This window comes from Capra hircus, chromosome 10 (assembly GCF_001704415.2).
Source record: "Capra hircus breed San Clemente chromosome 10, ASM170441v1, whole genome shotgun sequence".
Lineage (NCBI taxonomy): Eukaryota > Metazoa > Chordata > Mammalia > Artiodactyla > Bovidae > Capra > Capra hircus.
Window position 1 is genome coordinate 29,952,777 of NC_030817.1, and position 112,861 is coordinate 30,065,637.

General features: G+C 38.0%; 2 protein-coding genes across 2 annotated transcripts; one reads left to right on the plus strand and one right to left on the minus strand.

Moving 5' to 3' along the window:
- SLC38A6 (solute carrier family 38 member 6) lies at nt 34,178–102,396 on the minus strand. The gene is made up of 16 exons (XM_005685945.3): nt 102,135–102,396; nt 100,695–100,825; nt 98,816–98,889; nt 81,587–81,639; nt 78,431–78,470; nt 65,687–65,765; nt 55,849–55,931; nt 55,326–55,384; nt 46,574–46,639; nt 46,281–46,334; nt 44,078–44,157; nt 43,509–43,609; nt 37,444–37,568; nt 36,158–36,302; nt 35,955–36,049; nt 34,178–35,768 (listed from the first exon to the last, which is right to left on the minus strand). Exons 1-16 carry the CDS (start codon nt 102,237–102,239, stop codon nt 35,631–35,633), a joined length of 1,428 nt encoding a protein of 475 aa, XP_005686002.2. The 5' UTR covers nt 102,240–102,396; the 3' UTR covers nt 34,178–35,630.
- On the plus strand, nt 102,218–110,746 carry TRMT5 (tRNA methyltransferase 5). Its single transcript, XM_005685944.3, has 5 exons — nt 102,218–102,485; nt 103,649–104,301; nt 106,813–106,937; nt 108,858–109,512; nt 109,877–110,746. Exons 1-5 carry the CDS (start codon nt 102,238–102,240, stop codon nt 109,927–109,929), a joined length of 1,734 nt encoding a protein of 577 aa, XP_005686001.2. The 5' UTR covers nt 102,218–102,237; the 3' UTR covers nt 109,930–110,746.

The window sequence follows — 112,861 nt, forward strand, 5'->3', positions numbered from 1 at the left end:
AACCTCTCTATCCATGGGGAATAAGCAAGAAATAGCCCTGGACCAGGGAGAAATATCAATAACCTCAGATATGCAGATGACACCACCCTTATGGCAGAAAGTGAAGAGGAACTAAAAAGCCTCTTGATGAAAGTGAAAGAGGAGACTGAAAAAGTTGGCTTAAAGCTCAACATTCAGAAAATGAAGATCATGGCATCTGGTCCCATCACTTCATGGCAAATAGATGGGGAAACAGTGGAAACAGTGTCAGACTTTATTTTTGGGGATTCCAAAATAACTGCAGATGGTGACTGCAGCCATGAAATTAAAAGACGCTTAGTCCCTGGAAGGAAAGTTATGACCAACCTAGATATCATATTCAAAAGCAGAGACATTACTTTGCCAACAAAGGTCTGTCTAGTCAAGGCTATGGTTTTTCCAGTGGTCATGTATGGATGTGAGAGTCTGACTGTGAAGAAAGCTGAGTGCCAAAGAATTGATGCTTTTGAACTGTGGTGTTGGAGAAGGCTCTTGAGAGTCCGTTGGACTGCAAGGAGATTCAACCAGTCCATTCTGAAGGAGATCAGCCCTGGGATTTCTTTGGAAGAAATTATGCTGAAGCTGAAACCAGTACTTTGGCCACCTCATGTGAAGAGTTGACTCATTGGAAAAGACTCTGATGCTGGGAGGGACTGGGGGCAGGAGGAGAAGGGGACGACCGAGGATGAGATGGCTGGATGGCATCACTGACTCGATGGACGTGAGTTTGAGTGAACTCCGGGAGTTGGTGATGGACAGGGAGGCCGGGTGTGCTGTGGTTCATGGGGTCGCAAAGAGTCGGACACGACTGAGCAACTGAACTGAACTGAACTGAGGATCCTGTAAGAGGTCTCATATCAGAGGGAGATAGGCAGGACATTCTCTTTGGCACAAGACAGAAGACAGAGTTCAGCTGTTAGAGAGAGAGATGAGGGACAGAATTTCTGAGAAGCCCTACATCTGAAACCCAAATGCACAGGACCTGCTCAAGCCTGGGATGGAACAAGCAGGAAGCACATTTTGTGTTTCCCAGAGACAAGTAACAAGCAATAGCAGCATACTCCACAGCCTAGAAGCAAGACCCTTTCTCAGACACAGATATAAAGTAAAGATTGCAATCTACAAGTAAAGAAATAACACTGAGAAAAACCCTCTGACATCCCAATCTTAACCATAAGGTAATACTAAAGGAATTTGAGTGCTCACTTCGGTAGCACATGTACTAAAATTAGAACGATACAGAGAAGATTAGCATGGCCCCTGTGCAAGGATGACACGCAAATTCGTGAAGCATTCCATATTTTTCCATGTAACTCAGTGAACCTCTCTGGGTGTCCCTCAATGTGGAGAAACTTTTCATCTTTAACCTAGATGTTTTATCATCGGTGCTGTATAGATGGAGAAGTCTTGAGGCTACTGTAAAACTAAAACTGAAAACCAGAAGCAGGAGGCTTAAGTCCAAATCCTGAGAACATCAGAGAACTCCTGAATTCAGGGAACATTAATCGATAGGAGCTCATCAAACGCCTCCATACCTACACTGAAACCAAGCACCACCCAAGGGCCAAAAAGTTCCAGAGCAAGACATACCACACAAATTCTCCAGCAACACAGGAACAAACCCCTGAGCTTCAATATACAGGCAGCTCAAAGGTACTCCAAAACCACTGACATCTCATAACTCATCACTGGTCACTTCATAGCACCCCAGAGAGAAGAAATCCAGCTCCACCCACCAGAACTCCAACACAAGCCTCCTTAACCAAGAAACCTTGACAAGCCACTGATACAACCCTACCCACAGTGAGGAAACTCCATAATAAAGAGAACTCCACAAATTCCCAGAATATAGAAAGGCCACCCCAAACACAGCAATATAACCAAAATGAAGAGACAGAGGAATACCCGGCAGGTAAAAGAACAGGAGAAATGCCCACCAAACCAAACAAAAGAGGAAGAGATAGGGAATCTACCTGAGAAAGAATTCCAAATATTGATAGTGAAAATGATCCAAAATCTTGAAATCAAAATGGAATCACGGATAAATAGCCTGGAGACAAGGATTGAGAAGATGCAAGAAAGGTTTAACAAGGATCTAGAAGAAATAAAAAAGAGTGAATATATAATGAATAAGCAATAAATGAGATCAAAAACACTCTGGAGGCAACAAATAGTAGAATAACGGAGGCAGAAGATAGGATTAGTGAAATAGAAGATAGAATGGTAGATAAATGAATCAGAGAGGAAAAAAGAAAAATGAATTAAAAGAAATGAGGACAATCTCAGAGACCTCCAGGACAATATGAAATGCTCCAGCATTCAAATTACAGGAGTCCCAGAAGAAGAAGACAAAAAGAAAGACCATGAGAAAATACTTGAGGAGATAATAGTTGAAAACTTCCCTAAAATGGGGAAGGAAATATCACCCAAGTCCAAAAAACCAGAGAGTTCCAAACAGGATAAACCCAAGGCGAAACACCCCAAGACACATATTAATCAAATTAACAAAGATCAAACACAAAGAACAAATATTAAAAGCAGCAAGGGAAAAACAACAAATAACACACAAGGGGATTCCCATAAGGATAACAGCTGATCTTTCAATAGAAACTCTTCAGGCCAGGAGGGAATGCCAGGACATACTTAAAGTGATGAAAGAAAATAACCTACAGCCCAGATTACTGTATCCAGCAAGGATCTCATTCAAATATGAAGGAGAAATCAAAAGCTTTACAGACAAGCAAAAGCTGAGAGAATTCAGCACCACCAAACCAGCTCTCCAACAAATGCTAAAGGATATTCTCTAGACAGGAAACACAAAAAGGGTGTATAAACCTGAACCCAAAACAATAAAGTAAATGGCAACGGGATCATACTTATAATAATTACCTTAAACGTAAATGGGGTGAATGCCCCAACCAAAAGGCAAAGACTGGCTGAATGGATACAAAAACAAGATCCCTATATATGTTGTCTACAAGAGACTCACCTCAAAACAAGGGACACATACAGACTGAAAGTGAAGGGCTGGAAAAAGATATTCCACGCAAATGGAGACCAAAAGAAAGCAGGAGTAGCAATACTCATATCCAATAAAATAGACTTTAAAACAAAGGCTGTGAAAAGAGACAAAGAAGGCCACTACATAATGATCAAAGGAACAATCGAAGAAGATATAACAATTATAAATATATATGCACCCAACATTGGAGCACTGCAATATGTAAGACAAATGCTAACAAGTATGAAAGGGGAAATTAACAATAACACAATAATAGTGGGAGACTTTAATACACCACTCACACCTATGGACAGATCAACTAAACAGAAAATTAACAAAGAAATGCAAACTTTAAATGATACAATCGACCAGTTAGACCTAATTGATATCTAGAGAACATTTCACCCCAAAACAATGAATTTCACCTTTTTCTCAAGTACTCACGGAACCTTCTCCAGGATAGATCACATCCTGGGCCATAATCTAACCTTGATAAATTCAAAAAAAATGAAATCATTCCAAGCATTTTTTCTGACCATAATGCATTAAGATTAGATCTCAATTACAGGAGAAAAACTATTAAAAATTCCAACATATGGAGGCTGAACAACATGCTGCTGAATAACCAACAAATCACAGCAGAAATCAAAATATGCATAGAAACTAATGAAAATGAAAACACAACAACCCAAAACCTGTGGGACACTATAAAAGCAGTGCTAAGAGGAAAGTTGATAGCAATACAGGCATACCTCAAGAAACAAGAAAAAAATCAAATAGATAACCTAACTCTACATCTAAAGCAACTAGAAAAGGAAGAAATGGAGAACCCCAGAGTTAGTAGAAGGAAAGAAATCTTAAAAATTAGGGCAGAAATAAATGCAAAAGAAACAAAAGAGACCATAGCAAAAATCAACAGAGCCAAAAGCTGGTTCTTTGAAAGGATAAATAAAATTGACAAACCATTAGCCAGACTCATCAAGAAACAAAGGGAGAAAAATCAAATCAATAAAATTAGAAATGAAAATGGAGAGATCACAACAGACATCACAGAAATACAAAGGATCATAAGAGACTACTACCAGCAATTATATGCCAATAAAATGGACAACATGGAAGAAATGGACAAAGTCTTAGAAAAGTACAACTTTCCAAAACTGAAGTAGGAAGAAATAGAAAATCTAAACAGACCCATCACAAGCACGGAAATTGAAACTGTAATCAGAAATCTTCCAGCAAACAAAAGCCCAGGTCCAGACGGCTTCACAGCTAATTCTACCAAAAATTTCGAGAAAAGCTAACACCTATCCTACTCAAACTCTTCCAGAAAATTGCAGAGGAAGGTAAACTTCCAAACTCATTCTATGAGGCCACCATCACCCTAATACCAAAACCTGACAAAGATGCCACAAAAAAAGAAAACTACAGGCCAATATCACTGATGAACATAGATGCAAAAATCCTTAACAAAATTCTAGCAATCAGAATCCAACAACACATTCAAAAGATCATACACCATGACCAAGTGGGCTTTATCCCAGGGATGCAAGGATTCTTCAGTATCCGCAAATCAATCAATGTAATTCACCACATTAACAAATTGAAACATAAAGGCCATATGATTATCTCAATAGATGCAGAGAAGGCCTTTGACAAAATTCAACATCCATTTATGATAAAAACTCTCCAGAAAGCAGGAATAGAAGGAACATACCTCAACATAATAAAAGCTATCTATGACAAACCCACAGCAAACATTATTCTCAATGGTGGAAAATTGAAAGCATTTCCCCTAAAGTCAGGAACAAGACAAGGGTGCCCACTTTTACCGCTACTGTTCAACATAGTTCTGGAAGTGTTGGCCACAGCAATCAGAGCAGAAAAAGAAATAAAAGGAATCCAAATTGGAAAAGAAGAAGTAAAACTCTCACTGTTTGCCAATGCCATGATCCTCTACATAGAAAACCCTAAAGACTCCACCAGAAAATTGCTAGAACTAATCAATGAATATAGTAAAGTTGCAGGATATATAATCAACACACAGAAATCCCTTGCATTCCTATACACTAATAATGAGAAAGTAGAAAAAGAAATTAAGGAAACAATTCCATTCACCATTGCAACGAAAAGAATAAAACACTTAGGAATATATCTACCTAAAGAAACTAAAGACCTATATATAGAAAACTATAAAACACTGATGAAAGAAATCAAAGAGGACACTAATAGATGGAGAAATATACCATGTTCGTGGATTGGAAGAATCAATATAGTGAAAATGAGTATACTACCCAAAGCAATCTACAGATTCAATGCAATCCCTATCAAGCTACCAGCGGTATTTTTCACAGAACTAGAACAAATAATTTCAAGATTTGTATGGAAATACAAAAAACCTCGAATAGCCAAAGCAATCTTGAGAAAGAAGAATGGAACTGGAGGAATCAACTTGCCTGACTTCAGGCTCTACTACAAAGCCACAGTCATCAGGACAGTATGGTACTGGCACAAAGACAGAAACATAGATCAATGGAACAAAATAGAAAGCCCAGAGATAAATCCACACACATATGGACACCTTATCTTTGACAAAGGAGGCAAGAATATACAATGGAGAAAAGACAATCTCTTTAACAAGTGGTGCTGGGAAAACTGGTCAACCGCTTGTAAAAGAATGAAACTAGATCACTTTCTAACACCACACACAAAAATAAACTCAAAATGGATTAAAGATCTAAATGTAAGACCAGAAACTATAAAACTCCTAGAGGAGAACATAGGCAAAACACTCTCTGACATAAATCACAGCAGGATCCTCTATGATCCACCTCCCAGAATTCTGGAAATAAAAGCAAAAATAAACAAATGGGATCTAATTAAAATTAAAAGCTTCTGCACAACAAAGGAAACTACAAGTAAGGTGAAAAGACAGCCTTTGGAATGGGAGAAAATAATAGCAAATGAAGCAACTGACAAATAACTAATCTCAAAAATATACAAGCAACTTATGCAGCTCAATTCCAGGAAAATAAATGACCCAATCAAAAAATGGGCCAAAGAACTAAATAGACATTTCTCCAAAGAAGACATACGGATGGCTAACAAACACAGGAAAAGATGCTCAACATCACTCATTATCAGAGAAATGCAAATCAAGACCACAATGAGGTACCACTTCACACCAGTCAGAATGGCTGCGATCCAAGTCTGCAAGCAATAAATGCCTGAGAGGGTGTGGAGAAAAGGGAACACTCTTACACTCTTGGTGGGAATGCAAACTAGTACAGCCACTATGGAGAACAGTGTGGAGATTCCTTAAAAAATTGCAAATAGAACTGCCTTATGACCCAGCAATCCCACTGCTGGGCACACATACCAAGGAAACCAGAATTGAAAGAGACACATGTACCCCAATGTTCATTGCAGCACTGTTTATAATAGCCAGGGCATGGAAACAACCTAGATGACCATCAGCAGATGAATGGATAAGAAAGCTGTGGTACATATACACAATGGAGTTTTACTCAGCCATTAAAAAGAATACATTTGAATCAGTTCTAATGAGATGGATGAAATTGGAGCCGATTATACAGAGTGAAGTAAGCCAGAAAGAAAAACACCAATACAGTATACTAACACGTACATATGGAATTTAGAAAGATGGTAATGATAACCCTGTATGCAAGACAGCAAAAGAGACACAGATGTATAGAACGGACTTTTCGACTCTGAGGGAGAAGGAGAGGGTGGGATGATGTGGGAGAATGGCATTGAAACATGTATATTATCATGTAAGAAACGAATCGCCAGTCTATGTTTGATACAGGATACAGGATGCTTGGGGCTGGTGCACGGGGATGATCCAGAGAGATGATATGGGGTGGGAGGGGGGTTCAGGATTGGGAACTCATGTACACCCATGGCAGATTCATGTCAATGTATGGCAAAACCAATATAGTGTTGTAAAGTAAAATTAAGTAAAAATAAAAATAATAGTAATATAAAAAATTTTTAAAAAGGAATTTGAATCTGGTAGTGCACTGAATGTCCCTATAGCAACAACAAAACCTAAACCCAGCTCAAACCCCATTATAATTCACTCAATTTAGCAGAAGAAAATGAATGCCCATTTCCAGCACAAATACTATTTACCTCAGCCTTCTTTGTTGTATGTCAGACACACAACATCTGACATGCAATGAGAAGTTAGGAGAAAAACAAAAAAGCAAAGAAAAAACAATCCACTGTTAAGAGATAAGCTAATCAAAAGAACCAGACTCAGAGATGACACAGATGGTAGAATTATCTAAATAGGGAATTTAAAATATAATGATTAGAGTATTAATATCCTATTGGGAAAGGCAGACAACATGAACAGATCATGAATTTTATCAGAAAAATGAAAACCATAAGAAAAGATTAAGTGGAAGTGTTAGAAATTATAGTAGCAAAGATGAGGAATGCCTTTGATGAGCTCATAATAGATTCAACAGAGCTCAGGGGAAAAAAATCAGTAAACTTGAAGATATGTCAATAGAAATAACCAAACTGAAACATCAGTTCAGTTCAGTTCAGTTGCTCAGTCGTGTCCAACTCTTTGCGACCCCATGAATCGCAGCACGCCAGGCCTCCCTGTCCATCACCAACTCCCGGAGTTCACTCAGATTCACATCCATCAAGTCAGTGATGCCATCCAGCCATCTCATCCTCTGTCATCCCCTTCTCCTCTTGCCTCCAATCCCTCCCAGCATCAAAGTCTTTTCCAATAGAGAAACAAACAATAACAAAAACAAAAACAGAGAGTCTAAACATTTAATTGGAATGCTAGAAAGAGAAAAGAGAATAAGACAGAAGAAATATTTGAAGAGATAGTGGCCAAATTTTTCCAAAAAACAATAAAATACATCATGCCACAGACTCAAGAGTCTCAGAGAAACACAGACAAGATAGAGAATAAATAGTAAAAGAGCAAGCATGTTAAGATACTTTCAAACTGCTGAAGTTGAATTATACTTACAAACATCTGAAAAATTCAACAAGAAAGAAACAACCTTAAAAAAAAGACCCATTTGATTCCAGTGGAAAATTATATCAAACACTTAAAACAAAGTTGCCAATTATACACTATATATTCTAGAAAATAGCAGAGAAGGTAACATACTTTGATTTTATGAGGCCAGGATTACCCTAATATCAAAATCAGACAAAGGTAGTTTAAAAATCTATCATTTTTACATATGTAGATATCCCCTAAATATTAGCAATATACAAAAAGAATGTGTATAAATAACAAGTAAATGATAAATAGATAATTAGAAATACTTATGTTGATGCTGAAAAATTGACAGAAAAAAAAAATACATCATTAACAAATGGTATTTATCCTGGGAAAATAAATTTGATTCAATTTTTAAAATCAATCAATGTCTTCTACCATACTAATAGCCTAAAGAAGGAAAACCATATGATCATATCAATTGATGCAGAAAAAGCATTTATCAAATGTCAACATCCACAAATGATTAAAACTCTCAGTGGAATAAGAGCAGGAAATTCCTCAAATTGATAAAGGACATCTACAAAATACCTACAGCTAACATCACGACTAATGGTAAAAGATGAATGCTTTTCTCCTGATATTCTCTTACAAGTCCTATTCAACATCTTACTGGAAGTCCTGGCCAGTGCAGTAAAGAATAAAGAGAAATAAAGAGCATGGAGTCTGGAAATGAAATGAAGCAAAAGCTGAAAACTTTGTGGGCCTGGATTGAGGCCCAACACTGTTAGAGTGCTCAGCATCTAACTCTAAGACTTGCACCTAACTCTACATTGGTCATGGAACGTGTTAGGTCAACATTAGGTCACCCAGCAACCTTAAGAAAATTTCCATAAACAAGGTACACTGTAAAACACTGTAAAACACCACAAAATCTCTGACCCAGTGGCACATCCCTCTTAGGTATTAATTTGGCTCCAAGAGACCCAAGGCTTAGCTAAAAAAATGGGATTCTCAAGTTTCAAAGAATTAAGCACACCACCTTCCAGCACAACTTATTTCCTAAAAGTCTAAGAACTAGTCCTGGAAGCTATAAACATCTACAAAAATGGCAAATCTGGCTAAGACAACCCGGAATCACAGTGACTGTTATGGTATGGTGAATATTCCAATCAGGTAAAATCGATCATTTAAGATGTATAGATAGGAAGTAAGTGGTCCCAAACCAAACAAATAGAATGGAATCTGTTTTAACTGGAAATATGCAGAAGCCTCTGAGACTTCGAGATTACAAAATAGCTTCATTGAAAGATTCATTGCAAAGGTTGATGAAAAATTAGACACAAGAGGTAACTAAAATGAAAGACTATAAGACTAACATGACTCCTCCCATTGCCCTCTATGCTCCTTTACCTGAGGACTTGGTCTATGAATCCTCTATTGAACTGTCTTTCCACTCCGAAGGGACTACAAGACCATAAGCTCAAGTCTACCAAGTTAGTTACCTTACAGCTGCAATAGCTGCAAATAAACAAACCAGAAACCTTAGAACCTCCAGAAACCTTAAATAAATAACACCTGAACCTTCCCCATTGCACCCAACATCAAAACACTGGCCCAGAAATCAATGTCTCATTTGCAGTCAACCAAGGCACTGGAAAAAAATTATCCTTGAAGTTTTTGTCAAATTCTTCCATCCAACTTGAATACTGTCATATCTACCCTGGAAGGAGAACCCTCACATGACCACCATCCCCTCCTCCCCAGGGTTGATGGCACTGTGAGGGATTGTCCAATTAACTGCTATCAGTTTATTCCCTTAAGCAGCCAATAAGTGTTCTAGAAATTGTATGAAATTCCTAGAAATCTGATATGTCCTGGTGTAATGCTGTTATTTGGATGAGGAAATGGCAAGCCACTCTAGGTATTCTTGCCTGGAGAACCTAATGGAGGAAGAGCCTGGTGGGATACAGTCCATAGGGTCGCAGAGTCAGACACAACTGAGGCGACTTAGCACAGCCCAATGCTGCTATTACCTTAATATGTTGTATGTCTAGAAATAATCAAATTTCCTTGTCAATTCCATTATAATGCACTCTGATTGAAACTTTAACCATGAGAATCTATTTACAATTTTGTTACTTATAGACAAGTTATTGTTTTACTCTGATGCTTTTGCAAAAGTGAGATTCAAGAAAAGGACCCTACCAGGTACTCTTGACCTCTGACTCCACTGCCAGATTACAAGGTGTTAAACCTTGGGTGCATATTTCACAACTGAAGGATCCATCTGACATCTGGTTATGTGCAAATACTGACAGTGCAGTTGTCAGCTCCCCTAGAAGTATCAATTCATGCACAGCATGCGATTTTGGTCATAGTCAATCAAACTGATTCAAGAGAAGATGCTGACATCAAGGTAGACTGCTTCCTCCTAAGACATCAGATCTACAATGCATCTTTCTAATCTTTCTTCCCTTTCTGTCTTTTTCCTAGTTCTTATTCCATGAATGTCTTTATGATTCTTTTGTCTACCTTTTCCCTTGCTCTGGCCTGGAAAGGTAATGCATATCTGAGAACATGTCAAAGGAGGGAGTAATCCAACCTTGGAACAATGGTTGGAGTTGTCGTAATGTTGGTGATCCTGCTGTTCTGCCTATCACAGATTTCTCCCTCATTTTCAATGCCTGTTTTTTTCTGGAATAAACTCAGCCCTGTCTCTGTCACACCAGGCTCTGTACAAAGAAAGGGACACAAGGCAAGTGTAAGTGTTACCAGAATAAAATTTCCCATGCAGTCGACAGACCTTTCAATTTTACTGATTTCCATGGCTGTCACCTTTCCAGTCTTGAGCCACAGATTCAAATGGGAATAACCAGGAGAAATTCATGACTCAGGGGTCTCTTCTGGCAGATCACTATACCCCTGGCTAGAAGTAATTCCAAATGAAGTTGTGATCAGAAACCTCTCCTTAACGCTCAAAGATATTTCAGAATCTGCTGCTAAAGCAATAGCTGCCCAATAAAAATCTCTAGACTCTCTGGCCAAAGTTGTTCTTGATAACAGGACAGCCCTTGATTATCTTTTAGTTGAGCAAGGAGATGTCTGTGCTATGGCCAAAACCACTTGCGGCATGAGAATTGACACAACTAGGGAAGCTGAAACTCAACTGCATAGGATCAACCGGACAAGCCATTGGCTTAAGAAAGTGACTCTTTCAACAGGGTCTTTCTTTGACTTATTTGATTCTGATTGGTCTGGGTCTTGGGGACCCTAGCACTGAAGTGCCCTCCAGACACTGAGAATTCCTCTGCTTGTAATAATCACGGTAGTCTCCCTGGTGCGCTCTAGTCTCTCTCAAAAGCTTTAAATACATGTTCACAGCTGCTAACCACCAACCAAATGATCTCCTTATGTACAGAACATCAGAAAAGGAACAAAGAGAATGGCCAACTAAAAAACTGTGAACATGACTTCATGACCCATAAATACCACACAGAGATTCATCAAAACTGTAGGAAATCCAGAGTGGTTGCTGGGAGGAGCACTCATGCCATAAAATTTTCAATGTCTCTCTCAGACAGAAAGTCTAATCGATAGGTGAGAATTGTTAAAAACCAGACAACAGTGACTCCAAATGGAGTCACACTAAGCCCCAAGTCACCAAACCGAGACTCAATTAGGTTTCAGGCTCTCCCAGAAATGGACTCTTAAACCAATCAATTGTGAATCACATGCTCAGCCCCAGTCAGATTCTCTACCTGACCCACCATCCTCTAAAGCAACCTCTGTGATCAATGCCTGATGATCTGAGGTGAAGCTGATATAATAATAATGGAGATAAAGCACATAATAAATGTAATGTGCTTGAATCATCCTGAAGCCATCTCCCCTGCCCCTGTCTGTGGAAAAACTGTCTTCCACGAAACCACTCCCTGGTGCCAAAAAGATTGGGGATGGTCGCTCTAAAGGAAAGTGTCCTTGCAATAACCAGCCTGCTTTCTTGCCTGATACAACTTCCTTGTTCCTGCTTCCTCCTGCCTGTAGCTCCTCAGAGTCCCTTTTTACCTGCTAGACTGGTTGTTGCCCAGTTTATGAATCACTGAATAAAGCCAATAGGACCTTTAAAATTTACTCAGTTGAATTCTGGTTTCTTAACATGTATAACATAAGGACCTCACAACAGGATATTGCCAAGCCTGATCCAACATGTATACTCTTATTATACATTTTATAACACTTTTACATTTCATACACACATAATACACTGCTACTATTTTTTTGTTACTCTCGATCATCATTTATCTTTTAGATCAAAAATTTTAAGTGTATTTTACCTGCGTTTACTCAAATTCCAGTGCGCCTCCATCTTGCCTTGCATTCCTCCTGAAGAAATTCAACATTTCTTGTAGAGAGCATCTGCCAGCAATAAAGTCTGAGTCTTCCTTTTCTGAATTCTTACCCCTTCGTTAGGGTGGAGGGTTTTTGATTTTGCTCCCCCCAGTTTTGCCAGCGCTCCAAGGGAAATCGTGTTTTGCCCTTTCTCCAGCAGATAAGGGTTTTTTGCTATGGAAAGGAGATGGGGGAGGGTCCAGCAGGGCTTCGCAACCCCCCTGCAGAGGATGTTTCCTGTCCTCCAGATTCTATTGAGGGGGTTCTCAGGACTTTGTCCAGTCTTTTCGGTGAGAGCTCCCTGGAAAAAAGCCTGTGAGAAGACGCAAACCCCCTCTATCCCTCGGGGCTCTGTGCTCCCTCTCCAGCCCACGCTCACTCTCCACCAGTTCTTTACCGACTCCAGGTGAATTCTATTGGCATCTGCACCCCGGGTCAGCCCGGGCTCGTGTCCCACGCTTCCCCACAGGCCCGCACTGATCCTTGATTTCAGGAGAGGTGATCCCCCTGTGACCTCAGTTTTTGTGATGGATTCCAAAAAAGTAGTGAACTTGCAGTTTGGAATTTTTAAAATAACAGTGGGGGGTGACACTCCTTCTAGATCGCTACTTGGTGAGCTTTTTCATTCTCTTTTCACTTGGCTAAGATGGTCCTGCCACTCTGCAGGTAGCAGCCTTCCAGGGGTCAGCTCTATCTCCTGGAGACCAGGGATCCAGGCGAGACCTGCCCCGTGCTGAGGGGGAACAGTGGAGAGTCCAGCTTGCAGAGAAGGCAAGGGGGATGCCAGAGGCTACCTGGGGTCCTTGACTTTCCAGGCCCCGCCTCATTCTCCAGAGCCTGTCCTCCCCTCACTGAGACCATCTGGGAGGCGGGCACCTGCCCCCACTCTCACGGCATCCCCCCATGTGATATCAGGATCTCCCTCTTCAGAGCTTTGGGGGGCAGTGAAGATTGTTTCAGCTTGTGCAGGTGAGAACATGTTTGAGGGGCTTCCCTGGAGGTTCAGTGGTAAAGAATCCGCCTGTAATGGAGGAGACACAGGTTTGATCTGTGGGTTGGGAAGATCCCCTGAAGAAGGAAATGACAACCCACCCTGGTATTCTTGTCTGAAAAATCCCATGAACAGAAGAGCCTGGTGGGCTGCAGTCCACGGGGTTTCAAAGAGTTGGACATGACTTAGTGACTGCATAACAGCAATAACATGGTCAAGATCCTCATTTACTGGAAAAAGCAAAGAGGACTCTGAAGGCACTCTGCTCCTGGTCCACACTGTGTACCTGTTTCATTGTCTGAGCTGTTCTGGCCTCTGGCTGGTTCATTTGACTTCATTTCCAACAAGAAGCAGGGACACGGTGAAGAGATGCATGCATTGTGCCTGTTGTCCATATGGGGCCTGTATCCATGCAAAACTAAAGTTGATTTCTTTCTTTTTAATGAAGAGCTAATAGGAAACTGCTGAACATACAGCAGAGCTTCCCACTAGACTACACTCAGGGCTGCCTTTCATAGCAGAATTCATCATTCTCTTGCCTTCAAAGATGGCAATGCTTTGTGCACATTCATCAGTGAAACTGCTTACAGACATACTATGGAAGAGCACTGCGGTTCTTTGTAGGGTTCTTTCACATTTTCACCCAACGCTCACCTCAAAATACCCCTCGAGTGGTAGCTTTTGTCATCTGTTCTTTACAGATAGTAAAATTGAAGCTCTTAGGGAATGACTAACCTGAAGTCATTTAGCCCCAAAGCAGAGGAAATGTCTTGGAGTAGCACTAGTGTATCCCCAGGTGGTGGGAAGTGGGGGACTTTCAAGTGGTAGCTGCCTTCAATGGTATACTTTCTTGCCTTTGCCACTAAATCCTGTTGGTCTAAGCTTGCGTGTCACTCAGTCCCAGCAAGAAACAGATGACACACTCAAAAGGAAACTTTAGTAAAGGGGACTCGGACAATGTAATAAGCAAAGCTCAAGGAAATCACCAAGGGATAGTGAAGCACCCCCAGGGCTGCATACAGTGCATTAGTCTGCTCAGGCCACTATAACAAAACAACACAGACTGGGTGTCTTTAACAGAAATTTATTTGCTCATGGTTCTGGAGGCTAGAAGTCCAAGATCAAGGTGTTACAGGTTTGGTTTCTTCTGAGGCCTCTCTCCTTGGCTCGCAGGCTGTCTTCTCACTGTGACCTTGCATGGTAGTTCCTGTGTACATGTCCCTCCCTGGTGTCTCTTTGTGTGTCCACATTTTCTCATAAAGATAGCAGTCAGATTGTATCAGGGCCCAGTCCAATGGTCCCATTTTAACTTAATCACCCTCTAAAGGCCCTATCTCCAAAAACAGTTACACTCTGAGGTCCTGGGGGTTAGGGCTTCAACATGTGAATCTGATGGGACAAAATTCCGCCTGTGAGAGCTAGTAACAATGGAGGAGGCAGCTATTAGTGCCCAGTGACTGAAGGGGCAAGAGGAGGGGAGGTTGACAGAACCCAGACGTTGGCACAGTTGGCTGTGTGGAGAGGCCCCCTGATGGGAGTTGTGTGTTTGGTAGGGAGGTGCAGCCAACAGTCGCCTGGCAGGGATGGAGTGGCAGGGAAGAGAAATACCCTGATGCCACTGTCCTCCCCTTTCTGAGCTCCCACAGTTCTTTCTCTCACTGAATCCCACGGGAAGCCAGAGGCAAGGGAACCTACTCACAGCCCCAGAGCGTCAGCCTCTGAGGCTGAGAATAGGGTGGGAAAGGGACAGGGGCAAGACAAGACACTGAGGATGACTCTCAAACTGCCCACTACATCCTGCTCTGAAGCCATGGTGATTTATGACAGGAGTGCCTGAGTTTCTAGTTAACCTGGGTTATGACAACTGTGTCTGTAGGTCATTCGGAGGACACATTTCCTAAGAAAACCGTCTTCAGAGACATCTTCCCTGGGGTCAAGGTTAGGAGGTCAGGAGAGTCATTCGCATTGCTCAAGTGTCAGCAGAGAAGGGTCAGGTGTGACTGGGCTTCCACCCCCAACTCTGAGCTCTTTCCAGTCAGAGTCCAGGTGTGTTCCTGGGCACATACTATCATGCTTCTAAGCCTTTGTGCACGCTGCCCCCTCTGCCTGGAGTGCCCTTCACACTCCTTCACTCCTTTTCACTGTTCAGTCTCTCAGTCGTGTCCAGCTCCTTGGGACCCCACAGACTGCAGCACGCCAGGCTTGCTTGTCCTTCACTATCTTCGAGTTTGCCCAAACTCATGTCCACTGAGTCGATGATGCCATCCAACCATCTCATCCTCTGTTGCCCCCTTTTCCTCCTGCCCTCCCTCAATCTTTCCCAGCACTAGGGTCTTTTCTAATGAGTCCTTTTCACTGACTGACCCTTAGTTACCCTTCAAGAGCAAGACTAAAGGACATTCTCTGAACTTCCAATAAGGTAAGGAGACTCTTACTGGAAATGTAATAGGTAGACCAGTTTTCTGTTAGAGGACAATAGCAAGCGATAGCGGTGATTATCCAAAGATCTCAACACTTTAATATGTTTTAGGTAGGAAACTATCTCATGTGAGGGTGAAGGAAGGCTGGTATCCATCCACCCTATCTGAGTATATCCCCGGGGAGCCAGGAGGAAAGGGGATTTGGAAAAGCAGAAGTGACCGTTTTTGCCCTGCAGTTACTTCCAGGCGGACAACAGACAACACATACACACGTGAGGCCTTCGACCATTCTACTGTGTACTCCTCTGTGGTGTTTCCCTGAGGCAGAGACTGTGTCTCCCATGTTACTGCACTAAGTATTATACGCAGGGTAGCATTGCTACACCATATGTGACCTACTCCCGTGGTGCAAAAGCTGGACTTCAGCATCAGTCTTCCATCTGGGCTCTTATCAGCTCTGACACAGGACATGTTATTTAATCTCTCTGAAGCTACTTTATCATCTGAACAATGGAAATAATACTGTCTTCTGCATAGGATTGATGTGAGGGTGAAATCAGCTAGTAGCACAAATTAAGGACTAATTGTTGTCTTATTTTATTTTAAAAAAGTACTCAGGCCTTCAGGAGAGAGATCACTATGGGCCAGGGGAGCCAGGAAAGGTTTCACAGGACAGGAGAGACTTGAAGCCTGGGAATGTGGGCCTAGAATTTCTACGGATGATGAACAAAAGGATAGGTAATGTAACAACCCCAAATAGGGAATTCCCTGGTGGACCAGTGGCTACGACTCCATACTCCCAATGCAGGGGGCCTGGGTTCATTCAGGGAAATAAATCCCACATATCACAACGAAGAGTTGGCATGCTGCAACTTAAAAAAAGATCCTGCATGCAACAACCAAGACCCGGTGCAGCTAAATAAATAAGTAAATATTTTTTAAATTATTTTAAAAAATATATGGCCAAAGGAGAGGAATTCCTGTTACCTCTGGGCTTGATTTCTACTCCTCAATCTAGCCTCCTGCCTCAGGCAAACACCCCCTCCCCAGCCCCTGCTTGCAGGTCTGGCTCAGTCTCCTCCCGCTCAAAACCTCCATGATTTGCTACATGCCATGTGGCCCTCTAATTCCATCCCAAGGCTCCAGAGGTGCAGACCTGCAAACCAGCATGATTAGCCACCACTGCTAGCTCCCCATTCAGCATATAAATCTAGTGCCTGGGATTACCTCATGCCAGAAAACCGAAATCCAAGTCAGATGGTTAAGGCATTAATAGCAGTGAGTGTTGTAAAGACTCAACAATGTGAACCTTCCCAAAATGAACCATCCTGACCTCCCTCGCGCTGACAATGCGTGTGTGACATCATGTGTAAATGAGCCTTAAATTTGAACCAGGTGCCGAGAGCTGTCTGGCGTCTCCTGGCTGCTGTATTAACCACTAACATGCACTGGGGGATTCCGAGGCTGTAAAATGGAGCGAAACGGATGGCAGCGACCAGCGCCGGGCGCAGCAGCTGTGGCAGTGAACAGTCAAATCCCGCCCACCCTGTTGGGCCCGGGCCCCCCGGGGCCTGTAAGGCTGATTTCCGGAGGGCTGGGAAGCCCAGGGAATCTGGCTGGCTTCACTCAGTGACAAGAGCTCCTCCATGCAAATCAAACCACTTGGACTTACTTCCCAGACTTGATGCTGAGCTCTGTCGTGTAACTCTCAAGCTCAGTCTGAAGTGGTGGTTGGTCACAGTCAAAGCCAACGCATGCAGGGTCAAGTGATCTGAGACATATTTTTGCCAAGGAAGAGAGCCAGCTTCAAATCCTTAAGTGCTATGGTTTTGACCAGGCTGGCATCTGGAGATAAAAATATACCTTTGTCCCTCTGACAGCACAGATTCCCTCAGCTGGGTCTCTCCCCACAAGAGATCAAATGACAAACAGGCCCTAGAGACACTAAAGAAAACATGGAGAGATGGAATGAGGTGTGTACGTTGTGGTCGGGGGGAGGGTCCCTTAGCATTGTTACTCATAGAGACAATAGATGAAGGATAGAAGGAAACAGCAGCCCACTGCAGTATTCTTGCCTGGAGAATTCCATGGACAGAGGAGCCAGGCCGGTACCGTCCATGGAGTCACAAAGAGTCAGACACGACTTAGCGACTTTCACATACACACAAGAGTTAGGAAGAAATTAAGCCTGAATAAAAATGAATTTTCCTTTTTTCCTTTTAAATGCTTACTGTTCATGGTGCCCAATCCCATGTTATTAACAGCATGGCACATTAATAGCCTGTATTCTGATCATCACTAGCAGGCCCATAGAAATTGGAGCTAAGACAGGAAGGAGGCAGTGATTCTCTCTTGGTAGGAAGTGTTCTAGAAGCTCTACACATGCTGGTGAAAAGGAGTTGGAGCCAGAGAGAGGTGGAAAACCCAGAGTTCATGGAGTCCATAGGACTTTAGCTCCAAAGAAATCTTCCGTTGTTCAGGACAAGCTCTTAAACCACCAGTACTCACCAAGGATACCGCACTGTCCTGTGAAGTTTGGGGCTCTGGGGTAGGCGTGGGAAGGAGGTCCTAGATGAAAGATGTAAAGGGGCATGTAGATGGAAGTACCTTTCCTAATGGCTATGACACTGTGCTTGGACATAAATATACAATAATGTGTATATTTTATAATTTAAAGAAATTAAATGTGGCATGATGATGTTGGGGATGGATTTTCTGAATGAGACAAAGAGGGTCACATAAAGTCATACTCTCAGAAGTCCTTGCAGAGGAGGTTAGGTTTTAAGGAAGAGGATGAGCTTGGGGGAAGAAAAAGAATATATAATTTGTGCAAAAATGTGGAGGCAGGAACTCATGGGGAGTCCCTTGAGATGCCAGAGGTCTTAATAGGATCTGAGGGCATGAGGAATTTGCCAAACTCCAGGACAATTTTTCAGGCTCCCTGGAGCCAAGACTTTGGAACAAATGAAGTGCAGGCTTTTACATGACTAGCACTTAAAAGGTGAAAGTACCTCTTCTCATAACGTTTTTGGAAGATGATGATGTTGAGAGTCAATGCAGAGACACAATTAATGTTTTTCTATTACCATTTTGGATCACGTCTTGCTCTCTGATGGAAAATCCCAAATCAGCCTAACTTTTTGCATTCTCTACAACCAGGCTCCTACTCTTCAGCTTTATTTCTCAAACTGCCATTACCTTTGCTCCTGGCAAAATTCTTACCTATCATTCTCAAAATATTTTTACCTTCTCATTTTCTTCTATGTTTGTTTGCATTTTCTAGTGGGAATGCCTCCATCCCACTCTCCATTCTACTTTGGTTATACTATAATTTTACTCAGCTGTTATTTCCTCCACACAATTTCCCCCACTCACCCAGGAGGCAGTGAGCCCCCATCTCTATGAAGTTGTCCAGCAGAGCTTTTCCTGTTCATATTCCTCACCAAGCTATGTCACTCTTTTAACAAGCACTGCTGATGCTCTAGTGTGCCCATACCAGGTACTATGGCCAATTCCTGTCCTTCAGGACATTACAGTCCTAGCTAGGGGATTATAACCTGCAGAAGCGCTTTATCAACTAAAGAACAAATATTATATATCAGTATATACAATGCCATATAGCTATGTGATAGGCAAAATCATTCACTCACAAATTAGGTTGGAAATGGAGTTCAAGGGATTTCTCTCACCAGAATAAAGTTCTAAATGGCTAGAGTATGGCTCTATGATCTCCTCAAAGCAAGTATCGTTTTTTGTTTTACTATACAGAAATGACAACACTGTGAAATGTTGGAGTAACTGAACCTAGCAGTGATTAGACATCTTTTGGAGGAATTGATTGAAAAGAATAAAATCTGGGAAAACCATTTGTACATTGACATTGAAATGCATGAATGCAACTTATTTAGTCTGATTAATTATTCTGGGGATGAATGAAAGCAAATAATTTATCTGAATGCAAATGAGTAGCAGATATTTAGACAGAGACACGGCGAGTCCCCAAGTATTTTGCTTCCCTGTGAAATGTAAATATTATCATGGTATAATCATTACTGATTGACTTTCAATATGAAATATAAACCTATGAAGTCTTATAGCATAAATACTGTTTTTTCCCCTAAATCCTGAAAACTTGGCAAAATTTTGTAAATTTTTAAGTTGGGAATCAATTAGATATTTTTCCCTTCCAAAGTTTAGGATCAGCAATTTTGGAAGAGAAAGCCAATTAAGTCATCAATCTATTTTCATAACCAAGATCTTATATATATATATATACACACACACACACATATATATATCCTTTCGAATATAAGATAATTGAAGTCAGTAAGCATTAGAGGTACCGAAATCTTTACTGAATTTTTTAATATAGACTTTGGTTATCTAGACCAATAGTTTTCAAATATTGAAAGTGAGTAAGTTTTCATGGTCCTTGAGGAAAAAAAAAAGGAATATAATAGCAAGCATTTAACAAATCTAGATCTATTGAATTTAAAGGACTATTTTATTATAACATGACCTTACTTTTTTATATTAAAGGATGGTGATGAATGGTGGCAAGTTTTTTTTAATGACCTTGGCCAATTTGCAAAATAATGTTGGCAATCTTATGAATGTCCCCAAATTTATTTTGAAGTTCTAAGAAGAAAGAAGAAATTCCATTTTCTTCTTCTTCAGTTCAAAAGAAATTCAGTTTTGAAAACAATGAATTAGAGTGTTGATGGTCTGAGCTATATCTGTATTTTTAAAAACTGTTATTTATAGAGAGTCATAGAACACAGAAGTGGATTTCTGTTTTTCAAAGGAGCCAAGATTTCTCTAAGTTTGATTGACAAATATTGGAACACATAACTTTTCTTTGCCTAGAATTTCCTCTGAAATATTTCACAACAATGCTTTGGCAACAGACCATGACTCAGAGGACACATAATGGGCCCAAATGCTGTCTGGTTGGCGTGCAAAACAGACTTAGGCTTATATGCAACATTTAAAATGAATAAAGCAGACTTCAACACAGTCAATATTGACTATACATCTATGAGCAAAACCTTTTTATGGGAAAAACCCCAACAGTTGCTTATACTTAGCACGACATTTATGCCCACAGGTTTTACAGTCAAACTTATTTATATTCTGGATGTGTGACTTTGGACAAGTCATTTAACTTCATAACCTTTCTAAACTTTAATGTTTAATCTATTAAATGGCAGGGGTGGGGGGTGGGATTTAACTACACCTGTCTCCGATCACATGAGATTTGGCATGGTGCCTGGTCCATATGTATAAGGGCTTGCTCATCATTATCATTTTATTTTATGAGACTGACAACCTTCATTTAACACACAAATCTCTCTCAGATTTGAATGGAGAACTAAGAGAACTAGAGAATGCTATAAGAGAACTAGGGAATGCTACAAAACGGTCTTCCCTCTTTCCCCATAGGAGTGCCCTTCCCAAGGGGCTCCACCACTTCCTACTATCACCATCCAATTAGAAGTCAAGTTAAGGGGTTGGATTTTTCAAATGAAAAACACCTCAGGTTTATATAAGGCAGCCTCTGGGAGCCCAGCCTCTGAAGCACCAGGCTTGGTTCTAGAGAATCTGGGAAGATGACTCCAAGGGAAAGTGTTAGGAAGTGCAGCGCTGACACCCGTGAGATCCACTTCTTTGAAGGTCTGGTCTGCTGGCTTTTAGAAAGAGGCACTTCCTTACAAATATGATGGATGATTAATCAAGAATGAACCCATAAGTCAATGAAATGATACTTTAGTGCCACTGAGATGTCAACTAAAGGTGCCTGCTCTTTGAGAGTCAGGCTAAGTTGGTTCAACCACCTCTTCCTATGAGGACAGTCTCAGCCCCTCCGACTCCCCAAGGACTCTGGGAGGAAGCAGTGGTGACTTGTTTGTGCTCTGCTTATCTCTGGCTCTGAAGTGCCCCTTTTCAAAGGTTTCTGGACCACCTCGCTGGCACATGTGCCACACTGTTCTGCCCTGTGTGGCTCCAGAGAAGGGTTCACACACACACGCTCCTGCTCACACAAGGCATTTTTGTGTATCACTGACTTTTATTGGTTTCAGAAGATGGAGGCCAGCAAATTAAAACTGAATGTTAGACATTTATGCTCTTAAAATTCTTAGCTGCTTTTCCTCAGACTCTAGACCCCCACCATGGCTCAGCACCCACTGCAGATTTCCTTCTGCTCCACCTCAACCTCTTTCTCCACGCTCTTTTCATGCAAATTGTATTAGCTATCCCACTTTCACTTCCTCTTCTCCAGTCAACTCATTCTCATAGGGGCTCACTTTTTTTTAATTAACTGAAATTCACATAATACAAAATTAACCATTTTAAAGTACAATATTCACAGACCTTTAGTACTCTCACATTGTGAAAATGTATAAGGTCTCTTACTTGTCATTCTCAAATGACTTATCAAGATATTTTCCTAAACAAAGACACTACAGATATTTCCCTTACTAAGAGAAATTCTGGTGCCACCTGATCACCCCCTACTTCCCTTAAACTTTGTTCTTCCGTGGATATAAGTCTTTTGATATTTAAGAAGAACATACCAGATGCCATCAAACACTTCTTATCCTTTTGGAGAAAGGGACATAACTTGTAAAAAAAAGAAAAATATGAAACATTTTTCACAACAGTGTGTAGATCTGTTTATAAAAGGTGATTTATAGTACATAAAATAAATTTTCAGCTTTATTTAATACTCAATGGATATCAGCAGCTTACCTGTAAACCACTCAATATATATATATGTACAAAAAATGAACAAACATTAAATTTTCATGGTGAGTACATGGACATGTTCCAACTTATACATATGTTTGAAATGTTTCATAATAAAAAGTTGAATTGGGTAAAACTCGATAGAGTAGAGCTTTTTTTTTTTAAGATACTTTATAGTATGTGGAATAAAAATTTGTTATCTACTAAATTCGTAATCTGCCTGCAATGTGGGAGACCTGGGTTCAATCTCTGGGTTGGTAAGATCCACTGGAGAAGAGAATGGCTATGCACTCCAGTATTCTGGCCTGGAGAATTCCATGGACTATACTGTCACTTTGACTTGGTGTCAGCTACAGTCCTTATGCTGAATATTCAAATTAACGAAACCTGTTAACAGATCTAAAGACTGGTTGATCTTTCTGAGAAGATTATAGAGAATCCTGGAAAAGCAACAGAAATGGACAGCAATCCTCCTGAAAATATCAGAGGTCACCCTTTTCCTGGGAATGGTACACATAAGAAATTGCTACATTGTTGGTGGGGATATCAATCAGTAAAACTTTTAAAGGAGGACAATTTAGTAATATCTATCAAAATTAGAAATGCATACACATACCCTTTGACTAAGAATTCAGTTAAATGTTTAGAAGTTTATCCTACAGACATATACATATATGTGCTAAATTATGAAAGAGAAAGGAAGGAATACCAGATCACCTGACCTGCCTCTTGAGAAACCTGTATGCAGGTCAGGAAGCAACAGTTGGAACTGGACATGGAACAACAGACTGGTTCCAAATAGGAAAAGGAGTACATCAAGGCTGTATATTGTCACCCTGCTTATTTAACTTCTATGCAGAGTACATCATGAGAAACACTGGGCTGGAAGAAGCACAAGCTGGAATCAAGATTGCTGGGAGAAATATCGATAACCTCAGATATGCAGATGACACCACCCTTATGGCAAAAGTGAAGAGGAACTAAAAAGCCTCTTGATGAAAGTGAAGAGGAGAGTGAAAAAGTTGGCTTAAAGCTCAACATTCAGAAAACTAAGATCATTGCATCTGGTCCCTTCACTTCATGGCAAATAGATGGGGAAACAGTGGAAACAGTGTCAGACTTTAATTTTGGGGCTCCAAAATCACTGCAGATGGTGACTGCAGCCGTGAAATTAAGATGCTTACTCCTTGGAAGGAAAGTTATGACCACCCTAGATAGCATATTGAAAAGCAGAGACATTACTTTGCCAAGAAAGGTCTATCTAGTGAAGGCTATGGTTTTTCCAGTGGTCATGTATGGATGTGAGAGTTGGACTGTGAAGAAAGCTGAGCGCCGAAGAATTGATCCTTTTGAACTGTGGTGTTGGAGAAGACTCTTGAGAGTCCGTTGGACTGCAAGGAGATCCAACCAGTCCATTCTGAAGGAGATCAACCCTGGGATTTCTTTGGAAGGAATGATGCTAAAGCTGAAACTCCAGTACTTTGGCCACCTCATGTTAAGAGTTGACTCACTGGAAAAGACCCTGACGCTGGTAGGGATTAGGGGCAGGAGGAAAAGGGGACGACAGAGATGAGATGGCTGGACGGCATCACCGACTCAATGGACATGAGTTTGAGTAAACTCCGGGAGTTGGTGATGGACAGGGAGGCCTGGCGTGCTGCGACTCATGGGGTCACAAAGAGTCTTACACGACTGAGTGACTGAATTGAACTGAGAGCCTGCACACTGTCATTTTTTAAAACTCCCCAAGTGATCCTAAAAAGGAAATAACTTGGGTGGAAAATCACTGCCACAAACCAAGCACATAGCGATGAGGCTCAGATGCAGGTTCTGGCAGGAGAGTATGCATAGGATAAAAGCAAATCTAGGAGACATTTCAAAGGAAGAACTGATATGATGACAAACTAGAGGTAAAGAGTAAAAAGATATATAGTTAGTAAGATTCATTTATGTATTCATTCAACACATTTATTAAGCTACTCCCAATTGCTAGGTACCCTTCAAGGGTCTAAGGGATTGGTGATAAAGAAGACAGATGATTCCCAGTTCTTCAGAAACTCGCAGTCCAATGGACACAGGCAACAAAAAAATATGCAGGTCTAATAGGGTAAAGTTATAAATCATGACTGTATGCTAGGAGTCACTTGTTTACATTAGATGGTCAGAGAAGACCTCTCTGAGAAGGTGATGTTTGAGCTGAGGCTTGATGATGAGGAGCCAAGCTTGCAAAGGTCTTTGAAGAGAATGGTCTAACAAGGGAAAAGAGTAAGCCCACAGCAACAACCTTGGTGTGTTCAAGAGACAGACAAGCCTGCGTGCTAGAGACAAGCAAAAGACAGATATTAGGTGAGGTCAGAGAAATGAGTAGGTGCCAAAGAAACTGAGCCTTGTAGGCTGTGGCATTGTGAGCTTGGAAACCATGGGAGAAAATCAAGTAGGGTGGTGAAGTGATCTGACTTACATATTTAAACGATAACTCTGCCTGTACTGTGAACATGGACTGCAGGTGGCAGGGATGGAAACAAGAAAACCAGCTGAGAGGCTAGATTAAAAGAGTGGGGCCACTGACAGCCATGGGAAAACCGTGGAGGGGGATAGATTTGGACACACTGAGTCTGAGGTCACTGTGTGGCACACAAGAGCAAATGGCCAAGAACAACTAGAAACACGAAGAATAGGTGAGAATTTAGGTTGTGCCTACTAACTTGGGAGATTCTTCCAGGGGACCTGAAGAAAAGCTAGCTAAATGAATAGGAATTCAATAACTGCACCCAGAGATGAGATTAACGATGACTTGAAAGAAAGGTTTCTAGTGGTGGGCTGGGGTTCGGTAGTTAGTCTTGGGTCATCGAACATTTTCATCTGTGAACATTTTCATCCTCTTTCATGGGATGAAGAAAGGGCAAGATAAGGAAGAATGTCAAAAAGCAGGAAACAACCCTAATGCTCTAGAATCAAGATTCATGATCACACACTTTGTAAGTCTAAAGTGTAATGATATCGTGAAAAAACTGATGTAAAAACAGAGTATTACAAAACTACAAAAATTATTTTTTTCTGGGACAGAATACATCAGTAGTGAAAACAAACTGCATGGGTCAGGATTATTTCTAGAACACTATTTTCTGATCAGGCTGCTAACTATTGGTTGAAAGCAGAGAATGGAGAAGAGATACATGGTTTTGGAAACTATGTAATTTGAGGAAACATCAAGTAATGAAATTGGAGTTATATTCAATTCAGGGCTTAACAGAGAACGTTTCCATTGTTCAATTCAGTCTCTTAGTCATGTCCAACTCTTCGATCCCATGGACTGCAGCATACCAGGCTTCCCTGTCCATCACCAACTTCTGGAGCTTACTCAAACTCATGTCCATCGTGTTGGTGATGCCATCCAACCACCTCATCCTCTGTTATCCTGTTTTCCTCCTGCCTTCAATCTCTCCCAGCATCAGGATCTTTTCTAATGAGTCCATTCCTCACATCAGGTGGCCAAAGTATTAGAGTTTCAGCTTTAGCATCCCTCCTTCCAATGAAAGGTCAGGACTGATTTCCTTTAACATGGACTGACTGGTTGGATCTCCTTGCAGTCCAAGGGACTCTGAAGAGTCTACTCCAACCACAGTTCAAAAGCACCAATTCTTCAATGATCAGCTTTCTTTATAGTCCAACTCTCATATCCATACATGACTACTGGAAAAATCATAGCTTTGACTCAGTTCAGTTCACTTCAGTCACTCAGTTGTGTCTGACTCTTTGCAATCCCATGAACTGCAGCATGCCAGGCCTCCCTGTCCATCACCCACTCCCAGAGTCCACCCAAACCCATTTCCATTGAGTCAGTGATGCCATCCAACTGTCTCATCCTCTGTCGTCCCCTTCTCCTCCTGCCCTCAATCTTTCCCAGCATCAGGATCTTTTCAAATGAGTTAGCTCTTCGCATCAGGTGGCCAAAGGATTGGACTTTCAGCTTTAGCATCAGTCCTTCCAAAAAAACCCAGGACTGATCTTTAGGATGCACTGGTTGGAGCTCCTTCAGTCCAAAGGACTCTCAAGAGTCTTCTCCAACACCACAGTTCAAAAGCATCAATTCTTCAGCACTCAGCATTCTTTATAGTCCAACTCTCACATCAATACATGACCACTGGAAAAACCATAGCCTTGACTAGACGGCCCTTTGTTGGCAAAGTAATGTCTCTGCTTTTGAATATGCTGTCTAGATAGGTCATAACTTTCATTCCAAGGAGTAACAGTCTTTTAATTTCATGGCTGCAATCAACATCTGCAGTGATTTTGGAGCTCAGAAAAATAAAGTCTGACACTGTTTCCACTATTTCCCCATCTATTTGCCATGAAGTGACGGCACTGGATGCCATGATCTTAGTTTTCTGAATGTTGAGCTTTTTAAGCCAACTTTTTCACTATCCTGTTTCACTTTCATCAAGAGGCTTTTTAGTTCCTCTTCACTTTCTGCCATAAGGGTGGTGTCATCTGCAAATATGAGGTTATTGATATTTCTCCCGGCAATCTTGATTCCAGCTTGTGTTTCTTCCAGCCCAGCGTTTTTCATGGTGTACTCTGCATAGAAGTTAAATAAGCAGGATGACAATATACATGTCAATATACATGACAATATACATGATGTACTCCTTTTCCTATTTGGAACCAGTCTGTTGGTCCATGTCCAGTTCTAACTGTTGCTTCCTGACGTGCATATGGGTTTCTCAAGAGGCAGGTCAGGTGTTCTGGTATTCCCATCTCTTTTTCCACAGAATTTTCCAGTTTACTGTGATCCACACAGTCAAAGGCTTTGCCATAGTCAATAAAGCAGAAATAGATGTTTTTCTGGAACTCTCTTGCTTTTTCAATGATCCAGCAGATGTTGGCAATTTGATCTCTTGTTCCTCTGCCTTTCTAAATCCAGCCTGAACATCTGGAAGTTCACGGTTCACGTAATGCTGAAGCCTGGCTTGGAGAATTTGAGCTACTTTACCAGTGTGTGAGATGAGTACAATTGTGCGGTAGTTTGAGCATTCTTCAGCATTACCTTTCTTTGGGATTGGAATGAAAACTGACCTTTTCCAGTTCTATGGCCACTGTTGAGTTTTCCAATTTGCTGACATACTGAGTGCAGCACTTTCACAGCATCATCTTTCAGGATTTGAAATAGCTCTACTGGAATTCCATCACCTCCACTAGCTTTGTTCTTAGTGATGCTTCCTAAGGCCCACTTGACTTTACATTGCAGGATGTCCGGCTCTAGGTAAGTGATCACACCATCGTGATTATGTGGGTCGTGAAGATCTCTTTTGTACAGACTTCTGTGTATTCTTGCCACCTCTTAATATCTTCTGCTTCTGTTAGGTGCATACCATTTCTGTCCTTTTATCGAGCCCATCTTTGCATGAAATGGTCCCTTGATATCTCTAATTTTATTGAAGAGCTCTCTAGTCTTTCCCATTCTATTGTTTTCCTCTATTTCTTTGCATTGATTGCTGAAGAAGGCTTTCTTATCTCTCCTTGCTATTCTTTGGAACTCTGCATTCAATCCTTTGCTTTTTGCTTCTCTTCTTTTCACAGCTATTTGTAAGGCCTCCTCAGACAGCCATTTTGCTTTTTTGCATTTCTTTTTCTTGGGGATGGTCTTGATCCCTGTCTCCTGTACAATGTCACGAACCTCATTCCATAGTTCATCAGGCACTCTGTCTGTCAGATCTAGTCCCTAAAATTTATTTCTCACTTCTACTGTATAGTCATAAGGGATTTGATTCAGGCCATTCCTGAATGGTCTGGTAGTTTTCTCTTCTTTCTTCAATTTATGTCTGAATTTGGCAATAAGGGGTTCATGAACTGAGCCACAGTCAGCTTCTTGTCTTGTTTTTGCTAACTGTATAGAGCTTCTCCATCTTTTTCTGTAAAGAATATAATCAATTTGATTTCGGTGTTGACCGTCTGGTCATGTCCATGTGTAGAGTCTTTTCTTGTGTTGTTGGAAGAGGGTGTTTGTTATGACCAATGCATTCTCTTGGCAGAACTCTATTAGCCTTTGCCCTGCTTCCTTCTGTACTCCAAGGCCTAATTTGCCCGTTACCCCAGGTGTTTCCTGACTTCCTACTTTGCATTCCAGTCCCCTATAATGAAAAGGACATCTTTTGGAGGTGTTAGTTCTAAAAGGTCTTGTAGGTCTTCATTGAACTGTTTACCTTCAGCCTCTTCAGCAATACTGGTAGGGGCTTAGGCTTGGATTACCGTGATATTGAATGGTTTGCCTTGGAAATGAATAGAGTTCATTCTGTCGTTTTTAAGATTGCATCCGAGTACCGCATTTCAGACTCTTTCATTGACTATGATGGCTACTCCATTTTTTCTAAGGGATTTCCCGTCCACAGTAGTAAATATAATGGTCATCTGAGTTAAATTCACCCATTCCAGTCCATCTTAGTTTGCTGATTCCTAGACTGTCAATGTTCACTCTTGCCATCTCCTGTTTGACCACTTTCAATTTGTCTTCATTCATGGACCTGACATTCCAGGTTCCTATGCAATATTGCTCTTTACAGCATCGGACTTTGTTTTCTGTCACCAGTCACATCCACAAGTGGGTATTGTTTTGCTTTGGCTGCATCCCTTCATTGTTTCTGGAGTTATTTCTTCACTGATCACCAGTATATTGGGCACCTACCAACCTGGGGAGTTCATCCTTCAGGGTCCTATAATTTTGCCTTTTCATACTGTTCATGGGGTTCTCAAGGCAAAAATACTGAAGTGGTTTACCATTCCCTTCTCCAGTGGACCACATTCTGTCAGACCTCTCCACCATGACCTGTCCGTCTTGGGTGGCCCCACATGGCATGGCTTAGTTTCACTGAGTTAGACAAGGCTGTGGTCCATGTGATCAGACGGGCTAGTTGTCTGTGATTGTGGTTTCCATGTCTGCCCTCTGATGCCCTCTCTCAGTGCCTACCATCTTACTTGGGTTTCTCTTACCTTGGATGTGAGGTATCTGTTCACGGCTGCTTCAGCAAAGCACAACCACTGCTCCTCACTTTGCACGTGGAGTAGCCCTTCTAAGCCGCTGCCCCTGACCTTGGACGTGGGTCTAGCTTTGACTAGACATAGCTTTGTTGGCAAAATAATCTGTCTGCTTTTTAATATGCTGTCTACCTTGGCCATAACTTTTCTTCAAATGGAGAAAGCGTCTTTTAATTTCATGGCTACAGTCACCATCTGCAGTGATTTCGAAGCCCCCCAAATTAAAGTCTGTCACTGTTTCCACTGTTTCCCCATCTATTTGCCATGAAGTGATGGGACCAGACGCCATGATCTTAGTTTTCTGAATGTTGAGGTTTAAGCCAACTTTTTCACTCTCCTCTTTCACTTTCATCAAGAGGCTCTTTAGTTCTTTACTTTCTACCATAAGTGTGGTATCACTGGCATATCTGAGGTTATTGATATTTCTCCCAGCAATCTTGATTTCAGCTTGTGCTAGCTCAATCAGTAAAGTATCTGCCTGCAATGCAGGAGAACTGGGTTTAACTCCTGGGTTGGGAAGATCCCCTGGAGAAGGAAATGGCAACCCAATCCAGTATTCTTGCCTGGAGAATCCCTTGGACAGAGGAGCCTGGCAGACTACTGTCTATGGGGTCGCAAGAGTTGGACATGACTGAGTGACTAAGCACACACACAACAAAGACACAAGGTATATTTCCCCTGATTAAGAGAAAACTCAGTGTTCAAACATAGAAGGTCTTCAAAGAATTAAAGTAACTTTTCCTAAATTAGACAAAAAGAGGTAAAGCTGGGATTTGGACACAAGTAAGTTTGACTCCAAAATCCTTAATATATATGTATATAAGTGAAAGTGAAAGTGAAGCCGTGTCTGACTCTTTGCAACCCGTGGACTGTAGCCCACCAAGCTCCTCCGTCCATGAGATTCTACTGGAGTGGGTTGCTATTTCCTTCTCCATATATGTATATATGTGTGTATATATATATCTGTGTATAAAAAAATTAGTCACCCAGTAATGTCTGATTCTTTGCAGTCCATGGACTATAGCCCACCAGGCTCCTCTGTCCATGGAATTCTTCAGGCAAGAATACTGGAGTGGATAGCCATTTCCTTCTCCAGGGGATCTTCCTCACCCAGGGATTGAACCCAGGTCTCCTGCATTGCAGGCAGATTTTTTACCATCATCAGACATGAGCCACCGGGGACGCCCATATCTGTGTATACAGAGATACATAAATGAAATATTTAGAAATATAATTTCTCCTTTGGGTTATGCAGTTTCACTTACCAAGTCCACCTGAAAATGTTCAGTCAGAAAAATCTGAGTTGTATCTAAGCTTTTTTTTTCAGGAAAAAATGTGCTTTATTTACCTTCACACCTTTAGGTCCAGTGAGACTGCTAGTACACAATATGTGCTCTGTAACTGTTTGCTTGGTGGAATTAGCCAGCTCCCTTACTGGTGGTGTGCATCAGTGCACTAATCAACATAATATAAAACACATATACATTCAAACAAATGGGAAACATTTCTCTGCAAGTTTTTTCTTTATAACATTTCATATTATAATGCCTTTTAATTCATCTGCTTTTCTTTTTTCCCCTGGCAACTCCATTTCCCTCTCCACCATTTACTTTGTCCCATAGGTGAAAAAAAACCTCTCACTCCCACCTGTCCACCTGGCCATCAGCCCAGATGAGTCTTCCTGCTCCTCATAATTGCTCATCCTGATTGACCGGCTGGCAAGCCAGGACACTGGATCACGATGACAGCAAAACCATACATTAGGTTGTTTAGGAAGGGTGAGAAGCAAAGAATCCTGATGGGCACTGGGGAAACCACCTCCACAACATTTTTACTCATCTTTTGTCAAAATTTTGCTTTCCCATTTTGCCTGCTTCATTATAAAAAGACTATATTTAGCAGGATTATGGTAGAAAGATGAATAAATTATATGTTTAAATTAGAAAAGCTAATTTCTTATTCTATAAAAGGTTCTGAGAAGTTCTTAGATCAAAAATTATGACACCTAAAATATAGGCAGAGTTGCAGGAAACAAAGTATGTTTCCAATAGGGTTAATTCTAACACAGCCAGAGTACTGTCAACATGCCAAGAAGGAAAACAGGTTAAAATGGATGGTTTGAGTCCCTTTGTTTCTAGCATCTACTCTCCATCTCCATAGACTATACTGGCAGTGTCAGCAATGAAGTTAGCCCAAATGGAAACACTCTCCACACCCAGCTCCCCTCAAATTGTCTAGGAACCTGATCCTGCAAATACACAGGGCAGAAAACACAGAAGAGAAAAATCTGATCTTCCACACTCATTAACATCTCATACAATGCTCACCATTTCATTTGTGCTCACATAATCTTATTCCTAAAACAAATAATTTCAGGGTCAAATGGCTATAGCTCTTCCGCCAAGGGATCAAATCTGTACCTCCTCCATTGGCAAGCAGATTCTTTACCACTGAGCCACCTGGGAAGCCCCGTATACCAGGGTACCAAGCTTAAATTCAAAGGGTGCCATGATAGGAAGAAACACGAGGGTACAGAAGCAAACAAAGCCAGAGAGGTAGGGCCGACCTGGTAACTAGCCACCCATCAAATGCCAGTTAGGAATTCCCAGAGATAACAAAACCTATGCTACTTTACTTTCAAGACTTCAGTTCTAAACCTAAATTGTGCTGTATTTCAGATTCTCTTTCTAGATGGAAAAGAAAAAAACCACAAAGATTTCCAGACTTGGGTGTTTAAAGGGCCTTTACACAGTAAATCAACCTACTGCTGTCTTGTTTTCTCCACAGCCAGACTGAAATAATACAGCACCAGCAGAGGTGTGAACTACCCCCATTCATCTTAATGGAGTGTTAACTTCAAAGGCTTGTTTTAACCATTTAAATGCTAAGCTCATGAGTAAACATTCTCTGAAAAAAAAGTACAATTTAAACATTCACCTTCAACATATGAAAGTAATTTATATTCTCAGCACTTCGTCTTTTAATTTGGCAAACAAGTCTCCAAGTGTTAGAAAAATATAGATTTTGTGCTTTACTTAGTTTTATTTTAAATAGTTATTACCTAATAAATTATGAACATTAAGCCCAAAATGAGAAGGCCTATATTTCCCAGGAAAAATGCTGAGGAGTACTTGAGTAAGGTTTTATGTGAAATCCTGATGAAGGGGGCACTGCTTTTTACCAATCATCTTACTAGGTTCCTCCAAACTCCTAGGGAAAAGTTACAACTCCAAACAGGCAACTAGATAAGGCAGAACATTAGAGTAAAATAAAAATAAACACCTCTACAAATAATTTCTCTTGATATTAACTAAGTTTTGGGCAGTGTTAAATAGGTTACTTGTCCCTTTGCCAAACCTCCCATGATCCCATCTTGTGAGCAGGTGACAAATGTATTAACTGATGCCCACCTGTCATCACACTTAACATCTGCCCCTGGGGACATCCTTGCATCTGCTGCAGATTTAGGGTTATTTTGGTATTACTGGAGTTAGATTTATTTTAGCAGCTGAACACCTATTTGTATTTGGATCTATAATTTCCCATAGAAATGTGGGAAAGCACTAAAAGGAATGCACATGGGGCCAGTTCTCTTGTGAGTGATGGCTAGAAAGATTATAAACATAATAGTTGTGCAAGATGGAAGAGGAAGAAATTCCATGTCCTTGTCCAAAAGCAAATTCATTTTACAGGTCAAGGTGAAGGGATGGAAAAAAAGGGGATAAATATCCAATCTATTAAGAGAGCCTGTTTTGGTCTGCACCTAATTTTTAATCCTCTCAACACAACCCTGTATAATTGGTATTAACTCCATTTAATACCGATGTGAAAGTAGAGGTTTAGAGAGGTTAAGTAGTTCATCTAAACTCACTGAGATTTTCATCTATGTCTTTCTAACCCCCAAACTTGGAGTTTTTCCATTACACTGTGCTGATCGCAAGTTGCCAAAGAGATATCTAACTCAAAAGAGCAGCTCAGTTATCAGTTTTTCAGCCCATTTCCTAACCGGGAAACAAGGGGACACCTGCAAAAGTGTGTGTTTTCATACATGCAAATTGGCAGTTTGCATGTAATTCTCTACTTTACATGTGCTCTGGGGCAGGATTACATTTTACTGATACACCCTGGCTTTCGAAGGCTGCTAACAAGGCGCCTTTACACAGAACACGCCCCGGAGCGGTGGGGGAGGGGAGAACCTAACTGCTGGTTTCCAACCAGGAATAAGCCACAGCAATGGGAAGGTGGGAATGATCTATAACTTCCAAACAAAATATGATATAAATCATCAATATTTGTCTCTGTTTGTCAAGTAGAAAGTCACATGTTTTAGTGACAAATGAGAAGGCTCAGAGAACTTTCAAATCCACAGCCAGTCATCACAGCTCTATCTCATACTGTATACCAGAGGAAAATCATTAAGTTTCTCAGTCAGGATTTGGAGTCAGGGCAAAATATGACGTGAAATAATCCCACAGTTTTGTTATGAGTGACTGATGTTGACATTAACGCATGAACTAAGATTTAATTTAGTATATAAACAATGTACTGATTTGTTTAAAAAAAAACAAAGAAACAAAAGATTATCTCAGTATATTTAATAACATTAAAAAACTTCTCAGTGAAAGATGCTGCTAAGAGAGTGAAAAGACAACCCACAGACTGGGAGAAAATCTTTGCAAAAGACATATCTGATAAAGGATTGGTATCTAAAATATATAAAGAATGCTCAAGACTCAACAGTGAAAAACAACCCAATTTTAAAAATCAGAACGTCACCAAAGAAAATATACAGATGGTAAATAAGCATGTTCAACATCATATGTCATTAGGGAAATGCAAATTAAAACAAAAATGAGATATTACTACAACTGCACACCCATTATTAGAATGGTGAAAATCCAAAATACTGACAACACCTGATGCTGGCGAGGATGTGCAACAACAGGAACTCTGACACATTGCTGGCAGGACTGCAAACTGTTACAGCCCACTTTGGAAGGCTGTTAGGCAGTTTCTTACAAGACTAAGTGCAGCAACTGCTAAGAAGCAAAGTCTCTGGTATTGGTATGAACATCAACAAGCTAAAAATCTGTCCACACAAAAATTTGCCTACAAATGTTTATAACAGCTGTATTCACAATGCCAAAATTTGAAAGCAAACAAGAGGCCATTCAACAGGTGAAAGGAAAAACAAACTGTGGTGCTCGTGTGCTAAGTTGCTTCAGTCGTGCCCGACTCTTTGCGACCCTATGGACTGTAGCCCACCAGGCTCCTCTGTCCATAGGATTCTTCGGGCAAGAACACTGGAGTGGGTTGCCATGCCCTCCTTCAGGGGATCTTCCTGACCCAGGGATGGAACCTGCAGTCTCTTAGTCTCCTGCATTGGCAGGCGGGTTCTTTACCACTAGTGCCACTTGGGAAGCCTCAAACTGTGGTACATCCATACAATGGAATATCATCAGTGATTCTAAAAAGAAGAGCTATCAAGTTATGGAGAGACATAGAGGAAGCTTAAACACATATTGCTAAGTGAAAGAAGCCAGTCTGCAAGGTTAGATACTGCATGATTCCACCAAACAATGTTTTAGGAAAGGCTCATGGTTTTTATGGAGACAGTAAAAAGATTCGTGGTTGCCAATGCTTGCATCAAAAGTGAGCCCTCATGTAAACCATGAACTACAGTTAATAATAATATATCAATATTGGCTCATCAAGTATAACAAATGTACCTCACTAATGCAAGATGTTAGTAATATGGGAAACTATGGGTGTGCTAGAATGAGGGAATATATGAGAACTCTCTGTACTTTCTGCTGTTATCTCTGTAAACATTAAAACCACCCTATTAATTCAAAAAAATAAACTCACAAAGATGCTCAACATATTTAAGAGCATTTTGAGTTTGTTTCTTATTTTGATTAAAACTGCTACATCTACTTTCTCCTACCCACTGTTGTTTTGTTCTGCTTTTCTGTTATGTTTGCAAAAATGTTAACCCATATAAAGAGGATTCATCCAAGGTGCCTTCCATAATCATTCCTTTTTGCATAAGGAGGTAAAATATTCTTCATAGGAAGTGGGAAAATAATTTCTTTCATTAATCCAATTAAAAATAATGAGTGCTAAACTAAAATTACCAACCAAAATACCAAAGATGAGCAAAACAAATGCCTGTAGAAATAAGCAAAAAGATAAAGAAAAATTAGAAGTATTTTTTAAAACCTTCACCCTCTCCAATAATGTATATAGTTCAAAATATATTAACTTTTTTTGATTTAGGTAAAAGACTTAATTAAAAAATGACAAATTATTTCTTAAAATAAGATTCATAGAAGAAACAAACAAAACCCAACCTACCCCCAACTTTTTCCATGAGAGAAAATCCTCTCTGCTCATTTTAAGATAAAACAGTCCTGGGAACACAAAAATCAAACACGTTGATGTACTGGAACCTTGAAGTGGGGAGAAAAACAGAAAAGAATAATGCCAGATTCAGATGTGAGACTGGATGACTATTTTACCTATTTTAGAAAATGGAATTTTTGAAATAGAAAACTTACCAACTATACCAAATACATTCCTAATGTCAGGAACATATATTGCAAGTAAAACAATGATAATATTGAGAGCTAGAGTGATCAAAGAATGGCGAATCCATGAGAATGGAAAATTGGAAAAAAACATCATCATTAAAGCTTTCCTTGCCTGTAAAACAGAAAAAGAAACAGATTTAAGCAAAGAGGAAGCATCAAACCCACACTGCTTGCTTAGGGAAACCCATGTATGGCATGGTTACTATGATATTCCAAACCATTTAGATGCCAAAAGTATAGCCTAAATGGTTACTGTAAAATATTTACTGCACATAAACTAAGAAATGTACCTATCTGCGTGAGCTCCATAAAAGTTGTCTTGGTTTAATTCTTGAAAAAATAATCACATGCAATTTCTTTAGGTTGCATAATTTTCAAAATTACTAACCATAACACTGTGTGAAGAAATCTCAGGGTATCATTTTCACGAAATTCAGCAGGTAAAAGAACAAATGGTTCAAAACAGAAACAGAAGTCATGCCATGGTAAAGAAATTCCATTTACTGTTTTATGTTATATTATTGTTTCACAGCATGTAAATAAGAAAACTAGTCCATGATGTTTCCCACTGCCAAGGCAGGCAACAGGTGGTCACAGCCCAGAAACTTCTATCCAGCCCCCACTGCACTCCTGGCACTGCAGTTCACACAGGAAGGAGGCAAAAATCGGGAAGGCTCATGTTTTCAGGAACTCACTGTTTAGGGATTCAAGATATTCATGTAGAAGCATTTGTACTCAAAGTTTATGTTTCTATTTTCCCAGAAATTCTTAAGATTCTTATGTATCACAACTAATGCAGAATGAAGATCCATTCTGCCCCTTAACTATAATTCTAGAGCAAATAAAATTTGTGACTAAGATTAAACTAAATAAATTTCCAATAAACCAGAAGGAGCTTACTTTTGCTGACTTGACTTTTTCTTCTTCATACACATTCTTTTGAATACAGAATTAAAGGGGAAAAAAAAACCCAAAAACTTTAGAACAACTATAGTCTCTAAATTGGAAACAATGCTGTGGGAAAGCGTAAATCTAAACTAAATCTGAAAAAGCACAAATTAGTTTAGTGGTTCACTGTTATTTTTGTGCTTTCATGGGGCCATATGCAAGTATGAGGTCTTTGATCAATTCCTTGACAAATGAATAAGATATACAAGGCTAGATGTGATTCAAACATTCTAGTCTGTAAAGAATTAGCGTTGCCATATTAGGGAGCTGCAACACCGAGGAACAAAACCTTGAAGAGTACTTACAGGGAAGTGGATTAGAGGGACTGTCAAAAGCACAGAAAATAGTATGCATAACTTCACAGTCATGATGACAACATCATGCGGCAAGTATTTACTGTAAGCTTGCAGTAATTCTGACGCCACATTGTCTGCAAATTTAAAAAAATAAGGATCACATTATAAACTACTGAGATGTTAATAATGGCAACGTTATTTTCCTTTGCACAAATACATCTTAACAGATTTTGGATTCCCAATACCAAATCCATCTCTGGCCTTCTTCCTATCCTACGAAACACAGACCCATTAGTCAAACATCTTCTTGGAACTTGCTGTCTTTTAATGAAACTAAAAATTAGCCCAGGCAGATACTCTAAAATTATGACAATGAATATATATATATATATATTTTTTTAATCTCAAACAAAAAATCTCTTTAGAACTTTTCCATAATCGGAAAGTTTTAAGAAACATCTGTGTTATTTTGTAAAATGCTTTCATGTGTACTGCTGAATTTTGTCCCTATGATAACAATATAAGATAGTAGCTAATGGCAACCCACTCTAGTATTCTTGCTTGGAGAATACCATGGACAGAGGAGCCTGGCGAGCTACAGTCCATGGGGTCGCAAGAGTCACACATGACTTGGTGACTAAACCACCAGGTTAAAAATATTAACTGACTTGCCCAAGATCATACAAGACAAAGGGGCAGGACTGTACATCCAAATTTTTTGATGTCAAAGCCTTTCCTTAATATCATGATGTTTTCTAGGACCTTACAGTCTCATGCATGTTACCTGCTTCATCAACATTTCATCTATAGATTTGCAATGCTAGGGCAATGACCCCCTCAGCAAGCTGGTGTGGTAGTCAGCGGCAGAATCGGAGCGAGCAGACCATGCTTTGCTCCCCGGTGTTGCTTTTACCCTTATGTCGTCCTCACCCCAGGCCAGGCGAGGGCTGTGAAGAGTGAGTACTCAAGAGAACTTCGTATCACTGCCGTGTAGGGAAAGATGAGGTTCTACTTAAAATACAGTGGTGGGTTTTGTTTTTTAATTTGAGACTGAATGCTCTGGGAAAGTCACTTTGGAGAAAGTTAAACACAAATCAAACACAACTCTGTTTTCAAAGACCTTAAAATTTAAAGGGTGATAAGATGAAAGACACATACATATAATAGAAGGTGTATAAACATAGATACACACTTAAGTGGCAGAAGGTCTAAACAAAGAGCTATGCTGATTTTGAACAGGGAAAGATAACTATGGCTTTGGGATGAACATGAAAGAAATTCAGGAAAACCTGAAGAGAGTCATCCTGAGATAGTGAGCAGCAAGATAGTAGAAGAGGGACTTGAATTCTGGGGTTGAACAGACCAGGATTCAAAATTTACTACTTAGTAGCAACTTAACTTCTTTGAGTCTCTTGGTTTTTACATCTGTAAAATGGGGACAATAATATGTTGACCTATAGGGTTACTGAGAGCATGACATTAATTAACCTGTGTGTGCTCACACTCAAAGATATTGAGGGAGAAATTCTCTCTGGAAGCAAAAGCCAGCACAAGCAGAAGCCACCAAGTAACAAAGGGAATTTGCATCTGAGAAAACGAGCAGCCCAGGAGCACTAGAGAGGCTGAAAGACTGCACTGCACTATAGAGCCAACAGCGACGGGTGATAAGGCCAGAAATGCATGAATGACCAAGCAACAGAGCTATTTGTACGGTCAGGACTCAATCTGGTAGGCCACAGAGATGCAATGGCTTCTGAAGAACAGCATGTTATGATTTAAACTAAGTAGGAAGACAGACTGGAAGAAAAAGAGATCCAAAACAGGACTAACAGAAGGCTACTCTCACAATCACTGAGAAGTAATGAGAATCTGAACTAGATTAGTAACAATGGAAATGAAATAGAAACCAATTGTGGAAAGTATCAAAGACATACTTGACATAATGCGGGACTAACGGGCCAGGCAAGAAATTAAGGAGAGCCAGGAAAGCTGAATTCTAGTCCCAACTATGAGAGATACTTGTGAGTCTTTGGAGAAACATGGCAAACTATTTTATTTTTACTTTCTGAATCATAAAAATGAGTTATTAACACTTATTGCTTAACAACTTTGTAGACTTTTAAAATGGTCTGGTTATTACACAACATTTGGGTTTTGGCCTGCTCACCAGAGGAACACTTTGTTCCTCACCTTATAATGCTTCAACATCTGTAATCAGAACCAATATCATTAATCTAGGTACATACTTATTGGTCCCTTTAACCTGACAAAATTTAGATATTAACTGAGTCTTAAAAACACTGAATAAAAGGACTCCAAGCAGCTCCAGAAGCCTGAGGAACTAGATTTATTACAAATTCAAAATACCTGTCACATATCTACTTTCCCAAGATAAAAGGCTTTTTCCTGAGCCAGCAGTTCTGTGTTCTTAGCTGAGCCTTAACATGTGTAAGGGATAGAGGACAGCACACTTCTCCGGATTCAGACAAATCTCTACAAATCTCAGGAAGGACCTAACAGTGATTTCTGCAAGATATATATTCTACTGAAGCCAGGTGGCTGTCCTGTTTAATATACACTGTCAAACAGGGGATGATTTTATAAAGATTACTGCAGAATAACTGAAAGATCACTGGACTAATTCAGGAGACATGCCACTATTGTTGGACAGGTCACTCCATCCAGGCCTTATTTTTTGACAAGCCCTTCTGATAAGGCCTCAGGTTCAACCAGCAATTTCTTTCTGAAAGACTGAAAGCTACTGCTATTTCAACAGAAAAATACTGTAAAAGATTTTCAGTGCAAAAAAGAAAACACTGTGAACAGCAAACCAATTCCTAAATCTTCTTCTGTCTTTGAAGAAGGAACTACTTTTATATCATTCTTTCTTTCCTTCTATCTATCACCTACCTACCAACCTACCGTGTGATTTTTCTTAGATGCACAGTTCTCCATTACATAAAATGTGGATATTCTGAAGAATTTGAGTCAGTGGAGAAGGGTTAAGTCAGAGACAACTTTTACTCGATAACCAAGAAAATCCCTGTGTAGGAAACATTTCATGTACATGATGAAAATATTTAGTCTCTGTGTTCAAGCAAAGACAGATACATATATAGGTAGGTAGGTAGGTAGATAGAGATATACCTGGAACTTAAGTAAGCCAGGTTTTTCCAAAAGTTCACTCTGAGAATGATGGGAAAATGGATTCTATGGCATAATTCCTGAGAAGGTAGCACAGAAATACAGGCATTGATTCTGGAGAGAGTCAGAACTGGATTCAAATCCCAACTCATTCTTCATTAAATACAGGTACTAGCCAAGGTGCCCAACCTATCTGAACCTGTATCTTGCAGAGTTGTAAGGTATGAGTTAGGCAAAGTATGTAAAACACCTTGCTTACATAATAAATGTTACTTCAACAGATGTATTAAAATCCATCCTTCCTCCACTTCCCTTTTAATATAAACTTTCATAAAATTTAACACAGCTCCTAACATCTCATGGTAATTTTTACATAACTACTTTTCGGCTATCCTAGAAATCGGTAGGCATTTGAGGTCTCCTCCAGATAGTTCTGTTTATCCATAGGGAATAAAAGGAGGCACATTTTTTTGGACTTTTCTCAGTTTTGAAGATCCCTAACTAGAACATTCAGAAATCTAAGATCATAGCATCTGGTCCCATCACTTCATGGCAAATAGATGGGGAAAGAGTGGAAACAGTGGCTGACTTTATTTTTGGGGGCTCCAAAATCACTGCAGATGCTGAGTGCAGCCATGAAATTAAAAGACGCTTACTTCTTGGAAGGAATGTTATGACCAACCTAGACAGCATATTCAAAAGCAGAGACATTACTTTGCCGACAAAATCCCATCTAGTCAAGGCAATGGTTTTCCAGTTGTCATGTATGGATGTGAAAGTTGGACTATACAGAAAGCTGAGCACTGAAGAATTGATGCTTTTGAACTGCGGTGTTGGAGAAGACTCTTGAGAGTCCCTTGGACTGCAAGGAGATCCAACCAGTCCATCCTAAAGGAGATCAGTCCTGAGTGTTCATTGGAAGGACTGATGTTGAAGCTGAAACTCCAATCCTTTGGCCACCTGATGTGAAGAGCTAACTCATTTGAAAAGATCCTGATGCTGGGAAAGATTGAGGGCAGTAGGAGAAGGGGAGGACAGAGGATGAGATGGTTGGATGGCATCACTGACTCAATGGACATGGGTTTGGGTAGACTCCAGCAGTTGATGATGGACAGGGAGGCCTGGTGTGCTGTGGTTCATGGGGTTGCATAATGTCGGACATGACTGAGTGACTGAACTGAACTGAACAGTATTTGTGCCAGGTGACAATTTCAATTTATAAAAACATACAGCTATTCTACAAAGTTTTTGCTGAATTCCCAACAAAGACCCTGCTGGAGTATCTCATTGCTGCAGACAGGTCTTACGGTGCTCAACTCTGTACAAAAACAAACCTAACAACCAAAAATAGTTCATGTATTTCAAAAATGCTGTTTCCCTAATAATGATCAAAAAACATTAAACAATCTCTCTTAGTTTTCCTTGTAGTGTATCCATGATCATGTTGGAAGTAGGAAGTACGCTCTTCCTGATGGTGTGCAGAGCTCTACCTCTCTTAGCTGACACAATTCTAAAATGCAAGAGCAGATTTCGATTCATCAGTTGCTTTTGTTACTGTTGAAATGATGTAGAGTTAGCCAGAAAAGGACTATAGAGAGCAATTATAACTTTTTCACACACTGAAAACTCTAAGATAATACACTAATAATAATATACAGAAGTTAGTATATTTAAATTAGACTTTATTAATGAGAGTAAGGAGAGAAGTATAGTGCTAAAAAAAGAGCACCTGAAGTTATGAAATAATTGCAGTAAGGCTGTGTGCCAGACACGGTAACAGGCATTTTACATACAACTTGTGGCCTCTTCAATACAACTCTATACAATTATCTCTGTGTTACAGATGAGATGAAGGTAGTGTAAGGTGAAGTACCCTGTTCAAGGTCACATAGCTAGTTAGAGCAGAGTGGTTTTTTGGACCATATTTGTTGGGTTTCAAAATCCAGACCCTTTCTACTGGGCTTAGGAAAGGTGGCTATGCAAGTAAATGTCCAAAAACTTGTTAGAGCTGAAAAATATCTAAGAGGCAGGCAAAACCATTACATCTCATTGTGAATGTCTAAAACCTGAAACACATATACACAAGGCCACTCACCATGAAATCAGTGTCAAAACAGAATAATAATAGCCATCTATCTGGAGTTTTGTTATAAGAACATTCATAAACTGAAAAGTGCATTCAAGAATTTGATAAATTGAGTGTAATTTATTATGTGTTTGTTTACAAATTAAACAAGTGTGTTTGCAAATTAAACAAGAGAGCTTACAAGTTTTTCTCTTGTTCTAGACTTTTAAGTTTTTCTTGAGGTTCTTATCAGAAGAGAGAAAAACACACTAAGCATGTAACTTTTCAAAAATAAAAGAAAATTTCACTTTTATGAATTTAAAAGTATCTTTTAAGAATTTAGGGAGAAAGGTCATGGTGAATACACACCGCAGAACTGTGTGGATTAAGTCTGAAGGCAGAGGTCTCTGACCCAAGTGTACAACTACATTCCAGTATGAAACTCTTTCCTTCCTTGACTTGTTCTTTTGCCATTAAGATGACTGATTCTCTCAATCTCCCAAACTGCTGAACTAGAGTCTAATATATTGAAATCTCAACTTAAAAAAAATAAAATCATTATTGTCCTTTTTTTTTTTTCCTTCATAGAAAGACTTCAGTGTTTCTCAGCCCAATATTTTATTTTTAGGTGTATATTTTAAGAAAATTTTCATGTAAAGTTATCAATCTTGAACTTGATCCACTCTTTTAAAAGAAAGAAAATTAGTTCTTTAAGACCTGTAGAACTACCACACTCGTGCACTGAATTCTGGCAGCCTGAACAAATTAACTTGCTAATGAAAGGCAGAAACAAAGTCCATATTCAGGTGTGAGATCAACTACAGAACAGCTTATATTGTCATCTATAAAGAAATAAGGTACTTACCGTAAAAAGTGAGGTACCCAAAGAGGGCAGATATAAAATAAATGAGAAAACTTAAAGCAATTGCTGTATTGGTTACATTCTGCATCCTTTTCTTAGAAGGGCTAAAAGGCGAAAATGGCAAAATTAGAATCAGAGAGAGACACAGGTTCGATCCCTAGGTTGGGAAGACCCCCTGGAGGAAGGCATGGCAACCCACTTGAGTATTCTTGCCTAGAGAATCCCATGGACAGAGGAACCTGGCAGGCTATAGTCAGTCCATAGGGTCACAGAGTCGGACACGACTGAAGCAACTTAGCACCATCTGAATTAATCTAAATAAATAGATATAAGGATTCCTTAATTACTCAAGCCCTGATTCATTAATAACTACACAACAGAATTCCTGATTTTAAATTACTGTGCAAAGGATTATGCTTCCAAGAAATATTCTCAACTTAGACAGAACTAACACCTAGAATCAAGTGATAAGAGGGAAGGGATTCATGGAGGTGAATATCATTCAGTCTGAAAGTCCTAGAAGTCAAAAGAAATAATGAATACATTTAATATATTCCAGGATTCTATAGTACCTTTGAAGTTCACAGTATATGGGCAGTATTGAGGTGTGACATAGAAATGAAAAAGCCATGGTTGGTATGGCATAAGCACTCTGAAAAAAAATTTTTAAGATTAAATTACTAAATTGTACTCTGTTGAAACTCCTATTTCATTTGAAAATAAACTCAGTTTAAAAAAAATAAATTTAGCTAAATTTATTTCATTTTTCATGAATCATCTGTTTATAAAACACGTTGTTGTTGTTAGTGTTAAATGAGACACACAGTTATGGTCACCAGCAAGTATTTTACTTGATAGGTGGATTGTCTGTACCAGCTGAAATATTTCTTGGCTGCTTCTATCCATGTTGCTTTTACTACAATCACTACTGTTTCTATATTATTTTGGTAAGATAAAAATAATTTAGGTAAGATAAATAACATTTAGGTAAAATCAAATATAATAACATTTTAGAAATGATCTCATTATAATTCTCAGTCTTTCCTAATGTAAGTATTAGGAAATCTTAAATATATCTTACTACCCTAAGCAGCATCAATACTTAATGCTTTTGAACCAGCTTTCACCAAGTCAACCTAAGTACCCACTTATTCTAAGAGAATACTGAATGTATTAATACATTTTAGCATTTTTGCAGAAGGAAATGGCAACCCACTCCAGTTTTCTTGCCTGGAGAATCCCAGGGACAGGGAGCCTGGTGGTCTGCTGTCTATGGGGTTGCACAGAGTTGGACACAACTGAAGTGACTTAGCAGCAGCATCTTTAGGGTCTCTTTCAATGGGATTGAACATGATTTAGTCTAGACCAACAAATTCTTGGTGATCCACTGGAATGTATGATCACAAGTTGTTGCTGTTTTTAAATTTAGAATAATTAAGAACCAGAGAAAGTTACAAAACAAACAAAAGTTACCATCTAAGTGAAAATACTGTTCTTTACAAGTGCATGGTAATGATTTACTTTCTCTTTTCTACTCCAAAAAATTTCTCCTTAACTAATGTAAGGCTCTTTAGCACAAGAAGTTCCAAATGACTGAAGACCTATCTTCAGACATAAGACCTCCCCCTAAAATATCTGAAGAGAGCTGGGAGGAAGAAAAGCTGGAATATTTCCCAAGGCTAAATTAGGGGAATGAGTGTTCAATTCACAAACTTTCTTTCATATATTTCTCAGTTTCCTGACTTATTAATTACCCTACCTAAATCTTTAAGGCACATGGAAGCCATTACTATGCAAAAGATGTGGTAATCTCCCTTGTGGGGCCAGACAGACATTTCTCATTTTAAAACTGGGGAGTAAGGGAGTCCCCTGATGGTCTAGTGGTTAGGACTCTGGGCTTTTACTGCCGTGGCCTGGGTTCAATCCATGGTCAGGGAACTGAGATCCCGCAAGCCATGAAGCACAGCCCCCCAAAAAAACAAAAACAAAAAACCTGGGGAATAAAAAGGAGAATTTTGCATGGAGGAGTTATCACACTAAAATGCTATACTAATACAGTTGTACATGAGTGGAAGGTATTCTAGCATCTGGGACCTCCACTTTAGAAAATCAAAAACTGTACATGAAGAAGCCTACAGCAACAAGGAAGACATGGAGCTCCTCTAGAACGGTTAAAGTAGAAATCATCCTGATCTGTTTCCTGTCTCCTCTGCTGATGCTCAGGGGCTCTTGCAGGCATTTCCAGTATCTTAGGGCTCTCATAGAAGGCAGGGGGACTTGGTCTTTCAGCTTCTGCTATAGGCATCACAAATTTTAACTTTGGAATGTCAGCCAGAAGACATATTGTCAGTGCTCAATTGCTGGTCCAATCATGAGGCTGTTTAGCCACAGACCAAGGTTCTACTCACAGGGGAGGAGTTTTTGATATAATTGGCTATTTAGCTTTACAAGTCCAGAGGGCAACAGGAAGTCTGTATCCACAGAGGACCTTATTGGCCAGACCAGACATTCGGTAAATCTGTTCTTTTAGGCAGTGGCCCATTTAAAACAGGCTCCATTTAAAGGCATGCCAAAAAAAAAAAAAAGGTGGCTGTTTCATAATGGGCCACCCTGTGTTAAATAATATTATTCTTCTGGTAAGCAACCCTATACTTAGCACTTTCATGAAAATTAATTAGGTACAGGTACAAAGACCTAAGAGACTCTGTTACACAAATCTCTTAAAACTTGAAATGTGAAAAATCAACCGAAAGTATCTGTTAATAACTTACACACCTCTTTGGAGAAATGAAAGAGCTTTGGTTTACAATCATCTGTAGCATTTGAAATCTGTTTAAGAGGATTGAGGGGAAAGAGAGAAACCAACAGTTATTAAAAGTTAGAACACTTCGGGGGAAAAAAAGAGAGAGAGATGAATTTATTATTATTGGGCTTTCAAATAAAAATATTTCAAAACAAAGTTCTAAAATGCAATATAACCATACTTTTTAAATTAATTTGGAAAAAACCATTATTAGTCAAAAAATTTTAGCTTAAAATAAAACAAAAAGCAAGAAACAAACTATTACCTGGAAATACTGTTCTACATAATTTAATGTCAGAGGACAAGGGATGGACCATTTTTTAATTATTACCTGTAAAAATAAGTAGAATCAGATTATTTCTTACAAATCTCATGACAAGAAATTGATTTCAAATAGGTCAGCATTTTTTAAAATTAATCTTAATACTATAACAAATAATATGCAAACAGAAGATATTTTATTTATGGGATTTTCCCTGGTTAGAATGGGGTCATCATTTGACATGTGCCCTATAGTGGGGGAGGGGGAGGGTGCTGTGTATCTATTTAGTGGAGATCACCCCCACTGAACACTGAGAATACTCTCATGTCAACTTTCAAAACTCCAGTAGTATCAAGGCATTAAAAGAAAATGCAACTCAGAATGGGAACATGATGTTCCCCTATACGGCTATTTGTGGACCTGGCATCAGTAGCAGATAGAGAAATATTAATAGCAGTTTTAGAAATGACCACAGGCAGATGCAAAGGGGGAGGGATGGCTGATGCATGAGCACTGTTTTTCCTCGTTGTTACCAGACTTATATTATTTTTTGTTGCATGTGGATGAATCTGGGCAAAGAATAAGAGCACAAAGCTAAGGAACTAGAGATGATAAAGTGAATTTTTTAAAAAATTGAAAGAAATCCAGGAGAATGCTACTTCCCAGAAACAATCAGTGAAAATGGTTAGGATTTTACTCTTAACTGTGGGCATCCTGTTCCTAGACCTACAGTTGAGTTGTGCCAGCATCATCATTGTTGTGGTTGTTTCAGGGCACATCATTATTCCGTAAATTCTTGCTCTGGGCTGAAACCCAGCAAACAAAAGAGCAAGGGGGAATAAAGGAAGCATCTGTCCTTTGTAGCAGACAAGTAAGTAAACACTACTCCTATTTGCTATCTATCTAGTTTTGGATTTTAACTAATTCAATCAAATTTTTATATAGTGATAAACTGAAAAAAATATACTTTCAGGATTAAGTTAATGAGTGAACTGAAAAGTTACTCTTATTTAAAACTCACCAAGGGGGGAAAAAAAAGAACTACAATGATAATTGAGCAAGTTGCTTTGACATTTCTAGGTAAGTTTTTAATATGAAATTAAACTAAACAGACAATTTATTAGGAGGAAAAAAATTAAAAGCAATAATTTCACCATGTTTTTCTGATATGTTTCCCCAAAACGGGTGAGGATGGAGTAGGGTAAAAGGTTGTTGCTGGTCTCTCTCTTCAGCCCTGCTCCAAACCCAGCATCTCACATTTCCTCCTCACTACTAGGAGGCATAGCAACAACCATTTACTGATCATGTACCAGACAATTGATAAAGGTCGGTATGTAAGCCACTTTATTTTATCAGCTGTTGTCACCAGACTTGCAAATCCAAATACATCAAAACAATGCTCCAAAATGCAATATAATTACTATTTTTTGTTAATAAGAAAATACCGCTTCTCAGCCTTCTGGCTAAGATCAAGTGCAGAAAATATCATTAGCAGCCTGAATTTATATTAACATACAGTTCAGTTACTAGAGCTTATTTCTCTGCAGAGACCCACCTCAAGCCCAAGCCTGGGGGGAGACAGAAGTGATGTCCTAGAAAGCAGAAGTACAGGACAGGCATGGCAGATACCCCATAACAAAGGGTAACAGGAGGTCCTTGCTCAGGCTGAAGGCAGAGTACAGTAAGAAGATCCACCCAGGGGTTAGACAGAAAGACAAAGAGAAAAAAGGTTAAGCATCAGAAACACTTGCTCACTTGCACAGAAGGCCTTTCCTTCTCTCTGCTCCAAGACCTTCCCATCTTTCAAGGCTCAGCTCAAATTTTATTTCCCTCCACATCCTTCTTTACTCTAGCTGTTGGTGATCATTCTCTCTTCTCAACTCTTCTAATTCCTATTCTGAAGCAGATATATCAACATTTAACTATGTATTAACTATGTTATTCTCTATTTTTCTCTAATAAATTTACCTGATTTTTCCCAACTTGATGGACAGATCCTTACGAGTAGTATCCTAGTTAAACTACCACAATTCTGATGACTAATATACTGCACGGAAGAAGAAAAGCCAAATCTAACCAAAATCCATTCAGATGGCTATTTTCATTATTGATTTATTAAAATGTTAGTTCTAATATTAGTATTAGAATACTAATCTGTTATTATTCTGTCTTAAGACAGCACTTTTAGAAACAATGTAAATTTGTGTTAAAAAATGAAGCAAAAAAGATACCATCATGCTGAGCCACTGTTACAACAAACTTTATTTTTAAATTTTTAGATATTTCAGCTGGAGCAAAAATTTATGTCAAAAAATTTTAAGCAAAATAAATATCTGGGCTTCCCTGGTGGCTCAGACAGTAAAGAATTTGCCTGCAATGCAGGAGACCTGGGTTTGATCCTTGGGTTGGGAAGATGAATGGCTACTCATTCCAGTATTCTTGCCTGTAGAATTTCATGGACAGGAGTCTGGCGGGCTATAGTCCGCAGGGTAGTAAAGAGTTGGACACCACTGAGTGACTAAAGCTTTCACTTTTTTTTTCCAAGGATGCGGGACAATAGATGAGAGTGTAGGTTTTGATTTGCATTGTTGGAAAGCATAATTTAAGCAAATAATAGTTTTATGGGCCAATTTTTAAATTTTCAATAATAAATGCTACACAGATTTACAAACACATATTGATACTTTCTTGGGCTCCAAAATCACTGCAGATGGTGACTGCAGCCATGAAATTAAAAGATGCTTGCTTCTTGGAAGAAAAGCTATGATGAACCTAGGGAACATATTGAAAAGCAGAGACATTACTGACAAAGGTCGATATAGTCAAAGGTATGGTTTTCCCGGTAGTCATGTATGGATGTGAGAGTTAAATTGGGGTTATTATATATGTTTCCTTTCTTAATAACTATGTATTTTAAAACTAACACTTAAAAGAGTCTATAATAAATTCAAGCATAAGTCATTTGATTGGTTTTAGTTTACTGAACTTCACAGATACCGTGTTTCCTTATGGATTGAAGGTTCATGGCAATCCTGTGTCAAACAAGGCTATTGACACCATTTTTCCAAGAGCATTTGCTCACATCATGTCTCTGTGTCACATTTTGGTAATTATCACAATATTTCAGACTTTTTCATTACAATCATATTTGTGATAGTGATCAATGATCTGTGCTCAGTGATCTTTGATGTAACTATTGTTAACTGTTTTGGGGTTCCATGAACTATGCCCATGAAAGATGGCAAACAATCCATAAATGTTGTGTATATTCTGACTGCTTCATTGACTGGCAGTTCCCATCTCTCTCCCTCTCCTTGGGTCTCTCTATTCCCTGAGACACAAAAATATTGAAATTAGGCCAATTTATAAGCCTACAATAGCCTCTGTTTAAGTGAAAGGAAGGGTTGCACATCCCTCACTTTAAATCAAAAGCTAGAAATGATTATGTGCAGTGAGGAAGGCATGTGCAAAACTGAGATAGGCTGAAAGCACTCTTGTACCAAACTGTTAGCCAAGTGGTGGATGCAAATTAAAAGTTTCTGAAAGAAATGAAAAGTGTTACTCCAGTGACTACACGAATTTTTTTTTTTTTTAAAGTGAAACAGTCTTCTTGCTGATATGGAGAAAGTTTTAATGATCTGGATAGAGATCAAAACGGCCACAACATTTCCTTAAGTCAAAGTCAAATCCAGAGCAAGGGCCCCAACTCTCTTCAATTCTACGAAGAGAGAGAAGTGAGGAAGCTGCAGAAGAAAAGTCTAAAGCCAGTAGAGGCTGGTTTGTGAAGTTTAAGGAAAAAAGCCATTTCCATGACATAGAAGTGCAAGTGAAGCAACAAGTGCTGATGTAGAAGCTGCAGCAATTTATCCAGAAGTTCTAGCTAAGATCATTAATGAAGGTGATTACTAAACGATAGATCTTCAGTGTAGACCAAAGAGCCTTCTATTGGAAGAAGATGCGATCTAGGACTTTCATAGTTGGAGAGAAGTCAATGATTGGTTTCAAAGCTTCAAAGGACAGGCTGACTCTCTTGTTAGGGGTTAATGTAGCTGGTGATTTTAAGTTGAATAGCACAATGCTATTTTACCAGTTTACAAAACCTAGGACCCTTAAGAATTATGCTAAATCTATATTCTGCCTGTGCTCTATAGATGGGACAACAAAGCTTGGATGACAATACATCTGTTTATTATTTTAAGCCCATTGTTGAGACCTACTGCTCAAAAAAAAAGACCCCTTTCAAAACACTGCTGCTCATTGACAATGCACCTGGTCACCCAAGGGCTCTGATGGAGATGTGCAACAAGATTCTTGTTTTCATGTCAGCTAACATAACATCCATTTTGCAGTCCACGACTTCAGGAGTAATATTGACTTACAAGTCTCATTATTTAAGAAACAATTTCATGAGGCTGTAGGTGCCAGAGATGTGATTCCTCTGATGTATCTGAGCAAAGTAAATTGAAAATTTTCTGGAAAGGATTCACCATTCTAGATGAAATTAAAATATCTGTGATTCACAGGAAGAGGTCAAAATATCAACATTAACAGAAGTTTGGAAGAAGCTGATTCCAGCCTTCATGGATGACTCTGATTTCAGCAGAGGAAGTCATTACAGACATGGTGGAAGGAGCAAAAGAACTAGAATTAGAAGTGGAGCCTGAAGAAGTGACTGAATTGCTGCCGTCTCACAACACAACTGAATGGATTCAGAGTGCTTTTTATGGATGAGAAAAGAAAGCGGTTTCTTGAGATGGAATCTACTCCTGGTGAAGATGCTATGAAGATTGCTGAAATGAATAAAAGGATTTAGAATATTATATAAACTTAATTGATAAAGCTATGGCAGAATTTGAAAGGATTGACTGCAACTTTGAAAGAAGTTCTACTGCAGGTAAAATGCTATCAAACAGAAAAATCATCACATGCTACAGAGAAATCATTTATGAAAACAAGAGTCAATGTATGCACCAAACTTCATTGTTATCTTAAGTAATTGCCACAGCCACTCCAAACTTCAGCAACCACCACCCTAATCAAGGGAAGACTTTTCACTAACTAAAACAGATTACAACTTGCTGAAGACTCAGGTGATAGCGTTTTTTAGTAATTTTTTTTTCTTTTCCATTAGGTTATTACAAGATATTGAATATAGTTCCCTGTGTTATACAGTAGGTCCTTGTCATTTATCCATTTTATATATAGTAGTGTGTATATGCTAATCCCAAACTCATAATTTATCCCCACCTTCTCTCCCTTTTGGTAATCCTAAATTTGCTTTCTGTATCTGTGAGTCTGTTTCTGTTTTGTAAATAAGTTCCTGTGTATCATTTTTTTAAGATTTCACATGTAAGTGATAGCATACCATCTTTGTCATTTTCTTTTTGACTTACTTCACTTAATAATCTCTAGATTCATCCATGTTGGGGCGAATGGCATTATTTCATTCCTTTTTAAGGCTGAGTACTTAAAACATCTACTTCTGCTTTATTGACTATACCAAAGTCTTTGACTGTGTGGATCACAACAAAACGTGGAAAAGTCTGAAAGAGATACCAGACCACCGTACCTGCCTCCTGAGAAATCTATATGCAGGCCAAAAAGCAACAGTTACAACTGGACATGGAACAACAGACTGGTTCCAAATTGGGAAAGGAGTACATCAAGGCTGTAAATTGTCACCCTGCTTATTTAACTTATATGCAGAGTATAACATGAGAAATGCCAGGCTGGATGAAGCACAAGCTGGAATCAAGATTGCTGGGAGAAATATCAATAACCTCAGATACGCAGATGACACCACCATTATGGCAGAAAGTGAAGAAGAACTAAAGAGCCTCTTGATGAAAGTGAAAGAGGAGAGTGAAAAAGTTGGCTTAAAGCTCAACATTCAGAAAACTAAGATCATGGCATCTGGTCCCATTACTTCATGGCAAATAGATGGGGAAACAATGGAAACAGCGAGAGATTTTATTTTCTTGGGCTCCAAAATCACTGTAGATGGTGACTGCAGCCATGAAATTAAAAGCCGCTTGCTCCTTGGAAGAAAAGCTATGACTAACCTAGACAGCATATTAAAAAGCAGAGACATTACTTTGCTTACAAAAGTCCATCGAGTCAAACCTATGGTTTTTCCAGTAGTCACGTATGGATATGAGAGTTGGAATATAAAAGAAAGCTGAGTGCCGAAGAATTAATGCTTTTAAACTGTGGTGTTGGAGAAAACTCTTGAGAGTCCCTTGGAATGCAAGGAAGATCCAACCAGTCCATCCTAAAGGAAATCAGCCCTACATGTTCATTGGAAGGACTGATGCTGAAGCTGAAACTCCAATACTTTGGCCCCCTGATGCAAAGAATGGACTCATTGGAAAAGACCCTGATGCTGGGAAAGATTGAAGGCAGGAAGAGAAGGGGACAACAGAAGATGAGATGGCTGGATGGCATCACTGACTCAGTGGACATGAGTTTGAGTAAACTCCAGGAGTTGGTGAGGGACAGGGAAGCCTGACATGCTGCAGTCCATGGGGTCGCAAAGAGTCACACACAACTGAGAGACTTAAGTCACTGACTACAGCTGAGTAAGCAATAAAGTATTTTAAAATTAATATATGTACATTGTTTTCTTAGACATAATGCTGCTGCTGCTGCTTCTGCTAAGTCGCTTCAGTCGTGTCCAACTGTGCCACCCCAGAGACGAAAGCCCACCAGGCTCCCCTGTCCCTGGGATTCTCCAGGCAAGAACTACTGTACATTTAATAGACTACAGTACAGTGTAAACATAACTTCTGTACATACTCGGAAAAGATGTGTGTAACTCGGTTTATTGCAATGGTCCAGAACTGAACCTACAATATCTCTGAGGTATGCCTACATGCCAATTAAAAGAGAATTAAGAAAGAAGGATATAGCGTGTCTTCACTGCCTCATAATAGACCAAATTTAAATTGTGCTAAAAGGTAAAAATCTGAGCAGATGGTTTGTAAAGTAGGATAATAAATGCAGAATAAGGGTATTATTTCCATATGACAGCTACAGGAGAAATGTGCATTGAATTAAAGTGTCTGCCATGACAGAAATGAATACTGTGAAAACTACAATAGATGTGTTGTATCAATATCTTTTACCTGCTTCAAACTGTTGGCTATAAAAACCAAATTACTCCTACCTATGCAACACTTGTGTGGTCAATTATCTGTGAAGAAAATACTCAGTGTTATGTATACTGATTCTCTTTAATATCTGTATGTTCATTTGCAAATACAGGCCACTCTTAACCACGTAGATGCTTTCCAACAATCAAATTATGATGGAAATAGCCTTTGCTCCCCTCTTTATGTGATACCTAAGAAGTGTGCTTATGGATGTTAAGTAAACACTGCAGTAATCATTTCACAATATATGTAAGTTAAGTCATCGTGCTGCACACCTTAAACTTACACAGCATTGTATGTCAATTATATCTCAATAAGACAGAAAGAAAAAGATCTTTTAAATAAGTGTATGTTCAATTCACTTACAAGATACAAGTTAGACAATTTGTGGAGGGAGGGCAATGATTCTAATGTTGGTAAGTTCAACAAATGGTTAAATGGAAACACTGTCAAGTATTTTTAGTTTTAAGAGCACTCATTAAATAAATATTCCTGTACACTGAAACCAGGGTCACTTTCACTTCATTTAAATAATCTAAAGTTATTTTATCCTTGTATCCCAGAAGATAGTTTAGCCTAAGTTATATGCATCCTAGATTGTTTTGACAGCTTGGAAATCTGTTTCTATCATATGGTATAACTAGTGATGTGTTGTCTTGCTCTTTTGTATGGCATGTTTCTTTCATTCATTTCTCAATAACACAGGAGAGTTTAAATAAGCTTATGATTTTAAGAGTTTAATCAAGCCATTTAGGCATGTATTTTGGAAAGTTTAAAATGTTTAATCCTACTTAAGGTTGGACAGATACTGACTGTGGAATAAGCTGTTAAGCAAAAAGAAAAAGGATCTTTCCCCCCAGAGTTTCACACAAAGATACTATCTTTGGAATATTGAAATCTGTTTTAGAAGAATTAAAAGGAAATCAGAAGTTTAAATTCTCTTTTATCTTCATATGAAATTATTTTATAAAATAAGTTTACCATCTGAGAGAGATTTTTCCTATAATTAAAATGAGCTAATTTTAAAAAATATTCCACATGTGAAAAATAGTATTTCTGTGCAGTCAGCTTCATGAGAGCTTAACCAATGCTTAATAAATCAGATGGGAGAGAATTCAGGCACTCCAATTCTTACTAGATCTCTTCAGTGGGTAAACCCCTGAAGCTGTGGTTTCATTAATGGAACTAAGTTTTAAAATTAAGATGATTAGGATTCAAATTGATTTTACAGCTTAGAACCAGCCTGATTCTTATGCTTGAGAACCCCCAAAACATAAACATACATACACAATCTTGTACAGAAATAAATGAATACTTAGACTTACTCAAAGAATTATATTCCAAGGTTTTAAAAGAACTGGTATGCTCTTCTCTCTAGTTAACCACAAGAGAAGCTGAACCTGGAATGCTATTCTTGCTAAGCTTCTTCAATATAGATACTATGAAGGAAATAGTTTTGCAGAATAAAAGTGCTTTTAATAACACATTGAAATAAAATGGGATACCTTTTCAATAAAAAACAGTGTAAAGAGGAAAAAAGGACATTAACACAATGATTTCCATTTTAGTGAGGAGATAAGTAATATAGTATATTTTAAACTTACCACAAGAGCAAAGAACACCATAAAGAAAAATGATAAACTACTTGTGTAGCCAAGAAAGCCTGTAAAATAACAGTAAAATAAAAAGCAATTTATAAGGAAAGTGATCCTAACATACAGCTAAAGCTATACATCTTGGGCATGTTTTCTATTACAGTGCTTGGTATCTGGGGCTTAGGGCTGAGAACAACAACATTCCAACTATCTGTCACAGATCATTTATGTAGTTCTGTACAGCAGAATTGGAACTGGCTTACCACTAATGGCACACTGTAAGAAAAGGCTGCTCTTTAATGTTCTGCTGTAAAGATTTTATTTTAGTGGGGCAGACAAAATACTACTGCAAACCAAGTAATAGGTTAACTAGGCAGGGCTGAAGGCTGAACAACCTAAAATAAATCCAAGTTCAAAATTATTCACAATCACCTTCTGATAAAACTGTGGAACTGTGAAATTTAAAAGCCCCTTAACGTTATTTCTTGTTTCTCTTTTCTTATAAATAACATCCTCTTCTCTAAAGACTTACCTATTTTAGGAAGAAGTGCAAGAGGGAACACAATGCCAACACAAATGATTATTAGTAGTGTGTCTCCATCAAGATACCAAGACCTATTAGGGGAAAAAGTTCTACTTTAGGTACAGAGCAACTAAAACCACCTTGACATATTTTATAATAAAATAATATATTGAATATATCATAAATATATTTAATATGATAACAAGTTTGAGGGAATATAAAGATTCATTAGAAATGGAAAGGAACTATATTTATAGCCATTATACCTGCATGGTAGAATGATGGATAATTTTTCTTCTTATACAGTGGTTTTATATATTTTAAAATTTTTCAGGAAAGGGCATGAATTACTAGGAGAAAACATATTACACTTTTCATATAAAGGTAATAGAATACTGAATGAAAAAAGGCAGGTAAATGTGTGATGGAGTATTTGATTATTTTTTAAAAAATGGATGCACAGTTTTAAAAAAGTCAGAAAGATATACTTAAAATACCAAAAGCAGATATTTCTATGTAGCAGCACTGAGAAATCTTTATTTTGTGTACTGGTGGCATATACAAGGTTTTAAAGTTTCAATATAAAAATACATGTGTGGAAGTTTTTAAAAATCAGACTTAATTCTCTAAGAATTTAATAGTAAAGACTTCTCTTTGGTATATAATAATTAAGCAATTCATAAAAGAAGTGCAACTAGTAAATACACATGAAGAAAAATCCAATCTCTGATGTTAATTAAAGAAATAACTAATAAGGCTATTGAGATTGAGTAAAGATATTTAAAAAATAATATTCAAGGATGTGAATAATTGGTCCTTCACACAACATTAGTGATCTTGTCAATTAGCACTATCTTCTGGAAAAATACTGATAATGTGTGGTAATCTACTCTGAGAGAATAATCTAAGATATAAAGAATTTTATGTGCATGAAGCTGTGAGTATAACATTATCATAATATTAAAAAGCTGAGGAAAATCTTATATAACCAAAATAGAAAGTGTTTGTCAAAAACAGCATACTCAATGGAATGTTAAACAGCTTTTATTTTTTTTAAAAAAGACAGTTTACTAAAAACAGAAAATATTAATGATAAAAATATAAAATAATGATTATTAACTATGTTTTAAAAATGTTTGGGGGGAAAAATTCAAAGGAAATAAAATGATAGCAGGGATTAGGTAAGAGATGGTATTATGTATAAATTTTATCTGCTTTGTCTTCTAAATTTTCTGTAAAGTGGCTACCAGTTTTACTCTGAAATATATGCATGTGCACATCAAAGTGGTAACAAAGTAAAATTCATGCTAATATGAGAGCTGGGAGCATCAAAGATAACAGGTATTACTTTTTCAAGTCGTTTGTTAGATGTTCTCTGAATTTCCAGTTGACTACAATGTATCCTTTCACTACCAGACAGCCAAAGTCTCCCACTGCCATGTTAAATTAAGAAAATGGACAAATTCCTAGAAACATACAGTGTACCAAGACTGAATCATGAAGAACTAAAAAATATAAACAGACCAATAATGAGTAAGGTCACTGCACCAGTAATAAAAAACCTACCAACAAAGAAAGGCCCAGGACCAGATGGTTTCACTGGTGAGTCCCACCAAACATTTAAAGAAAACCTAATGCCAGTGCTCCTCAAACTCTTCCCCAAAATTGGACAGGAGAGAACAGTTCCAAACTCATTTTCTAAGGTGAGCATGCCCTACTATCAAAGCCACATAAGAACATTACAAAAAACAAAACTTACAGACCAATATCCCTGGTGAATATATTATAAAAATTCTCAACAAAATATTAGTAAACCAAATCCAACAGCACATTTAAAGCATCATATATTATGATCAAGTGGGACTTATCCATAGGATGCAAGGATGGATCAACATATGAAAATCAGTCAACATGATATAGCACATTAACAGAATGTAAGATAAAAAACACATGGTCAAATATGTTAAAACATATAATTAAAATGCTAAAAAATATGTTTTATAAAAATGTTAAAAACATATGATTTTAAAAATAGATGCCAAAAAAGCATGTGACAAAACACAATATTCATTTATGATTAAAAAAAACTTTAACAAATTTAGTACAGAGGGAGGAAACCTCAACATAAGGGCCATGTATAACAAGCTCATAGCTAATATCATACTCAACAGTGAAAGGCTTAATGTTTTTCCTCTAAGGTCAGGAATGAGACCAGGATGCCTACCCTCACCACTCTTATTCAACATAGTACTGGAAGTCCTAGCTAAAACAATCAGGCAAGATAAAGAAATAAATGGCATCCAAATTGGATAAGAAGTAAATCTGTCATTATTTGCCGATATGATCTAATATATAGGAAATTCTAAAGACTTCAACCAAAAAAACTGTTAGAACTAATCAAAAAATATTATAAAGCTGAATGATACATAAACAACACACAGAAATCAGTTGTATTTTTATAAACTAACAAGTATCTGAAAAAGAAATAAAACAATCAGTTCAGTCATGTTGAGTTTTCCAATTTGCTGGCATAGTGAGTGCAGCACTTTCACAGCATCATCTTTCAGGATTTGAAATAGCTCCACTGGAATTCCATCACCTCCACTAGCTTTGTTCGTAGTGATGCTTTCTTTCTAAGGCCCACTTGACTTCACATTCCAGGATGTCTGGCTCTAGATTAGTGATCACACCATCGTGATTATTCGAGTCGTGAAGATCTTTTTTGTACAGTTCTTCTGTGTATTCTTGCCACCTCTTCTTAATATCTTCTGCTTCTGTTAGGTACATACCATTTCTGTCCTTTTATTATGCCCATCTTTGCATGAAAAGTTCCCTTGGTATGTCTAATTTTCTTGAAGAGATCTCTGGTCTTTCCCATTCTATTATTTTCCTCTATCTTTGCATTGATCACTCAGGAAGGCTTTTTTAATCTCTCCTTGCTATTCTTTGGAACTCTGCATTCAAATGGGTATATCTTTCCTTTTTTCCTTTGCCTTTAGCTTCTCTTCTTTCCTCAGCTATTTGTAAGGCCTCTTCAGACAGCCATTTTGCTTTTTTGCATTTCTTTTTTTGGGGATGGTCTTGATCACTGCCTCCTGTACAATCACAAACCTCCGTCCATAGTTCTTCAGATACTCTGTCTATCACTTCCACTGTATAATTGTAAGGGATTTGATTTAGGTCATACCTGAATGGTCTAGTGGTTTTCCCTATTTTCTTCAATTTCAGTCTGAATTTTGCAATAAGGAGTTCATGGTCTGAGCCACAGTCAGCTCCTGGTCTGTATCCCACTCACAATAGCATAAAAGCAATAAAATACTTATAAATATTCAACCAAAGAAGTGAAAGACAGTCAAACTTAAATGAAAGAAATTGAAGACACAAACAACTAGAAAGATATCCCGTCTGTGTTCATAGATCAAAATAGTCAATATTGTTAAAATGTCTAAACTATCCAAAGCTATCTATAGTCAATGCAATCCCTATCAAGTCCCAATGACAGTTTTTTTCTCAAAATAGAACAAAAATTCTAAAATGTGTATGGAACTACAAAAGGCTCCAAATAGCCAAAGCAATCCTGAGAAAGAAAACAAAGTTGACTTCAAAGTATACTGCAAAGCTTTCGTAACCAAAAAAGTATAGTACTGGCATAAAAAAAGACACATAGTGCAAAAGAACAGACTATGGAGCCTAGGCATACTCTCCCACCCCACATACTGTCAAATAATATTTGAGAAAGGACTCAAGAATATTCAGTGGGAGTCTTTTCAAAAAATTATACTGAGGAAATTAGATAGCCATATACAGAAAAATGAAAACTAACTTATACCACTCACAAAAATTAACTTGAAATAAAGACTTAAATGTAAAATCTGAAACTTATAATTTATAGAAAAAAACATAAAGAAAATGCTCCTTGACATTGGTCTTGGCAACGATTTTTTTTTTTAATATGACACCAAAAACACAAGCAAGAAAAGCAAAAGTAAATGGAACTGAAATGAAAATATAAAAATGAAAAGTTCTGTACAATAAAAGAAACAATTACCAGAATGAAAAGGCAGTCTACAGAATGAGAGAAAATATTTCCAAATCATATATCTGATAAAGGGCTAATATTCAAAATATATAGAGAACTCCTACAATTGAACAGCAAAAAATCAAACAAATCCAGTTTTAAGATGGGCAAAGTAAATAGATAGGTTTTCCCAAAGAAGATATATGAATGGTTAACAGGCACATGAAAAGATGACCAACATCACTAATCTACAAATCAAAATCACAAGGAAATATCACCTCACACCTGTTAGCATGGATATCATCAAAAAGACAAGAGACAACAAGTATTGGCAGGGATGTGGAGAAAAAGAAAGATTTGTGCACTTTTGGTGGGAATGTGAATTGGTTCAGCCACTATGGAAAATAGTAAGTTAGTTCCTCAAAAAATTAAAAGCAGAACTACCACCTGATTAATCCAACAATCCCATATCTGGGCATATATTCAAAGAAAATAAAAACAGGATATCAAAAAGATATCTGCACTCCCCTGTTTATCGGCTATTATTCACAGTAGCCAAGTTACGGAAACAAGCTAAGTGTCTGTCAGTGGATGAAGGGATAAAGAAAATGTGGTATAAAACACACACACACAAACACACACTGGAATATTATTCAGCCATGAGAAAGATACGTTGCCATTTGTGACAACACTGATGGACACTGAGGACCTTATGCTAAGAGAGGTGTCAGACAGAAAAAGACAAATACTGTATATCATGTATATGTGCAATTTAAGAAACAGTAGGATGGTGGTTAGCAGGGGCTGGTAGGTAAGGGAATGGAGGAGATGTTGGTAAAATGGTACAAATCTGCAGTTAGAGGATGAATAAGTTCTGGGAATCTAATGCAAAACAATGTGATTCTAGTTAACAGAATTATTTTATATACTTAGAAGTTGCTAAGAGACAGAATCTTAAATATTCTCACCACAAAAAAGAAATGATAATTATGTGAGGTAATGGAGGTATCAGCCAAACACTACAGTGGTAATCATACCACAATATATGTGTATCAAATTTATACACTGGATACCTTAAACTTACACAATATATAGTTGACAATTGTATATGTTAACTCCAGGGACTCAGCAGTAAAGAATCTGCCTGCAATGTAGGAGACATGGGTTCAATCCCTGGGTCAGGAAGATCCCCCGAGGAGGGCACGGCCACCCACTCCAGTATTCTTGTCAGGAGAATCCCCATGGACAGAGGGGCCTGGCAGGCTGTGGTCCATGGGGTAGCAAAGAGTTGGACACGACTGAAGCAACTAAGCACCAACACAAGCATCAATACCTCAATTTTTTTAAAAAAGAAAGAAAACGTTTTCCTTTAAATTGGCTTCAACCCATGGGTTCTAAGACAAACTTTATGATTCACTGTGTCTCTTTTACACCTTAGTTTATGAAGAAGTCCTTTTTAATGTATCTTGAAAAGGTACTCTTGGGTGCTGACAACTTCTTTAACAGAACAAGAGAAGGAGCAGCAGCTGGAGAAACACCATGATCATAGCTTGCCCTTCTCCAGCCTAACTCATGTCTTTAGGAAATGCACGTGCCAGACACTAAATCCTGCACACAAGTATTTCTAGCTAATGGGCCTGAAGCTATGCTCTCTACATCTGCACATGCCCCTCAAGTCCTGGTATGCAGGAGGTTCTAAGAGAGCATGGAGACTACAAATACTACACGACACTTTCTGGCATATTTGTCTTCTACTCACTCTTGAATATGCATGAAAATGAGAACTTCAAAATATCCCTCACCGAGGAACACCTGGCAACTAAATTTCTAAAGCTGGCAAAAAGCCCAGGGCTCCATGTCTGAAATCTCTTTCCTTCTGTGACCCAAAACAGACTCAGACAGTTGCAGCGCCAGGAGAAAAAAAGGCCCAGAGGCACACCAAAGAAGATTCCATCTGTTCTGCTGTCCCTCCTGTCACGAAGCAAGAATTGGGCAAAGGGAGTACATTAATCCTATGGAGCACATTGATCTTTTCTCCTGTGTTAAGAATCTTAGGAACACTTTGAAACCCTGCAGTCTATAACATTTACTATTATGTATTATACTTTATAACTTTACATTATTTCAGATCATAATTCACTCATGTCCATGGAAGTCACACAATTGCCCAAAGCTTTGGGTCTGAAGATAAGTTCACCTCCTCCCAGTGGTAACTCGGAATCTCAGAGTTATGGAATGTTAGAGCTAGAAGGGACCTCAGAGATCATCTGGTTCAACAACTTCATTGTATATGTCTACAAAATCAGCAAAAGGACAATGACGATCTTAGTAACAGAAGCAATGGAAATACTCTCTATTCTTGAATAGTCACTCTGAATTTATGGCCTCATTTTTCTTAAGACTGTGATTTCTTTACACTCTCCTCTTCACAAGATTACACTTTTAATTTCTGACATTAAAAAGAACTTAAAAAAATTTCTCTATCCCTAGTTTGGCTACTGATTAATATTAGTCATTTCTTATCTTTATTAAGTTATGTTAACACAGCCAATTATAAATACAATGCTTTTCTTTACCATTTGTCAACAATCAAGGCAATATAGTAATGCACAGTAAAATTAGCTCAAATTTCATGTGCATGTCACAGTCGACTGAGTTGTATTTGACAATGGATATTTTCCAAGGAGCAGAAATGACTAAACTTTACAAAATAAAACTCCAGCTTGAGAAATGCAAGCCAGTATAAAGAAATCGCAGAAGCACAATTGAAAAATCAAGATTTTAGAAGAATATGCTAACCTTGAAATTCTTCCTAAGTAGGGGAAGAAAAGAGCTATCTAACAGAACCCCGGTTTCCTACTGTGATCTAAATATACATTCTCTTCAAGCCAAAAGAATTAGAGTAAAAAGTTTTACACTTCCTAGAAAACTCGTGTGATCTGTGGATTTAATCCTATATGATAAAATTGTTCCAAGTATGAAATATATGGTATAGATCCCTAGCTGTATTGCAAATGCTTTGGCATGTAGATTTTCCCCCATATTTTAATGAAAACCAGATTTATTTATAAGTTGCTTTAATTTCATTCTTGAACGGAATGGAACAAGAGTATCATATGTTCTGAATTAGGATCTTACTCACATCCCATATCAATTATGTAACTCAAATGCAAGACAACTTAATTGTGTCAATCATATTCTGCTGACAAGATCATTAAATGTTAACATAGAGCTTCCAAGTTGTAACAGCCATAGATTTTTTTAAAAATGTTACTCTATGAAAAATATAGATGCCTCATAAAAATTTGGTATAAGTATTATAGCGTCTGACTTCTAATAATAATTTTTGAAATTAGAATATTATAAAAGTAGTTCCTTTTTGATAACATCTTTATAAAGGTTTATTTTTCACAAAGGTACATCAAATCTTACATATAACACAGAACATAAGCACAACTGAAAATTCTTAACTGCAATTTATTGTAACTCAAAATCTAAAAGTATATCAATATTATACTGATCTCACAGAAGAAATACTGCTCTGTAACTCTACCTAGAAATAAACTGTGCTAGGTAGTCAAATCAATTACCGTAACATTTATTTCTTAATTATTTCATAATATTAAACTTTTTTCATAGTATTAAACTTTAAAGACATGATTTATCTGCATTCTAACCAATTAATAAGTCACTTACTAATGCTTTTCAAAACTTTGAAATCCAAAACAAGTGAATATATATTACATTTAAAACAAGATGAGTAATTTTAAAACATCGTAACAGATGTTGCAAACTGTTCACAGTATTTTGAAGCATATACAGTTTTAAAAATTTCATTTCTGATGTAAAAATAACTGATCAATTTTCTACTAATATGAATAAGATGGGAGTTACTTTTTATTTATTTCTTTAAACAAATTAGAGAAAATAAGAAAATGACAACTGATTTAAAATGACACTATGGTAAAAGTATCACTTTTAAAGAAAGAAGACCTAAGTTTTAATAGAATTTGTCACATACTACCTTACTTCTAAAACTTTATATGTATTTTTGTCCCTCTTCTTTCCGCCAAGACATATGACATTAAAAAAGTAGATAGAAGTAACCAAACTCAGGATCAAGAAAAAGGAGAACACATGTGACAACTATTAAGATTAACACAGTTAATGCCATACATTCAAATTTGACTTTGACCTTTCTGGCAGTTAGAGCAAATAGGGAAAAACCACCTTTATACAGTTATTATTATTGCAATTTCTTTTTAAAAATTGAGTTGTAACTGACATACAACATTATGGAGTCGCTTGATTTCCCACATTTACATTATGCTATCAGCTTACAAAACCATGTATATGTATAATATCTTATTTGGTCATCCCAACAACTTTGTTAAGAAAGCAATACCGGTACCACCATTACGCCAGATAAAGAAACCTCAGGCTCAAAATTAAGTTATACGGCCAAAGAAGTTAAATTAATTTCCTGAGATTACTGAATATGAAATGAATAGAACACATGTTTCCTTACTCTTAGCCTAACATTCTTCATTTTACCTCTTATTGCTTTGAGTTTCTTAGCCCTAAATTATAATGGAAATTTATGGCATAGAATTTTTTGAGTAATAGAAGTTATCCTCATTATTTTTTACACCAAATGTAAAAGCAAATTTTACACAGGTGTGTCATTTAGCAATTGCTTATCAAAATAAGAGCATAAAACTTAAAACTAGATAAAGCTATAAATAAAACAAGGTAGCTCTAAGTATCAGATGTGACAATGAATATGGAAACTTTCTAAACTGTAAAGTACTATACAAAAGCACATCTTCCAATGATGAAAAATCAGTAAGGACTTCTCCTTACCTTTTTATCAATCACATTATCTTGATAGTTCCTATTCAGATATAAACTATATCATATTTTTCTTATGAATATGTATTTGTAGTTGTCTAAGTAGAATTCTTTCATGGAAGCCAACTTGTAAAAGCTAAAACTCAATTTTGAAAACTTGCCCTGCAATCCAGAAGAAGTTGGAACAAAATATTGGAGCAAAACAACCAAATATTTAAATCAAAAAGTCTGATGGGTTTTGGTGTTATGATTTAGAAATTACATGAATTAATTTGATGACAATTGAAAGGATTCATTTAGCTCTTTCAAGTTTGTTTTTCTCAAAATTTCATGTTATATATAGTAAGAGGAAAACTATAATTAATTTGGAGTTTTTTCCTCATAAAAAAAGATGAGTTAATAGTCTTTAGAACCCAGTGTTTTTATAAAAAAAAAAGAGCAGTATAACATGGTTTAGTATTATATATAAAACTGTTAAAAACAGGAAATGAAACAATTTTTTTTCCAATAATGCTTTATAACAGGATTTTACACAAGTACACTGTAACTTTATCACTCTGATTTCTCTTTATCACTGTGGTTTGCTGAAAAGTGACAGCAGGATTATCTGCTCCCCTCCTTTAAGACCTTTACCGTCAGTGCTTTCAGCCTCCCGGCTCCTCCAACCAATCTTTCATATCCAGAAATTTCTCCTCTACTCTTCTCTAAGAGCTGGCTCATACTTGTCCTGCTCTTTCGTGCCCCCATGGAAAGCAGGGATTGCCACTGGCCTGTCAGAGGGTTCACAGACCATTGTTCTGCACATAATCGTTACTATGAACGGTCTGCAAGGGTTCCTTCTCCAGGACCACTGTCTCTGCATAACTTTGTAAGCGTCTTGAGGGCAGGAACTACATTTACCTTATTTCACAAAAGGGCTTACTAGATATTTATTGAATTAATAAATAAATGAATACAATGTGAAATACTTTTTCTTACCCACTGTAGTCTCCGGATAAAAATTCTGAAATAGTAGCAGGAAGTTCTGTTTTAATGATTAAAAGATAAGATGACATAGCTGCAGACAGAATAAAAAGAGTTCCTATTAGAATCCTATAACTTTTAACCATTTACAGAACAATCTTATTTAGAAACACAGATACCGATTTGGGCTATGACAGCATGTGGAAGATTAATTCATACTGCACTGTCCTCAAAGAAAGATACATACCAGGAATGGAGATATATAAAGATAAATAATTAATATTCTTTGTAGAGAAGAATAATTGTTAAGCTCATTAGGTATCTTTTGTTTACATTTCAAGTTCAAGGCAAAAGATTTAGGTAAGAGAAAGGTTCTTGATTACAACCCACTTAGAAACAAAATTTTGCTTGTGTGTGTGCATGCGTACGTGCATGCTCAGTCATGTCTGACTCTTTGTGACCCCATGGGCTGTAGCCCACCAAGCTTCTCTGTCCATGGAAACTTTCCAGGCAAGACTACTGGAATGGGTTGTTATTTCCTAGTCCAGGGGATCTTCCCGTGAAGCTAGACAAAAACTCTTAATGCTATCTCTCAGTACAAGGCATTAGAGATTAGTTTAGCAACAATTGATATAGAAATAAGAGATAAATAAGTATAGCTAATAAATATGATTATTTGTTCTTGCTTATTAGAGAGAGACCTCCGGCCAGTAGTCTCACTTCTTCTCTTTCTCTGCTACTGTCCTTCCACACACACTTTGGACTCACGCTATTACAAAACAATAGCAAAATGCAAAATGAGTTACATTTTAAATTGCTCTCCAAAACAGATTAGAAAAGATTCAATTGAAATTATTAAGCACATTAAAGGGACAAAACTTACAATTATTATTCTGTTTTATTAACAGGGCTCCTTTATATTATGTAAACAAAACCCAAAGTTAGCATTATTTCTCACATTCTATCAGACAGGATTCAAGAAATAACCTGCTTTTACAGCATTTTAATAATGATCCTATTTCTGGTGTAGCTATTTAAAAAAAAAAAAAACACCTCACATCTTATAAACCTTCCATCCCACACTGGGAAATGTTTTCATATGGTTACAGAATAGAGAACTCATTTATATGTAAATAATTGAGCTTAAACTTAGATGCTTAAGTAACGTACAGAAACCCAGATGATTTGGAGTCAGTTTAACAGAGTAATAATCTCTGTTTCCCCTAGAGATTAAGTATATATTTAAAAAGAGCCAACAAGAACATGTCCATGAAGAATAGAGAGCACTCTGTGTGCATGTTAACTTTACTACTTATTTATATTTCAGGAAACATTTCACTTTCTCCTTGGACCTACAAAACCAAGAACGTAAATGAACGCCAAGTCTGAACGGCAAAAATCTGAGGAAAAGCTGATTGAAAAGCTCAAAGAGTTTAAAAAAAAGAATGTATATTTTTCAATCAACAAATATAAAAGTAGCTGAGCTTCACAATTATTACAGTGCTGCATGACTGCTCAACCCTGGGGGAAAAAAGGTTATATACTAGTTTGTGTATAAGTTTATATGAAGATAGGTAATACTTACACATATAAACACATACACTCTCATTTTTTTTAAATAAAATAACATGTACCTATGGCAAAGTAAAATTTAGAGCAGTTAATGCTCACTTCTCTTCAGTGAAAATACACATATTCACACTTTGCAGTTTATGACCATTTCTTTTTTCCCAGCGGAAGTACAACTGTTGAAACAAAGCCTTTTAGTCAGCAGAAGTACAGCATGTTTCTTCAAATGCTTTGTTAGTTATGGGACATCACAATTAACTGTACGTGGAAAGATATTCTAAGTCATTCATATTCTCATATGGAAAAATGCTACCAGTTTGGTACAGAACAGAAGGAAGGTTTAGATTAACCTTCTCCACTCAAGAATTTGGGGGTCTTTGTTTGCAATACTTTATCTATTCCAAAGAATCATACACATATGGTGTGATGATGAAAATCATGAACTGAATTTTCTGAAACTGGCCTAGGGCTACTTAAACATATCTTGCAAGGAAAAAAAAAAAGACAAAAGTACCTTTAAAACAAGGAATGCAGACTTCCTACACAATGTAATTTATTATCTGTCCATCAGTCTTTCTTGCTTGGATTAATCCAATACCACATGCTTTACTAAGGTTTCAGACATTCATCTCTTTCAGTAATTTTCTATTATTTCTTTTAGATCTTTAGTTGTAAAAAGCTTCAATGAATATGAGATCCTATTTCTTCCTAATATACAATCTGTCATTCTTCCCAGAATTTCTATTAGCCCCTGGCTAATCATTTGATCACGTTTATCCTCTGTTGGAGCCTTAACTCTTTCGTTTTCAAATGGGAGTCCTATTTCATTAGATTTCAGTCTGGAGAATCATGTATATTTCAAGAAATATGAACTCATCAAACATGTTTCTCTCTCAAAAAGAGTCTCAGCATACAAGATATAAATATAACAAAACATGTAAAATATTGCTCCTTTCTTAGAGAATGCTGGTGTTTTAAGAGCTACAAAACCACAGAGCTCATGTGAGGGGAAACTCCACTGATGAAACAAAGAAAGATACCACTCTTTTCACTGTGTAGATTATTTTTTCCTAGCCACAAGTAAACTTGCATGCAAGGACTGGCACCTTAACATATTATAAATATACATTAAGTTAGGAATACATCTTAATTAGGTTTACATAAAAAGAATAATCAGCTCAATCAAATAAAGTGGAAAAACTTCAAAAAATATGAAATCAATAGGAATGCTTATGTATCCATTGTTTTTTTCCAATGGCTTCCCTGATAGCTCAGTTGGTAAAGAATCCGCCTGCAATGCTCCAAAAGTTGCCTGCCACACCTTTCATCTCAATGTGTTCTATTAATAGCATAAAGAAGTGTTTAAGGACTTATCTGACAGACAGGTCATAAGCAAGAATTTGTAAATGATTTTTGCTGACATCGATACACAGCATGGACTCCTAATACAACACACACCATGTTGTCCTCTAAATAATAGCTGGAGCAGGGTCATCCACAAAAGCCATGGCTATAGTTAAGTGGTTCTCCATACCGCCAAAGCCAGAATTAGGGCTAGAAGACATACCTTAGTGACAGGTATTCAGCCATTATAAATCATTTAGTTTTACCACATTAACTAAATAGCTATTCTTTTCTCCCTTGTTTTAAACCTAACTAATAGAACTCATTTAATAGAAACTGCCCTAGGAAGGAAATAAAAATCTGTCAACTTAATCAAAACACAGGAGTTGAAAGTATTTTATACAAACCATGAGGAGAAGCAACTGTACATTAAGAAAAGACTAAAACAGGGTAAAATTTGATTAGGCAATAGCAAGTGGTAAGGTATTAATATTGGTTGATCTAATCATAAACAGAAACACTTGAGTTGGGAGCATGGAGGCTGAGGGGAGAGATGTCAAAAACACTAAAGGGGAAAGCGCTCTTCTGGAAGAGGAGAATTACAAGAAGAGCAACATTGGGGTGGGGGCTTAGGATGCCTATTCCAAGTGATTTACAGGTTACTTTCTCCTTTACATTTATTTCTTCACCACAAACCTGTGAGGCAGATATTCTTTATTTCACAGATTAGGAAATGGAGACTTGGCGAGTTAACCTGCCCAGGATAGTGATGGTGGAAACAGCCCGTCTGGCTTGAGAAATCTACTCTATTAACTGTTACACTATAAGAAAGTACAGAGAAGCAAAGTGAAGAAGAAATCCACCACAGCAAAGAAAAATAAGAAAGGTCTACCAAAAGGAACACTCCCCAGAATTATTCTTTTTTCATCACCATTTAAACAATAAATTGTTTCTGAATGCTGAGTTTCACAGTTGCATTCAAAGAAAACAAAGAATTTCTGTAACACAGAACCTAAGTTAGAAGTGCTAAAAACACTTAAAATGTTTGTTTCACTCTGACCTGTATTTTCATTTCAGTTTTATAGCTGGTTTGGTAAAGTGATTAGTCAACATGCCTCAGACAAGCCAAAGAATCTCATGATAGGACTCTGCTGGATTTACCATGATGATTCTATTTTATCCACAGCTATTATTGTAGTTCAGAAGAGAAAGTGTCCTATTCTCACATATCTGAGATATTAACACTACCCTGAAATTGAAAAAAATATATAACAAAAATCAATCCCTCTTCCGACAAACCCTATTCTCTCATAGGCTACTCTTCCCAGCACTCCTCAAAAAAAGCAAAAGAGAAGACAAATTGGAGTTTGGAGATTTCAACTGGAGTTTGGACCTAAGAAACCATTAGTTTACAAAAATAATTATCCTTTTTGTTAAACATTTAAAATATATGTATGAAGGTTTAGATTGCACAGCTCTATTTTTAAGACAGAATTAGGTTTTTCAGCACTTGGAAAAAGTTCAGCAACTTCTTCAGGGATTAGTCAGCCAGTTCTACACAGATGAACTGGGGGAGGAAATAACAAGTTTGCCTTTCCTTCTAAAAGAGATTCAATTTTACTTCAAACATGTTTTCGGTCATGGATAGCAATTGGTTTATTCTATTCAATGTGTCTTACTAACCTGGCGTTCCTACTATATGTCCAAATGCCACTGAAAGGCTATTCCCGCTCAACACAGGGCACAACAGAATCTCTCTTTTTAAAAAAAGATTTAAAAAAAAAAATTGAAAACAAGGTCATTTCCCTACTTCGTGTACAAATGGAAATCAAAAATATATGGAGGAACTTTTCCCTTCCATAACCCTAGGAAAATATAAATATTTGTTTTATCATCTATCAAGATCTTAAACTTGAATAAAAACTGACCAGAATATTTACTGTCCTGAAACCCCTGTAATTAAACTTCAATAAAACTTTTTATTAAGAAATACATTATTTTCAAAAACATTTTTAAAGTGACATGTAACCAGCAAATTTTGTCAAAGGAAAGACTTTTGAGAAAGATTCCCCCTCCAAAATTCCTCTATTTCTTCTACTCTAAGACAGAGCTTTCCAGAATTTCCAGACAATACTATTCAGGCCTCAGAAAAGACTACGGATGAGCTGACCAGCAGATGGCATTGTAACAGCACGCCCAACCCCTATTTCCCAGGTGATAGTACAAACTAGTACTTCTAAGGCTTCCATGTCTTACCAAGACAAAAGAGCAACAACTTTTTTTTCAGGAATAAAGTAAAGCCAAAATGTTTCTAATTTAATATTACAACACAATTTTGAAAAATACTGAGAATTTGGCGTTTTTATAATTCTCAACTAAGAATGATCTTATTTATACCTTTCTGTTTATGAGACTTAGAAACTGTGCCACTTGACCACATAAAAGGGCTCTGAGTTGCTCTTAAAGTTGAGATTCCCAAACTGAGGTATGAATCAAGGCTGCCAGAGTAGATCTGTGGTTCTCTGTCAGGCTGGAAAATCTGGGTCATTATGGCAATTTCAGGAAGTTTCAGTAAATCTAATATTTAGGGTTCTCTTTTCACAATATGCAGCAGTGATTCAATCTTTATTCTCTTTTAAAGAACTAAGGAAAGAATATGCCATCAACAGTGGACCTTCATATTTCAGAAGAGCAAAATAAGAATTTAACATACTCCTAGGAGCCACTCTCCCTGCGTTTTGAGTTGGGCAAGAGACAAGATCAGAAACACCAATTACCTTTACTTTTACCACGTACTCATCAGAGTTAATAGGACTTTCTCTTAGCTTAAGTAAAGATGATTTGAGTCTCCTGCTTGATTTCTAGGATATTTTAGCTAACTGAGTGTTCTATTGCAAACCTAACGCAAATGCAAGCACATATGGAACTAACTACTTACCTTGGTTTTTAGGAAAGGACTCTCATAATCCAGCAAAATTAGAGGAACTATATGGAAACCTGTACTTATTTGCTATTACAGTTCTTAATCCTTTTCCTTATAGTCCACTAAATTCAAGCCCTCAGCCAGAGTTCTCTTCCCTGTAACAGCATTAAATATTAAAACTTCCAGATGCTTCTTTTCTGACTTTGTGTCTAAGCAACGATCTCGGCAAATGTCCCTCTGGTGCCTGAGGCACTAGGCAGCTGGAGGCTCTCTCTGGCTCTGGTCTGTTTTGGGACCCCAATTCATCAGTGTTGGGAATCTATCAGGAACTGCTTCTAAGAAGCATTTTACCATGTGGCTCTCCATTTTCTAAAGGTAACAGTTTCCATAATCCTAAGAATAAGAGTACTAAATTTAATGAGTCATATTTTTTTTTCGATCATAAAGTTCAGAGATTTTTCAAAGACAGTAGACTTTTCCAATCTATTTGTTAGACCACACTAGTTCTCTGTGACTAATACTTGGTGTGTGATTGATATTGGGGAAAAAAAGATTTTCTGTGAAGTTCTGACAGTAGATTCTTCCCTAAAGAAACCATATGCTTACTTATGCATTCTGTGTGGTCTTCTCTTCTCAGTTGATCTTCCTTTTAAAGGAGTTCCAAGCCAGGTTGCTGGCTTTTCCTTCTCTTCCCCCTTCTCTTATTCCTTACTTTCTTCCTATAATAAATAAGACTTCAGTTCAGTTCAGTAGCCCAGTCGTGTCCGACTCTGCGACCCCATGAATTGCAGCACACCAGGCCTCCCTGTCCATCATCAACTCCCAGAGTTCACTCAAACTCATGTCCATTGAGTCAGTGATGCCATCCAGCCATCTCATCCTCTTGTTGTCTTTCTCCTCCTGCCCCTAATCCCTCCCAGCATCAGAGTCTTTTCCAATGAGTCAACTCTTTGCATGAGGTGGCCAAAGTACTGGAGTTTCAGCTTTAGCATCATTCCTTTCAAAGAACACTCAGGACTGATCTCCTTTACAATGGACTGGTTGGATCTCCCTGCAGTCCAAGGGACTCTCAAGAGTCTTCTCCAACACCACAGTTCAAAAGCATCAATTCTTTGGCACTCAGCCTTCTTCACAGTCCAACTCTCACATCCATATATGACCACTGGAAAAACCATAGCCTTGACTAGGCAAACCTTTGTTGGCAAAGTAATGTCTCCGCTTTTGAATATGCTATCTAGGTTGGCCATAACTTTCCTTCCAAGGAGTAAGCATCTTTTAATTTCATGCTGCAATCACCATCTACAGTGATTTTGGAACCTAAAAAAAAAATAAAATCCGCCACTGTTTCCACTGTTTCCCCATCTATTTGCCATGAAGTGATGGGACCAGATGCTATGATCTTAGTTTTCTGAATGTGGAACTTTAAATCAACTTTTTCACTCTCCTCTTTCACTTTCATCAAGAGGCTTTTTAGTTCCTCTTCACTTTCTGCTATATGCCATGATCTTAGTTTTCTGAATATTGAGCTTTAAGCCAACTTTTTCACTCTCCTCTTTCACTTTCATCAAGAGGCTTTTTAGTTCCTCTTCACTTTCTGCTCTAACATATGCAGTCATCTGCATATCTGAGGTTATTGATATTTCTCCCAGAAATCTTGATTCCAGCTTGTTCTTCCTTCAGCACATAAGACTTACACACAAATAAGACGTACTAAATACCAAGTGCTAGGTACTTAAAAACCTAAATGAATGAACAAGTTACTTATAGACACAGAATACAAAGATATAGGGGATAAACTGAGTCTTACTGAAAGATTCATGAAACAAATATTGATTAAGGAAAATTTTGCTTGATCCATGCTCATCTTGCTTCTAAAGGCCCTGTTTCCTTTTCTCATAGATTCATCAGGGACATAGAATCTCAAGAAAACTGAGAAATGTTTAAGTGTTACAAAGAATAAAAGAGCCAGGAAACATTAATCTGAGATATGATTACCTAACGCAAAAGTAGCAGATTTTAAAATACTTTTCATTTTCTATTTTACATAAATAAGATCTAACTTTCCTCAATATTTTCAACCTTTTATTTTTCATATAATTCTAAACACTATGGACATTCAGTTTCTATCATTTATATGGTACATAAAACTGTCTTTTTAAGGCAAAATCTTAGGTTTTTAAATAGAATTTTTTAATTATCTCATTCATTCAACAAAATTATTTATTGAGTTCCTCTACCAGAAACTAGGTCAAGTTAGGAAAACAAATGAAAACACATAGTTCCTGTCCCCAAGGAGCTTTTAAAGTCCTCAACATTTAATCTTTTCATAGCTTTTCAACATTTACTAAATCAGAGCAGAAAAAACAAAGCCTTTAGAAGTAGACAAAGTGAGATTTCAGTCCTGGCTTTATTAAAGGGTAAAGGTAAGCAAGTCACTTTTCCCCTCTGAGCACTGATCTCATCCTCTGTAAAATGAGGATAATATCATCCACCCTGAAGTGTTGCTGTTAAGCATAAAGTGTCAAGTATAGGCCTGACCTAAAGATAATTTATTATACTATTTCTCATTTCTAAACAATCACTGAAAAACTCTGACCACTTATGCTAATAATGAATATTCCATCTTTAGAAAAATGCTATCTGAACTACATTATATATGCAGGTAGGCATGCAAGAGATGCAAACATTTAACCTGATTCTATACACTTCATATCATCTTACAAATATCTAATGTATCTCCAATTAATAAAAAGTCAAAATCCATTTGGAAGAAACAACATCAAATAAGTTATCTGTACAACACTAAAGAGCCTCCCAAATAAATATGCCGTTTCTTCTCAAGCATACATGGCTTAGTACTGTTAAGGGCTTCCACAGACCCAACTTAGGTTAATCAAGAAACTACTTCTTAAGGTTGGAGTTCCTAGACTTTAACCTCAGAGGCTCAGAAGCTGCCCTAAAGGGTAGTTCTAAGAACTGAGACTCCCCTTTCTGAAAAAAGAACAGCATCCATGAAAGTTTTTAGAGCAATAGTGGCTGACTTGTTAAAGATACCTAAAAAAAAGCAAATCATCTTTTGAACCAAGTATAACCCTTCCATGAAACTTTCCTGTAATAAATAGGCACCTGACTTCCAACCCAGTGTTCTGTTCCAACAGCAAGCTTCCACTTCTATTCTAATAAAGGAATAGTTTATGCATGCTAAGACGATAGAAAAATAGCTTTGAAAATAGGTTTCAGTTATTACTTAGTGGGCTCTCAATAAATAAAATTTCAGACAATGTGAAGAAAATCACAAGGATATTATTCTAAAAACTAAATAAGCATTACCAGCTTTTCTGAATTGGAGGAACATTAAAAATTTCTGTGACTGCTTTTAAGTGACTTTAAAAAAAAAGTTTCTAAAACAAAGCAAGCAAATCAACAAACTTAGAGCAGAAAGAACTGATGGTTTATCTGCCACCAAATGCCGGAATCCAATCCCAATCCCAATCCAATCCCAAAGAAAGGCAATACCAAAGAATGTTCAAACTACCACACAATTGCACTCATCTCACATGCTAGCTAAGTAATGCTCAAAATCCTCCAAGCCAGGTTTCAATAGTAAGTGAACTGTGAACTTCCAGATGTTCAAGCTGGATTTAGAAAAGGCAGAGGAACCAGAGATCAAATTGCCAACATCCGTTGGATCATTGAAAAAGCAAGAGTTACAGAAAAATATCTACTTCTGCTTTATTGACTACACCAAAGCCTTTGACTGTGTGGATTACAACAAAATGTGGAAAAGTCTTAAAGAGATGGGAATACCAGACCACCTGACCTGCCTCCTGAGAAGGAACAGTTAGAACTGGACATGGAAAAACAGACTGGTTCCAAATTGCAAAAGGAGTACATCAAGGCTGTATATTGTCACCCTGCTTATTTAACTTCTATGCAGAGTACATCATGAGACATGCTGGGCTGGAAGACGCACAAGCTGGAATCAAGACTGCCGGGAGAAATATCAATAACCTCAGATATGCAGATGACACCCCCCTCATGGCAGAAAGCTAAGAAGAACTAAAGAGCCTCTTGATGAAAGTAAAAGAGGAGAGTGAAAAAGTTGGCTTAAAGCTCAACATTCAGAAAACTATGATCATGGTATCTGGTCCCATCACTTCACGGCAAATAGATGGGGAAGCAATGGAAACAGTGAGGGACTTAATTTTCTTGGGCTCCAAAATCACTGCAGATGGTGACTGCAGCCATGAAATTAAAAGCCGCTTGCTCCTTGGAAGGAAAGTTATGACCAACCTAGATAGCATATTTCAAAGCAGAGACATTACTTTGCCAACAAAGGTCTGCCTAGTCAAGGCTATGGTTTTTCCTGTGGTCATGTATGACTGTGAAGAAGGCTGAGTGCCGAAGAATTGATGCTTTTGAACTGTGGTGTTGGAGAAGACTCTTGAGAGTCCCTTGGACTGCAAGGAGATCCAACCAGTCCATTGTAAAGGAGGTCAGTCCTGAGTGTTCTTTGGAAGGAATGATGCTAAAGCTGAAACTCCAGTACTTTGGCCACCTCATGCGAAGAGTTGACTCATTGGAAAAGACTCTGATGCTGGGAGGGATTGGGGGCAGGAGGAGAAGGGGACGACAGAGAATTAGATGGCTGGATGGCATCACCGACTCAATGGACGTGAGTTTGAGTGAACTCCGGGAGTTGGTGATGGACGGGGGGCCTGGCGTGCTGCAATTCATGGGGTCGCAAAGTCAGATATGACTGAGCAACTGAACTGAACTGAAGCTATTTTTTCAGGAATACCAGAACTTTTTCAAAGGAGTGTAGGACATTTCCATTATCACAAACCTTAGTATTTCAAATGAAACCAAACCAGCTTCACTGTAGATTTCTACCCGTGAGAACAAGTTCTGCCCTTCAGAACAATACTAAATTACTCTAATATCTTTCCATGTTTCATGTTCAGCTTTTCAAATATTTAAAGCTAGTGATCAGTCTAGAAGTCCCCTTTGGTTGTCTTCTTGATAAATACAGCTAGAATATTACAAAGTACTTGAAAACAGCACATACAAATTATATTCAGCTAATATTTAGTTGAATAAAAGGTTTATCAAGTCCCAAATATTGTGCTAGGTTCCAGAAGTACAAAAAAAAATGAGAGTAATACTTGACTTGGAGGAGCTGATAATAATAGTGAGGGAAGAAAGCATATAAAGAGATAACTTCGACCTAATAACAGCAAGTGCTAAAAGAATCAGGAACAATAACAGTTGCATACCAGCTTAGAGGACAAGGAAGTGATCCGGGTGAAGGATACTGAGAATACAGCAGCAGGCATTTGCCATAGCCACAAATTCAGATCGAATACAAACTGTGATCGATGGTTCTTAGTAATCATACAGAGGGGCTTCCCTGATGGTTCAGTGGTAAAGAATTCACCTGCCCATGCAAGAGAAATGGGTTCGATCTCTGGGTCAGGAAGATCCCCTGGAGAAGGAAATGGCAACTCAAAAAAAAAAAAAAAAAGGAAATGGCAACTCACTAAGTACTCTTTTCTGGGAAATCCCATGGACAGAGGAGCCTGGTGGGCCACAATCCATGGGGTCACCAGAGAGATGGACACAATTTAGTGACTAAACAACAACAATCATAGAGAGAGGAAAATGAGGGATTGTTTTCACGTTAGGGACATTACCAGTACACATTTAAGCATACTAGCTAAAACAAAATATTCCAAAGTAGATCTTAAAGTCATGGCATTTTCTAGATTCATTAGGGAAAAGACAGGTTACTGACTTCTAATGTGAAGAGTGAAGTAGGTGTGTTAAAAAGGAAATTATTTGGTATGACATCCAAGAAAGCATTCTTTTCCTTCAATTATTATGTGTGTGTATATAAATATACATATGTATATTGCCCTGAAAATTCAAAGAATTAAAACATGAATGTTTAGGATTTCCAAAACAATGGCAAATACAATTTATTGTTGGAATGCTAATTTTTTCCTTGACCAAGAAACTCATTAAAGATGGAATTTTGTTGAACTTAATTAAATACGGAATTTTGCTGAACTCAACGTAAACTGAAATAATAATAAGATAAACAAATAAGATTAAAATTTCCTCTGACCATACAATCTTGTGAAAGACTCAAGGTGCATATTAACTCTGTGTATTTAACTTTACACTAAAAACATTTATTTAGCACTCAAGTAAATGGTAAAAGAAAATTAAGACATTGTTCAGCATGATGTAACTTCTTTACAACATATACAAACATGATTCCCATAGGATTTTGGATTTAAATGTTTAATACATTTAGTCAATAATGATCAATAATTAACAGTACTTTTTGTTTCTGTAGTTCTTGATACCAGATCATTTTTTTTAATGCGAAAATAGGGAATTCTGAAAAATGTGAGAATACTTTTTATTTCTCTCAAGCTTGTTTATTTTGTACACCACATGGTCACTTTCAATTTTGTGCTTACAAAAGGAGATTGCCTTTCTACACATGACTGTTCACAGCCATGGAACATCCCTCCTTCTAAAGCAGTATACATCACAGCAGGTGATCAGGACAAAAATAGAGGGGAACTACTCCAGAATCACCTGGAGAGTTTTTCCAAGCCGTACTTCACCACTATCACAACTACAGAAAACCAGTGCTTCAGAGGTGTGTTACAGACCTAATAACAAGATTGAACGCAAGGGTTTAGCTGAATTTAGAGGCTATTGTTCTACAAGGGCTGCTAAAAAGGATCTTTTAAAGAGAGAAAGACTAATAGGTCAACACACAGGGCTTCTGAGATACCTATGTCTACAGAGGTTTAGGTTCCCAGCTGGACCTGTAGCAAGCAAGAAACCAAAGGAGGAAATCATTTCCACCACATCTAGGCATAAGCTGTGCACTTTCAATTGCTTACCTCCAATGTTCTGAATTATTATGGTGCTCGCCACCATCACCTATAAAAGAACAAATGTACTCAGAAGATGAAAGGGGAAATAATATAAAAGGATTGGTATTTTATTAAAATTCAATAACTATGACTTGAAAACAGATGCAGAAATTGAGTAAAGAGAAACTGAAAAGAACACACTCCGCCAGTCCTTTGTAATATATAAAACTAATAATCATCACATAAAAAGGCTTTCTTTAATAGTTCCATGGTTACTATAAAGCACACTTTTGTAGGTTTCCTTGGCAGCCATTTTTAAAACAGTTAAAAGTGTTAAAAAGCTAGAGAATCAACGGTTATCAAAGTACCAAAGAACTGAAATTGAATCTATTTGGTCTTATTTTTTTAAATTTGGTCTTTTTTTTTTCTTTACTGGTTATAACACATCGCTTTGCTAGGCATACTGAGCCAGCTTGAGGTGTGTTGTGCCAATGCTGTATTGTATAAAAGGAAACATAATCTTCAGAGTGTATCAGCTCGGCAAACACCAAGCCTTGAACATGGGAGCTTTGTTGCAGGGATAAATTAATTCTAGAGCAGAAAACTCTAGAGCCCACATATCTGAATACTGAAGCATTTCAAACTCAGTAACATGCAGTGGGCTGAGTATAAGACAATAGGAGGTAGTGAAGACTGTAATACATTGGAGAATTTCTCCTCTTTCAAAATGGGGCAGCTGTTATACAGCTCTGGCCAGTTGCTGACATGTGAGAATGTGAATCCAATGTAGCTAGATCTTCTGATTTTTCAAGGAAAGTCAGAAACTGAATTCTTTCAAAATGCCATAACTCTTAGTTGGCAATCACCTAAAAATAAAAAAAAGATTTGAGCCAAACAAAATGCGCCTGAGGCTTGCTAACTTGTGATCTTTGATGAGATTTCTGGGAAATACAAGACGGCACTTTATCCATTCTTGGTCATCAGATGCACTCAGAAGAAATGATTAAACATTCTGCTTCCACTTGGGCCTTTCAATCACTTAAATCTTGGTGAATCTGTACCTCCAATGTATGTCTGGAGCTGACTAGCTATCTAAGATCATTCAGTCGTGCATGGATTGGGAAGAGATGACCCTTCTTCTCCTAGGAATTCCATTGCCTATCCTGGGAACAAACTAAGTTATCAAGACATAGAGGTCTTGGAAAGTAGGGCTAATGATAGAAACATCTGGCAAGACGTCTTTGAACATATGATAATTGTCATTCTAATATTTCCCAGAAAAACCTTTACATGTCAACCCATTTAAAAATTAGTTCCAAAATGTCACAGGTATTTGTGAAAAGACTTTTCTGAAATTTCTGTACACCATCTTTCATATGCAATTGATACCTGTTGTCAATCACACATGAAATTTGGATTTTTCTATGAATATACTACAAAAAGCAATAATATCAATGTATTGAGTATTTCCCCATTTTCTGGCTCAGTTGAAGCATTTTTGATCTAGAAAGTCAATATATCTACCCATCTATCCATCTCTCTAGTGCCTAGTACAGTGCATGGCCACATGGTATTTGCTCAATAAATGTCTGGCAAGTACATAAACCATTTATAGACAATTAAACCATTTTTCTTAAAAAGTTCAAATCATTTCAAAAATATTTAATTTCAGAATAATGTGACCCTATCATATGTCATATCTATATTCATATAACATCTAGGAAGAAGGAAATAGGAAAGTTTCAAACCAACTCTGGAAGTTGAGAGAAAATATTAAACAAACAAATAACTCTTCATTTACAGTATTCTCTGTCTGTGTATCTGCCTACTAAAAACTGTGTGCATATACCAAAATGATGATGCAGCTACTCTAGAGTATAGGAAAAGGGGACTCTCAATAATCCATGTTCTTCTTGTAGACTCTGCTGCTATCCAAGGAATGAAGGAAATACTAATGTGAAATAACAGTGATGATGCTCAGTCATGTTCTTAGATTGTATTAAATTAATTAGAGAGTTTTCTTATATAAATAACATTTTCTTCTCCCTTGATTAAACTGGATGCAGGATATTGATCTTAATTATAACAAACATCCTGATCTTCAAGAAAAATTATTACCAAGGATGATTAACAAAAACCTTTACCCTCAAAAGTAACATAGTCTCCATTTAGTTCAAATTTCAGGCTATAAGGATCCAAACCATGAGATTATATAACACGATTTAAATATTCTCTTTTGTACTTTAAATGCAAAGTTAATTTGAATGCAAATACACATCTCCTGCCCCTCATTACATAGCTGTATCTTTTTCCTCTCAGACTTAATTCTTAAAGGTTAGTTCAGCCACCAACAAAATAGCATCCTTTTAGATTAAAAACAAACAAAAAATACAAACAACAGATTTACAAAATGAAAAGAAAAAGCTCTGTTTCGAATCAACATACAAATGGGTTTTAGAAGTATGATAGCTCTTCAGAAATAAAAAATAATTATTAAAACACTAACAATAATATTTAACTCCAGATTATCTGTGGAAGACAGGTAATTAGTTTAACTAAACTAAATTAGCATGCCCACCGCAAATGAATGCCCCATAAATACTGTTGTTATTTCTCTCATTCTGGGGAGGAAAAATAATAGATTTTGAGTCTGGAGTCCTATGCTTCCATACTGGCTTGAGTAATTATAGACAAATAGGCCCCTTCCCTTCTCTGGGCCTTAATTTCCTCACTTCTAAATGAAGGATCATCTTTTAGCACTATTCAGTTCTTAAATGACATGATCTTCTAATTATCAATTTTATAAACATGCTATAAGGTTAATTCTATGCATCTGTCTTGTCCAGTCTTCATGAGAATTCAAACATAATCTAATCAACATTAATTACAAAATGTTAAAACCGGCCACTGTTATTGATTTAAAATTATAAGTCACTGCTCTCCTTCATTAGAGTAAAAAACACTAAAAAATTTAAGTGTTGAATTATATTTATCAATGTATTTTTAGGAAGGTCATAGAGATTTCTTCTTTCTCTTCCTGCTCCCATCATTCCTTTTCTTCACTTTGTTTCCTTTTAGTCCCTTAATTTCTTCCTCCCATATATATTTGTCTTTTCTAACTGGAAATGGAAGGGAAAAACTGCCTTTCAGGATTTTGAATACAGCAAGGAAAAAAAAAATTACCTTTCCAGGTAATCCAAATGCAAAGAGTCCAAGATCTTCATAAGATGTCACAGCTGTTGAGAGAAATTATAATTGTTATTTTTACACAATACCATCTGTGTGCCGAGTCCTACATGGAAGAAAGCTATTCCACTACTACCTACAGCTATTTGATGTGTTGTGTGCTGTGTGCTGTGCTTAGTCACTCAGTCAAGTTCGATTCTTTGCAACCCCATGGACTAGCCCGCCATGGGGATTCTCTAGGGAAGAATACTACAGTAGGATGCCATGCCCTCCTCCAGGGGATCTTCCCAACCCAGGGATCGAACCCAGGTCTCCTGCATTGCAGGTGGATTCTTTACCGTCTGAGCCACTAGGGAAGCCCAGCTATTTGACAATCACATTAAATTTAAAGCTGAAGTATTGACTTGGGGGAAAGTTGAAAACTTATGATCCATAAAGAAAATGTCCTCATAGAGTTTAGCAATTCCTAAGGTTGTCTAACTACCTAAGTTGCATTAGTTCAAATAATAATTACTTAAGAACAACCCACTACTCACTAATCAGTACTCACAGACTACATTGTCCAAATATAAATTTTCGTTGACAACAGTTTCTAAAAACTGTCTATGTAAATAAAGCTTCATCAAGTATAAAAGCTAAATCATACTTTCAGAGACATTCACTTTTCCAGGCTACCTAGGATATAATATATTCAGATGGAAACAATACCTTCATCCTGTGATAAGGGAATATATTTTCTTTCTCATCATAGAGAGTATAAAATTACATTTTCATTCCACATGTTCCAGAAGTGTGATCACAGAAAAGATGAAAATTAAAAGGCTCATAAAAGAACCAAATTTGTCCTTAAACGGAAGTTTCATGTTAAAATTAGTGATACCATAGGTAAAAATAAAAGCATTAAAAACGTTTATATAATCCTAAATCAAAGCTATGGTTTTTCCAGTAGTCATGTAGGGATGTGAGAGTTGGACCATCAAGAAGGCTGAGTGCCAAAAATTGATGCTTTTGAATTGCGGTGCTGGAGAAGACTCTAGAGAGTCCCTTGGACAGTAAGGAAATCAAACCAGTGAATCCCAAAGGAAATCAACCCTGAATATTCATTGAAAGGACTGAAGCTGAAGCTCCAATACTTTGGCCACCTGATGCAAAGAGCCAACTTATTGGAAAAGACCCTGATGCTGAGAGAGATTGAGGGCAAGAGGAGAAGCGGGTGGCAGAGGATGAGATGATTAGATAGCATCACTAACTCAATGCACATGAATGTGAGCAAACTCTGTGAGATAGTGAAGGTCAGGGAAGCCTGGTGTGCTATGGTTAGTTCATGGGGTGGAGGGAGTCAGACACAACTTAGTGGCTGAACAACAACAACAACAAAGTTTGAGAAGTCCTCAACTTTACAATGCTTATGCGATCAAAAAGGCAGGTGAGCAGATACTAAGACTTGATAATAGCATCACACATTTCCTATTGAATCAAAGATATGGATCATCATTTCTTAAAGCAAGTTATTAACATATCCTCTCAAGATATACTTGGGTTTCTTTAAGCTATCACTATATTAACAAAAAACTCCTGTATACTTTCCTCTTTTAGCACTGTTTAGCTCTTAAATGACACGATCTTCTAATTATCAGTTTTTTAAACATGCCATAAGGTGAACAAAGTTCATCAAGTATGAAAACATAAGCATTTTGAAAACCATATGTGGTCTTTACATGTTATAACTACAAAGTTAGAAAGAAAACAGTGAAATGCTTAAAAAAATAAGTTTTACTTAAGAACAAAAATTTTTAACATTTTAAAATTATAATCTATTATCAGGGTTGATCAAAGAATTTAGAACTTTTTGCGTGACATTTATTTTTAATTTTTAAAATTTTTTGTTTAGTATTTTAATTTTTTTTAGCTGGGTCATGTGGCATGAAGGATCTTATCTCTCTGATCAGGCATCAAAGCTGTGCCCCTGCATTGGGAGCATGGAGTATTAACCACTGGACCACAGGGGAAGTCCCAGACACAGCTATTTTTTAAAATGTATTTACACACTGCTCAACAGTGGGCAAGGACAATTTATTTTTATTTTTATATTTTTTGAATATAAATTTATTTATTTTAATTGGATGCTAATTACTTTACAATATTGTATTGGTTTTGCCATTCATCAACATGAATCCGCCACAGGTATACACGTGTTCCCCATCCTGAACCCCCCTCCCACTTCCCTCCCCGTACCATCCCTCTGGGTCATCCCAGTGCACCAGCCCCAAGCATCCTGTATCATGCATCAATCCTGGACTGGTGATTCATTTCATATATGATATTATACATGTTTCAATGCCATTCTCCCAAATCATCCCACCCTCTCCCTCTCCCACAGAGTCCCAAAGACTGGAATATATAATTTAATTACAAGTAGGAACCTTCATGCTTTAACAGTGAAAGATTTCCTAGAATAATTTCCTAGAATAATCCTAGAGGGGCAGATTGTAGACATATTTTAAACATAAAAATTTTTTTAAAAAGAGTTAAAAAACTGAGATCTGGAATTTTTTCCTCTACTTGAAATGCCCAAATTCTATTTTTCCAAATGCATATGTTCTAAAGTGAATGTCATCACAAAAATTATTAATTATTTCAACCAATAAATCTTTACAAGTTTGTTCCAAAGTTCCTAAACATAATTAAGTAATAATGTTATTTATAGGGACACAATTTTTTATATTTAACATTCCAAAGGCTTGGTTTTATATATTCAACCTGAAAAAGCTCTAAATATTAGCTTCTAATTTGACATTGGGAAGGGAATTTTGTTACATACTATATGTATGTGAACCAAGTCTTCAGAAGGTCTCTGATTTGTCACTATGAAGCATGAGATTAAAGGAACATCAGTGTTCATTTTCAGCATCCCTCTTTCATATTACAGTTGAAAGTGTTGTTTAAAAAAAAACTTTCTTTCCAAGGGCTCAAAGCAAGGAGGCTTTCAGTGTTATACATGGAAATACATCACAAAATTTGCTTTTAAAAATTACCTATTTTGCATTAGTTTCTTTGTCAGGGAGTAAGTTATCAAGATAATAATCTTCAAAAAATGTAGCTAGGATTTGTTTCACTTTTAAATAGGAGAAAACAAGTATGGCAAGAATACTGAAGCAGGTTGCCATTTGCTACTCCAGGGGATCTTCTCAACTCAGGGATAGAACCCACTTCTCTTTGCATCTACTGCATTGGCAGGTGGATTCTTTACCACTGCGCCACTTAGACAGCCCCATAAATTGTATATTAGTAAATATAAAAAGCAAGTAACTTTTCATGAGAAGAAGAGGAGGAGGTATCTGGGAGGTATGGAGAGAGTAACATGGAAACATCCATTACCATATGTAAAATAGATAGCCAGTGGGAATTTGCTGTATGACTCAGGAAACTCAAATGGGGGCTGGATAACAACATAGAGGGGTGGGATGGGGAGGGAGGTGGGAGGGATGTTCAAGTGGGAGGGGACATGGGTAAACCTATGACTGACTCACATTGATGTTTGGTAGAAACCAATGCAATACTGTAAAGCAATTATCCATTAAAATAAATAAATAAATAAAATTTTAAAAAGCAAGTAACTTTGCTTTAGGCAAAAATAATACTGAAATAATCCCAAAAGAATTGCTATTTCAATTACCTAAATTTAAATAAATTAAACATTTAGCACTTAGTCTTAATCTCTAAATCAGAATATTACTTCAGAAAATATAACCACACTAACAGCTTAATGAAGATAGCTGTAACTGCAATTTCAGGCAACAGTGGCATACATCTTAGCAACCTCAAATTAATTCTCTATTATTTTCTACTTTTTAAAAAATATCTCTAAATACAGCAGAGTCCCAAATTCAAAGTGAAAAAATGTTTAGACTTTTAAACAGAGTTTGACTATTATGTTCAAATCCTAATTCTATTTTTCAAGTCAGCAGATCTGGCTAGTCATTCAGTTCCGTAACTGTCATCTTCCTATATGTTGCAAAAATTGGAAGTATTTTTCCATGTCTGAGTCATCATGAGTATGAATAATGGCTTCTGGCCTAATATTGAGGAATTGTTAAAATATGTACATAGTCAGCCAAATGCTTTATCTCCACATATTTACTTTTTAACAGTTTTTTGGATCATTTTGACACATAAACCAAAACAATAGTGAAATACTTTTAAAATTCTGTTCTATCATTTGGACAATTAAGTGTAAATTGGAACTGACTTCAGACTGTAATCTCAACAACAAACCTTGAAAACATTTATAATATTTGACCCCTGGGAGCGTGCATCTTAGAAAATAAGGCTAATATCAGAGAAATCACTGTATGCAAAAATACTCATTATGCATTATTACACTGAAAACAAAGAATACCTAAATGCTCAATGATGATAAACTGGTTAAGTAAATTATGGTAGGTATATCTAGTAGAATAATATGTAGCCATTAAAAGCTATGTTTATAATAAAATGAAAAATGTCAATATTAAGTGAAAAACAAAAGGTTTTATCAAATATGATCTATAAAGCAAAACATACGATCAGTGTTTTAATACCTTAGTTATAATGTTAAAGATGCTTTGAGAGCTATCAAAACAAGATATGGTAATAACCAGTCACACTAATAGCAAATTCTTACAGAAGAGGAATAACATTAATTATGAAAATTATGAAATTAATTCAGCCTTTTACAGGAATTCAAACAAGCAATACTTGGCACAATCCTCTCTAAATAAATAACTGCAAGCAGTTACTAGCAATCTATTTTAGGAAATTAATTTTTTATATTAAAGAAATCAATGCTATGTCTTTGAGGGGGCGGAAAGGCTGTAAATCTGAATCAAGTAAATTGGGGAAATTTTTCTCCTTTAATGTACCATCAAGGCACACTTTAGTGCTATTTTGGCTAGACCAAGAGTTTGGCCTCCACAGGAATCATTTGGAAAGCTGCTTCCCATGAAGCAGTGGAATATTTCCAGCTAGTTACTCCAGTGTTCTGTCTGCTTTGCATTTTTTCCTCAATGAAATAGGACAATTAATAAACTCTGGTTACAGTACAAAGCCCAAGTTTCAGCAGCAGCAATATTATCTTTGGAACTGGATTGAGGGACATGAGTTATTCAAATACAGTTCAACCCTCAGAAAGCAGGCCATTTGGAATGCACTCTTATTTTGAAATTCTTTTCTTTCTTGTGCTTTCCTTCATTTTCCTCTTGTCTTTTTTCTCCCTAATAGTGTCATGCAGGCCATTCATTTATTGAATATCTCCTATGCAACTGTGCCACCACTTCTGATCTTTCTTAATGTGTACTTAAATGTCAGTTTACCAACTAAATGTGGTGTGATTTTAGAGCACTCATAGTAAAAGAAAATAGAACACGAGAGTACAAAGAACATACTCCTTTCTGTGTCACAGAAGTGAGACACCTGCAGGCACAGAGAAAGTTCTAGGGTCCCAACATACCGCATGGTTCTTCAGTGAACTGGATTCACACTGGATTCACATTTATATCCTATAAATGCTATTCACTGGTTTTTCAACTTTAGACTCAACTTATTCATAAAACATTAATGACAAGATAGATTATAAAACAGAAAGTAAATATTGTCAGCCTTGACAATATCAGGGTCCAGTAGAAGGACGACGGGAAATAGAGAACAGGGGAAAGCAAGCACAGTATATATACAAGTATATATATATGCAACGTAGCAGAGTAAAATGACCCCATCTAAGAAACAAAAACAAAACTTTAAATGTATTGTTTAGAGTTACAAATAATCAGAAAAAGAATTATTGAATACAAACTAATGACAATTAGAAGAAGGACTAGTATACGCAAGCTAAATCCTCACCTTACATAATGAGGTGTCAATAAATAATATCTTAAATTAATAAATAACAGTAGAAGAATATGATTTACACTTAGAGAGGTAACTCCCCAAAAGAAGTCAAAACAAAACTCTAAATGCTGTGAACTCTGGGAAACAGAACTAGAGGTGGGGAAGAATGGGCAGGAGAGTGTTCCAAGTCCTCCTGCATAAGTGCACACACACATATACACATGGCATGTACTTCCACATATGTGTGACTGTTATTACCTTGATAAAATTAAGAGGAGGTTCATTTAAAAATATGTTTAATCCTGCAAAGACTTATACCCATCCTTCCCTGCAGCCCAGTAAAGTTCAGTTCTGCTACAGGAAACACTCTGCCATCAGGGAGGACAATACAAAGGGGTCATGACAAAAGCAGAGTACACACACAGTCTAGCTCAGGTTTTCCCATCCTGCTACTGCTGATACTTTGGACCCGGATAAGTGTTTGCAGAGGGGGCTGTTGTACACACGGTAGCCAGTTTAGCAATGTCCCTGGCCTCACTAGATGCCAGCAGCACCTCACTCTGCCCACCAATTCTCGGCCTTGACAACCAGAAATGTCTTTGTGCTTAGTTGTTGAGTCATGTCTGACTCTTTGCAACCCCATGGACTGTAGCCCACCAGGCTCCTCTGTCCATGGGGATTCTCCAGGCTAGAATACTAGAGTGGTTCGCCATGCCCTCCTCCAGGGGATCTTCCCAACCCAGGGATCGAACTCAGGTCTCCCGCCTTGCACGCGGATTCTTTACTGTCTGAGCCACCAGGGACTTTAGACACTGCCACATGCCCCTAGGGGAGAAAAATCAAGGCAAGATGAGAACCACTTACCAGCAGAAAGGATGAGACAAGACCACCATTCACTGAAGATGGAGTCCCATAATTAGCCCACTTAATTAACTGTGGGAATACTGAACTATGCTCATTAATCACAAGAAAAAGATCCAAAATTATAGTGTGGGCAGCTATCATACCAAACAATAAACAAATATTGTGAGCATTGAGATAGGAAATAGGAATCTACTGTCTTTCAATCAGTTTCAGTCTCATTTGCTCTCACAATGAGAGCATCTCAGTGCTGAATGGGACCCTAAAGAGATCCAAAGCCTTCACACAGTACCCAGACTAATGTGGGGGAAAAATAAAAGGCTCTCAGCTTTATCGAGAAATGGTATCTTGGTGTCCAACATGTAAATTTGTACACTTTATTTTATAAACCATACAATAAATTTTCAAAGGTACTTCTGACATATGTAATTTCTGCCTGTGTATTAAATTTGGAACTTTTAAAATAGAATCCCTCTGTATCTAATACATCCATCCATCATCACCCACATACCCAGCTTTTATTAAACACCCTCTGTTTGGTAGATGCTGAGAAAACAATGGCTAATGCTTTCAATACACACTAAAATTTCCAGGAACATAATTACTGTGTTTGGTTTTGTTTGGAACTTTGCCAAACACTGTTTCCCATTTAGAAAAATCCTATCACTAACAGCGTTTATTTTGTTTTTGTTTCTCCTTTACTTTGCTATATGGCATTATATTAATTTTAAGTACTGTATTCGTATACTATGGCTGCGTAACAAAGTATCACAAAGTTGGTGACTTAAAAGAGCAGAAATTTATTCTCTCATAATTCTGGAGGTCAGAAGGCCAGAATCAGTCTCACTGGTTCAGTATCAAGGTAGCAGCAAGGCCAAAGTTTCTGTAGAGGCCCTAGAGGAAATCCATTCCTTGCCTCTTTCAGCTTCCGGTGACAGCTGGCCTGATTTGATTTGTGGCCAGATCACTCCCGTCTCTGCCTCTGTGGTCATAATTGCTTTCTCCGCTGCTGTCCGAGTTCTCTCTCTCTGTGACCAGGTAACTGCACTGAGTCCACAGAATAGTCTCCTTAGCAAAGTCCCTATTTTGCCATCAGTGGTAACATTCACAGGGATTAGAATCTGGATATGTTTTGGGGGCACCTCTACTTAGCAATGGACATGAGTTTGAGTAGGCTCCGGGAGCTGGTGATGGACAGGGAAGCCTGGCATGCTGCAGTCCATGGGGTCACAAGCAGTTGGACACAACTGAGGGACTGAACTGAACTGAACTAACTTAGCCCACCACAAGTGGCTTATAATACCTATAGGAATTCGCTTTAGGTAATAAAAGAAGCACTTTGAATTTTTTTTTTTTAACAAAAAGAGGGTGCTGTGATGGATTTCAAATCACCACTCTAGCATGTTTCATTTAAAAAAAATGGGGAGGGCAAGGGTGTCATTTTACTCTTTATTTCTTCATGGTTGCTAAAAAATAAAATCCTCATAAAAGAATTGTAACCGTTAGAAAGAGGAAGATAGGAGACTATGTTCTCTTTCTCAGTGGGCTCTCAGAAGGACCAAAATTCTCTTTGGAAGCAACAACTGGTGAATCCTAGTATCTACTTTGACTCTTTTCCAACCACCTCAGTGACTTCTTACTGCCTCAGCAAAAGCTCCAAATTCCTTAAGATCTGACACTTGTCTATTTACTCAGTTTCACTTTCTTCTTTGTGTCATATGCATAAATAATAGTTAACTAGTTTTGGTATGGTGGGTAAAATATTCGGTATGTACCTTTGTATGTGTGGGAATACTCTCTCTTGCCTTGGCTATTGGTCAAATTCCTTTTTAGCTCAGTCTTCCCAATACTGGCTGACCCTCACCATCCCCCTCACCCCCCATTGAGACAAGGCAAAACAGTCTCTCCTCTGAGCTATCATTATACCTTGCACGTATTTAAATGGTCACACTACATTATAAATCACTTGCTTATGTATTTGTCTCCCCTTCTAGATTATGAGCTTTTTTAAGGGAAGGAAGGAAGTCATTTATCTCTGTAATCCTCACAGATAAATGAGTATAGGATGAATGAATGAGCCTCTATCCTGGGCTTCACTTCTAGGACTGGTCCATCTAATTTTACTTCAGAGTGCACATATCCAAAACTGAATTCATTTTTATTTTGAACTAGCATCTCCTGCTGTGTTCTTACGACCATTAATGACACTATCATTAATCCAGTGGCCTGTGTCAGAAATCTCGGAGATATCCTCAGACAGGCCCTCCTCCACATTCAGTCTAAATTCCCCAAGTTTCTTAACTTGCTTTTTTTCCCCTTTTATTCTCTTTGTTAATACCTTGCTTCAATCTTCCACTATTTGATTCTTAGACTTCTGTAACAGCCAGATCTGCTAATCTACTGCTAATCTAACAGGTACTGTTAGTACGAATTAGAGCTAGACAGACAAATGAGAAAGGTACTCCCTTCAGGAAGAATAAAAAGAAAAGAATTTCCATTCTGAACAAACTCCTGAAGGCAAGCATGACCTGGCGAGCTGACTGCGCCTTTGTGAAAAGAACTACTTCAACCTGCAGGTGGCTCTCAGATCTGCTGTTTGACAGTTGTCCTGGGAATTCCCTCCACTTCTCCCCTGTGCTGTGTGTAAGTTGCTCAGTCATGTCCAACTCTTTGCAACCCCATGGACTACAGCCTACCAGGCTCCTCGGTTTATGGGATTCTCCAAGCAAGAATACTGGAGTGGGTTGCCATTCCCTTTTCCAGGGGATCTTCCCAACCCAGGGACTGAACAGGCGGGTTCTTTACTGTCTGAGCCACCAGGGAGCCTCTCCTTTGTGCTGGATCCCTGATTTTTTTGGTACCACCTAATTTTGGTAAGCTGAGCAACGAAGCTGAGCACTGAATTGATGCTTTTGAACTATGGTGTTAGAGAGGACTCCTGAGAGTCCTTTGGACAGCAAGGAGATCCAACCAGTCAATCCCGAAGGAAATCAGTCCTGAATATTCATTGGAAGGACTGATACTGAAGCTGAAGCTCCAATACTTTGGCCACCTGATGCAAAGAACTGACTCACTGGAAAAGACCCTGATGCTGGGAAAGATTGAAGGCAGGAGGAGAAGGAGACGACAGAGAAAGACGGTTGGATGGTGTCACCAACCTAATGGACATGATTCTGAGCAGGCTCTGGAAGTTGGTGATGGACAGAGAAGCCTGGCATGCCGCAGTCCACGGGGTTGCAAAGAGTTGGACACGACTGAGTGACTGAACTGAACTGAACTTTGGTAAGTGGCATCCTCCATTGCTCATTACATAAGAGTGTATGGGAGATAACTTTTTGAGTCTTTTATGTCATTATTCTACCTGTACACTTAAATAATAGTTTGGCAGGATGTAGCATTCTATATTCGGAGAAGGGAATGGCAACCCACTCCAGTAATCTTGCCTGGAAAATCCCATGGATGGAGGAGCCTGGAAGGCTGCAGTCCGTGGGGTCGTGAAGAGTTGGACACGACTGAGCGACTTCACTTTCACTTTTCACTTTCATGCATTGGAGAAGGAAATGGCAACTCACTCCAGTATTCTTGCCTGGAGAATCCCAGGGACGGGGGAGCCTGGTGGGCTGCCGTCTATGGGGTCGCACAGAGTCAGACACGACTGAAGCGACTTCGTAGTAGTAGTAGTAGCAGCAGCAGCAGCAGCAGCAGCAGCATTCTATATTGAGATCATTTTCCTCAAGAATTCTGAAGGTATTGCTTTATAGCCTTCTTATTTATAGTTCTTCCTAGGAAGTCTTTTGTCATTATAGTTTTTGACTCTTTGCATGAGAATTGTTTGTTTCTCCTCTCTGAAGCTTTCAGTATAGTCTCTTTACAACTGTATTTCTATTTTTTCATAAAGATACATCTTGATATGAATTCTTTTATAATTATTACACTGGTTACCAGGAAAAATTCTCCCAATCTGGAAACTAATTTCTTTCAGTTACAAACTTGGCTTGTATTATTTCGTTGATAATTTTCTATCATCTAATTTTTCTGTTTTCATGAAATTCTTATTATTTGTATGCTGAACCTCCTGAACTGATCCTCTCATTTTCTTATATTTTTTCTCCCATTTTTAAGTTCCTTTTTCTTTTATTTCCCCCCAGGAAATTTCCTTAACTCTTTTCAACCCAGCTACTAAATTAATTTTAAACTTCATTTCTAACATCTAGGATTCTTATACTCTTACTATACATTTGAAATAATTTCTTGTTCTTATTTCAATGATGTAATATCTTCTTTTGGTTCTCTGAAGCTATTAAATATAGTTTTTAAAGTTTTCATCTGGTCTGTGAATTATATCTGTTTCCTCTCTGCCTCTGAGTATTTTTCTTTTCTTAATTTTTTTAAAAACAGATTTTATTTTTACAGCAATTTTAGGTTCAGAGCAAAATTGAGCAGAAAGTATAGTTTTCACATTCTGTCCCCATACATGCACAGCCCCACCCACCATCAAAATCCCCCCAGAGGGGTGTACTTGTCATATCAGTGAATCTACACTGACACATCATCATCAACACAAATCCATAGATTAGAGTTCATCCTTGGTGCTGTACATTCTATGGTTCTGATCAATGAATAACGACATGTATTTATCAGTATAGTATCCTACAGAATAGTCTCACTGCCTTAAATTGCATCTCTGCTTCCATCTATTCATTCCTCCTTCCTTCTTAAGCCCTGGCAACTACTGATCTTCTCACTGTCTCCATAGTTCTGTCCTTCCTAGAATGTCATATAGTTGGAACCATACCGAATGCGGCCTTTTTACACTGGCTTTTTCAGTTAGCAAGATGCCTTTATAAGATTCCTCCATGTCTCTTTAGGCTTGACAGTTCCTTTCTCTGAAGTGCTGAAGTATATATATTCTATTAACTGAACGGACCACAGTTTAGCCATTCACTTACTGAAGGGCATCTTCGTTGCTTCTAAATTCTAACAATTATAAATAAAGCTGCTATAAACACCCATGCTCATAAATTTTCAACTCATGTAGGTAAATACTAATACAAATGTTGGATCGAGGGTTAGCCTCTATACCTTTTATCACACGGTCTTCACATTTGTTTTGTCAGTATTTTACTTTAACAATTATAGGACAGATACTTTCTCACATTTGGAAATTGCATTTGGAGTATGAGAAGAAGTGTCCAGAATAATTCTAAGGTCTCTGGCCTGAGCAGCTAGAAGGAAGATTTATCATTTGCTTAGATAGGAAAACAGTGGGAAGTGCAGACTGGCAGTGTAAAGAGGCAAATTTGAGATTAGCATATTAAATATCCAAGTGGCAATATCATGGAGGAAGTTGGATATGAGTCTGAAATTCAGGGGAAGAGATCCAGGCTAGGGGTATCAATTTTAGGGCTGTAATGAGCCCAAGAGTGTAAAAGAAAAGAGATCAGGGGAACAGTACCAGGGATACTCTAATGTTTAGAAGACAGGGAGATAAAAAGGATTTAGCAGAGGAAAAGCATATTCTGTGAAACAGGAAGGAAACCAGGAGAGTATGAATAAGTGTTTTACAGATGAAGGTGTAACCAACCGTGTCCAATGGTGCTGACTAGTCAACTAAGATGAAGACAGAAGTGACCTCTGGATCAGCAATGTGGAAGATGCTGGTACAATAATTTCTGTGTAATAATGGGGAAAGGCTGACTGAAGAATGTTCAAGAGAGAATAAGAGGAAGGGGAAGTATAGACAACTATTTTGACAAGAGCTTTACTACGATGGTGTGCATGTGTGCTAAGCTGCTTTAGTTGTGTCTGAATCTTCATGGCCCTGTGGACTGGGGCCTTCCAGGCTCCTCTGTCCATGGGATTCTCCAGGCAAGAATACTGGACTGGGTTGCCATGAACTCTTCCAGGGGATCTTCCTGACCCAGGGATTGAACTTGAGTCTCTTGCACTGGCAGGCAGGTGCTTTACCACCAGCGCCACCTGATAGTCATCCCCTATGAAGGCAGGGGGCATAGTGAATGAAGGCAGAGTCATTTTTTAAGTGGAAGAAATTATAGTCTATTTGTAAACTGATAGAAAGAAAGGTACAAAGATGATGAAAAAGAAGACGGAAGGGAGAAAGTGGCTGAAGACTGTAGGTGAGAGCAGACGGGGTCACAGCAGAAGTGGAGGGGCTAAGCCTCAGACAGGAACACAGAGAGTTCATCCAAAGTAACAGAATATAAGGTACAGGTGAAGACAGGTGGGTGGAAGTGGCAGTAAGAGCTTATAAAGTTCTTTTATGATTGTTTCTGTTTTCTCAGTGAAAAAGAAAGTGAGGATATCAGCTAAAAATGAAATCAAGGAGAATGTGTTGAAGGTCTGAGAGAAAGAAGAAATGAAAGCCATCTCCTTGGTAGCAGAGTAAGCAAGTGAATGAACTGAAGAAGTTGATAAGGATTAGAGGATAGCATCACAGATCCACTATCTCATAGATCCACTAGACACTGAATTACAGTGACACTGATCTGCATGGCTTCATGTTCTTCTTCAGGAATAGTCAACTGCACAGGTGCATGTGTGAGGTAGGCTGTTACATTTAACTATGACTGGAGTTTTGCCAGGAAAGTAACACGGTGAAAGGGAGGAGCAAAGGTGTGACTGTAACAACAAGAAACTTCAACTGGATGCAGAGAGGAAATATGGACGAGAGTGAAGGAGAGAGCAGAAGGAGAAGATCGATGAACTTAAATCCAGGTGGGGGGCGAAGAATTGCCAGAGTTGGAATACTTGAGGGAATGAATTTTTAAAAAATTAAAAACATGGTAGTTTTTGGAGGGTGGATTCTTGAAAATGAGATTTTGGAGGGGATAAAATTTTGGTAAAGACAAGATCAATAGTATGACCAGGGAAATAAGTAGCTGAGGTAGGCAGAGAATATGATCATTAGAAGAGAAAAAGTTAAGGAAATGCAAGTGTTAGATTATCTACATGGCTACTGAAATCATCCAGTACCCATCCAGATGGGGTGATACTGAAGAAACTGAAAGGAAAGCAGACGCTAAAATGTTCACAAAATGACAGAACATGGCTGAGGAGTCTGTATATGATATCCATAAGGTAGACTTTATGAGATTCAAAGCTGGGGTTTAGGGAGACGAAGTAGAAATGAGATGTCAGTAGGACATCTATCCTATCTTCAGACCAGTATGAGGGACATGGAAGAGAAAAGAGAGGCCACTTAAGAGAACTGCAGGGAAAGCAGTGTTCACAGAGAAGTTTTAGGTTCTCCTAGAGTAAGAAAGGTAAGGAAATATTCAGAAGAGTTATCAATATCCTGTGATAAACCATAATGGAATAGAATATGAAAAAATGCACATATTTGTATAACTGAATCACTCTGTTGTATAGCAGAAATTAACACAACATTGTAAATCAACTATACTTCAATAAAATTAAAAAAAGAAAATGACAGAACTATACTGGGTGAGTCTGGGAAATGAAGGATAACAGGATTCTTGAACTGACTGACATAAACTGAGTGACATAAATTGACATAAATTAAGTGGTATAAGATTATTAATCCACATGATCTCAAGGCAAATAATGATGACAATGCAGTGAGTGGTAGGGAGCAAGGACTAGGAAGTAGGGACCTGACCAGATACAGGCTGAGTTCTAAGACTCTGATTCTCTTCTGTTGACACTGGTGTGGAAACCAGAGGAGGGGAGCTCTTCATTTATTCCCAGAGCATAAACACTTCCCCAGAGAATCATAATGAGCCAACTGTTTCTGGAACAGCAGTACAGTATGTACAGCACCTTGGGGGAACTCCTTGGTGGTCCAGTGGTTAAGACTCTGCTACTGCAGGGAACATGGGTTCAATTTCTGGTTGGGGAATTAAGATCCCACATGCCATGCAGCCAAAATATATACATATATATAAACATACTTGGCAATCCTTATGGGTTCTGGCCCAATGAGAACTCATAATAATAAAAGCTACTAGCATTTTACCAAGGACTTGACATTTTGTGTATGTCATTATATTTCATTCTCACAATAATCCCAAGAGAAAAGTATTATCACTATCATTTTAGAATTGGCAAACTAAGGTTTCCTGGGTCGGGAAGATCCTCTGGAGAAGGGAATGGCTCCTCAGTCCAGTATTCTTGCCTGGAGAATTCCATGGACAAAGGAGCCTGGTGGGCTATAGTCCATGGGGATTCAGAGTTGGACATGACTGAAATGACTAAGGACAAACTAAGGCTAGAGAGATTAAGGTATCTTATATGCCTCAGCCATCAAGAAAAGTCCAGACAGATCCCAAATCCTATATAAAATCAAAAATAGCAGAATTTCATGAAAAGAAATCCTGTTCTTGGGAAGGAATGATGCTAAAGCTGAAACTCCAGTACTTTGGCTACCTCATTTGAAGAGTTGACTCATTGGAAAAGACTCTGATGCTTGGAAGGATTGGGGGCAGGAGGAGAAGGGGATAACAGAGGATAAGATGGCTGGATGGCATCACTGACTCGATGGATGTGAGTCTGAGTGAACCACGGGAGTTGGTGATGGACAGGGAGGTCTGGCGTGCTGCAATTCATGGGGTTGCAAAGAGTCGGACATGACTGAGTGACTGAACTTAACTTTTATAAAGGTAGAATTTTTATTGTGCTCTAGGCAAATAATGAAGCTAATCTGTAAAGACTTGTGATAATTCTTTCTCCAATCAATGAATCCAGTCTGAATACTCTTTTATGACAGTCCAACAAACTAGAGAGAAATTGTGTATTATTCTCTAGCATATATGTATAGCATATGCATATGCTATATATATATATGCTTTGTTATTATTTTCAAAGCCTACCTCCACAGAGAACTTTACAGTAACTGAAGAAATTCAATCAACAGCAGACAGGTGCAGCACTGTGTATGAAGAATCATGAAGAAGTTAGTTCACGGACCAAGTAAGCTACAAAAAATCAAAGAAAAAGAAAAAAGAAAGAGAAACAGAGCTTTTCATTTTAGATGTCCCAAAGTTATAGAAAAGAACAACAGATGTCAGAATTTTAAAGTTAAATACATATGATTTGAAGGAAAGCAAAAAAAAAAAAAAAGCATTATCTGGAAATCTTCATAAATTGAATACTACTTCCAAATAATTTAAATTAATAAAGCAAAACACTTCAGGTAATGAAGATACAATTGCCACATGATTGACCAACATATTAACCTTTTAGTAGAAACCATGATAAAATAACCTATGAAGATGTTAGATAAACTATCACAATTAAGTAAAAATAACTTTTTTAAACAAAGAAGCAAAATTTCAAAACATGCATTAAAATTCAGTCGCGGCTCAGCAGGATTTATAAATAAACTTCTTTAATGCTCTTACTCCTGAATTTGGGATGTTGTATGAACAACTTGTTACTTGGCGATTAATATTGCATCATTTCCTAGTATTTCTATCTGTCTGCACAGTCACCCAAGCCCCCTGCAAGCAAAGGAATGTATTTGTTGGTTGAGTGACCAAAAGCAATGACACAACTTACAGCTATGAACTATGGATCCTAAGTCAGTGTTGGGTAAGAGTCCCCTGGAGGACTTTTAAAAAGAGATTCCTGAATCCTACCTCAGATTTCTGGAATTAGAATCCCTGAGGATTAGAAACCTCTGTTTACAGAACAATCTGCAGATGCGTCTGATGCATAGACAGATTAAACAGACTAGAGCTGTGGATTTAGAACTCTGTTCTGAAGTCTTAAAATACTCAAGAAACACCTGTTTCAACCAGAACAATCCCATTTTTATCTATTTTATGTATCTGTTGTGTTTCTTAAAAACCTGAAAACAACAGGGCAAAGTGAACCCATCCATATGAGACTTAAACTCATGATTCTGGCATCATAACTGTCCTAATCCAAAGGGAGATCAGCCTAGGCAGATAGAAAGACCAGGCTTGGTGGACACAGAGTATTTGTTAATGCCAAAAGAAAAACTTTAAGAAAGCAGTTCCATGATTCATACACTTACTCATTGCAACTTAAAAGAACTTATTCAATACATGTCTGAACTGCATAAGTGGAAAAAACTTATTTATATATACACATCTATATACGGGGGGCAGAGACAGCAGTAGTAGATCTGGGAAGGTGTTCTCCAGAAAGTGATCACCCTAGGAGAAAGATGATCAGCATGAACACCTGGGTACTGCTTCTCCCTGACACAAGGTCTGGATCCTTTAAACCTCTTTCAGGTGCTTTCCCTAATCTACTCTAACCTAGAAAATTACGTCACATCTTGTGGAGAAAGGCAGGGGAAGAATGCTGGTTTCCTCCTCCTCATCTGTCCTCGGATATTCCCCTGAAGGACTGGCTCCATATATTCTGACCTTCTGAAATCCTCCATTTCAACCACCCTACCTAATATTCCCACTGGAAATTAGATTTGAGACAGCCAACCTGGCTTACATGATCTCAATAGGCTCTTTTATCAAATGCACACGTTTTACTTACCTGTCTGAATACACAAGCTAAGCAGGAGATGAACTGAGTAAGAAGCCAGGAGAGCGACTACCAGCAGCAAGAAACTAAAACATAAAAGAGTACATGGTCAAATTTGTCCCCTAAAAGTTTCCTTTTTATGGTATTTCACTGAAAAAACTTTTTTTTTTTTTTCACATTCAAACGGTCATGTGTATGAGTGCTAAGTTGCTTCAGTCATGTTTGATTCTTTGTGACTCTAAGGACTGTAGCCCTCAAGGCTCCTCTGTCTTTTCTCCAACTTAAGAGAAGTAAGTTTCAGTTGGGAAATCCCATTGTCTTTTTTCTTTACTCTATCCCTCCCCTTTTAACGATGCATTGCTGTTGTTTAGTCATTTAAGTCATGTCCAACTCTTGCAACCCTATGGACTGTAGCCCTCCAGGCTCCTCTGTCCATGAGATTCTCCAGGCAAGAATACTGGAGTGGGTTGCCATTCCCTCTTCCAGGGGATCTTCCCAACCCAGGGATCGAATCCACGTGTCTTACATCCCCTGCATTGGCAGGTGAGTTCTTTATTGCTGAGCCATCTGGGAAGCCCTCAGTGACGAGTGCCTCCCTATAATTTTAAATAAACACTGCATTTCAGCATCTATTAAACATACTCAACAAAGCAAACCAAAAAAATACAGTTAACACACTTTTAATGACATGATTTGAAAAATCTGTAATGTAATATTTGGGGTCCTCTCACCAAAAGTATGAAAAGAAACAGCATATATAATCCCTTACTTATTCTCAGGAAGATATTGGCAAGACAAGTTTCCAGAGGAGTGCTCCTGAAGTTGAAGACATTCTATCTTTGCAGTCCACTTAATACTTGTGAATAAGTAGCAAAATGGAGAGGTGAGAGTATACTTGTCAACTGATGTCAGAGACCTCACAAAATAAGGTTGGCATCACCAGGTGGAAACTGTGATATGATTCAGCAAGCACCCAATCAGTGGTATATATCTGCATGTGAGATCCTGCAGTAAAAAATGTGATTTTTCAATTGGAACTAAGAAATAAGTCGTATGATTATGTCTTGCCTGAGGTGTCATACATAGCTTTTAAGTTTTAAAACTATGAAAGTTTGCAAATATATCCCATAATAAAAGCAAGTTGGGTTACTTAAAAGTTAGTTAGCTAACCAAGAAATTCAAAGTAAAAGCAAAAATGATCCTATATGAGACTGTATTTTAAATTTCATAGGAAAAATAGGTCTGCTTGTACTGACAAAACAAACTTGTTCATTCATTCTATTTAGCATGATGCTCCATGCTAAGGATAAGATCTAGTCCTAAAGGATTTCAGAGTTCAGCGGGGAAAATAACTTGCAAACAGATAATTACACTATAATAAAAGAATGAATATAAAAGTACTATGGAAACACAGAAAAGACAGCAATGTCTTCTGTCTTGGGCAAACTCGCCTATGAGCTGAGTCTTAAAAGATGTAAAGGAATAAACACAGGGTACATGACTACTTAACAGGAGGAGAGAAAGAGATGGAGAGAAACTAAAGTATTATATGTATTATTTACAATCACAAAATCACTATTTATAAATAATCTGCATGACTGATAAACTCTGATTTACTTTGGCTCACTGAACACAGCAAATAAGCCACTTGTTAAGGTTATTAAGGAATGTGGATCAAGTTTCTCTTTTTTTAAAAATTAGCCACACTTTGGATTAAAAAAAAAAAATTATATAGCATCCTTCCAAGCTACAGACTAGCAACAATATAAGAATAAGAAGAACCCCAGAAATAACTAGAAGTTGTACAATACCAAGTTCTACAGCCTATCTCTTTGCTTCTCAATGTACTATCAAAATGAAAAAAAAATAGTAAAATAAGAAAAAAACTCACCTAAATCCAAGGATACCAGTATGAGCCATAACATAAGCTAAGCCAAGGATGCCACTTCCCATGATAGCATTCATCAAATTAAACACTGAGAAACCAAATGAAGCACCTCGGGATCTCTGTGTGTGAACTTCCTGTAAGCACACGAATTAATAGAGTTAAGTGTTTGAATGGTGCAGTCCAACTTTGGTCAAGAAATGACTGACAGGTTACGGAGAGTCTCCTAAAACCACAGACATACTGTGACACACTAGTTGCTCAAGAAGCAACCAGGACCTCGTTTCCTTTCCTTTCCTTCTCACTTCCCACTAGTGCAGCTCCAGGAATCCAGTTTCCTAGGAAAATCATCTCTACCTGCGCAGAGACCCAGTAGGCTTCAGGAAGAAGGCATGACTAACCCTGTGACTGTAAAAGACAGGGTAAAATGGGGGTGGGGACAGGGAGCAGGCAGATGGCCTCAAGCTCACGTGATAACTGAAGAATCCCTGAGTCAGCTTGAGGTTGCTGTAGACAACTGTTGCTCCCCAATTACTAGGACTGCAAAACTAATCTCTATTTATACACTTAATGAATTAAGTCTGCCCAGCTGAAAGGATGGGCAGGAATGCCATGCAATGACGATATTGTAAATAGAAGCAATTCACGTTGCTCTAGCGAGGATACGCCTTGAAAACACTCTCCCCTAAAACAGCATTTGGGAACAAAGTCCTAGAAACTGTTACTGCCCTGGGACTTGAGTTAAAGAGCCGAAGTGCCCATTGCACAGGTTTTAGGGTCAGGGAAGTGCTATATACTTATTACCAGGCCTCTCACGCTCCTTCACGGTTAAGTATCTCTGTATTAATATGTTTGAAGTGAAGTGACGTGAAGTCGCTCAGTCGTGTCCGACTCTTTGCGACCCCATGGACTGTAGCCTACCAGGCTCCTCTGTCCATGGGATTTTCCAGGCAATAGTCCTGGAGTGGACTGCCATTTTCTTCTCCTGGGGATCTTCCCTACCCAGGGATCGAACCCAGGTCTCCTGCATTGTAGACAGACGCTTAACTGTCTGAGATGTTTACAGGTCCCCAATGACAAAGCTGAGAAAAGCAAAATCTTGTGACTCTTGCAAAAAGCTCACAAGACTGGTGGAAAAAACGAGAAGCCGACAAGGATACCGAGAGCAGTGAGTTACATAACCGTGGGGCTGCTCCCCTAGTGGGGTCCCCTGCCTCCACCTGCTGCTGCGTCTCTTCTACCTGAGCCTGCAGCTTCAGCTTTTCTTTCTAGAACAGGTTAGGCTCCTATCTCATTGATGAACTCCGCCAGATCTCCTCGAAATCTCGGCTGCTGCCTTTGGGGCCCAGGTCCTAAGTTACTCCCCTCTCCCCTTGCCATCCCCTTTCTTTTCCCGGTCTTATTTGGCAGCCACTTCAGAACCGGGAGCCAGCGGAGCAAACTTACGTTGCTAAGCAACGGGCTAGACTCTTCCGCCTCCGCCTCTTCAGGCTCTTGGGTAGAGACAAACCAGCCGGGCTCGGCGTTGGTGACCCCCGCTGGGACCTCCATGCTGCTCGCCGGTCGACTACCCAGTCCATCCACTAGCTGCTACCCCTGCCCTCCCGCCTGTAGTCGCGCTGGAGGCGGGCCTACGTTCCCGGCCCTTCCGGGTTCCCGTACCTCACCAGGGCCGGGACGAAAGGAGGGATCGACGTGCTGTGGTGACGCTCGCCTCACGGCGGCGAACCTTGATGGTGTCATCGAGGGCCCGCCCACCCGCCGAAGACACGTTTCCGAGCTGTACCAGAGCATGAGGTGAGGGTCTGGTCTTGGAGCCAGCTACGGGGCGACGCCAGGAAATGGGATGGTGACGTTGGTGAAGTGGCGGCCGTGGTGCCCTTGAGAGAGAGTTCGAAGGGGCTGAGGGTCCGGTGGCAGAACCGGTCGGCTCGGCGGCTCTCCGCCTCGCGCTGTCTGGGCGCTAAAACGGCAGGAAGGCGCCCAGCGCCCGGTGCGCAGCCGAGGCCTGAGTACGGGGAAGTGAGGGGTGTTCCATCTCTTCAGAACTTTCCCATAGAACCTTTAGCCACATCTTACTTGTGGAAAGCAGAGATTCACTTAAAGTAATTTACCCAAGATCACACATCTGGTTAACTGCTAAACCCAGTTTGAACCCTGTCAACTTTTTGACAGTTGCTTTACAGGGTTCCTAGGCAGGGCCCTTCCTTAACAGTTCCTTCTTCGTATTCCGGAAGGCAAAATGAAAAACTGATACTAATGGGATGTGCATGTAACACTCAGCAGTTCCCATCCTAGAAATACTGAAACCTCTACTTATAGGTAGGACTTGTGGCAGTAAAACATCAAAGACAACATAGAAATAGATTAAGAACGCAGGCCCTGGATTTTAGTCCTTGCTCAGCGATTTACAGCAACAAGATTTCGGGTCAATTAACCTATTTCTGAGCTTTAGTTTACACCTTTGCAGAAATGAGAATGCAACCCCACACATCTCCCAAGATTGTTACTGTGAGTAAACGTTCAGCACAATATCTGACCCAGTAAGCTTCCATAAGAATATCCTTTTAAATATTGACATTGGTAAAATTATCAATATAGTGACCATTTCGCTTAGAGATGATCCTTTAACTTAAATTTCGGCCTTCCAGTCCCAAAATGTTCTGTAGAAAATTGTGGGTGGGGAGGTTTGTTGACTATAGCGAGAGTGATGGATCACTAAACCCTAGTCCAGGCCGCAGGGGGGCTGGAAGTATATAGACTTATTATTTACTACTAATAAAAGTCATCCTATCCTGGAGAAGTTATTAATATTACACTTCTCACATACCACTAAAAGTTTTATCTTTGGCATTTAGCAGGTTATTTGAAACAATTAAAATTTTTATTAAGACTTGTGAACATGTTAAGCTAGTTTGTAGCTTTATGGTAGTTGTTTTAATTGAATGCTTTATTTTTAGCTTATTGAAACAATTTGGATTCTCAAGAAGACTTCTCAAAGTGGCAAGCTGTAGAATAACTGAGTCAGCATCACTGGTTCTACTACCTTGGGCATCGTTGATACAGAAGCTTAGCAGAGTACCTGTTATTTTCTTGCTGGATCAAAGAAAAAGATTCTCAACCATGCCTGAAATAGAAACAAATCACAGAGACTCTGAATTGTTTTCCCCACCCTCCGATGTCCGAGGAATGATAGAACTTGATAGAACAGCTTTTAAAAAGACAGTCACCATCCCAGTGCTTAAAGTGAGGAAAGAGGTAGTCAATAAACTGATGCGATCCCTTAAAAGAGCAGCACTGCAGCGCCCAGGCATAAAACGTGTGATTGAAGATCCAGAAGATGAAGAAGGTAGACTAATTATGTTGGATCCCTATAAAATGTTTACCGTTGATTCCTTTGAGAAAGAAGAACTCAGTATTTTAAAGCAGCTGAATGTCAATCCACAAATATCGAAATATAATTTGGACCTAACTTATGAAAACTTTAAGTCAGAAGAAATCTTGAGAGCTGTGCTTCCTGAAGGTCAAGATGTGACCTCAGGGTTTAGCAGAGTTGGACACATTGCTCACCTGAACCTTCGAGATCATCAACTACCTTACAAGCATTTAATTGGTAGGTGTGTCTTAGTAATAGTCACATATTAGAAACCAATTAGCAAGTTCTAATTTTAATTTTTAAAAAAAGTAAATGCCTATTATAGAAATAGGATATTTTATCATTTTAATTTTAAGCAGGATCTTGAGCTAATACTCTCCTTTGAGGGCCACTTTGGAATAGCCTTCCCAGAGTCATTTGTTGTTGCTGTTTAGTTGCTAAGTCGTTTTCGACTCTTAAGAGATACCATCTACTGTAGCCCACCAGGCTCCCCAGTCCATGGGATTTCCCAGGCAAAAGTACTGGAATGGATTGCCATTTCCTTCTCCAGGGGATCTTCCTGACCCAGGGATCGAACCCACATTTCCTACATTGGCAGGTGAACTCTTTACCACTGAGCCATCAGGGAAGCCCTCCCAGAGTCAAGCAAGCTCTAAATATCAGTTCAAGCTTTTGTGTTTACAATACATAAGCATTAACTTCAATCACTTGCTTTGGCACAATTCTTTGGCAACTTATCATTTTGGTATCCAGAACTTATTAGTCCTTCAGGACTATGTTGAATGCTAGGTTTCATAAGTTTGAGTGTTTCATAGTCAAAAGGGCAAGACCGTGTTTACTCATGCTTTCATCAATTCAGTTAATTGAGCCTCTTCTATATCGTAGGCACCATACTTTGTTTTCTAGTACTCCTAGCTTTTTAGAAACAACTCTGTAGCCCAGAGCTGAAGCATGGGTCTTTTATTCTTTGGACTAAGAAAGAAGTAGAAGACTAATCAAAATTGCTCTTGTCCTTATATAAATATTTAATGTCCATGCATTCTCCTGATTAATATTTTTAATACAGAGTAATTGTCAGAACTTCTGGGAATTATTTTCAGCTTTAAAATGTAGTGCTCAGTGTTTTGCATGGGTAGAATTTCAGAGATATGCTGTTATGAGTTTACTTTGTTTTTATTGATGAAAGGGACTAATAATGAATAATGATAACATAATAAATACTTAAGCAGAGCCTTATAATTATGATCTGGTACAAATGTCAAGTCTAGGCTTTCCCTTGAATCACTGCCTGTCCAAACTCAACATTCTTTTAGCACTTATTTTATAAACTCGCTCTCATAAAAGGGCACTCACAGATTGAAAATGAAACATTTTCATACAGAAGTAATTTTAAAGCTTTTACTATAGACCTTTAGAATTTTTTTTTAAATTCTTCATTTCAAACTAACTTCTGTACCTTAAAAATTGAGTTCTGATACCTGAAGCAGAACAAGATAAAACAATGATTGACCATAGTTTGACATTATCATATTCAAAATCAGGTATCTAATTATCAGAGAGAAATTAGACAAATTCCAGTTGGTATTTAAGCGTATTTGTATAAGAAGTCCAGTTCAGTCACTCAGTCATGTCCAACTCTTTGCAACCCCATGGACTGCAGCATGCCAGGCGTCTGTGTCCATCACCAACTCCTGGAGCTTGCTCAAAATCATTTCCATTGAGTCGGTGATGCCATCCAACCATCTCACCCTCTGTTGTCCTGTGTTGTATCTGTATTATGGAATACTTTATACTTACTTACAAATCAACTTATCTTTCTTTATACAATGAGATAGCATATAGATTCTTGTAATTTTTTTAAAGTGCTGACAAAAATGCAGACTTTGATTATAGGGCATCAATATACCATTGCCAGTGTCTTTTAACCTTTGTAGCTTTTTGTGCTCTGGAAAATATTTGACATAAAGAACAATTTAAATAAACATTTTATTTAGAGAAAAGTAAAGAATCTATGTTTCTTTCATTTGAAAACATTATTTTGCTGGTATACATTTCCAAAGTGGAAGTATCTATTTTAAATACATAATAAAGCAAACACTTGGTTTGAGGCCAGTGGGGACAGGCTAATGTTTTCTGAGACCATTTGTTTCCATAGTCCTTAATATCTCTTCAATTTTTTAACCAGTTCCCTGGGTCTACCTGTTTGCTTACTGTTGCACTGATACATTTGAGAAGACTAAGTAAAAGACATGGAAAAATATTAGGCAGAACAAGCTCTTCAAAATTTTTTCTTTATAAATGTACCCACACATCTTTTGTGTGTTTGCATAGGGGCTGTCAGACATTAACTTTGGTAATCCGTTGAATTTTTAGAACTGCATTCCTCTACGCACGCCAGCTTCCCAGGTGGTGCTAGTGGTAAAGAACCCATCTGTCAGCGCAGAAGACATAAGAGACCTGGGTTCTATCCCTGGGTTGGAAAAGATCCCCTGGAGGAGGGCATGGCAACCCACTCCAATATTCTTGCCTGGAGAACCCCATGGACAGAGGAGCCTGGTGGGCTACATTCCATACAGTTGCCAAGAGTCGGACACGACTGAAGCCACTTAGAATGCATGCACACATAGTAGATGCAATTTTTGGCTATAAACCAGAAGAAAATATAGTTCACATCCATTTCATATTTGCAATTTTAGCTTTTATTTTGCAACCAGAAGGCAGTGTTTATCATGATTTCTGTGCTTTTAGGCCAAGTTATGATTGACAAAAATCCAGGAATCACCTCAGCAGTAAATAAAATCAATAATATTGATAATACCTACCGAAATTTTGAAATGGAAGTACTATCTGGAGAGGAGAATATGATGACCAAGGTATGGAATATTTTATTGTCTCCTAATACAGTGTATATCAAGATTAACTTTTGAAATCAGGATAACAGATTAAGAAAATACAATACCCAGTATTGATGAGTATGTGAGACTGTAAGCATTTACATATACTATTGATGGGAGAGTGAAGTCAGGAAGAGTGTATGGTAATATATTGCAATTTTGAATAGATACATCCTTTGACCTAGCACTCCATTTATAGGAAGTTATCTCAAGAATATAACTGGGCAAAACTGTAATGATGTACCCAACCAGGGATTGAACCCGTGTCTCCCGTGCAGTGGAAGTATGGAATTTTAACCACTAGACACCTACATCATTTTTATAATAATAAATAAATATGATGGAATGAAAATCTAAATATCATCAGTAGATAACTGATTAAATTTTAGGATAATAATACAATGGAATACTCCATCACTGAAGATTATTTAGCTCCATCAATTCAGTTCAGTTGCTCAGTCGTGTCCGACTCTGTGACCCCATGAACTGCAGTACACCAGGCTTCCCTGTCCATCACAAACTCCCGGAGCTTACTCAAACTCATGTCCATTGAGTTGGTGATGCCATCCAACCATCTCATCCTCTGTTGTCCCTTTCTCCTACTGCCTTCAATCATGTCCAGCATCAGGGTCTTTTCAAATGAGTCAGTTCTTCGCATGTGGCTCTAGGTGAGTGATCACACCATCATGGTTATCTGGGTCATGAAGATCTTTTTTGTATAGTTGTTCTGTGTATTCTTGCCACCTCTTCTTAATATCTTCTGCTTCTGTTAGGTCCATACCACTTCTGTCCTTTATTGAGCCCATCTTTGCATGAAATGTTTCCTTGGTATCTCTAATTTTCTTGAAGAGATCTCTAGTCTTTCCCATTCTATTATTTTCCTCTATTTCTTTGCATTGATCACTGAGGAAGGCTTTCTTATCTCTCCTTGCTATTCTTTGGAACTCTGCATTCAAATGGGTATATCTTTCCCATATTAAGTTTCAGACTCTTGAAACTTAATATGATCAGAGGATTTGATGTGGTCAGGAGGAAAAAATATGTACAAATTTGGAATTATGGTCCATGAAGACAAAATATAGATGCCTCTATTAGATTTATAGAACTTAGGAACTTTATAGCCTTTGATTCTTCATCTGTTAAAATAAGGAGCTCAAGATGATAGGTGAGGTTACCTTTCACAACTGTAGTTTTGTTTTCTATTTTCTATCATGTTTATGATAGTCCCCAAAGAAATGCTATTAAGTTTTAATTTTGTTCAAGACTTAGCTTCACTGTAGTTTATCCATGAACACTCAGATTTGGGAAAGGCAAAAACAGGGGAATGATTTATTCTATATACTGGCTCTAATATAGACATGAAACCTGCAAAGTCCAAGTAACTGTCTAAAAACATAACGAAGTACCTTGAAATTCACTGACACATGATGCATCTATCTTGCCAAACTGAAAACTAAGGAAGGAAAGCATGTTTGCTGTGTGAAAGAGCTGTCTGCAATTTAGCTACCCACCATGAAGACAGATGTAGTGTGTTGTTTTACCCTAAAGGCTTTTTCCTATCAGGTGACAGGAGATAATATAATTAAGCCAATCATTTGGCCTATCTGAAAAATTCCTAGTGTGATTGGGGAGCCACTTTATGATCCTTTAGGATGAGATGGAGAGCTGTTTGGTTTTAAAGAGATGACTTCTCTCATGAAAACATCTAATGCAGGATAGTAACTACCCTCAAGTTTAGCATAACACCAGATTTCTAACCTAAATGCCTTTAAACTCACTGTAATTTGCTCTTAATAGTAGTAAATTTGTAGTAGTAAATGTGTGTATGTGTGAATGCATCTGTCAGTGGCTGGAATTTAAGACTAAGCAGTTTAACCAAAACCATAATACTTTTTTCAGGTTCGAGAAAACAATTACACCTATGAATTTGATTTTTCAAAAGTCTATTGGAATCCTCGTCTCTCCACAGAACACAGCCGTATCACAGAACTTCTCAAACCTGGGGATGTCCTATTTGATGTTTTTGCTGGGGTTGGGCCCTTTGCCATTCCAGCAGCAAAGAAAAACTGCACTGTGTTTGCTAATGATCTCAATCCTGAATCCCATAAATGGCTACTGCACAACTGTAAATTAAATAAAGTGGACCAAAAAGTAAAAGTCTTTAACTTGGATGGGAAAGACTTCCTGCGAGGACCAGTCAGAGAAGAGTTAATGCAGCAGCTGGGACCACTGTCAAAAGAAAGAAAACACTCTGTGCACATCGTCATGAATTTGCCAGCAAAGGCTATTGAGTTTCTCAGCGCTTGCAAAGCGCTCTTAGATGGACAGCCATGTGGCAGTGAACTCCTTCCCATTGTGCACTGTTACAGCTTTTCCAAAGATGCTAATCCAGCTAAGGATGTTCAGCAACGAGCTGGAACTGTGTTAGGCATCTCCTTGGAGGCATGTAGTTCAGTTCACCTAGTAAGAAATGTGGCGCCTAACAAGGAAATGTTATGCATCACTTTTCAGATTCCTGCTGCTATACTTTACAAGAACCAGACCGTAAATCGAGGTAAGTGATTTCTGGGAAATTAAATGTAAGCTGTAATACTTTTAACATAACTTTCTTGGGCAACATATATATTTTATATTTTTTTAAACTTTGAAATAAATTAATTCTAGTTAGATATTTCAGTTCAAGACCCCTTGCCATTCAACTGTGACTAATTTCTCACAATTTTACAGATTGTATTATGATACACTGTTCATTCTAGTAGGCGGCTATTTCATTAAAATAAATCCACAGGAATGTTACTATTTCATGCATAAGTTGAGTACATTAAAAATGTTTAAAATGCCTATATTATTTGCTTTTTAAAAGTTATTTTTAAATGTTAAGTATCTTACATAATATAGGTTTTCTGGATTTGTTACAGACAATCATGAAGATCCACCTCTTAAGCGCCAGAGGACAGATAAAGACTTTTAAGAAGAAAATACACAAATTGCTTCAGTCACTTAATTGGAAATATTTTCTCCCTCTCCCCACTAGACCTTTGTGATAGTGAACCATCATTTGTATGATTTCTAATATTTTAGCATTCAGTTACTTTAGTATTGAATCCTTTTATTTTACCCTCGAGGCTTCCCTGGTGGCTCAGATGGTAAAGAATCTGCCTGCAATGCAGGAGACCTAGGTTCAATCCCTGCATCTGGAAGATCCCCTGGAGAAGGGAATGGCAACCCACTCCAGTATTCTTGCCTGGAGAATCCCATGGGCAGAGGTGCCTGGCGGGCTGTAGTCCATGGGTTTGCAAAGAGTCAGACATGACTGAGCAACTAACACAGTCCTATAAATTGGGAATTATCAAATTTCAATTTAAATAAGCCTACTAAATATATTTTGTTTTATAATTTTATCATCATATATATCTAATATTTTATTAGATAAATATGTTTAAATATTGTCTTGGGAAAATAGTTTTTGAAGGTATGATAATTGCATGCTAACTAGGAAAGCACTAACCATTTTACAGTTATCCTTAGTTGAAGAGCGTAGCTAAGTTATATGTACTCCTATACTATTACTGTTAATATAGAAGTGTTAATAATAACAAATGAGATTATTTAGATTAGAGACAGGCAAACTATGTCCAGCAGGCCAAATCCAGTCCACCACCTGTTGTATGGCAAGTAAGCTGAGAATGGTTTTTACACTTTCAAATGATTGGGAAAAAAAAATGTGACATGAAAATTATACGAAATTTGAATTTCAGTGTCCATAAATAAAGTTTTATTGGAACTTATTTTTTATGCTCATTTGTTTACATACTGGCAATGGCTGCCCTCATTGTATAACACCAGAGCTGAGTAGTCAGCTGCAACACAGACGGGATATGATTTTCATCACTTCACATTGCTGCTCAGCAAACTACGAATCAGTGACATGGTTATAACGCAACAGCATTTTTTGTGCCACATATATTGCTAAGCTATAACATTTTATTTTACTATTATGAGTGTATATCCATCATTCCAAAACAACAAAAGTGGACATCCATGTTGAGCTTTTAAAGTATGGCAGAGTATGAACATTTTTGATATGAATTAGATGATAAAGCATCCATAACTGAGCTAAAGTAAAATATACTTTGACATTTCCAAAGAACTACTCATCATCAGTATTTCCAAGTCACAGGCAAGCAACTGTCAGAAAAATTACATATTTAAACTGGACATTTACAGTAGAATTTCCTTATAAAAAATGAAAGTGGGGCTACAACCAAAATAAGTCTCCAAGAGAGTTTTATAAGTCAAGAAAAGAAAATTGTTTACTGATGGAGAGTTAATTGTGTTTGTTTGAAAGCAGCAGTCTTAAGAAATGTGTCCAGAGAAAGCAAGTTTTGTTTAGGACTGTTAGCCTTTTGGCAAGGACAGTTGCCCAAAGAGTTGTGAACACTGGGAGTACCATCAATAGTCAAAACGGTAAATGAGTCCAAGTAGTTGTTTACTCTTGATGAGTTGATAGATGTTTCTAATACAGCTCAGTTCTCGCTTATTTGCAATGTCAATTCTGAGTTTGAAGTTACTGAAGAATTAGCCTCTATGAATACTCTGCATGGAACTATTGGTGAATATGTTCAAAAAAGTTGAGGAAACGAATTCAGTAAAACCTGAAGCAGAATCTGATCTGTTATAACTAATGATGGTAAAAGAAACTGTGAGGTTAAAAATAAATCTAGTAGAGAAACTTAAAAGCTTATGAAAATGTAAGGTGTTTAAAACCTATTGTTATTCACTATATTATTCACCAGCAAGTACCTTGCAGCAATATTTGAATCTATCATTTGTTAATGAACCAGTAATATCAATGATAAACTTCATTTGCTTTCATGGACTTTAATCATCCTCAAAGTCCTTCAATTTTGTCTGAAATTGAAGCCAAATTTCCTGACACTCTTAACCTAAGCTTGATTTGTTTAGCAACTGTAAAGTCTGACTGCAATTTTTTCGGTTCATGGCCAAGACTGAAATTTTTCTTAAGAACCAACCTTAAACACTTCTAAAATACTGAATGTCTTAGGAAGTTAGTTGCTAAAGGCTTGATAATATTTCTCATATATATCAACCACAACTACAGGACAAAAGTAACAAATGTGAAACATACTGCAATAGTATGAAATGACTACATTTCTCATCTATCAAAAATTAAGGAACAAGGTTTCCATTCTCACACATATTAGTGGATATATTTTTCTGAGTTTAGCATTTTTGGAAACTTGGTGCAAATGTAAAGAAATTTCCATGTTTCAGAACCCATTTAACTACAACTGAACTTCTTCAACTGGAAGTGATAAATGTATTACTATAATGACATGCAAAAAGGTAAATACCAAGGGGGGATTAAGAAAAGCTTTCCAAATGAGGTACATGCTCCGTTAAAATCACATGTTCCAATATCTGGTAGTATCTGTCTGAAAAGACTTTTTTAAAGATGAAATATGTAAAATCTCATTACATATAACCATTAGCAGGTGACAATTACAATTCATTTTGATGATGGAACACTTAGAACCCCAACTAAATCTAATTTCCCACCTCCCACAAAAGCACTACTAAAAATTTGTTGCTGCTGTTTAGTCATTAAGTCGTATCTGACTCTTTTCGACCCCATGGACTGTAGTCTGCCAAGCTTCTCTGTCCATGGAATTCCCCAGGCAAGAATACTGGAGTTAACTGCCGTTTCCTTCTCCAGGGGCTCTTCCAGACCCAGGGATCGAACCCAAGTCTCCTGCTTGGCAAGCATCTCCTGCTTGGAAGGTAGATTCTTTACCACTGAGCCACCTGGGAAGCCCACAAAAAAATGTACTCAATAATATTTTGAATTTTGTTAATTTAAAAAACTTTGCCAATTTATTTTA

What these genes read in the sequence shown, in the direction of transcription:
- TRMT5 (XM_005685944.3), top strand. Translation starts at nt 102,238, where the DNA reads ATGCTGCTCGCCGGTCGACTACCCAGTCCATCCACTAGCTGCTACCCC. An exon ending in ACCTTACAAGCATTTAATTG is followed by an intron (nt 104,302 to 106,812) that starts GTAGGTGTGTCT and finishes CTGTGCTTTTAG; the next exon opens with GCCAAGTTATGATTGACAAA. An exon ending in AGGAGAATATGATGACCAAG is followed by an intron (nt 106,938 to 108,857) that starts GTATGGAATATT and finishes TACTTTTTTCAG; the next exon opens with GTTCGAGAAAACAATTACAC.
- SLC38A6 (XM_005685945.3), bottom strand. Translation starts at nt 102,239, where the DNA reads ATGGAGGTCCCAGCGGGGGTCACCAACGCCGAGCCCGGCTGGTTTGTC. An exon ending in TGCACTTCTTCCTAAAATAG is followed by an intron (nt 55,385 to 55,848) that starts GTAAGTCTTTAG and finishes GTTATTTTACAG; the next exon opens with GCTTTCTTGGCTACACAAGT. An exon ending in TGGTGTTCTTTGCTCTTGTG is followed by an intron (nt 46,640 to 55,325) that starts GTAAGTTTAAAA and finishes TTATTTTTACAG; the next exon opens with GTAATAATTAAAAAATGGTC.